The 140797-nt window shown below is 45.5% G+C and overlaps 7 protein-coding genes and 2 pseudogenes across 18 annotated transcripts in view; 4 read left to right on the forward strand and 5 right to left on the reverse strand.

The window, feature by feature from the left end:
• Positions 1 to 12240: 12240 nt before the first annotated feature.
• LOC101445851 (S-phase kinase-associated protein 1 pseudogene) lies at positions 12241 to 13638 on the reverse strand (annotated as a pseudogene).
• Positions 13639 to 13854: 216 nt separating this feature from the next.
• On the reverse strand, positions 13855 to 15444 carry LOC101445401 (ADP-ribosylation factor-like protein 5A pseudogene; annotated as a pseudogene).
• An 11406-nt stretch (positions 15445 to 26850) lies between these two features.
• On the reverse strand, positions 26851 to 50972 carry LOC101431609 (alanyl-tRNA editing protein Aarsd1). Of its 2 annotated transcripts, XM_058284306.1 has the most exons (17): positions 50950 to 50972; positions 50464 to 50577; positions 50284 to 50350; positions 50084 to 50182; positions 49681 to 49770; positions 48938 to 48991; positions 43140 to 43271; positions 40484 to 40643; positions 37579 to 37636; positions 36988 to 37144; positions 36775 to 36891; positions 36422 to 36552; positions 36036 to 36102; positions 35766 to 35857; positions 35216 to 35270; positions 33782 to 33876; positions 26851 to 31345 (listed from the first exon to the last, which is right to left on the reverse strand). In XM_058284306.1, exons 1-17 carry the CDS (start codon positions 50955 to 50957, stop codon positions 31210 to 31212), a joined length of 1632 nt encoding a protein of 543 aa, XP_058140289.1. In that variant the 5' UTR covers positions 50958 to 50972; the 3' UTR covers positions 26851 to 31209. The 2 variants fall into 2 exon arrangements, with proteins under 2 accessions (XP_058140289.1, XP_004484635.3); XM_004484578.5 differs by lacking the exons at positions 48938 to 48991; positions 49681 to 49770; positions 50084 to 50182; ... (1 more) ...; positions 50464 to 50577; positions 50950 to 50972 and adding an exon at positions 43421 to 43540.
• Positions 50973 to 51446: 474 nt separating this feature from the next.
• RUNDC1 (RUN domain containing 1) lies at positions 51447 to 60529 on the forward strand. The gene is made up of 5 exons (XM_004484580.3): positions 51447 to 51994; positions 55349 to 55507; positions 56565 to 56763; positions 57699 to 57806; positions 58167 to 60529. The coding sequence occupies exons 1-5, from the start codon at positions 51497 to 51499 to the stop codon at positions 59030 to 59032; spliced, it is 1830 nt and encodes a 609-aa protein (XP_004484637.1). The 5' UTR covers positions 51447 to 51496; the 3' UTR covers positions 59033 to 60529.
• Positions 60530 to 65512: 4983 nt separating this feature from the next.
• On the forward strand, positions 65513 to 68867 carry RPL27 (ribosomal protein L27). The gene is made up of 5 exons (XM_004484576.4): positions 65513 to 65650; positions 65912 to 65994; positions 66948 to 67117; positions 68562 to 68672; positions 68783 to 68867. Exons 2-5 carry the CDS (start codon positions 65914 to 65916, stop codon positions 68829 to 68831), a joined length of 411 nt encoding a protein of 136 aa, XP_004484633.1. The 5' UTR covers positions 65513 to 65650; positions 65912 to 65913; the 3' UTR covers positions 68832 to 68867.
• A 2303-nt stretch (positions 68868 to 71170) lies between these two features.
• Positions 71171 to 86039, forward strand: IFI35 (interferon induced protein 35). Of its 3 annotated transcripts, none has more exons than XM_058284309.2 (7): positions 71171 to 71379; positions 80161 to 80259; positions 80629 to 80776; positions 80848 to 80954; positions 81039 to 81225; positions 81312 to 81418; positions 85922 to 86039. In XM_058284309.2, exons 1-7 carry the CDS (start codon positions 71359 to 71361, stop codon positions 85952 to 85954), a joined length of 702 nt encoding a protein of 233 aa, XP_058140292.1. In that variant the 5' UTR covers positions 71171 to 71358; the 3' UTR covers positions 85955 to 86039. The 3 variants fall into 3 exon arrangements, with proteins under 3 accessions (XP_058140292.1, XP_058140290.1, XP_058140291.1); XM_058284307.2 differs by lacking the exon at positions 85922 to 86039 and adding an exon at positions 81641 to 82001; XM_058284308.2 differs by lacking the exon at positions 85922 to 86039 and adding an exon at positions 81641 to 82001 and having other exon boundaries at positions 71221 to 71379; positions 80851 to 80954.
• On the reverse strand, positions 83494 to 88740 carry VAT1 (vesicle amine transport 1). The gene is given in 7 exon segments (XM_004484575.4): positions 83494 to 83715; positions 83883 to 84124; positions 84681 to 84770; positions 84877 to 85047; positions 85447 to 85654; positions 88284 to 88382; positions 88384 to 88740. Coding segments are annotated over 7 exon segments (1203 nt in total). The 5' UTR covers positions 88693 to 88740; the 3' UTR covers positions 83494 to 83631.
• Positions 88741 to 89509: 769 nt separating this feature from the next.
• RND2 (Rho family GTPase 2) lies at positions 89510 to 107750 on the forward strand. Of its 4 annotated transcripts, XR_011646895.1 has the most exons (8): positions 90173 to 90347; positions 90822 to 90909; positions 91791 to 91900; positions 92363 to 92497; positions 92687 to 92931; positions 102267 to 102310; positions 102777 to 102936; positions 105140 to 107750. XR_011646895.1 is itself a non-coding variant. In XM_071210677.1 (6 exons), exons 1-6 carry the CDS (start codon positions 89594 to 89596, stop codon positions 95333 to 95335), a joined length of 801 nt encoding a protein of 266 aa, XP_071066778.1. In that variant the 5' UTR covers positions 89510 to 89593; the 3' UTR covers positions 95336 to 95353. The 4 variants fall into 4 exon arrangements, 3 of the variants coding, with proteins under 3 accessions (XP_071066778.1, XP_012377460.1, XP_004484630.1); XM_071210677.1 differs by lacking the exons at positions 90173 to 90347; positions 102267 to 102310; positions 102777 to 102936; positions 105140 to 107750 and adding exons at positions 89510 to 89629; positions 95149 to 95353; XM_012522006.4 differs by lacking the exons at positions 102267 to 102310; positions 102777 to 102936; positions 105140 to 107750 and adding an exon at positions 95149 to 95690 and having other exon boundaries at positions 90170 to 90347.
• Positions 105415 to 140797, reverse strand: part of BRCA1 (BRCA1 DNA repair associated) — an 89293-nt gene continuing 53910 nt past the window's right edge. For 5 of the 6 annotated variants that reach the window (XM_058284313.1, XM_058284314.1, XM_058284312.2 and 2 more), the window contains 11 exons: positions 128400 to 128529; positions 126919 to 127106; positions 124688 to 124998; positions 122364 to 122451; positions 117619 to 117696; positions 117088 to 117128; positions 114823 to 114906; positions 110412 to 110466; positions 108510 to 108583; positions 107473 to 107533; positions 105415 to 106614 (listed from right to left, as the gene is read on the reverse strand). In XM_058284313.1, coding sequence (XP_058140296.1) covers positions 106502 to 106614; positions 107473 to 107533; positions 108510 to 108583; positions 110412 to 110466; positions 114823 to 114906; positions 117088 to 117128; positions 117619 to 117696; positions 122364 to 122451; positions 124688 to 124998; positions 126919 to 127106; positions 128400 to 128529 — 1223 coding nt within the window. In that variant the 3' untranslated portion in view covers positions 105415 to 106501. Of the gene's footprint in view, positions 106615 to 107472; positions 107534 to 108509; positions 108584 to 110263; positions 110467 to 114822; positions 114907 to 117087; positions 117129 to 117618; positions 117697 to 122363; positions 122452 to 124687; positions 124999 to 126918; positions 127107 to 128399; positions 128530 to 140797 lie in introns of those variants that run through there. The other variant, XM_058284311.2, reaches the window with a different exon arrangement.

The raw sequence follows: 140797 nt of genomic DNA on the forward strand, positions 1-140797 counted from the left end.
ATGAAAAAATTGCAGCCTGCCCAGGAGTGGCACTGTACACATGGAGAGTTGACGCAGTAAGATGATGACTTCCCAGGGCTTCAGCTTAAGACTTCAGCATCAAACTCTAACATCAAAACGCCAACATCAAAAGCTCTCAACTCTATCTTTTGCCATGTCTTTAATCTGTGAATCCCCATCCCACACTGTAATGATGTGACCCAATCAAAGCCCTAATCATAACTTAATCACACCCAGGTACAGATCAGATTACAAACATAATCCAATATCTATATTTGGAATTCATAACCATATCAAACTGCTACAACATCCATTACCCAAACTGACTCAAGAAGAAACAGAAAACACCAACAAACCAATAAACAAGTACAGAGATTGAATCAATTATCAAAAAACTTCCACCAAAGAAAAGTCCAGGATCATATGACTTCACAGGTGAATTCTACCAAACATTTAAAGAAGAACCAATACAAATCCTTCTCAAATTCTTCCAAAGAATTCAAGAGGAGAGGACATTTCCTAGTTTATTCCTACATGGCCAGCATTACTTTGATACCAAAGCCTAATAAAGACATCACAAGCAAAGAAAATTACAGACCAAATTCCCTTAGGAACACAGATGTAAAAATCCTTAATAAGAAAGTAAGCATGGAAGCGGCCGTGGCTCAGTCAGATGAGCTCCCATCTACCACACAGGAGGCCCTCGGTTCATGTCCCGGGGCCTCCTTGTGAAGGCAGGCTCACCCGTATGCTGGAGAGCACCACCCAGCGTGCAGACACCGCAGAGCACCACCCAGCCCGCAAGCACCGCGGAGAGCCGACTCAGCAAGGTGACGCAACAAAAAGAAGGGAGACAAGCAAGAACACAGAGGAGCCCTCAGAGAATGGACACAGAAAGCAGACAGCAAGCAAGTCGCAAGGAGGGGAGGGGAAATAAATAAATACAGAAGGATGTACAGTGAATGGACACAGAGAGCAGATGCCGCAAAGGGGGGGAGGGGTTAAAAAAAAAAGTAGCAAACTGAATCCAATGGCATATTAAAAATTATACATGACCAAGTGGGAGTCACCTCTGGAATGCAAGGGTAGGTCAACATACAAAATCAATCAGTGAGAAGTGGACTTGGTCCAATGGATAGGGCATCTGTCTACCACATGGGAGGTCCGCGGTTCAAAGCCCGGGCCTCCTTGACCCATGTGGAGCTGGCCCGTGCGCGGTGATGATGCGCGCAAGGAGTACTGTGCCACACAGGTGTGTCCCCCGCATAGGGAAGCCCCAAGTGCAAGGAGTGCGCCCCATAAGGAGAGCCACCCAGCACAAAAGAAAGTGCAACCTGCCCCAAGAATAGCACCACATACAAGGAGAGCTGACACAGCAAGATGATGCAACAAAAAGAGACACAGATTCCCAGTGCCACTGATAAGGATAAAAGCGATCACAGAAGAACATACAGCGAATGGACACAGAGAGCAGTCAACGGGGGGGGGGGGGGGGGGGAGGGGAAGGGAGGAGAAATAAATTTAAAAAATAAATCTTAAAAAAAAAAATCAATCAGTATAAGGGAGTAGACATGGCTCAAGTAGCTGAGTGCCCATCTCCCACACACGGAAGTCCTGAGTTTGGTTCCCGGTGTCTCCTATAGAAGACAAACAACGAGCAGACATTGAGCAAAAAACAACAAGCAGACAGAAAAACCATGAGCAGACAACCATAGCAGACAATGAACACAAACAATGAGCAAAAACCAAATAAAAATGAGCAGGGAATAGGATGTCGCTCAAGCAGTTGAGCACCTGCCTCCCACATGGGAGGTCCTGGGTTTGGGTCCCAGTGCCTCCCTAAAGAAAAAATGCAGATAACAAGCAGAAAATGAGCAAAAAACCATGAGCAGACAATGAGCAAAGCAGATGAAGGGACCCATCTCAGGGGAAGGGGGGATTAAAAAAAACTTTAAGAAAATCAACCAGTGTAATACACTACATAAATAGAATGAAAGAAAAAACCTACATGATTATCACAATAGATGCAAAAAAGGCACTCAACAAAATCCATCACCCTTTCTTGATAAATATTCAGAAAAGTAGGAGTAGAGGGGGAACATTTTCAACATAATAAAGGCCATTTATGAAAATCCAACAGCTGGGAAGCGGACTTGGCCCAATGGATAGGGCGTCCACCTACCACATGGGAGGTCCGCGGTTCAAATCCCGGGCCTCCTTGACCCATGTGGAGCTGGCCCATGCGCAGTGCTGATGCACACAAAGAATGCTGAGCCATGCAGGGGTGTCCCCCGCGTAGGGGAGCCCCACGCACAAGGAGTGTACTCCATAAGGAGAGCCGCCCAGCATGAAAGAAAGTGCAGCCTGCCCAAGAATGGCACCACATACACGGAAACCTGACACAGCAAGATGACGCAACAAAAAGAGACACAGATTCCCAGTGCCACTGATAAGGATAGAAGCAGTCACAGAAGAATACACAGTGAATGGACACAGGAGAGCAGACACTGGGGGGGGCAGGGGGGAAGGGGAGAGAAATAAATAAAAAAATAAATCTTTAAAAAAAAAAAAGAAAACCCAACAGCTAACATAATACTTAATGGTGAAAGACTTAAAGCTTTCCCCCTGAAATCATGAATGAAACAAGGAGGTCCACTTTCACCACTGCTCTTCAATATTGTACTAAAAGTTCTTGTCAGAGCAATTAGATAAGAAAAAGAAATTAAAGGTATTTAAATTGGAAAGAAAGAAGTAAAACTACCCTCTATTTGCAGATAACATGATCATTATATAGAAAACCCACAAGAATCCACAGGAAAACTATTAGAGCTAATAAATGAATTCAGAAAAGTGGCAGGGTACAAGATGGCACATAAAAAGCAATTTGTGGGGAAGTGGATTTGGCTTTACTGATAGAGTGTCTGCCTACCATATAGGAGGTCCAGGGTTCAAACCCAGGGCCTCTTGACCCTGGTGGTGAGCTGGCCCACGCACAGTGCTGCCACACACAAGGAGTGCTGTGCCATGCAGGGGCACCCCCCGCATAGGGAGCCCAATGGACAAGGAGTGAGCCTGTAAGGAGAGCCACCCCACACGAAAAAAGCACAGTCTGCCCAGGAATGGCGCCCACACACATGGAGAGCTGACACAGCAAGATGAGGCAACAAAAAGAGACACAGATTCCCAGTGCCGATAACAAGAATGCAAGCAAACACAGAATAACACACAACAAATGGACACAGAGAGCAGACAACGGGGGAGGGGGGGGAAGGAGAGAAATAAAAAATAAATCTTATTTATATGTTCCTATAACTAGCAATGAACAACCCAAAAAGGGAATTTAGAAAACAATTCCATTTACAGTAGCCTCTAAGAGGATAATAGATAATATATCCAGAAATAAATTTAACTAAGGATGCAAAAGGCTTATATACTGAAAAATACCACACACTCCTTAAAAAATGAAAGGAAACCTAAAACAGGGAGCTGAGGTGGTGCAAGAGAATGATTGCCTCTCTCCCATTCTGGAAGGTCCCAGGATTGGTTCCCAGAGCTGCCTAATGAGAATACAAGCAGACACAGAAGAATACACAGTGAATGGACATAGAGAGAGCAGACAATGGAAGGAGCTGGGAGAAATAAATAAATAAGTCTTTAAAAAAGAAAAGAAAGAAAACCTAAATAAATGGCAAGATATCCCATGTTCATGAATTGGAAGAGTGAACATTATTAAAATGTCAATATTACCCAAAGCAATGTAGAAATCCAATGCAATCCCTATTAAAATTCCAGCAGCCTTATTTGCAGAAATAGAAAAACCTATAAAATCTTCAAATTTATATGGAACTTCAAGGGGCCCTGAACAGCCTAAACAATCTTGAAAAAGAAAAGAGTTGAAGAACTTAGACAGACATCAAAATTGTGTAGTACTGGCACAAAGATAGACAAATAGATCAGTGGAACAGAAATGAAAGTCTAGAAATATAGGGGAAGAGATGTGGCTCAAGCAGTTGAGTGACTGCTTCCCACATGGGAGGTCCTGGGTTCAGTCCCTAGTGCCTTCTAAAACCAAAAACAAACCACAAGCAAACAAACAACAAGCAAACAAACAAAAAAGCAACTCAGAGGAGCCGGTGTGGCTCAGTGGTTGAGTGCTGGCTTTCCACAAATGAGGTGTGGGGTTCAATGCCCAGCCCTGGTACCTCAAAAAAAAAAAAGATAAAAGAAATAGACCCACCCCTCTATGGCCAATTGATTTTGACAAGCATGCTAAGATATGCAGTGAGAAAAGTACAGTCTCAAAGAAAAAAAATTAAAAACAAACAACAACAACAAAAAGAACAGTCCTTTCACTAAATGGTGTTGGGAAAACTGGATATTCATATGCAGAAGAATGAAGTTAGACCCCTACCTCACACCATATACAAAAATCAACTCAAAATGGATCAAGGGCCTAAATATAAGCACTAAAACTAAAACTCTTAGATGATAAGGTAGAAGCAAATCTTCATGACTTGGGATTCTATAATGGATTCTTAGATATGATGCCAAAAGCATGAACAACAAAAGAAACAATAGATAAATTTTATTTCATCAAAGTTAAAAACTTTTGTGCATCTAAGGAAATTATCAAGAAAGCGAAAAGACAACCTACAGAAATGGGAGAAAATAGTTTCAAATTATATATCAGATAAGGGTTTAATATCCAGAATATATAATGAACTCCTAAAAGACGAACATTCTAATTAAAAATGGACAAGGAGTTGAATAAACATTTCTCCAAAGAAGATATGCAAATGGCCAATAAACACATGAAATGATGCTCAACATCATTTGCCATTATAGAAGTGCAAATCAAACCACAATATTTCTATTTCTTTCCATTCTCTCTTTTCTCTCTCTCTCTTTTTTTTAAAGATTTATTTTATTTATTTCTCTCTCCCTGCCCCGCCCCAGTTGTCTGTTCTCTGTGTCTATCTGCTGCGTGTTCTTCTTTGTCCGCTTCTGTTGTTGTCAGTGGCATGGGAATTTGTGTTTCTTTTTGCTGCATCATCTTGTGTGTCAGCTCTCCATGTGTGCCGCACCATCCTTGGGCAGGCTGCACTTTCTTTCGCGCTGGGCAGCTCTCCTTACGGGGCGCACTCCTTGAGCATGGGGCTCCCCTACACGGGATGTCAACACCCCTTCGTGGCACAGCACTCCTTGCGCGCATCAGCACTGTGCATGGGCCAGCTCCACATGGGTCAAGGAGGCCCGGGGTTTGAACCATGGACGTCCCATGTGGTAGACAGACGCCCTAACCACTGGGTCAAGTCCGCTTCCTTCTCTTTTTTTTTTAAGATTTATATTTTATTTATTTCTCTCCCTTCCCCACTCCACCCACCCCAGTTGTCTGTTCTCTGTGTCCATTTGTTGTGTGTTATTCTGTGTCTGCTTGCATTCTTGTCAGCAGCCCCTGAGATCTGTGTCTCATTTTGTTGCGTCATCTTGCTGCATCAGCTCTCCTGTGTGTGCGGCACCATTCCTGGCAGGCTGCACTTTTTTCGTGCTGGGTGGCTCTCCTTATGGGGTGCACTCCTTGCACATTGGGCTCCCCTACACGCGGGACACCCCTGCATGGCAGGGCGCTCCTTGCACACATCAGCACTACACGTGGGCCAGCTCCATATGGGCCAAGGAGGCCCAGAGTTTGAACCGAGGACCTCCCATGTGGTAGGCAGACGCCCTAACCACTGGGCCAAGTCCACTTCCCTCCCCCATTCTCTCTTGAACATACTCTATTCAAGTTTTCACCCTCACCACTCAATGGAAACCACTCTTGGCAAAGTCCCAGTGATTTCCAGGGTACAAATGGTAATGATCACTTCTTAATCCTCATTTTACCCAGTCTATCAGCAGCATTTGACATTGTTTTTGATCACTCCTTTCTCCTTGGTAGTTTACTTTTTCTCTTGCTCATCAGGTCTGACTCCCTGGTTTTCCTCCTGTTTCACTCACTGACTGCCTCTCTGTTTCACTCATGGGCCCTCTTCTCTGCTCTGGCTACACTTACTCCTTTGATGTTCTTATCTACTTCCATAGCTTGAAATACTACTTACATGTTCACCAAATTTATATTGCTGCTGTACTACTTTCTTCAATTTAAGCTCATATATTCAACTGCTTACTTGGCTTCTCTTCTATATATGTCTAATAGTTATCTTGAACTTAGCATGCCCAGAAACAAATTCCTGAACTTCCTTCCCACCAAACCTGCTCCTCCACACTTTACCCCATGTCAGTTAACAACTTCCCTATCATTTCAGATATTCAGGCTAAATTCCTTGGAGTCATGCTCTTTTCTTTATCTCACAGTGGACATAAACACACACACACACAAAAACCCACTACCACAATGAGATATCACTTTATATTCACAAGGATTGCTATTATTTAAAACATATAAAATAATTGTTGGGGAGGGTGTGGAGAAATTGGAACTCTAGTGTATTGTTGGTGGGAATGTGAAATGGAAGAGCCACTGTGGAAAGCAATATGGAAGTTCCTCAAAAAGTTAAATATACAATTACCATTTGACTCAGCAATCCCACTTCTAGATATACATCCAAAGAGTGTGGAAACAGAATTGCAAACAAATACTTGTACACCAATGTTTATAGCAGCATTTTTCACAAAAGCCAAAAGCTAGAAACGACCCAAATGGCCACTGACAAATGAATGGATAAACAAAATGTGGTACATATATCAATGGAACAAGAAAAAATGAAGGGAAGCAGACTTGGCTCAATGGATAGGGCATCCGCCTACCACATGGAAGGTCTGAGGTTCAAACCCAGGACCTCCTTGACCTGTGTGGAGCTGGCCCATGTGCAGTGCTGATGCGCACAAGGAGTGCCCTGCCACACAGGGGTGTCCCCCGCATAGGGGAGCCCCACGCGCAAGGACTGCACCCTGTAAGGAGAGCCACCCAGAGTGAAAGAAAGTGCAGCCTGCCCAGGAGTGGCGCCACACACATGGAGAGCTGATGCAGCAGATGACGCAACAAAAAGAGACACAGATTCCTGGGCTGCTGACAAGAATACAAGCGGTCACAGAAGAATACACAGCGAATGGACAGAGAGAGCAGACAACAGGGGGGTGGGAGCGGGGCAAGGGGAGAGAAATAAGTAAATAAATCTTAAAAAAAGAAATGAAGTTAGGAGACTTGCTGCAACATGGAAGGACCTTGAAAACTTTATGCTCAATGAAATAAGCAAGATACATGCCCAAAATTGTATGATATCACTTAGATGACTAGAAATACCAAATACACAGAAATAAAAGTAGATATTAGGTTACCTGGGGAGGAGGGATGGGGGATGGGAGACGAGGACGTATTTGAAAATAAAAAGAGAAAAGAAAAGAAAAAGAAAGTGGGAACAATGAAAACAACAAAAAAAGTATACATGCCTCATCGTAGCTCATTATGATGAACAGGGAACTCTGAAGTTTCATCTCTCTCCTTTAGAACACTTAGGTAATTCCTCATCTTGGAAAACTTAAGGGTGATTGACTATGACTGCCTTTCTTTCTGTTTATCATCAGACTTTCCTGCTCTCAGAATAATTTCTTCTTTTTTCTGATCTATTTGGCCTACACTAATTTCTTGCATTCACACTTTCCTAATTATATGGGAAAAATATGTATATATAAACCCACTTTTTAAATTTAAAATACCTATAATATTTGGCAAATCCTCTAATGATTAAAATAAACATATCATGGTATATTACTTCTAATATATATCCACTTTTTCGTTTTGAGGTCTTTCACACACTTAACGTGTTTCAGTTAATCGTAATTATTTTTTCCCCTACAATATCAAAATTGTTGCAGTTTGGTCAGTGATGTCCTCATCCTTCCACACTACATGTCTGTCATCCTTGCTTTCCGAGCCCATTCTGAGTTTTCCTTGTTCCAAGATGCAGAATCAGCTACCCTCCAAGAAGTCTCAGTTCCTGTTAGTGGGCACGTTAGAGCCAGAGTTTGGCAGACATGCTGCTGGCAATGGGCTGCATTTAGGGTCAGAGCTACAAAAACATAAAGGTCATGAATGCACAACGAGTTTTCCAATTGAACTTTACATTTTTTTCACTATAAAACTTTTTCATTTACCTTATCTACAATATTTCTGTTTAAAGCGTTAAGTCCTCACCCACACTGCAGTTGTATTCACTTCCCTTTTGATCCCACGTATACCTCACCAACCACCATCACATCATCTCTTTGTTGACAGTGATGTCTGCTGGGCTGGTCTCCTTGCTGTAGTAGATCATCTTCCACAATCAACAGATCCGTCCCCTCTCCCTGCAGAGCAGAAGGCAGCCTGTTTTTCATGGGCCTTGTTCAAGGCATCCATCTGAGAGCCAGATGTCCATCCAAGACAATGTCTCTTTCTGGAGTAAATCATACTGAGCTTCAGAGTTGTTTGTTTTTTGCCAAAAAGCTTAAGGTCTTTATTGCTCTGGCAGAGTATTTTTTTTGGGGGGGGGGATGGGAGAGCTAAGGGAATTTTTAATATACAAGAAATTTCTTCCGGTGATTAGAATCAGTTTTGAGAACATATGAAAAAATAAAGCTTAGTCACTTAGGATTTACTTATGTAAAAGCATATTGACAGGGAAGCAGATGTGGCTCAAGCACTCGCCTACCACACAGGAGAACCCAGGGTCATTTCCCAGTGCCTCCTAAAGAAGAGCAAGACAGCGGGCTGACACGATGGGCTTGCGTGGCAAGCTGACGCAAGAAGGTGACGCAACAAAGAGACACAACGAGGAAGAGACGCAAGTGGGGAGCAGAGGTGGCTCAAGTCCATGGGAGCCTCCCTCCCACATGGGAGGTCCTGGGTTCGGTTCTGGAGCCTCCTGAAAAAGAAGATGAGCACACAACAAATAGACACAGAGAGCAGACAATGAGCGCAAATAACGAGGGGGAGAGGAGAAATAAATAAACAAAATAAATCTTTTTTTAAAAAGCATATTGACAAATATTAAAATGTTATACAGACACTTTAAATTTTATAAATCTAAAACACAAATCATCCATTGTGAAACACTGATCTCCCATGACTGACTTGGATTTAGATGTTATATTTTATTGAAATGAATTTGCAAAATTTTGTCAATGCTGATATATGTTCTATTATTTCTCATTAAATCTTTAGGAAATCCAAAAGGCTGGTATTAAAAGTTATTTTTTTTCTTCTTGAGTATTCTAAAACATGCCAGTTTGAATTAGCCCTCAGATTTTCAGGTCAAAAAGATATGCAAGTAGGAGTATGCAGAAAAGAAAAAAGAAAAAAGAAAAAAAAAAGATGAGCATGCGGGATATGTTTTAACATATTTATGATGTTTGTTTACAATTGTGAGAGAAATAACTTCAATTTTCAGGTACTGAAAAAAAATACCCTAAGTAAATAAAAGGTATCATGAACCAAGTTATTTCTTAGTAAAAAAGTTATATCAGGTTAATTTTTACACCAAATTCTTAAAAGCATTCAAAATCTTTTACATCTTCTAATTGCCATACACTGTATTCAAGTGGTAGAAGAAGATACAAGACAACAAATAGAAATTTTTAAATCTCAAGCTATTCCATTTCCTAAAATAAGAAATTATTGTTGTCACTTGGAAAATACACTTCACTTTTCCCCTCAAATTTACTTTATATGCTTGCAGATAATTCGGTTACTTCTCTGAACAGATATGTTTCACACAACAGTTTTCAATAAATGTTGAAAAAATTACTTCATAATTTTAATCACAGTTGGAATGATCTGATTAAATTTTTGCCGTGTAATTCTACCCATTAGTAATACTTGAGCCAAGAATCTGATATATGTTCCATTCAGTTGCAGTATGTTTACAAGTGATTTGATCAACAAAAAAATATTAACACAATATTGAGCTTTATTCCCCTCCCTTCCTTCCTTCCCTCCCTCCCTCCCTTTTTTGTAGAGCAGCTCAATGATTTGAGGGCTACTTAGTACAATACAGAGATCTTAAGGGGAAGAGTACAAAATGGCACTTAACACCAATGCCAGTACTCTTCTTATGCTTACAACTAACGATATTACTAATTTGTGTTACTATTTTTAGAAAGTAAAGAAAATCAGAGCCATTAACTTGAACTTGAGGTATATACACAACACATACACAACCTTACACAAAATACTTTTCATAAATAATAGGTAACATTACACTTTAAAATATTGGAAATTGAGTATCTGTGCTGATTTGTATTTTGACTTAGAACAAGAAGAGAACACCATTCAACTAGGGAGGTTTATACTGATAGTGAAATTTTTCAAGTTAACAGTATCTTACTCTCCCTTTATACTTACCACAGGCTACACAATGTCCTGAGAGGTTCATTACGAGAAAAATGTCACTCACAACTTTAAGACCTTACTTTGAAAGGAACTAACAAGAATGCAAATTGGAAGGTGAAACTTCAAGTGGTATTAATTTTTTTTTTTAGACAATGACTTCCTTTTTTTTTTAAGATTTATTTATTTATTTTATTTCTCTCCCCTTCCCCCCCCACCTCAGTTGTCTGTTCTCTGTGTCTATCTGCTGCGTGTTCTTCTTTGTCCGCTTCTGTTGTTGTCAGTGGCACTGGAATCTGTGTTTCTTCTTGTTGCGTCATCTTGTTGTGTCAGCTCTCCGTGAGTGCGGCGCCATTTCTGGGTAGGCTGAACTTTCTTTAGTGCTGGGCAGCTCTCCTTACAGGGCGCACTCTTTGTGCGTGGGGCTCCCCTACACAGGTGACAACCCTGCGTGGCACAGCACTCCTTGCACGCATAAGCATTGTGCGTGGGCCAGCTCACCACACTGTCAGGAGGCCCAGGGTTTGAACCCTGGACCTCCCATGTGGTAGGCAGATGCCCTAACTGCTGGGCCAAGTCCGCTTCCCCTCTAATTTTTCTTTTTTTTTAATGTAACAACTTTTTATTTAAAATATCTTGTGTTTGTGATGGATGCTTTCTGGGTTTTGTGACACATTTTAATATTAAAGGTTAATTTTTTTTTTTACATGCATGTAGTGTGAAGAGTTTTCCTCAAACGGGAATAACGATTATTAAAAAGATGACATATCACATAGGTTAAGTGTCTTTTTCAATTGAAAAGCTACAGACCCCCTAGTTATATTTCTCTCAAAAAAACACAAACTGCTTAGCAACAATCCCTAGCCAATATATCCAAAGCTGAACAGATTAAAAATACAAACACAAGGGAAGCAGACTTGGCTCAACAGATAAAGTGTCTGCCTACCACATGGGAGGTCCAGGGTTCAAACCCAAGGCTTCCTGACCCGTGTGGTGAGCTGGCCCACGCGCAGTGCTGATGCGCGCAAGGAGTGCTGTGCCACACAGGGGTGTGCCCGTGCAGGGGAGCCCCATGTGCAAGGAGTGAGCCCCGTAAGGAGAGCCACCCTGTGCGAAAGAAAGTGCAGCCTGCCCAGGAGTGGCACTGCACACACGGAGAGCTGACGCAGCAAGATGACACGAAAGAAGAGATACAGATTCCCAGTGCCACTGACAAGAATACAAGTGGACGCAGAAGAACATACAGCGAATGGACACAGAGAGCAGACAACTGGGGGGTAGGGGGAGGGGAGAGAAATTTTAAAAAAACAAACAAACAAGTCCTCAGTTCCAAATAAGGGAGCTCTCTACATGGACTAATCAATACCAGTGGTACTCCTTGATTTTAGAGAGCTGGAAGGCATCCTAATAACCCCACTCAGAATATTTACCCCAAACAGCCTTTTTCCAGTTTCCAACTCATGAATAAAGATAATACTTTGTTAATTCTGTTTCAGAAAACTTTTTCCAAGTTGTTTTTAGTTACAATGCCAACTTTTAAAGGTCACTAAACTGAAGGCAACTGAACAGTAAACTAGGCAGAAACTGCTTTACTTAAAGAGGGAAAGCCTAAAATGCAACTTTCCATAGAGATCCCACAGTTCAGTTTTATTCAGAGCAAAGAAAAAAAACATGTGATCATCCTGGAAGCAACTCAGCCATAGGTTCAGAATCTGTTCTCAAACTGCACATGCAATGAGGACAATATTCTGCTAATACAGTTGATGTGCTGCTGCATTTGTCAACTGTTTGTCTAATATTAACAGTTATAAACAGAGCAGCGCAACTAGTATTTGGAACAACCTTTACAGTGTTACAGTGTCAGGCACAACGCTTCACTTCTCTTCACACCACTGCTTCTCTTGGCATACCTGGGCTTCTTCCTCTTCAGTAAAGTCATTTTTGATGTTGAAGCTCTTATGAAACTCCTCAGGAGTTTTCCCCTTGATCATACTGGCAACAGTCTTGCATGTAATATCAAGCAAACTCATGATACCTAAGTAGTTCGCAGCCAGAATAAATTCAAAAAGTGTTCCCTGGTCAACTTTCAGAAATTCTTGGTCCCAAACAGGGATATCGTCCATTTGCTTTCCATCGTTCTCCTCATCCTGAGGAGGAGGAGGGTCATCTTTGTGGTGGGTGCACCACCGAACGGCCTTTTTAAAATAATGCTGCATTAGCGTATGGTAGAGGAACTGGGCATCATCTCCTTCATCTTCCATTCCCAAAGCTTCCAATGTGGTCTTTATAGTCACAGATGGTTTGGCAATTTCCACATCAACTCCAAATATCTTTCTATCAGAACTCTGCAACTTAATTGAAGGCACGGTGTTTGATCTCAAAGAGATGGTGGACTGGAGGCTGACAAGAGCAGGGTTGTGTCAGGACAAAGTAAGGGAAAGAACAAGGCCTCTACCTAATTTTTCTTTGTAAAGAAAAAGTGTAGGGAAGCGGACATGGCCCAGTGGATAGGGCGTCCGTCTACCACATGGGAGGTCCACGGTTCAAACCCCGGGCCTCCTTGACCCGTGTGGAGCTGGCCCACGCGCAGTGCTGATATGTGCAAGGAGCGCCCTGCCACGCAGGGGTGTCCCCCACGTAGGGGAGCCCCACACACAAGGAGTGCGCCCCCTAAGGAGAGCCGCCCAGCGCAAAAGAAAGTGCAGCCTGCCCAGGAATGGCACCACACACACAGAGAGCTGACACAACAAAATGACGCAACAAAAAGAAACACAGATTCCCGTGCTGCTGACAACAACAGAAGCGGACAAAGAAGATGCAGCAAAAAGACACAGAGAACAGACAACTGGGGTGGGGGGAAAAGGGGAGAGAAATAAATAAATAAATAAATCTTTAAAAAAAACAAGTGTAAATCAGTTTACTGTAAATATAACTAAACCATTAGCTTTTTTAAAAGATTTATTATTTTTCCCTTTCCCCTCCTCCCACCCTGCTGTTTTTGCTGTCTGTTCTTCTCTTCTCATTTTCTCTCCTCTAGGATTCACTGGGATTTGATCCTGAAGACCTCTGATGTGGAGAGAGGTTCCCTGTCAATTGCGCCACCTCAGTTCCTGGTCTCTGTGTGCTTCACCTTGTCTCTCTTTTGATGCGTCATCATCTTTCTGCGTGACTCACTTGCGTGGGGCACTGGCTTACCACGTGGTCACTTGCACAGATACTGGTGTGGGCCCTGGCTCACCACACAGGCACTGGTACAGGCACGGGCTCACCATGCGGGCACTTGTGTGGGCACTGGCTCGCCACATGGGCACACTTTCTCTTCTATTTCACCAGGAGGTCCAGGGATCGAACCCAGGTTCTCCCATATGGTAGATGGAAGCTCTATCACTTGAGCCACATCTGCTTCCCAAAACCATTAATTTTTGCAGCTTTCAGGTAAAGTCCAGCACTTCATTTATACAAAATCTATTAGAAGAGGTCAGTGGAGATCATCTAATCTTAAATCATGACATGATCCATTCAAGTCCTTGGCATAATCCCTTGCTGGTAAGAGCCCAGCATGCCTGGATGTGCCATTGGTGATCTTTAATAGAAGTTAGTTTCAAAACCTGGGAGATTTCTGCTACAGTCATACATTCTTTAACAGCCTGTTTATTAACAATAATCAGGCAAACCAGCTTTTCTTAGGTCCTCATGCGCTAACATTTTATACAGTTCTTCTCTAGTTACAGAAATCCCTTCTCTATCTGTCCTGTCCACAACTATTACAAACTCAGTGTTAGTATAGTATGTGTTCCAGGAAGAATGAAGAGATTCTTGACCACCAATATCCCACATTAGGAAACGTGTATTTTTTTTTTAAGATTTATTTATTTATTTCTCTCCCCTCCATCCCCCAACCCAGTTGTCTGTTCTCTGTGTCTATTTGCTTTGTCTTGTTTCTTTGTCTGCTTCTGTTTTTGTCAGTGGCACAGAAATCTGTGTCTCTTTTTGTTGCATCATCTTCTTGTGTCAGCTCTCCGTGTGTGCAGTGCCATTCCTGGGCAGCCTGCACTTTCTTTCGCGCTGGGCGGCTCTCCTTACAGGGCTCACTCCTTGTGCGTGGGGTTCCCCTACTCGGGGGACACCCCTGCGTGGCACGGCACTCCTTGCGCGCATCAGCACTGCACGTGGGCCAGCTCCACACAGGTCAAGGAAGGCCAGGGTTTGAACTGCAGACCTCCCATGTGGTAGACGGACGCCCTAACCACTGGTCCAAGTCCGTTTCCCTATTTTTTTTTTTTAATAAAATTGCTATGAATAATTTTTTTAAAAGATTTATTTATTTCTCTCCCTTTCCCCACCCCCACCCCGGTTGTCTGTTCTGTGTGTCTATTTGCTGTGTCTTCTTTGTCCACCTCTGTTATTGTCAGCAGCACGGGAATCTGTGTTTCTTTTTTTGTTGCATCATCTTGTTGTGTCAGCTCTCCGTGTGTGCAGCACCATTCCTGGGCAGGCTGCACTTTCTTTCATGCTGGGTGGCTCTCCTTATGGGGCACACTCTTTGCATGTGGGGCTCCCCTGCGTGGCAGGGCACTCCTTGCTCACATCAGCACTGCACATGGGCCAGCTCCACACGGGTCAAGGAGGCCTGGGGTTTGAACCGCGGACCTCCCATGTGGTTGGCGGACGCCCTAACCACTAGGTCAAGTCTGCCACCCGGAAACATGTATTATTAACCACTATCTCTTCTACATTACTTACTGTTGTAGGGGATGTGTGCACAACCTCCTTCACAGAAAATTGGTAAAGGATAGTAGTTTTCCCTCATTATCCAGCCCAACAATGAGTACTATGTGCTCCTGATGATTGAACAGTCTCTGCGTCCTAGTGAAGAGAATTCCCCATTCTTGGGTAGCGGACCCCCTCCAGCCACCTGGGTCACCTGGCCTCCCCTGGCTCAGGTTGAGGGGAGGTGAGCAACACCCAGAGCCTTCCACCAGGCTGCTGCTGCTGCTCCAGGGCTTGTGGCCCAGGAACCAGAAGGAGGCTGAAGCCCAGGCCTCCCCACCCAGTGCAAGGCACTCGCCTGGCCCCATGGTTGCTGCATTGTCTGCTACCAGGGTGTTTTAATTCAACTATTAACCAGTGTTTCTTTTTTAAAGATTTATTTTTTATTTATTTCTCTTCCCTTCTCCCCCCTGCCAGTTGTCTGCCCTCTGTGTCCATTCACTGTGTGTTCTTCTGTGCCCACTTGTATTCTTGTCAGCAGCACGGGGAATCCACGTCTCTTTTGTTGCATCATCTTGCTGTGTCAGCTCTCCGTGTGTGCGGCACGACTCCTGGACAGACTGCTCTTTTTTCCTGCTGGGTGGCTCTCCTTATGGGGTGCACTCCCTGCTCATGGGGCTCCCCCACATGGGGGACACCCCTGCGTGGCACAGCACTCCTTGCACTCATCAGCACTGTGTGTGGGCCAGCTCACCACACGGGTCAGGAGGCCCGGGGTTTGAACCCTGGACCTCCCATGTGGTAGGCGGACGCTCTAGCCATTCAGCCAAATCTGCTTCCCTAACCAGGGTTTCTTAACGGACAAATATTTATTTCCAGGTAGTTAAAGTTAGTCAGCTATCCTATAAAAGTCAGAAGACCCTCTGATATCTATCCAACAATCAAAAATCTATTTTTTAATTTTAAAAAATGGGGGGAGTGGAGGTGGCTCAAGTGATTAGGTGCCTTCCTCCTACATGGGAGGTCCTGGGTTCCTGGTGCCTCCTAAAAAGAAGATGAGCAGACAAGTGCAAATAACAAGAGGGGGGAGAAATAAATAAAAGAATATAAATAAATCTTAAAAAAAAAAAAAAGTTTTAAGATCCAAGCCCACTGTGGTATGTTGAATTATGTACCCCGGGAAAATTAAAAAAACATGTTCTTAATCCATTCTGGTGGGTGTGAACCCACTGTAAACGGAACCTTTCTTTTTTTAGATACCAAGGACTAGGAATTGAACCCAGGACCTTGTACGTGGGGAGCCAGAGCTCAACCACTGAGCCACAGCGGCTCCTCTGAGTTGTTTTTTCTGTTTGTTTTGCTTGTTGGTGTTTTGTTTTGTATTCTGTTGTTTTGGTTTGGTTTGGTTTGGTTTGGCTTGGCTTGGCTTGGCTTGGTTTGGTTTGGTTTGGTTTGGTTTATTCTAGGAGGCACTGGTAACTGAACCCAGGACTTCTCATGTGGGAAGGAGGCGCTCAACCACTTGAGCCACATCCACTCCCAAACAGTATCTTTTTCGAATGTGATATTTTTAGTTAAGGTGTGGCCAACTGAATCATATTGGGCTTTAGTTTGGTTTACTGGAGTCTTTTATAAGCAGAATGAAATTCAGACAGAGAGAAAAAAGCCACAGAAAACAAGAAGCTGGAAATCAGCGAAACTGGAAGAGGAGAAGACACCACCATGTGCATTCCACTTGACAAAAGTCAAGGAACCACAAGGCTCAGGACACAGGACAGCCAGCCATAGAGTGCCACAGTCTTCAGGAGGAAAAGCATCACCTTGTCGACACCTTGATTTTGGTCTTCTCCTAACCTCAAAACCATGAGCCAATAAATTCTCATTGGTTAAGCCAACTCATTGTATGGTATTTGTTTCAGTAACCAGGAAACTAAGACACCTACTTTTAGGTTGACTCTCTAAGAGAAAATAGGGAAAGGCTGAGCTATAAGCACAGCATACAAGGCCATTGTGGGCCTGTTAACCCTGGAATAGACACACAGGATACGCTGAGCTCCCAAGTTCCCCTGCTACCCTGATGCCTGCCCCACACAATGACAGGCCAAGCAAGGAGCTCAGGACCCTACTCGCAAGGAGCTCAGGACCCTACTCCAGTGCCCAGCTGCAGACTCCCTGATTGGCTCAGCGATGGCAACACCATCCTTCCAACTGCCCCGGGGATCATCCTTCATATCTCTCTTCCTCATCTGTGTGGATATCTGATGACTCTACTTTCAGGTATATCTACCTGGAGCTGAGTCACCATCTTCTCTCACCTGGAATATAGCACGAGGCCCTACATGACCTGCCCTCTTCTCTCTGACCTCATCTCCTCCCACTCTCCCCAGTAACCCCCTCTTCGGCTCCTTACTTTCCCTGGAGCAGGCCAAGCCAGTTCCAGCCTCGGGGCCTTGGCACCAGCTGCCACAATGCTCTTCTCTCAGGTAGCTGCTTAGTCAAAGCTCTCATCTCCTTCAGGTCTTTGCTCAATCATCATCTTCTCATGAGGCCTTCTGTGACCATCCTATTTGAAATTTCAACCTACTACCTTCCCCTCCCCACTTTTACCCCTGTATTCTCTATTCTTCTACCTTTTTTTACCCCCTTAGCATGTATTATCTTTTAACATACTATTATCATTTACTTATTGATTATATTTGTCATGTACTATATGTGTCTGCACCACTAGAGTGTAAGCTCTACTAGGATAGGAGTTGTTTTGTTCACTAATGTATTCAAGTATGTAGAATAATGCCTGGCACATAGTAGACACTCAAAAATATTTGTTGAAATTGGTCAGCGCTCATGGCTTAGAAATCAGTAAATAATTTGAATATGTCATCTGAAAACATCCTATCAAAACACCATACTTTTATCTATATTCCTGTAAAAGTCAGTCAAAGGGAAAAAAACAACAACAAAGCACATCATGGGGAAAATATTGTGATTAGAAACTATTATAAATCCAAAATATTTATTCATGATATCAGAGTCCCTGTTAGCCCTATTGCTCCCCTTGACCCCAAATTACCTTATTAAAGGAGCTTGGGGGAAGTGGATTTGGCTCAATGAATAAAGCGTCCGCCTACCACATGGAAGGTCCAGGGTTCAAACCAGGTCCTCCTGATCCATATGGTGTGCTGGCCCACGCGCAGTGCTGATGCACACAAGGAGTGCCATGCCATGCGGGGGTGTCCCCCACATAGGGGAGCCCCAAGTGCAAGGAGTGTGCCCTGTAAGGAGAGCTGCCCCACGTGAAAAAAGTGCAGCCTGCCCAAGAGTGGCACTGCACACACAGAGAGCTGATGCAGCAAGATGATGCAACAAGAAGAGACACAGATTCCCAGTGCCGCTGACAAGAATACAAGCGGATATAGAAGAATATACAGCGAATGGACACAGAGAGCAGACAACTGAGGGGGGGGGGGAAGGGGAGAGAAATAAAAAAAGAAATAAAATAAAATAAAATGAAAAGGACTTTAAAAAATAATAAAATAAAATAAAGGGGGCTTGGCTTTGTTGCTTTAGAAAGTACTGTTCCTGCTACTTTATTGGAATTGTAGTTGGAGCTGAGTTTAAGATATATGTAGGGGATTTGAATCTCTGGACTGATAATATGACACCCAGGCCCAGAGCCTCAACAGACTTCAGCTCCTACACTTTGACTTATTGGACTTACTCCACTCAGCTAACATGGAGTTGAAGAAGGTCAACCACCACAACATGGAGCCTAGAGTGTCTACAACTAGAAGCGGGAAGAGTGCATCCAGTACCCATGTGGAATCTAAGCCCTCACTTGACATAGGTGTGCAATGGACACAACCAATCCAATGTCCACAGAGGAAATGTGAAATGGGTGTGGGAACGGTAGCCATGGGGGCTGCTGGGTGTGGGGAACGGGAGGAAGAGATGAGATGTGGAGGCGTTTTCGGGACGTGGAGTTGTCCTGGATAGTGCTTCACGGACAATTACGGGACACTGTAGATCCCCCCAGGGCCCACTGGATGGAACATGAGAGAGTCTGGGCTATGATGTGGACCATTGACTATGGGGTGCAGTGATGCTCAGAGATGAACTTACCAGGTGCAATGGATGTATCACGATGATGGGAGAGAGTGTTGCTGTGGGGGGAGTGGGGGGCGGGGGCGGTGGGGTTGAATGGGACCTCATATATTTTTTTAATGTAATTTAAAAATAATAATAATAAATAAATATTAAAAAAAAAAAAAGAAAGTACTGTTCCTTCTGTTTTGTAGGTTGTTCTCAAATTCATTTTATAATTATAGCTTGTTTTGTTTGCGGATCATAGCTTTCTTGAACAGCATATACTTTTGTTTTATTAGAAGTTTCTGATTATCTTTTTGTTTTCTTGTTGGCAGACAAGATGTATGCCTTCATCCCATTGAAGACTTTAACTGTCATTGTCATATAATACAGCTGTTACTTTGTGAGCTCTTTACCTGCAGTCCTCCATTAGTTTCAGTCTTTCTTACATCCTACAGTTTCCTCTTTCTTGAATTATTTTCTTGTTTTGCTGGAGTTCATCCAACAAAACAAATCAAGTATTTGTTTGTTTTTCCGGAAGGGGACCCCAGATGGTAATCTTTCTGAGTCCTTGTCTGGTCTCCCAATATCTCTATTTTGCCCATGTCTAGAATCTTGTCAACATGTATCCCCCATATGAGGGCTGATGCCATCAGAAGCCAGTCTTTGCAGCCACAACTCTTATGGTGCCCAAGCTCCCTCAGCATCCCCATACCTCCCTGCTCCTCAAGCTGGCTGAAACCACATAGAAACAGGTGATCCAACTCTTCAGCTAGATAGACTCTCTGCTTGTAGGAAGTGGGGAGCAAACGAAACGTTGCACCCAGCAGGTTGTATTATGAACTCTCAGCATATCTTGCCAAGAAAGCCTACTGTAAGCATTTCATAAAATAAATTACCTTTGATTTATCTCTGGGGCATGTCTGGATTCTTATAAAGCAAATTTGCTTAGAGCAAATAATGAAACTAATTGGAAATAAATCTTGTTGTTGTTTTCTGTTAACAATCAAGAGGTGAAAGGGCTGTGGGATGACAAGAAGTTGAAAATAATATGTTAAAATGCAGAATTTCTGGAAGATGGAATAAGACTTGAGAAAGAACCAAAAAGCAACATCCAGGCCATGGTTTAAAAAAAAAAAAAAAAAGGGAAGAGAAAAAAATGTCTCCTGTCTCGTAGCAGTTGATAAAATCAATACAGTGGAATTTAGAGGAAAATGGAAATGATGAATGCTGTTTTCGGAATTGAGTTAGGACTAGTACAAGTCAGAATCGCTGGTCTGACTCTAACGGTGGAGTTAAATGCATAAAATATCAAGCATCAATTTAATTGTGGAAAGGTTGAAACGCTGAATTAGCAGGGGTGCTTTGATCCTCGTTTGATCCTCGTTTTCAGCCAGAAGCCTTGGCAGCGAGGGTTGCAGCACCCTCTGCTGTTAAAATTGCAAAGGACGGTATCTGGATGTTGGGGTCCACCCTCACTTTAAATTGAGACTGCTAAAGGGTTCTGGTCTGTGGCAAGAAGTAAATTACAAGAAACTCAAAATTGTTTGCAAACCAAATTTCAGGATGGGTCAATATTACTGGTAACAGGCAGTGATGACAAAGCAAAGGAAAACTGGACAGGCTGAACTGTTTCGCCAAAGTGGTTTTTCACCTTTTCCAAGCTGAGTGGAAGTCCCCAATTCACCCACACTGAGGTTCTAAAAACAGGAAAAACACAATTTTTTCCAGAGCCATTTGTGGAACACATACAATACTGTCTCCATAGAGCTCCAGCCCAAATTAACAGAAAGGGGAGACAAACAGGTTTAGAATTATTTGCAGGGAGTTAGGGAGCTAGTTTTTGGACCCCATAAAAAATAAAACCCTGACTCCTCAATTCCAGCCTTACAACATTTGTGCCTGCCTTAATAGAGGTAAATTTAGAGGCTACATGGCAACACTACAAAGGAAGGTTTCACCTCTATTTATAGGTTGCTTATTTGATCATTTTTCCTTGCCAAAAACATTGGACAGCCTCAAGATCCTTAAATGCCCCAGGTCCTGAAATCACTTCCTTTAACTCGGAGAAAGAGAGATGCTAATTTAGAAAATAGAAAAGATGCTGGTGATATCTGATTCGTGTGATTTTTCTTTAAGGGAACTTATTAGTAGACCTACTACGGAGAGGCACTTAGCACAGTGGATAAGCAGACAGACTTAAGAGCCAGGCTGCAGGGTCAAAAACTGGGCCCACCATTTACTAGCTGAGTGAACTCGGGCAAGCTCCTTATCTCTCTGTGCCTCAGTCTCCTCATCTGTAAATGGGGATGACAATAGGACCTTCTCATGGGGTTGTTAGGAGAATTAAATGAGTTCCTAGTCATCAAGTACTTAGAAAACTGCCTAGCAGGAGAACTATACATTTGATATTATATTTCATTATCACAATAATAAAATAAAACTTTGGGACCAGATGTGGCTCAAGTAGTTGAGCACCTGCTTCCCACATGGGAGGTCCCAAGTTCAGTTCCTGGTACCTCCTAAAAACAAAAAAGCAAACAAAGAGCGAACAAAGGAGCCAAACAAAGGCTCAGGGGAGCCAGCTCAGGTGAGTCTATGTGGCTCAGTGGTTGAGTGCCAGCTTCCCACATACAAGGTCCTGGGTTCAATCCCCAGCCCTGGTACCCCAAATAAAATAAAATAAAACTTGTACAGCACCACCAATCTGCTTTGCACTGGAGTTGCAGTAACTGAGTGGGGGAGGAGGGTGTTAACCATTACTTCTTCCCTGTCCCTTTGAGACTCTGTCACCCTCTTTCTCCTAAGCCATACATAGCATTTGGGGAGGAGGGATTTGTTTGTATGTTTTTTCATTTTATTTATTTGTTTGTTTGTTATTTTTATATATACATACAAAGTGTTTTATCTCTGCTAACAGGTATACAGCTGGGCCTCTTGGGGTCAGAAGAAATGGCCAAGCAGTGGCGGGAGAGGACTGTTTGGGTAAACAGGCACACACGCCCCGTGTTGAACTTATTCTTTGCCTTCTTGCAGCTGCCACTTAGGAGGTACCTGATATATGTGTGACTTGCTGATGCATCCAGCACCCTTTCAAGATCCCGGTCACCTTCTTAGCTGGGCGACAATTCACAGTGCCAGGATTTCTATAAAGAAGGGGCTCGTGGGTGGCCATCTGGTTGGAAGGGAAATTAGCAGACTTGTCCTAAAACAAACTCTTTGCATAGGAAGCTCACTGCTTCATTTGAGATATCTCAGATGCCGGAGATTATGGGAGATCTAAATTCTCTCTAAGCCTTTGGCTCTGCCACAACCCTCCACACTGCTCTCCATCCCCCTTCCTCATTATTCCCTATTATGTCACCTGTTCTTTCTCTTCTTTGACTTAACAGAATTTATTTTTTTAACAATTTTATTACTTTACAGAATTTATAATTAAACCTTTATTTGCTTGTTTCTTTCTTGTCATTCTTCTCTGTGGCTGTAAACACCAAAGGGACAAGGACCATGACTGTGTTATTCACCAGGGTGACCTCAGTGCGTAGCACCGTGTCTGGCACATGGTACATTCTCAGTAAATCTTTGCCGAATAAATAAACAAATTAATTCTGTGATTGTTTATTAGATGCACAAGTCCTCAACAAAAACACAAAGACACAAGTTAAGCAATATGAAAGAAAGGGACTTTTCACAGAAGAAAATGTTGATTACTCCGTTCTTTCAGAAACTCTTGGCTTTGAGGTTGGTATTTTAAGACGAACAGAGATGTTTACAAACAGGCTGCAGCCTGCAGGTGGCTACAGCAGGGAGTTTATGAAACGGCTCAGCAAAAGAGAAAAGGGCTGTCCCTGTGAATACCTCCTGTGCTCTGGACACAGCCCCCGGGGAAGTTCATTAAGATCTGCTCTTGTTCCTTCAAGTAGAGAACTGAGGACTCTGTCAGCAGTAGTCTTGTGGGTTACAGAGAAAACGGGGAAAGAAGCCATCACTCTTTCCCAAACAGCCCTATTTGTCCTCCATCAAGGGTACCTTAGTCATAGCTTGGATCAAATTCAGGAAAGAAATGAGAAATACAGATGCTTCCTGCAAGGGAGTTCTCGTTAGGGCATGCTCAGCTGTCTGTTTTCCCACCAGTACCAGGTGGCATCCTGGATTTCATTTAAGTTCTTAAGGAAAAGACCTGCCATGCTATTAATAGCAAAACTTGCCTGACACACTGGTTTTCACTTGGGACTTAAGAGTAGGTTGGTCACTATATTCCATTTTACTCTTAATGGAACTTGGCAATATATTGGGCTTCCTTTTTGAAGAAGTTTTAGACCACAGAGAGGTTCAACTATGGCGGGGGGAGGAGCACTCGTGTGGGGTGTTATTGGTGGGGGGCACATGGTTGGGAGGGAGTTCTCCAGGGCATGTATACAGGGTACATAGAAAGGTTTGGATATTCTCATAGTGGTTTCAGTTGGAAACAACAGCTGAGAGAGTGCTGAGTTCCTGGCCGGGGGAGCTCTCTCACATTCCCTGGTGGAACAGCAACAATCCCCCAAGTGCAATGGCAAAGACCAAAAAAGATGGATGGTCCAACGATGAGTCCTTGATACTGATGGCTCTAATTATGAGCCTGTGTGCCTGAAATATGACCTAGGCCTAGAGGTGCAGAGTGCCTAAGAGTTACCTCCTGAGAGCCTCCATGTTGCTCAAATGTGGCACCTCTCTAAGCCAAATTCAGCATGTAGATGCATTGCCTTCTCCCCAGCATGGGACATGACTCCCGGGGATGAGCCTCCCTGGCACCAAGGGATAACTACCAAGCACCAGCTGATGATGTAACTAGAAAAAGACCTTGAATAAAGGGGTCAACTCAGACTGCCAGAGTATCTCAGCCTACATGTAATATCAGGTGTTAAAAACTGCTTTTTGACTTTGGATAAAAGGGGGAAATGGAAAGGACAAGTGAGTGTATATGGCTATGAGTATCCAAAAAAGAGTCGGGAGGTGATCAGAGGAGTGATGCTTATGCACACCTCACCAGGGTACCAGGGTACCAGAGACAGCCAAGGTGGACAGAAACCCAGGTGCTGGTTCTCCTGAGGGCTGCAAAGACCCATAGTTCTATGGTCATAGCAGATGGCTCTGGAGTTCAGGGCCATGTCAGTTGGCCCTACTTTGGAGTTTGTGTTACTGAGTGTGATGGAGTTGGACTCTGATATGGCCTTTCTACACATGCCTCTTCTGTTACTTTTACCGGGCCTGTGGTTGGCATTTGGGTTGGTGTATACTCAGGAGACCTGAATCTCTGGACTGTCCATTTGATGGCCAGGCCCTGGGCCTCAGTAGACTTGCGGCTTCTACCCTCTGGTTTGTTGGACTTACTCCGGCCAGCTGACAGGGAGGTGAAGAGGGTCAACCATCACACCAGGGAGCCAAGAGTGTCTAGAGCTGCAAGCAGGAGAATTGCATCCATCATCTATGTGGAATCTAAGGCCCCTCTTCATATAGAGGGGAACTGGACATAACCATCCCAGGGTCCATAGGATGGAGGAATAGAGTATGGATTTGAGTGGACTTACTGGTGTTCTGCTGGGGAACTATTGTGATTGTAAGGGAAGAAACTGTGATAGTGATGTGGAGAGGGTGGCCACAGTGGCTGCTGATGGTAGGGAGACAGAAGAAGAGATATGGTGTGGGGGCATTTTCAGGATTTGGAGTTGTCCTGGGTGGTGCTGCAGGGATGGATGCTGGACATTGTGTGTCCTGCCTTGGCCCCCTGGGTGGACTGCAGGAGAGTATGGACTACAATGTGGACCACTGTCCATATGGTGCAGCGGTGCTCCAGAATGTATTCGCCAGGTGCAGTGGATGTGCTGCGATGATGGAAGAGGTTGTTGATGAGGGAGGGGTGGGGTGGGTGGGATGGGGGATATATGGGGACCTCATATTTTTTTAATGTAACATTTAAAAGAAAATAAAGAAGAAAAAAGAGTGTGTTGGGACTGCAGGACATTTTGGCACCACATACAATGCCTTCCTGAATTCAGTCTGTCTCCTGACTGTCTCTTTCATCTCTCATACTAACATCTTACCCAGTACATACATGTGCATACGTGCAGTTACACAGGAGGCCCTCGCCATGATGTGAGCCTCAGCATGTCTTTAGGATTTATGGGTACTGAAATAACAAAACTTTCTTAGGAACCAAGAAAGAGCCATTTTTCATATTTCTGAACTGTAAGAGTAGGTTATACAACTCTATCACATTTTGTATTAATGCATAAAATACCTGTTATTCTGTTTGGACTAATTTAATGTTAGCCAAGTAAATTGTTGAATTCAATCTGCTTTGTTTTCTGGTGAACCTCATGAAAGACATCCACCCTCTTCCCCTGAAAACAAACTAGTCCTCTCCCTCGAGGTTGGATTAGTTTCCCCCACCCCCTCCCACAGATGTGAATGCCATCGCCAGCTCAAAAGCTGTTTTCCCCTTGCATGCTACTTTCACCTACTTTGCTCAAGTGTTTATGTATTTTCCTAATTGAGTTATTTCAGAAAATTCCTTCTTTCTTAGGACACTGTGTTCACGCCCCCATGCCCACATTCATTTCCTTTCTCAATGTATGCTTTCATATTTTTATTGTTCTTGGAAAACCACCTAACTATACATGTTTTTCCCTAAAATTAAAGAGGGGGAGGTTTTTGAGTTGAGGGCACCTGTCTGAATAGCTGTCTAAGTCAGGCCTGAAACACTCTTCTGGCAGTTGAAAGTATGTGCAGCCATTTTGAGGTGCCCTGTACATGACACAAGGTGAGAGGTCAGTAAATGTCAACACTGACTTTGCGCGCATATATTGCTGCAGGTGGCCAAGTTCCCTAGAGCTGATGTCATGGGTTTTGTGGTAAGGGGCTCTCCGGTGCTCTATGCCAATGGCCGTAAAATCATCAAGAGGCTTTTTTTTCATACCAGTTGATCTGTGAATTGCTTATCTTCAGAGGACATGGTACATGCCATCCATGCCGAGTTTCTACCAAGGCAGCTCATGTGCCCTCTCTGGGCCCTGGTGTCCCCATGGGTAAAGCAGGAAGCCAGGATGAGCTGGTTGTGTCCTTTCCAGCCCAAACGTATCATAGCTTTGGTGGAGGGGGAGGTGACAGCAACCCTGATCTTGGTGGACTTCCAAAGACACTGCTGTAAGTACAGTATATGAGCAGAGGCAGAATCCTCCACTCAAGAAGGCAGAAGAAAGGAATGAAGGACTGTTACATGCTAAATACATGATACATGTGGGGTCATGCCAAATCCTATGCCAAGACCACATATTACATGATCCTATTTATATGAAATGTCCAAGACAGGCAAATCTATAGAGACAGAAAGTAGATTAGCGGGTGCCAGGGGCTGGGTGGGAGTGAGAATGCAGAGTAGTGACTAAAGGGTAGGGTTCCTTTTTATTTATTTATTTTACACATGTGGGAGGCCAGCACTCAATCGTTTTTTTTCATTTGTTTGTTGATTTTCTGTTTTCAGTAGGCACTGGGACCCGAACCCAGGACCTCCCATGTGGGAAGCAGGCTCTCAACCACTTGAGCCACATCTGTTCCACTATGTGGTTTCTTTTGTGGATAATGAAAATATTCTTGAAATTAGATAGTGGTGATGGTTGCACAACTTTGTGAATATACTAAAAACCACCAAATTGTACACTTTTTTTTATTAGAGCAGTTGTAGGTTTACAGAAATATCATGCAGAAAGTACAGAGTTCCCATATACCTCCCTTACACAAGCAGTTTTCCCTTTTTTAAATATTTTGCAATTCACATGGTACTTTGACACAATTGATGAAACAATATTATAATTATACTATTAACTATAATCTGTAGCTGACATTAGGGTTCACTGTGTTGCACCATCTATGATTTTTTAAATATGTATATTCTGGTAACATCATACAACCTAAAATTCCCCATTTTAAACACTTCCAATATATAATTCAGTGTTATCAATTATATTCATAATGTTGTGCTACCATCACCACCATCCATTACCAAACTTTTCCATAGCCACAAACAGAAACTCTGGGCCCACTAAATATTAACTCCCCATTTTCCCCACCCCCACCCCAGCCCCAGGTAACCCGTATTTGAGTTTCCAACTTGATGGATTTGGACTGAATTGTACACTTCTAAAGGATGAACTTCATATTATATGAATCATATCTCAAACAGAATAGGAGGAGGGGGAGGAGAAGGCAGCGGAGCACGGAGGCTAAACACATTCTTACTGAAACCCGACCACCTGGGCTTGGACCCCACCTTTGCCCCATGCTAGCACATGATCTTGAGCCTGTACTGTTAAAGTCTCTGTGCCTCAGTTTTGCCATTTGCAAAATGAAATGATTGTATCTACCTTTCAGGTCTGATAGGATGATTAAATTAAATTGTTAGAATAGTACCTGGCACAAAAGTAGTGTATAAATGCTTCATACATTTTTTAAAATACACAAGTACTTCTAGGAATGGAGCATCCAGAGATCTGCTGCCCAAGATTTCTCGAGTTTCCAACCACAAGTCATGTGACTTTTATCTGCAGGGTCCTGACTCCACCCTTAAGGGTGTGAAGACTCCCTGATGCTGTCATCCCATTGCCGGTTGGGTGAACTCCCTTCTACCAGGCCTGTGAGGACCACAGTCCCGTCTGCTGCCAAAGAGTCACTCAGGTTTAGTGGGAATGTGGGGAAATGGGAAGCTTTAGATTCAGTTAAGTGGGAAGGCAAGTGTTACAGCCAGTGGGTGGGAATGTATCTTTTATTCTTCAAAATGCCCATCCTGCATAAACGGATATTCCTCCCGACTGCATCTTTCCTAAAGCCCTTGGGCGATGCATGAGACAGGAAAAGAATCCCAAGAGGTGGCCATCACTGTCCATGATGGTGAAGGTCTAGAAACCACTTGTACCAGTTGGGGTCTTTGGTTGTAAACAGAAACAACCTCTAACAAACTTAAATAGAAATGGAATTTATTGCGAGGATCTGGGATACTTCCCAGAACCAAAGGGAAGCCTGGAGAGCCAAGCTCAAGGGAGGCAGGAAGCAGACAAACTAGGAGCCCAGAACCCCAGCCAAGGCACCACCACAGGCGCCTGGTCCGTCCTGGCTTCATGGGCAAGTCCGGAACGAAAATGCCTCGTGTGAACTCAGGACTCATTTCCCTCCATTGCAGGAATCCCAGAAACGAACCCCACCTATGCCTCCTTCAATGTTAGGGCCCAACACATGTGGTGCTTCTTATGCACAAGAGCCCACTGGTTAATACCTGCTTCCTAAAAAACTCAAGGAAGTGAAGAAATGAAATTGGACTTGGCATTCAGAAGCCGGGAGTGGATGGGCCAGAACACAGGGGTCAAGAGGAGGCTGGTGCAGTCCATCAACTTCAGTTAAAGTCATGGGCCACGTGACTCAATCACGGCACGTCCAAAGGAACACAGGCCAGCCATTAAAAAGAAAGCCACCACCAAATCAACAAGAAGCACGATTTGTATGCTTTGACAGAGAGCTGTTTTCAAGATTTTTAACTGGGGAAAAAAAAAGTGGAAGCAGAAGTGCAGAGTTATGCCTAATGCAGAGCAAATAGCTACCTATGTATTTGTGTGTGATTCTCAGGAGGGAGAAGAATGAGAACAGTGAACACCTCCAAGGAGAACTGGAGCATGAAAGACGAAGAAGACTTACTTTTTCTGCATGACCTTAATACACTAAATTTTTAAAATCATAAGTCTATATTCACAGCTTTAATTTCTTTAAAAAAATTATAAAAGATTTCAAATAAATAAATGAAATGGGGTACCCCAGTTGCATTGCCATCCAGTATCATGCGTGATAATTCAGTTGCAATACGAAGACAGGAAGCATTTTTTCTGTTGCCAAACAGACTCTTTTGTCTGTGTGTCTATTTCTGCAGGTCTTTCTGTTCCTCCCAGTCTTTGCTTTAGTGCAGTATTTTGCAAGAACTATAAACAAGAATCAGAAAGCCTGGGTTCTAGTTTGCCTCACAAGCAGTGTGACCTGGAGCAAGTCCCCCACTGTGGCAAAGCCGTTCCAATTCTTCACTGTAAAATGAAGTGAATGCATTAAATAGTCTTTAAATTACTTTGTTACTATGAGATCTGGGGTCTTTAATAAGAATTTTACACAGAGATTGTAGAGCAAGTCAGTAGTAAACTCCCTATTTTCAGGTCAAGAAACAAGCTCAGGGAGATCAAACACCTGCTTTGCCTGAGACAGTCTGGTGCATACCTGCTATCTGGCATGATGTTTACAGCACCCATTTTTATTCTCAAAGGTGCATTAATTTGGATAATAAATTATACGGTCACTCTAGGTCTGTGATCAGAACCCAACCAAGCATGGCCAGCAGAGAGGCCTCCCAGTCCACAGCTCATTTTATTACACCCAAAGGAAACAAAGACACAGAGGAATAGAGGGAGATCACATACACTCACTCACTCTCTCTCTCTCACACACACACACACCACCAGAAAATGGATTCACATAAGTCTCTGTTCAAAGGAAAACTGCCCGAATCCTGCATATTCAGGCAATGCAAATAACACTTGCCCATGTCCCGCCAATGGATCAATGGGTCCACTTTGTACAGCATGACTTTTTTTTTTAAGATTTATTTTTAATTTATCTCCCCTTCCCCCCCCCGCCCCCCACCTGTTGTCTGTTCTGTGTCCATTTCCTGTGTCTTCTTCTTTTGTCCGCTTCTGTTGTTATCAGTGGCATGGGAATCTTGTGTTTCTTACTTTTGTTGCGTCAGCTCTCCATGTGTGCAGCGCCATTCCTGGGCAGGCTGCACTTTCTTTGGCGCTGGCGGCTCTCCTTACGGGGTACACTCCTTGCGCGTGGGGCTCCACTATGCGGGGGACACCCCTGCGTGGCAGGGCACTCCTTGCGCGCATCAGCACTGCGCATGGGCCAGCTCCACACGGGTCAAGGAGGCCCGGGGTTTGAACCGCGGACCTCCCATGTGGTAGACGGATGCCCTAACCACTGGGCCAAGGCCGCTTCCCCAGTGTGACTTTTCTTTTCACGCTATGGTGTTATCTAAAACATTTAAGTGAAAACAGCAACATGCAGAAAAGTGTACAGTTTTCTGCCATTTATGTTTCAAAATGTTACACATTTGTAAAAAAATACTACCAGAAAGATACAAGAAACTGATAGCAGTGGTTGTCTCTGGAAAGGAAAACTCAGGCTTTGAGGGCAGGGCTGCAGGAAGACCATAAAAAAATATATGTATTCAAAATTTTCTCTATGATGCTTTTCTTTCCTTACCTCTGGGCAGCCTGTCAATGCCCCAAATTTCACCTCACAAACTCCAAGTAAAATTCCCCTTCCTCTGGCCACCTCCTTGCAGCCCAGCTATCCCACTAATCCCCTCAACTAACAATGATTCCACACCAGATCCATACCACCCCAGAGGCACGGTCTACGCCACTTCAGCTCTCCCCCATTAAGCTTCGTCTGCTGCCTAAAACTGATTTAATGATGCGCATTTCAGGGTTGGAAGAATATGGAAACAGCTGATCACAATCACAGCCATAAATTATCTCCTCTGGATGTCAGGTTCCATCCTTTCACTTTCTCAATAACCGATTTGAGCATCATTCTACTACATATTTTTGTGGCTTCTTAACCAATTTGCAAATTCATTGATACTTTGTAGGTATGAAGCAAAGGACTGGGAAAAGAAAAAAAAAAAGGAAATTTTAATGAGTCTAAGCTCTCAGTTAAGTCACCGAACTTACATGCACAAACCTTAGAAGACTGCATTTCCACATTAAGAAAGATTTCGGCTGGGTTTAGATTCATTAGTACGAAGAGATACCAATCACATAAGCACACCGGAATACACGGTACAAATTGGCTACATAAATGCATGTGGGACCACAACCATTTTGAGTCAAGCCATTTTATTGTCCAAGAGACTCCCTCTGTGGTGACAGGTGGCCCGATCTCAGTGGTAGGAGCAGCAGGGAGGGCACCCTGGGTCCTCACTCCTCAGCACTCTGGGTGCCAATATAGTCCTGGAGAAGAGCCCGCACCTCTGTTCGCCGGCTCATCTTGGCAGCCTTGCCCTGAAAGCGGCCTTTCTTCCCTGCTCCTTTGCCTTCTAGGACCTCAGCCACCCTGAGGAGCAGAGATATGGTCAGGGAGGAGATCCCTGGGGGAAATGCCAGAGAAGAAGTTTACAGAGTACCAGGGGTGGGGGTGGGCAAAGGGGAGTTAATGCTTAATGGGCACAGAGTTTTCATGGAAAAGTTTTGGAAAGGGATGGTGGTGATGGTAGCACAACATCATGAATTAAAACTGATGCCACTGAACTGTATGCTTGAAAGTGACTAAAATGGAAAATGTCATGTCACATATTTACCACAACAAAAATAAGAATAAAAAAATATGTGCACCTGTGCAATCAGATATGTGCAATGTATATTCTAGGAGTGAATAATTAAAAACAACAAGCATCTGTAAGTGAAAGGGGCCAGATAAATTACAATAATCTGTGGTATGAAATACAACTATTATGCAGTTGTTCTAAGAATTGAGATATGCCCATACATTCCAACATGGAAAATATCCCTGAAGCATATTATTAAGGGAGATTTAAGTTGCAGGATAATACATGTGTTTCAATCCCATTTGTTTTCCTTTTTAAAGAGATTATATCAATGAACAGAAAAAAAGAATTGGGAAGACACCAAGTATCTGCAGAGGTGCTCTCTGCAGAGTGGCGAGGTGACCACAAGGGGTCAGGACTGCAAACACACAAGCGTGTGGAGAGCAGCAGTGAAGCAAGCTGGGTGTGAGCAAGCAAGAAAGGTGGGCGCCTCAGCAAACTGGAGGAGACTGTCTTGCCTAAAGGGAGTGGCCACTGCTTTGAGCGGGATTTTGGGTCCAGCATTGCCAGATTATCCCTTCCTTTTTTGTAGAAAAGCTAAAACTGTTTTTATATAAGAATCTCCTGATTTTAAATTGTAGCAGTTAATTTGGAAAATTTGAAACACTATGCAGGTCACACTAGCCTACATGCTACATCTGGCTGCCTATCTGCTTAAATACTTACATTTTGCTTCTATGTTCTATAACAAATATGCATTCATCAAAGCCAATCAGGGAACTCTACAGGCCAGAAAGATTATAGGGCACTATATCTCCACATGTAATTTTTCTTTTTTTCATTCTAGTAGTAAAGTTTTTTAAATCTTTTTTTTTTTAAAAAGATACATAGATCACACAAAATGTTACATTTAAAGTCATAAGAAGGCAGTGGACTTGGCCCAGTGGTTAGGCCGTCCGTCTACCACATGGGAGGTCCGCGGTTCAAACCCCGGGCCTCCTTGACCCGTGTGGAGCTGGCCCATGCGCAGTGCTGATGTGCACAAGGAGTGCCCTGCCACATAGGGGTGTCCCCCGCGTACGGGAGCCCCACGCGCAAGGAGTGCGCCCCGTAAGGAGAGCCCCCCAGCACGAAAGTGCAGCCTGCCCAGGAATGGTGCCGCACACACGGAGAGCTGACACAAGATGACGCAACAAAAAGAAATACAGATTCCCGTGCTGCTGACAATAACAGAAGCGGGGAAACGGACTTTGGCCCAGTGGTTAGGGCGTCCGTCTACCATATGGGAGGTCCGCGGTTCAAACCCCGGGCCTCCTTGACCCGTGTGGAGCTGGCCATGCGCAGTGCCGATGCGCGCAAGGAGTGCCCTGCCACGCAGGGGTGTCCCCGCGTGGGGGAGCCCCACGCGCAAAGAGTGCGCCCGTGAGGAAAGCCACCCAGCGTGAAAAGAAAGAGCAGCCTGCCCAGGAATGGCGCCGCCCACACTTCCCGTGCTGCTGACGACAGCAGAAGCGGACAAAGAAACAAGACGCAGCAAATGGACACCAAGAACAGACAACCAGGGGAGGGGGGGAAATTAAATAAAATAAATAAATCTTTAAAAAAAAAAAAATAACAGAAGCGGACAAAGAAGACGACGCAGCAAATAGACACAGAGAACAGCCAGCCAGGGTGGGGTGTGGGGGGAAGGGGAGAGAAATAAATAAATAAATCATTTAAAAAAAAAAAAAAAGGTATGAGATTCCACATCTAATTTAAAATGAGAAAATACCAAACAAGAATATAAGTGTAAGGAAGGCTAATAAAGTTCTAATTTTTCCAAAACAACTACATCAATGCCTTTTTCATTTTAGTCTCAAAATCTAAATTTTCTCTCCCAAATGTTTTTCTGTGCCTCTGCTTTGCTGGTACTTTAAGCACCTGCTTCATGTGCCTATTGATAATCCAGCATTGGTATTCATGTATTGCTGAAAGACCTAGCTTCCAGTCTCAGTTTACACTTTGACTATGAGACCTCAGGCACAGGAGAGGATGTCCTCCAGCTGTATGATGGGATGGGATGATGATAGTGATAATGGTCCCTGCTCAGCCTACCTCATATGCCGGTGATGCCAACCAAGTGAGAGCACAGATATAAGAGCCCTTCAATCAGTAAAGGGCTTAGTGTTCATGGGTTGCATTTTACAGGCTCTCCCACCCGTGCAAGAAAGTCCACAAAGGATTACCTGGGCCCCAAGGTCTCCACAGCTTCAGCTGGCCCTGCCAGTAAGAAGAGCCCAGCACCTTTCTCATCGCCCACAGTTAAAAACAGGAGGGTCTCCTAGGAGGTAAGACAGGGTAATGAACCCTGATACTTAAAAGTGTGGAGTCACATACACCCCCAACCCCTGGACTCACTCTCCTTAGTGCCTACAACAGGTTCCCCCGGTCCTCCCCTCTCAAGCCACATGATCCAGCCCCTCCACTCTGGCCCACCAACGCAAAGATACTTTTTGAAAACAACTATCCAAACTTAGGTTAAACATTAAGAAGGAGGCAGGGGAGTGCATGTGGCTCAAGCTGTTGAGTGCCTGCTTCCAACATGGGAGGTCCTGTGTTCAGTTCCCAGTGTCCCCTAAAAGCAAAAAAATAAAGAAAAAGCAAACAAAAAACCCAACTCGGGAGCCGATGTGGCTCAGTGGTTGAGCACTGGTTTCTGACATACAAGGTCCCAGGTTCAATCCCTGGCCCTGATACCCTGGGGAAAAAAAAAAAGGGGGGGTGGTGGCGTAGGAGACTGCTGACCATAGCCAAGCATGAAAGGGTTTTCATGATCTGACACCCACCAACCTTTCCAGCCTAGCTACCCCTGCCACCATGTCCCCTGTGCCTGCCATTCCCCAAACCACCATTTTCCCAAGTTCTGTGCCTCTTCCTCCACCTCTACTGCTTACTCTGCTTGGCCACCTTTCCCCCCTCGTCTGTCTCAGCAGACTTCAAGGCAAGCTGGCTCAACATGTCCCACCCCTAAAGCCTTTTCAGGTAACGTGCTCCTGTGCCTCTACCTCCCATACAGCTCTTTGGGCCTAGGTGCACCTAATCATTTAACCTGCTAAATTATAAATGTTCTGTCTGCCAGACCACAAAGTGAGGTCCCTGTGAATCAGTCCTCTCTACCAAGAAAACTCATAGAGAGAGGTATACACAGTACTTGACCCAGAGGAGCAATTTCAAAGAACGTTTTTGGAGTAAATGCAAAAGAGAGAGACCTGGAAAGCTCTAAGCTTTGGACTGTCAGGATGGGGGAAGGGTAGTTGAAGCCAGAGGCAGAGGAAAATGAATGGGATGGTCTTTAAAGGGCCTTGCCAACCCCCAGATTTCTAATATCAGGACCTGGACCCTCATAAACCTGCACTGCTCTGAGGAGCTCCAGCTCTGAGAGGAGGAGCTTGGAAGCTAGTAAATGTCACAGCCCCAGAAAGATCAACATCATAGACCTAAGACGACACCTGAAGCAGAGCTTGACTCTCAGCTAGTGCTAATAAAACAGTACTTGATGGGTTTCCACTTCCTACTCTTTAAGTGTTCACATGCAGGGATTTCAGCTAAACTACCACGACTTACTTGTTTCTCCCTAGGACTTTAGCCAGGGTGGGTAAAGCATCTCATGCCCCTCTTACCTCTGACCCAATTTCATTGGCAATGATATTCATGAACTCAGAATCCCCCTCCTTCCTACAATAAAGGACACAGACAAGAGATCCAGATTAAAGTTGAGTGTGAACTGGGCAACTGCAGGAAGCCCGGCTCCACCAGGCGAAGCTATCTTCACCACTGTCTATTTGTGCTTACAAAGCCCCAGCCCCAACAGCAAAGAGAAAGAGTGTTGGCTGAGGAGAGCCAGCCAGACAGACACGCTTTTCAGCCTTGGCAGTTCGTAAACAAGCTGTGTTTGTTTCTGTCTCTCTTGAACAGAATTCCCCAGGATAAGCTGAGATCTGTTGGATGGTGAAGGAGGTGAGGGAAGATGGAATGAAGGATAGGGTGTTACAGTAAAGAGGTCTGTGTCAAACCCAGGAAGGCTGGTATGTAACATACTTCTCAGGATCTACTGTGCCCTGAAAATTCCAGCAAGTGACCCCCTCCTCCTATCTCCTGCATGCAGCAGAGACGCTGAGTCCCAAGCCCAACACAGCTGCCCTGCCTGTCCTCCAGCCCCTAACCTCTCACCTGTGAAATACGACCACACCTCCCCAGTCGGGGCTGTTCCTGAGGCTGTGAGCAGTGTGCACGGCCAGGTCTCTGAGCAGATTCAGGTTGTTCTGAAATGGAGGTGATAACTCAGGAGATACCTGGGAAGGATGATGAGAGAGAGCAGCACCTTCCCTTCCCTCACTCTCCCCTTTGACAAACTACACATTTGGTCAGACAGAGGGGCCAAGTCTGGGGAGCCTATGCCAGGCAAAGCCCTTGCCCTCTCCAAGCGATGGATTAAATTACCTTCTGCAGGAGCTTGGTCGAATTTTGTAGCTTTTTCACAGCTTCCACATGCTCCTCTGCTCCACACCTACGAGAGAAAGGTCAGTGGAGCCTTGCCCAGCTTCCCGAGTACTTTTGGTGAGGAGGGTAAATCAATGATGCCCTTCTTGAAAGGGTGACTCTCTCCTGATGGGGGCCAGGGGACAAGAAGAAGAGGCCCATTAGACAATTGAGGCAGAGGATATAAAGGAATAAGTCATTTTGTAGGGATCTGATTTATTATCCAAAACATTTTCTTTTATGATTGCATCTTAAAGAGATTAGTCATCCACCTTACGGGTAGGAGAGCTAAGCCCCAGGGTGTCAAGATCCTGGGAAACAGGAAGATCGGCAAGAAGGGGGCATACTTAAGCAGAGCGGTCAGTGCTTTTTCAGTCCCATGGCTTCTCTCCATCCACTTCAGCACCCGGTTTCCAGCCAGAAATATAAGGTTGGTTTTGTTCTTCTTTCCCTTCTCAGTGCCCAGAATCTTAATGACCTGCAGGCGGCAAGGGAGTAACACACATACGCGTATGAATACACTGCAGCGGCTCCTGGAACTCAGGGCAGGAGAGGCCTACACCTCCACCCCAGCTCTGAAGCAATGAAGGAGTGATTTCTTTTAGAGTCCTGAACTGCCCCCCATTACCACCCCAGCCCTGTGTGAACCTCCATTCCCAATACCCTCTCCCTCGACCACTCAAAACTCATCTTCACCCACCTGAAGGTCACTGAGATTGCTCACATGCGTCCCACAGCACATATTGGAATCAACACCCTTGATGGTAACAACTCGAATGGGCCCAGCGTGATCATCCGGCAAACCCCGGCCCCTCACCTGGGACAGAGGAGGGGCAGAAGTGCTGTCTGAATTTTGAGGAGGAGCCCTCAGAGGATTACCCAGCAGAAGCCACTTCACTGGCTCTCCCCTCACCTGCTCCACCTCGGGATCGTCCAGGCTCAGCTCTTGCACGTTCACGGGCAGCCGATCTCTGATTTTTTCATTGACGCTCTGCTCAATGGCAGCTACTTGCTCTGAAGTCACAGAAGGGCTATCAAGCTCAATCACACTCCGGAGTCGCCCTAACTCCCTGCCAGGGGAAGGAGTGTGATCACAGGATGTTGACGACAACAACAATAACGTATGAACCACCCCACCGTTTACAAAGGGATGTTCCTGTAAATGATCTTATTAATCCTCACATAAATCCTGCAAGGCAGGGATTAGCATTCCTGTTTCATAGGTGAGGAAACTGAGGCTCATGGGGATATTAAGGCATATGGCAAACGCCCTGTGGCCAGTGGGTAGAGGAACCAGAATTTACCCCCCTAAGTATCTGGGCTCCCAATTCCATGTTCTTTCCTAAGTACAAGCAGATGTCTCTCCTCTCATCCTATCACCCCATCTTCAAGGGGAAGAGGGGACCACGAAGAAAATTAAGAACTCTCCCCTTTCTGACCCTTTACTCAGAAAGTTGCTGGTAGTCAGGGACCCACACCCTATAGTCATCTGCTTCCTGCTCACCATGATGTTGTTTTCAGCCCAAATAGATGGTCAGCAACTGCTGTGATGAGATGCTGCCCTGAGCAAAGAAAGCAAAAAGACAGGGGAAGAATGAGAAGTCCCAGTAGCTACCTACTCCCACAATAATATAATCACAGAAACTGACTTGTGGAAGACGTTCCAGGCCTGGGTAATATACTTTCAATACTTGAAAGATCCTCACGAGAATCCTTCAAGAAGCACTACAATGCCATTTCACAGATGAGAACACTGAAGCCTAGGGAGATCAAATAACTTGCCAAGGCAATGTGGCTCATCAGAGAAAGAACCAGACTTTGAATTCAAGTGGTAATGTATCATATTCATTCAGTAAATATTTACTGAATGCCAATCGCAGGCAAAGGAAAAAGACCTGGCATTACAGATACAGCAACATCTCTGACTGAGGACAAAGAGGAGGAGCAATTTACTCTGCGAAAACAGAGGGACTGAGACAGCCAAATGCCTCAAGAAAAGAGAAGCAGCAGGATGTGCTCAAGGAATGGAGACAAGGTTAGCATGGCCAGCATGCAGAAAGCAAAAGGGAGGGGGCACCAGATGAGGCTGGAGCTAGACAGGCCAGTCCACACAGGGCTTATAGACCACAAGAGTGTCATTTCGTACAAAGACCTAGAGAAAGCTTTTGAAGAAAGGAGGAGGTGCCATGGTCAGGTTTTCATTTTTTAAAGATTATTCTGGAGATGCAGATGTGGCTCAAGTGATAGAGCTTCTGCCTACCATATTGGAGGACCCAGGTTCAATCCCTGGGGCCTCCTGGTGAAAAAAAAGAAGAGAAAGCATGCCTGTGAGGCAAGCCACTGCCCATGTGAGTGCCTACGTAGTGAGCCAGTGCCCACACAAGTGAGCCATGTAGCAAGATGATGACGCATCAAAAGAGAGACAAGGAGAGAGTCAAGGTGAAGTGCAGGAGAAACCAGGACCTGAAGGGGCACAATTGACAAGGAACCTCTCTCCACATCAAGGGTCTCCAGGATTGAATACTGGTGAATCCTAGAGGAGAGAAAATGAGAAGACAACACAGACAGCAAAAACAACAGGGCAAGCAGAGGGAAAAGGGGGAAAATAAATAATTAAATCTTTTTTTAAAAAATTACTTTTCTGGCTGCTGTGTGAGAGAAGGGGCTGCAGAGGAGCAAGAATGAATGTCGAGAGGAGTGCACCCCATAAGGAGAGCGCCCCATATGAAACAAGTGCAGCCTGCCCAGGAATGGCACCACACACATGGAGAGCTGACGCAGTATGATGCGACAAAAAGATACACAAATTCTGGGTGCCACTAACAAGAATACAAGCAGATACAGAAGAACACACAGTGAATGGACACAGCAGACAACTGGGGGGGAAGGAAAGAGAAATAAATAAATCTTTAAAAAAAAAGGCCATATCATGATCCAGTTCACTTAAAGGGTATTATATTTACACCATATAATTATGATCACAATAGATTTCAGAAATCTTGGGCTATTTTCAGTTGTTTATAATTTTCTAGACTGGCTTTAGTACCCCCTGGCTCATAAGGGAAGAGTCTAGAAGTCCAGAAATTCTACTTCTGCCTTATCCTTAGTAGGCCTTAGAAAACTGGCTAAGTTATAGCTAACAGTCTAAATCTGATTCTAACCAAACTGGAGTACTGAGACAGAAAAAAAAAATTACCCTTAGTTTTCAACATGGACTGCCCTCAGGGACAAATTCTTCGGAAAGTAATCAACTTTGTGATAAGGCTCATAGATACATAAAGTAGGATTAGGCACAATTTCTGCTGCTGAGATTACCGTTAAATTCATCTTAAGATGCAAATCCTTCTAACAACACAAAGGAAAAGCCCTGAATGCCCAATATTTGCTCAGAGAAAGCTGTACAAGTTATTTGAGCTTATATTCACAGCAATATCCCACATCTCCTGCCTACTGGGAAAATTTCCTGATTAAATCAATTCAAGTTAAATTACAACTTTTAAGTCATCATTATGCATTTCAACTTGAAAAGATCATCTCATCCCAACAAAAACATGGCTCATAGCTCTTTTGACAGTATTACTTAATCATGGTCATTTTTCTCCTTTTTTTAAGACAAAGGTTTTTCTAAAAATAACAGCTCTTAAAAATGGTGAACTCCACAAATTTCTTCCAATCCTGAAACATCTGTTTACATGGTGGGTAAAAGAGGATCCCTTTCCTTTACATGTGGAATAATTCCTCTCTAAAGAAACATAAAAATAAAACAAACATTTGAGCAGCTTGTTTTCAACTGTGCAATGACCAATAAAAGCAGCCTCTACACCAAAAAAAAAAAAAAAAAAAAAAAGAATGAATGTCGAGAGCCCAACAGGGAAGCTACTAGAGGTCCAGAGAGAAGGCAATGGGAGGTGGGACTAGGATGACTATGGTGATAGCAGAGAAATTTGGAAGATAAACCAGAAGGACTAGTGACTGAATGGTTATCCTCAAAGAGAGAGACATGTCTGGAAAGACTTCCAGGATTTGGGTTCACACAGCTGGGAGGATTGTGACCCCCTCTACTGAGAAAGAGAATGCTGATAGAGTACTGGGTTTGGCACCTTGCAGGGAGAGATGGATGGGGTGTTTTTTAATTCCATTTTGGACATTTTGAGTTTGAGAAGCCTGTGAGACATCCATATAGAGATACCAAGTGGAACGTTAGTTATATTCAAATCCAGCAGTTATGCTAATATTTGTACGTGTTCACATTGCTTTTACAGCATTTCTTATATCCTGCCTGAATTCTGAATATGCCTGTCTCTTCCCAAAAGTTCACTTCTAGAGAACTCCGACTGTGTCTCAATGACCACGGAATTCCCACACATGGCAAGTGCTCCTCCTGGATGTGCCCTGCCAGCCTCACTTACCTGAGTGCTGCTGCATGTGGTCAAACCTCCGCTCCCAGTCCACCCGGACCTGGACCTGGCTCCCAGGTACCAGGGGCGTCTGAGTGAAATGATCAGCCTGGGAGCCCTGGCGGGTCACTCTCAGCACAGAGATATCATTGATAGTTCCACGGTCATCGGGCTGGGGGAAAAAAGTGCAGGTAATCAATGGTGGGAGGCAGGCTCACCCTAAATCCTAGACACAAAGACCCTCGAGTGAAAATGTCTGAGAGACAGACTCAGAATTTGAGCTCCCTAAGGAAAGTGGAGGCAATGCCAAGTGAAATGGGTCTATTTGTCTCTCAGTCCTCTTTACCTGAACTCCTATATATTTTATTCTTGAAACAGAATAACAGAATTAAAACAGAAACAGACTGTAACTCAGCAAAGAACTTTAATAAACCCCAAAGACACCTCCCCATCCTCATTATCATTACCTAGTTTCGATTCTTATCATCTCTTAAGGGCCTCTAAAATGATCTGAATTTTCCTCCCTCTCTCTACCCCATACTCTACAGATAATAGAATTAGAATAGGGGGAGGGCGGGAAAATAGCATTAGACTAAAAAATATTTGTTCCTTTAAAAAAGTATCAAGTGCCAAATGCTTACAAGACATTGTGCTATGGGAAGCGGACTTGGCCCAGTGGATAGGGCGCCTGTCTACCACATGGGAGGTCCACAGTTTAAACCCGGGGCCTCTTTGACCTGTGTGGAACTGGCCCATGTACAGTGCTGATGTGTGCAAGGAGTGTCCTGCCACGCTGGGGTGTCCCCTGCATAGGGAGCCCCACGTGCAAGGAGTGCGCCCCGTAAGGAGAGCCACCCAGCACAAAAGAAACTGCAGCCTGCCCAGGAATGGTGCCGCACACAGGGAGAGCTGACACAGCAAGATGATGCAACAAAAAAGAAACACAGATTCCCGTGCAGCTGACAAGAGAAGTGGACAAAAAAAAAGAGAGAACAAGCAGCAAATGGACACAGAGAACAGACAACTGGGGTGGAGGAGGAAGGGATAGAAAATAAAATAAATCTTTAAAAAAAAAAGAATACAATGACCAACTTTATTTAAAAAAAAAAAAAAAGACATTGCGCTAACCCAAGAATACAATGTAAACAAGACATGGTCCCTTTCTCCAAGGAGCTTAAGAGTCTGGAAGAGAGGGAAGTGGACTTGGCCCAGTGGTTAGGGCGTCCGTCTACCACATGGGAGGTCCGCGGTTCAAACCCCGGTCATCCCTGACCCGTGTGGAGCTGGCCCATGCGCAGTGCTGATGCGCGCAAGGAGTGCCCTGCCATGCAGGGGTGTCCCCCGCGTAGGGGAGCCCCACGCGCAAGGAGTGCGCCCCGTAAGGAGAGCCGCCCAGCGCGAAAGAAAGTGCAGCCTGCCCAGGAATGGCAACACCCACACTTCCTCTGCCGCTGATGAAAACAGAAGCGGACAAAGAAACAAGACGCAGCAAATAGACACAGAGAACAGACAACCGAGGGAGGGAGGGAATTAAATAAATAAATAAATCTTTAAAAAAAAAAAAGTCTGGAAGAGAATATAGACAAGCAAACAGGCAACTGCAATATGATCTAAAGCATGTCATATGAATAAATACATTGTGCTAGAGGAGTTCCAAGGAAAGAGATCTAACTATCTCAGGGAACCAGGGAAGCTATCCAAAAAACTTGATGTCTAAAAGTAAGTCCTTCTGTGGATAAGTGAGGTCATGGTTTTCTTTCAGTAGGTAAGAAAATCTTCATGTTGAAAAAAATCACTGCAAAAATGATGACATTGACATGAGAGTTCCATGCTAAAAGCTTACCTAAGATGTGGAAGATATATATACGCTAATTCAAGCCTATTGAGAACTGAAACAAAAGGACCATTTGGCCTTTCCTCTCTGTATAAAAGGGACTCAAAAACCTTGTGTTCCGGGCTCGGGATTGAAACAGAAAGCTCCCGAGTCCTGCCGGCCGTCAATAAACCATTTTTCCTTCTCAAAATCATTCCTGAGTCCTGGCCTCTCTATACACAAATAATTGAACCTCTCTCAAATTCTACAACACAACCTCACCACAAAACTGGTAAGCCTGCCTTCTCCCACTCATCACCGCCAAATTCCCTCAGGGGAATCTTTTTCAGTCCTGGTCAAAACTGCTAAGCTCACTCCTACTTTGCACTTGCTATTCTTGCTGCCTAGAATACTCCCCACCACCATTACCACCACCAGGTGAAAACAGTGGCTGACCTGCTCATTTCATTTAGGTTTCTACTACAATAATTCGCCCCATCCCATCACTCTTTTTCTCTTTACTCAGCTTTATTTTTATTTACAGCACCTAGCACTACAAGACACATTATTAATCTAGTCAGGATTCTGTCTTCTCCAATAAAGAGTCCATGGATGTAGACACTGCCTTGTACACACACTCCCCCTTATTCTTAGAGCCGAACTAGTGTGCCTATGGTATGTTATGTCTGGATTACTATTTATTGATAAAAATTTGTTAAATGAACTGGATTGAGCAAATTTCCAACCGTAATCGTTACGGTTGAGATTGAATGGGGACATGAGAGCACTTTCAGTCTAAAAGTAAAGGAATTAGGGGCTCCCCGAAAGGGGGACGGGCTGAGACTGGTCTGATACCTGTCCTCCGCCCTCGGGGAAAAGCAGAGTGTCTTCCAACACCACTTGGAAACCGCTCAACACTTCCTTCTTGCCGTTGCTTCCTTCGATCTGCAGCTCCGCAGGGCGGCAGGAGACCACGGTGGTGGTGAACTAGAGAAAAAGGGGGAGAGAAAATAAGCCCAATCGCAGCCCTCTGTAAACCCGACTGAATCCTATCTCGGCACTTCCAAGCGGCGCCCTCTTCCTCGCACTGCCCCATCCGCTCGGCAGCATCTAGCCCCTTGACCATTAGGCCTCACCTCTCGGGCGTAGCTGTCCCTCTGGCACCGAAACGCCATCGCTGGTGTCTCCGGCACCGGGAGTAGGCACAGCTTGGGGGCGGACGGAAAGTGCGGTGGGGCAAACTTCATTATGGGCGCGCCTCTGCGCAGAAGCAATAGAAGTAAAAACGGTGTGCCGCTTGGTCAAATTAACTGAAACATGCGAATTGCAAACATTCTGGGCAAACGAAGCAGGTGAAATTTTTTAAATGATGTTTTATTTAAATCAACTTATCAAAAATATTATCTCATCGTGTAATGGATATTGATATTTCTTTTTAAAGTGAGATAGTTTACATTCTTTTATTTTTCCGTACAAAATCCTCGAATCCCGGCGTGTATTTTACACTTAACATCACATCTCAATTCAGACTAGCCACATTTCAAGTTCTCAGTAACCACGCGTGGCTATTGTTGAATAGTGTAGGTTAAAAGCTGTACAGTTAAAAGCTGTAATTAATGCCTTAAAATGTTAAACGGATTAAAAGTTAAAATTAACTTTTTTCCTGCTCTTTTAACTCAATAAAGACTCCAGATATTTCAGAATTGAGAATTTTCAGATTTTAGGCAGGTAATGCAGAGCATACCCCATATTATGTAGCACCCTAAGTTGAGACTCTGGGGCACCAGGTGTAATTAAACTCATTAATATTTATGCTGAGAAAGAAATATATTAAATGGTATAAGTAAGGATTATAAATAAATTATTTTAGGTAGATTTTACTACCAAATGAGTATTGGGGTCCAAAGTTTTTTTAAAGGCTCTCATTTTCAAAACTTTTCAGTTTTCAGAATTATAAAGGGACATATGCTGTACAAGTTCGAGTCCCAACTCTGCCATTTATTATGCCCTGCTGGGAAGCAGACAAGACTGAACTCCTGACCCATGTGGTAACTGGCCCACACACAGTGCTGCCATGCACAAGAAGCACCCTGCCACGCAGGGGCACCCTCACGAAGGGGTGCCCCACGGGCAAGGAGTGCGTCCTGCCCTGCGTGAAAAAAGCTCAGCCCGCCCAGGAGTGGGGCCGCACACACGGAGAGGTGATGCAGGAAGATGACGCATCAAAAAAGAGACGCAGTTTCCCAGTTCTCCCAGATAATACAAGCAGACACAGAAGAATACAGAACAAATGGACACAGAGAGCAGACAAGGGGGGGGGGGTTTAAATAAAAATAAAAAACAAAAAACAAAAGGAGTGGGTAAAGAAATTTATATACATTTTAAATATATATATAATGACTAGCTTCATTATCTAGAAAGAAAGGAGCTACATATTTTATAAGTTTGAGATGAGGTTCAAATTTTTTTAATGGAGTAATATATAAATATTTAGTAAATTGGAAAGCATGATACAAATATAGTTATTTTCAGTATTTTTTAAAGTTTAAGGACTTACATCTTAATAGCAAATGGAGGGAAACGGACTTGGCCCAGTGGTTAGGGCGTCCGTCTACCACATGGGAGGTCCGCGGTTCAAACCCCGGGCCTCCTTGACCTGTGTGGAGCTGGGCCATGCGCAGTGCTGATGCACGTAAGGAGTGCCCTGCCACACAGGGGTGTCCCCCACGTAGGGGAGCCCCACATGCAAGGAGTGCGCCCCGTAAGGAGAGCCGCTCAGCGCGAAAGAAAGTGCAGCCTGCCCAGGAATGGCGCCGCCCACACTTCCTGTGCCGCTGGCGACACAGAAGCGGACAAAGAAACAAGACCAGCAAACAGACACAGAGAACAGACAACAGGGGGGGGATTAAATAAATAAATATTTTTTTAAAAAAAAAGCAAATGGGCAAAAGTCATGGACAGAGCACATTAAAATAATATGAAACCTTAATAAAAATAAACTATGTGCAATCTTAAAAGAAAATTAAAACCAGCTACAATTTAATCTTGCAGAGATCTAAAAGGTTTTGGAGAACAGTTGATAGGAGGGAGAATTGGTGCAACTTCATCAAAGAGCAATTTGGCAAAAGCTATCAAAATGTTTAAATATATCTACTCTTTGACCTAGCAAATCCAATTATTTAGAAGTTCACCCTTCACATATTCTTAAACAAGTATGTAAAGATCTACATTTAAGAATATTCACTGCAGCACTGTTTGAAAGTAGCAAAACACTAACAACAACCTAAGTGTCCTTCAGTCAAGAACCAGGCAAATAAATTCTGGAAAATATATTCAATGAACTATCATGCAGTCATTAAGAAGAATGAAATAGATCTGTGTACACTGATTTGGAAGGCTCCCCAACATATATATTAAGTGGGGAAAAAAAACACCATGCGAGATGTATATAATATGACTCTAATTGTATTGCATGACTCCATAGTATGACTCCAATTGTACTGCATGTAGGTATGATTCATATGTTGCATTTACCTATATATATAAAATTTTAACATACTATAAACTGTACATGATACTATATATATGCTGTATGTTGTATGTTGTTTTCTATATAATTATACCTTATACTATATAAAATATAAGCATTACAGAGTTTATAATGTATGTAGTATACATAATTAAAATTTTTTTAGAAACTATTAATATTGGCCACCAGTACAAGACTGATAATGAGGATTTTACTTTAACTTTTATAGTCTTCTATACTATTTTAACTTTTTACTATGTCCATATATTCCTTATATAACTTTTTTTAAAAAGGTTTTATTTTTTTATTTTTCTCCCCTTCTCCCCTCCCCCACTCCCCAGTTGTCTGCTCTGTCCATTCACTGTGTGTTCTTCTGTGACCACTTCTATCCTTATCAGCGGCACCAGAAATCTGTATTTCTTTTGTTGTTGTTGCCTCATCTTGTTGTGTCAGCTCTCCATGTGTGCGGCGCCATTCTTGGGCAGGCTGCACTTTCTTTCGCGCTGGGCGGCTCTCCTTACAGGGAGCACTCCTTGCACGTGGGGCTCCCCTACGCAGGGGTCACCCCTGCGTGGCAGGGCACTCCTTACGCGCATCAGCACTGCGCATGGGCCAGCCCCACACGGGTCAAGGAGGCCCGGGGTTTGAACCGCGGACCTCCCATGTGGTAGGCGGACGCCCCATCCATTGGGCCAAGTCCGCTTCCCTCCTTATATAACTTTTAAAGTTTACTTCTTCAGTAAATCTCAACACCTCACCATTAGTTTAAGGGCAAATCTGTGGCTTTTGCATTTTGTCATACTCTCTTGTACACATTAGCCAGTCAAAAATTATTTGTGGACCAAGGGGGTAGCTGACTAATGGAGGACTAATCAGACCTCCCTAACTAGAGGAACATCTAGTTTTTAAAGTGTGAAGAGATTTCTGGAGGGTGCAGGGAGCTGAGGTGGGGTTTCACACAGTTTCTAGGATGGCAGCATTAGCCATTAACAAAAGGTTGGGGGCAGCAGACTTGGCCCAGTGGTTAGGGCCTTTGTCTATCACATGGGAGGTCCGTGGTTCAAACCCCGGGTCTCCTTGACTGGTGTGGAGCTGGCCCATGCGCAGTGCTGATGTGTGCAAGGAGTGCCGTGCCACGCAAGGGTGTCCCCCGCGTAGGGGAGCCCCACGAGCAAGGAGTGCACCCCATAAGGAGAGCCGCCCAGCGCGAAATAAAGTGCAGTCTGCCCGGGAATGGTGCCACACACACGGAGAGCTGACACAACAAGATGACACAACCAAAAGAAACACAGATTCCCATGCCGCCGCCAACAGAAGCGGACAAAAAAGAGGGAGCAAATAGACACAGAGAACAACAGGGGGGTGGGGAGGGGGGAATAAATAAATAAATCTTTTTTAAAAAAAAAAGGTTGGTTTCTGCTCTGAGAAATCATAACACTTACCTGGCCAGAGAGAAGTCCCCCCAGCTGGGTCACAAGCCTGCCCCCAACATCTTTCCTCTTCCAACCTCAACAACAAGGGCCAGAATCTCTGACACCTACTCCCACTCCTTCCTTTGGGAAGAACTCTAGAGTGAGAAAAGGCTTAAAGTACAAGAAGGAAAGAGACCAAGAACATTTCCTACATATTTATTATAATCTGTATGCTGCTTCTTTTGCTTTGGCTCTGCCACATACATACACACACTCAAATACTAAAGAGAGCCCTGATGAGTGGCCCAAACACAGAGATTACAAGCCAATCATAGCAAGAGTGAAGCCCCGCCAGGCTACTCCTTCCCCATCCTGCCATCTGACAGCAGCCACAGTCAGGCACCTAGGAGGGAGAAATAAAGCATGAGGGAAGATAAAACCAAAAGAACAAAAACAAAAAGAAAAACAAAAAAGAACAAAAAATAAAAATAAACGGGAAGTGGCTGTGGCTCATGCAAGTTGAGCTCCCGTTTACCACACAGAGGACCTCAGTTGGATCCCCAGGACCTCCTGATAAAAAAAGAAAAAAGGTATCCCCGACGTGTATGGTGCCAAGAGGTGCAGGCCCCCAGGTGCGAGGTGACGCACCAAAAAAGACAATGGTGCAACCAAATAGAAAAAATAATAAAAATAAAGCATGAGGGAGGACCCCTAATCTGGAGCTTCTAGGAAAGGACCCTGGTACATAACCAAAGCGCTGACAAAGACCTATCCTTTGCTTTTCAGAGTGACTGGAAGATAGCCCCAGCCTCCTCCTCTGCTCTGTTGCCACAGAAAGTAAATTACCTGTTGCTTCTGTGCTGTCAGAATCATCCTAGAGAGCAAAAAAAAGACAAGAGCACCTGTTAAGATCTACAAAGTGGTCATTTGTGTTCACAAATGCTGCTCATTCCCTCCTGCTCTCCAAGTTTTCCTTTGTGATTTTCTGAACCCTACAGCTTCTTGGGAGGCTAATACAGAAGGATTTAAACTTTGAATAATAAAAAAAGCCACAGGTACTCAGATAGCACTATTTTATGCATTATTTAGTCTCAGAATTTTAATTATTTAGTCTCAGAATTTTAATAATTCCTTAGAGCTGTAAAGATACTCAACAAGGACAGGTCTGCTCCAGGGCAGAGAAAGAGCAGGAAGAAGAAGGGAGGAAGGTAAGTCCTGTGATTGTCTAGAGCCTGGAGAAGAACATTCAATCTCCCATGTCAAATTCAGACTTGGCTAACAGGCAACGATAACTACTGTGTGCCAGGGATAGGAGCTTTCCAGGATCTTATTCTTAAGGACTAAAAGGAAACTGAAGGTTGACCATCCTCACCTCCCTATTATCTGACCTGAGTAAGTCCAATGAACCAGAGAGTAGGTGTTGCAACTCTCCTGAGGCTCAGGGCCCCAATGGCACATTCATCAAATGCAATGAATGTGCCACAATAATGAAAGAGGTTGCTGATGTGGCAGAAGTGGGGTGGGATGGGGTGCGGGGTATAGGGGAATCTTATATTTTTTTCTTTTATTATTTGTCTTATATTTATTAATGTAACATGTTTGTGATCTATGTATCTTTTAAAAAAGACAAAAAAGAAAATCTGCTATAAAAATAAATTTTTTTTTTTTTTTAAAAAGGAAACTGAAGGGTCAGGGGGGCAGGCTTCACATACGTCCAGGTCATCCATGGCAGGCGGAGGTCCCTTGGCGCTGACCTTCTTCAAAAGCTAGTGAGAAAAGGAATCACAAGGGAAAAGCGGGTGAGGGAAGAACACTCGGCATATTGATGGTCCACAGGAGAAACCTTCCCAACCAGAGCCAGCCAAGCAACTGTCCCCATCTTTAAAAGCCTCTAAAACCTGACTGGAATTATTTGGAGAAAAGAAAATTGATCCTCTGATTAAAAAGAAATTTAAAAATACACAGCACATTCCTTACTAGTGTAGGTTTGTCTGTTGGTGTTTTTGCAACTTGAGTAAATAACAGGAGAAATTCTAAAGTCAATAATGTATGTCAGGATACTGTTTATTGGGAAGCAGTGATTTATTTTATGATAAGGATTTTATACTGCCTAATTTGAGCTCCCCAAGACATTGTCTAGTACAGGGAGAAAGAAACAACAAAAGAGAGAACAGGAGTTACAAAAAAGTGGGGAAAGATTTGACTAAACTTTTTCAGAATACAGTCTCTACTCTGTGAATAGTCAGTAAATCTGTACATACAATTTTACTAATAGTCATTTCTCTCATCGCTATTAAATAAATATTGCATAAAATATGCAAAGAATATCAGCACCTATGAGTAGCCTGCCTGGGGAACACGTTTATTTCTGCCAGGCCCCAATGACAATGTGTGATGAGAGAGACAAAGAGAATGATCAAGGTGGGCAGGCAGTGGCAGATGCTGTTTCTCTTACCTCTGCATAATGTTCCACCTGAGCCATTTCCACCTCTTCATCCCCTTCCCAGTCTCTCCAGTTATCAAAGTCCACAGACAGCCACACTGGCTGCAAGATGAAACAAGGAGATTTACAGGCCAGCAGGGCAGCAGCAGCTGAGCGTGGAAGAGTGATGGGGTCAAATGTGTGTTTTGGAGAGACCACTCCATGCTGGAGCCACGCAGGGAATAGATATATTGGAGATGGGGCTGAATGGATAAGGCCTGAACTAGGAAGAGAGGAAGTAATGGACTCAGTTGACAGGACATTTTGAGTGACTCAGTGCTGGTGGGAAAGGAGACAAGGGAGACTGCTGGATCTAACCTATTTACCCTGATACATGGATAGAGAGCACAGGAGAAGGAGCAGGCCACACACCCACCTTGATATCCTCCTTGGTGAGCCGGGGCCAGGCCACCTTCTCCTTCCACTTCCTCACAAAACAAGTGATAGAGCGGCTGGAGCGCTTGTCCTGGGAGTCCTGACAGAGAGCCTCATTCTTAGGGTCTGAATGTTGGAAGGAACCCCCAGTTTCCCTAGGCAACCTTCCCAAGCAGACCTTACTGTCCCACCCACACTTACCTTGGAGTTCACCTTAGCATAGAACTCAATCTCGTTGTACAACTCTACTCCATCAGCATTCTTGCAGCTAAGGAGACAATGCAGCTGAGGGTGGTGAGAGGCAGGGCACTGAGGGGGAGGACATTAGGAGAAAGGGAAGGTTCCTGGGAAACCTGTCCCTCCAGAAGGCAGAGCCATTACCTGAACACAATGCGGTGGTCCTCGATAAGCACATGGACATCGGTGCTGTCCTCAACACAAAACTCCATGAACACATACTTGGGCCTGTCATACCACAGGGTTCGGGCATGTTGCCTAGAGAGGAGTTAAGGTGGAGCATCATAGGAAAGACGGAGGGACGTTTGTGAGTGATGGAGAGAGAGGAAAATCTAGGAAGTTGGATGCCACAGTCCTGTCAAAGTGAAACTAAATGAGACAGGAGACAGGGGGAGCGAGGGGAGTAGGTGTTGTGTGGTGAGAGGGAAACATGGGGAGACTCAAAAGCGGGACTCTAGGGAGTTAGGGAGAACATTCACATCCATCACACCTCCCCCTCACTCTACAGTTATGGAGACCCGGGCTCTGGGGCTTTCATGCGACCTTGCAAAATCTGGAGTGCCCAGAAGACAGGGAAAGAAATCTCCAGGGAAAAGAGCCAGGGGGTGTCCCGCGGGCGGAGACACTCACCATGCCATGGCGGCTCCCTCTGCCCGGTGGCTTTTAGAGTCCGGGGCAGAGGCCGCTAACTTTAGATCCTGGGGACGCCCCTAACAGCTGCCTCTCCTTATATGGTCGGAGGAAGGGCTGACAGGGAGAGCGTGGCTCCACAACCAAGGGATCTGCACTCCGAGAGACTCTGTGAGAGCATAATCCCTGCAGCCCTTCACATGTCTTTGGTCTCCAGAAACGTACCGATTAGGAACAGAGGACCCCACCGCTGGGTGCAGCACAAGGGCTAGACTAGACGCTGTACACATGGAATGAGAGTAGACCCCAGGCAGGACTTACTCCCGGTCTCTAACCTGTTTCTCCAGAGCTTAGCACACTCAGTGCCTGATTCACAATGGAAGATCAACAAAGAAATTAGACTGAATTAAATGTCCGGGGAAGCCCGCTCTTGGTGACGTCAGACCCGTAAGTCCCGCCCACCCGCCCTCCCCGTTTCCCAGCCGGCTTGCCATTGCCATGGCAGCAGGGGGTGCGGCTGACGTGCGTTGGCGGCGTTTCCGGAAAGATGGCGGCTGTCAAAGCTGCTGCGGAGCCGGTTACGGTGGTGGCGACCGTTGGGCCAAAGGCGAAGGACGAAGAGGAGGAGGAAGAGGACTCGCTGCCGCCGTGCGAGGCCGTGCGCTGGGCCCCGGTGGGGGCGGTGGCGGAGGCCGGGCCTGGAGTGGCTGCGTTCTCGGAAGAGGCGGCAGCCGAGGAACCCGGCGCGACCCCGGCCTCCCCGCCCGACTCGCCGGGCGGGACGCTGCGGCGGCTGCGGGCCGAGCGGCGGAGGCTGGACTCGGCGCTGCTTGCACTGTCCTCGCACTTCGCGCAGGTGCAGTTCCGCCTGCGCCAGGTGGTGCGCGGGGCGCCCGCGGAGCAGCAGCGCCTCTTGCGCGAGCTCGAGGACTTCGCCTTCCGCGGCTGCCCTCACGTCCTGGGTTATGGGGGACCCGAGGACCCCGTCAGCGACGAGGGCGACGGGCTGCCAGGAGACCAGCCACGGTTGTGGGGCAAGGACCAGGTGAGCTGATGGGGCCCAGGCCCGAGGGATATTATACTGGGGGGTGGGGATGATTAGATGGATGGCGATGCCGACGGAGGTAGAAATGGTGAGATGCCGACCCTCGAGAAGAGTAAGGCATGGGAACCTGATGGTGAGAGATATACACTGAGGTGTGGAGGGAGAGATACAGGTATGTGATGACGTGAGGGACGGGGGAGCAGCGAGCGAAGGGAGTAACCAGAGAGTAACAGAGCAATCAAAGCAATGCTGCTCCCGCTCACCTTGCCCTCGCCTCAAATGTCCATAAGTCCTGGACACGTTTGCTGATAGAGTACACCGACTCTGAGGATTGGGGAAATTGGCCTGTTCTGTGGGGGTCTGGAATGTGAAGGGCAGGTGGGTTGGAATCCATAGACATTTAGATCAGCTCCCTGTCCGTGCTTTCCTGGAATCTAGAGAGAATCTTAAATCTTTAGAATTTACTGTTTGGGTGAGAGCTTTGGTGAACAGCAGGATTGCTTAGTATTTTAAAGAAACACAACTCCTGATTACATGAATTTTCTAATGTAGATAGCAAGTTATTCTTAATGAGGTCTGGCTGGTAACAGTGACAAGATGAATTCAATTAGCCAATACTGAGAAGTAACGAGATTCTATGTATAACATACAAGGGACAGTTCTTTACAGGCTTTCAATCTCTGGAAGTGCACGGGTGTGGCTAGTTTGTTAAAGGTGTTGAAGAGACAAGCTGCCTTTTCTCCACCTTTTTCTTCTTCATGTTGCAACCCAAGTGTGGCTTTCTTCCCACTTCATTTGGTTTTAGCCAAGAAAACTTATCAGTAGCAGATATTGCGTTGTGTATTTTAATCTGAAGTGGTTCCAATACATTCCTATGTTTACTGTTCCATACCGTTCTCTCCACATTTTCACAACTCCGTACACAAAGTACACCACCTCAAATTGCCAGATTTTTAAAGAATAGAAAGGATAGAAAGAATTACAGTGGCTCAGCCCTCCTTGGGAGTGAGCAGCAAGAAAGTTCTGCTTGGGTGTGGCACTCTCTCTTTGCCGTTGTTTATTTTCATTCAGAAACAGTGTATTAAAAAAAAAAGGTACAGTGCTCCATCCACCTTAGTAAGCAGCTATAATCTTGTGTGCATACATTTACACATGAACAGCTAGTGGCGTAACAGTTTGATATGGTTATGAATTCCAAAAATAGATACTGGATTATGTTTGTAATCTGTTCTGGGTGTGATTAAGTTATGATTAGGGCTTTGATTGGGCCATGTTCCTAGGGCGTTGAGTCCCCACAAGGGGTGGGGACTCACAGATAAAAGACATGGCAAAGGATGGAGTTGGGGGTTCTTAATGTTGGAGTTTTGATGTTGGAGCTTGATGCTGAAGTCTTAAGCTGGAGCCCCAGGGAAAGAGACAGAGCCGTTGGCCTGATAGTCTATAGCTGACCCTGTGGAGAGAGGCAAAGCCTAGAGAGCCTCATAGTCTACAGCTGACCTTATGGAGGAAACAGAGGAGCTGAGCCAAAGGAACCCAGGAAGCCTGAACCCTTGTAGACATCGGCAGCCATCTTACTCCAATAAGTGAAAATAGACTTTGGTGAGGGAAGTAACTTATGCCTTATGGCCTGTTATCTGAAAGCTCCTATCCTAAATAAATAACCTGTATAAGAACCAACCAGTTTCTGGTATTTTGCATCAGCACCCCTTTGGCTGACTAATACAATCAGGGACAGCTTTGAACTGAATACCTTACTTTTTACCAGTTCCAGTGTGGTTTTTAACCAGTATTTTTCTCTTATCTCACTTAATACTGCAAATTATTTTTATTATTTTCTGCCTTGCTCCCTGTTCCCTGTTAAACTTATTTGCCTACATTCCAGCACATAGTATACTGTAGCTACTATGTCAAATGACAGAAGTCAGCAGACACAGTCATGAAAAGAGAATCAGGGTTTAAGACTGGTTTCTTTTTCCCTGGACTTCATAAAATTAGGATACAATGAAAACAAAAACAAAAAAAATTTCCCTAAATTCTTCTGGGTCTGGTTAGACAATTTCCTCTGATCAGAGTTTATTATTTAGAATTTGCCATTCTGTTCCTAATTCAGTTCAGTAACATTCAACAATTGTGTATTGAGAGCTTACTCTGTGCCAGGCACTGTGGTAGGCATTGCAGATCCTAAGTCGGGCCCTTGCCCTGAAGGAGTTCATAAACTAAACCCTAAACAATAACGACAATGAGATATGAGCTAGAGTAGAAGTATGTGCAAAATACAGAGGAGAAAGTGATTAGGTTGGATTGAGGAGGCTAAGGAAGCCTTCTCTTAAAGGATAACTTGGCCTTCACTAAGTCGTGGGGAGGGGCAGAGTTCTAAAGGATGGGAGAGGGGAATATCCTGAGAAAAGGCATATTTTCATGTTGAGAGAAAAAAAAAGCAAGAGGATTGTTTTTAAAGTAACTTGAGCCAAAGTTAATTTGTTCTTTTTCACTTGTTCTCTCTCATATCTTACTTCTGGAGGGCTTGGTAAGTACTTTTTACGGCTAAATTTAATATCCCATAGACTTCTAGTTTAAAATGTAGCCCTAGATTTAAAAATGATTTGCTGGTTTTGCTTTGTTTTGTTTTTGATACTCAAGAAAAGCAAGGAAAACAGGTTTTTAATAATACAAATGGAGAAACTACCTGGTAGCCAACAATGAGAAAATGAGAAAGGAGTCCTTGATCAGAGAAATCTACCAGGCTTTTTTAAAAAAACAAACAAAACAAAAACATTGCTATTCTTCCACACCTATTGCTTGGCTTCTGGGTTTTTATCACTGCCGGAGGCATCTGTGTTGATTCTTTGGTTTGCCTAAAGTAGCTTATAATACATAGAGGGGCTTTGAACCTTAGAAGAATACTGGTTATGAGTTATAAAGCCTTTCTCTACACCCTTACTCCAGATTCTCTTGCAAAATTTGGCTGCACAAAGTATCCAGGATTTCTGCTGTGATCATTGGCTGTGAAGGATGGCATGTTTAATTCCTGGCAGTGCGTCTTGGCTATGATGAGTTGTCTCAACCCTAACTAGACCTTTGGGGGAAAAAAAAAGCAGTCTGAACAAAAGGCCCTGTTGTATTACTATCCTACTTCCAGTGAGGGACAGATGTTTTCTTAAAACACACATTTAATAAATTGCCCTGAATGAAGTCATTATTCTTGTTTTTGAACCTTATGAATTCTGTATTTCATATTTCTTACTTACTTGAAAACATTTTGTATTTTACTGGCCTTACTGGCTTCAGAGGATTCTTAATGTGCCCTGAGTTTCCTTTTCATGTGAAATAGTCCTAAGTATTTTGTTGTCTTAGAGTGAGCAGGAGAAACGGGAACGTCTGGAAACCCAAAGGGAGAAGCAGAAGGAACTGATACTGCAGCTCAAGACCCAGCTAGATGACCTGGAAACCTTTGCCTATCAAGAGGGCAGTTATGACTCCCTGCCACAGTCCGTGGTCTTGGAAAGACAAAGGGTGAGCAGACCTCAGAGGCGCCTCCACCGTTGCCCAAGGTTAACTTGTCCCTTCTGCATTCACAGGACGTCCTCTACCAGCTCATTCTCCCTTGGCCTCCCTGAGCTGGCCCAAGTGAGAGGGAAATTTTACTATTACATGACCATTCTTTATTCACACATGGAAAACACACATTTTAAAGCTATGCAAAATGATGATTGAGCCCTTCCTTTTCAGTCAATAATGTAGTAGTAGTAGTAATATGATGACAACAATAGTCATTTCTTTCATTTGGTAATTAAAACACTCGTATTTGGGCCCATCGTACAACGTAGACTAGCTTTTTTCTGCCACCCACCACCAGTTAATACTGAAGGAATCTGACTGGCTTTTTTTTTTCAGGAGGTACCACAGATTGAACCCAGGATCTCGTACATGGAAAGCAGGGCTCAACCACTGAGCTACATCTGCTCCCCAAGACTGACTTTAATACTGTATTTACTTAAGCAAGACAGCTACAGTTTCCCCAATGTGTTATGTCTATACCTGTGATATGGCTGGGTTTTTTACTGGTCTAGAGTTAGATTATTTAGAATTCAGAATGATCTTAATAATGTCACCAGGATATATATATATATATTTTTTTGGCTGTAATGTGCCTTCATGTTATATAGAGGTTTTTTCATTAGGTGCCTAGAATGAGGTAAAAAAGGATAAGGGAAAACTAGAAACTAGGAAATATCAGTATTTATTGTCTTGTAGCCTCACTTTGGATTATTCACACTGTTATTCCTCTCAGTGAAAATTTACTGGCTTGGTAGAAAATTTGCTATGGGTGAGAGGCGCTGTTTCTGCCAGAGAGAAACCAAGAGTTCTTTTGTTACTGTAAGAGAAGTAAAGGTTCTAACACCTCAGTCTGATCAGCAGTTGCATCAGTTTTTGCCACAAATTTGGGAGTTCTGTATGTCTTTGATTTCCATTTAAGGGTAGAAAGTCTAAGTAGTTAAGATTCTTTTCCTTCTTCCTAACCCTCTCCCTGAAAAATGCTAGATGTGCTCATTGCTTTTGGTCTTGATAGGTGATCATAGATGAGTTACTAAAGAAACTGGACATGAACCTGAACGAAGACATAAGTTCACTGTCTACTGAAGAGCTTCGTCAGCGTGTGGATGCCGCTGTGGCTCAGATCGTCAATCCAGCTCGACTGAAAGAACAGTTAGTTGAACAGCTGAAAACTCAGATTCGAGACCTTGAGATGTTCATCAACTTCATCCAAGGTCAGAGGAAGGGGTGAGAAGAGAAGGGTGGACAGATGTCATAATAACTATATTTATTCTGGGTGCTGAAGGTGCCAGTTCTTGATTTAATAAGTTTGATCACTTAGTAAGGGGAGTGGAAAAATGTGTTTTAGAACAAGTTAAAATCCCAGCTCTGTCTTTGGGCAGGTTATTTTCTTTATTCTCATTCTCTCCTTATCTGTATAATAATGATTCATTCTGAATTCATTCAAGAAATATTTATTGAGCCAGCTACTATATTCCAGTTACTGTTTTACACAATCAAATAAGGTAATATTTGTAAAATTCTTGTCATGTGGTAGGCCCAAGTAACTATTATTTTTCCTTTTTTTTTTTTAAGATTTATTTATTTACTTATTTCTCTCCCCTTTCTCCCCACCCCCACCCCGGGTGTCTGTTCGCCGTGTCTATTTGCTGCGTCTTCTTTGTCTGCTTCTGTTGTTGTCCGCAGCACAGGAATCTGTGTTTCTTTTTGTTGCATCATCATGCTGTGTCACCTCTCCGTGTGTGCGGCGCCATTCCTGGGCAGGCTGTACTTACTTTCGCCCTGGGCGGCTCTCCTTACAGGGCGCACTCCTTGCGCGTGGGGCTCCCCTCCGGGGGGGACACTCCTGCGTGGCAGGGCACTCCTTGTGCTCATTAGCGCTGTATGTGGGCCAGCTCCACACCGGTCAAGGAGGCCCAGGGTTTGAACCGCAGACCTCCCATGTGGTAGACGGACGCCCTAACCACTGGGCCAAGTCCGCTGCCTATTTTTCCTTTAAAAATCTTCCATCCCAGATGGCACTAATTAGCAGGCATCTGTTTTCTAATTGGCTCTCACCTGTATTTAATTAAATTAACATTTTAACTTTTTAAAAATCTTCCATAAAAGGACTAGTAAAATGTTTCCTCTTTGTAATTCCTGATTACAGATGAAGTAGGAAGCCCCTTGCAGACAGGTGGTGGACACTGTGAGTGCAAGTCTGGTGGGAAGACAGGAAATGGCTCCACTAGCAGACTGCCTCCAGGAAACAGCAAGAGTAAGTACAGCTTCCAGAAGAGGCAAAGCCATAGAGACAGAAAGTAGATTAGTGGTTGCCTACAGCAGGGGTGGAGGGGTTTGGAGAGAAAGGAGGAGTGATGAAAATGTCCTAAAATTGATTGTGGTGATGAATTCTATACCAAATGGGTGATTTGTATGGTATGTGAATTATATCTCAATAAAGCTGTTATTAACAACAGAAAAAGTAAGTCTAACAATACCCTACATGGTTCTTGGCTGCATGTGGGTTCCATACTGTGGCTCAGAAGCAAGACTTGATATCAGCTTGTGATTTGTTGGATGTGCCTCTGTGCCCTTATGACCTCTCTCTGATAAGTGATGGTCTTGTTTTAAACAGCAAAGCCAGAAGATGTGAAGAGAGTTCGGGAGACAGGGCTACACCTGATGCGGCGCGCCCTGGCAGTGCTCCAGATCTTTGCTGTTAGCCAGTTTGGTTGTGCCACCGGCCAGATCCCTCAAACCCTATGGCAGAGGGGCCAGGCTGACAGGGACTATTCTCCCTTACTGAAGAGGCTGGAGGTATCAGTAGATAAAGTGAAGCAGCTGGCCTTGAGGCACCAGCCACATGACCATGTCGTCACCTCTGCCAGCCTCCAGAACCTCTCTCTGGGAGGCCAGGACGAGCTGACCACTGCTGTGCGGAAGGAGCTGACTGTGGCCGTGAGGGACCTGCTGGCCCATGGGCTGTATGCCTCCTCACCAGGAATGAGCCTCGTCATGGCCCCCATTGCTTGTTTGCTGCCAGCCTTCTCCCCAGCCCCCGAGGCCATGCATCCCTGGGAGCTCTTTGTGAAGTACTATCACACCAAGAACGGCCGCGCTTTTGTGGAATCCCCAGCCCGAAAACTCTCCCAGTCCTTCGCCCTGCCTGTGATGGGAGGCACTGTTGTGACTCCCAAACAGAGCCTACTGACAGCCATCCACATGGTGTTGACAGAGCACGACCCTTTCAAGCGCAGCGCCGACTCAGAGTTGAAGGCCTTGGTGTGCATGGCCCTGAATGAGCAGCGTCTGGTGTCCTGGGTGAACCTCATCTGCAAGTCAGGGTCGCTCATCGAGCCCCACTACCAGCCCTGGAGCTACATGGCACACACAGGCTTTGAGAGCGCCCTCAATCTGCTCAGTCGTCTCAGCAGCCTCAAGTTCAGCCTCCCTGTAGACCTGGCTGTGCGCCAGCTCAAGAACATCAAAGATGCCTTTTGATGAGAATGCTCTGGCCCAAGACCAGCACCTTTCTCAGTAGGGTTAGATATGTTAGTCTTCTAGGATGGGCACAAGGAATTGGAAGAGGGAAGGGGTTAAAGAAATGTTCCCTTTGGTGGCCAGAGAGATATAGCATATCAGAGAGATATGCTAGAGACTCACTTGTTAAAAACCTTCTGCCCTGGGGTGGCAGATGTAGCTCAAATGATTGAGCATCTGCTTCCCATGTTCAAGGTCCTGGGTTCAGTCCCTGGTACCCCCTAAAAAAAAAAAGCTTCTGCCCTGGTAGGTGACCACAGTATACACATGGACACATATGTAGAGCCTATATAAAAGAATTTGGTCATGGCACACAGTTAATCCACTAACCCATCATACCTGTCTGGATTTTAGAAAACTTGGGTTGCTCTAACTGTTCAGTTTATGGCAGTGAGCAACAACATGAGTGAGTTGTTCCCAGAAAACATTCAGCTTGAGGCTCCTGTTAGGCCACTTTGGGGCCATTTTTTCTTCACTTGAAGCAGGTTTGAGAGTCCTGGGCCAGAGTTGAAATTCCTTCTGTAAATACCCCTCTTTTCTTCCTGATCCATTGCTGCCTCTAACACTAGGAATGGGAATATGAGAATATTTCTAGGGAGTTAACCATAAGTTGATTCTAATATGTGCCCTTTTTCTAGTAGTGATAGGAACTGAAATCTGTTTCTGGCAAGGTCTTCCTCTTCTCACAGCACAGACAGTGGTCTTTTTGTTGTCTGGAAGCTGAGTTAAGAGGAATGAGAACCAGTGTCTGGTAATACATCCTCTGGCAAGAAAGCGTTCTTCTATGCACCTTCCAACAAGACTGACACTGTCTTTCCAGAAGTAAATGTATTAGAGACCTACTTGAGAGACTCCTTGCCACCCAAGTGGAGTGTGAATTGGAATCCACATTGATAACCAACAGCAACTCCTCTGAGTTGTGACTCACCCAGGCCACTTGTTTGGGAGGCTAGCTGATGGAGGTCAGATGACGGCACAGGGTTTGTTCACAAGTCGAGTTGGCTGGCTTCCAGCACATTCCCACAGTGGGAATAGGTACTACAGCAGATCACTGTTTAGAGTCAGGGGGGCTGACAGTTTCACTGTAAACTGACTCTAGGGTGGTCCTTTTTGGTCTTCAGTATTTTTTGCTTTTGTAGTTCTTGTCCATCTGCTTGTGGTGGGTACTGCTCCAGGACTAACGACAAAAAAATGGGAAAATAATGTATTTTCTGGAAACCAAATGGGCTCCAAACACCACTGATTCAGCGTTGTTTTCATGTATTAAATTGCTACCTGCACTTTCTGTCTGCACTATTATGTAGTGCATTTTAGCTTAATTATTTTTCAACAGCATGTTATTTAAGATGCATTATTGATATTTGGTATTAGTCCACATTCTCTGTGAAACAGAATAAGTGTAAAATGTGAAAAAAGATACATCCGTGGTTACTAATAAATTCATAGTATTTTCTGTAATTCTCTGCAAAGATGCTAGAGACCCTCGGCTTTGGTTCATAAGTCTGTCCTGGCATTATGAGCCCACCTGATCCCTTGAGTGCTGCCTTGCCCTTGGCCTTCCTGCTCCTCTGCCATCCACTCTGCATTAGCTCAGTTTTGGTCTTCCTTTTTTCTGAACATTGTTTTACTAAAAAGCCCTTAGCATTATCACCCGCTCTCACCCAGGCCTGCTGTCCCATCCCTACAGCAGATCTTGCCACATATAGTACTTTGGGAACTGGCACTATTGTATCCAATTGTCTGAAAATCATTTAGAATGGAGATAGCTGAGATAGATATATGGCATAGCCCCAGTACCATTCCAGTGTTCTTTTTGGTCCAAAAAAAAAAAAAAGTTGTATTAAGACTTTGTACTGGGAAGCAGATTTGGCTCAATGGATAGAGCATCCGCCTACCACATGGTAGGTTAAAGGTTCAAACCCAGGGCCTGCTGATGCGTGCAAGGAGTGCCTTGCCACGCAGGGGTGTCCCCTGCATAGGGGAGCCCCATGCGCAAGGAGTGCACCCCATAAGGAGAACCACTCCACTCGAAAAAAGTGCAACCTGCCCAGGAGTGGGGCCGCACACACGGAGAGTGATGCAGCAAAATGATGCAAGAAAAAGAGACACGGATTCCCAGTGCCACTGACAAGAATACAAGCGAACACAGAAGAACACACAGTGAATGGACAGAGAGAGTAGACAATGGGGGGGGCGGGGAAGGGGAGAAAAAAATCTTAAAAAGACTGTACTAGCATCAGAGAAGCATTTGGGGTGAGGGGTGTCATAATTTAATCCTCACTACTTGTAAGGCATTATCATCCCTCTTTTACAGCTGAAGAAACTGAACCATAGAGATTAAATATTTTGTCCAGGTTTACATGATAGAAGAGGTGGGATTTGGGCTCAAATTGCCAGGCTCCAAAGCCTATCATACTGCCTCATCATATCATGGTTTTCTAGATCTTTCTAGATCACTCTCCTCCCCACCCCCTCACTCCACCATCTCTTTTGGGGAAAAAAGGCGTTTTTCACATCCTTGCTGGAAATTTTAGATGCCAAAGGAGTAGGCTTCAAGGAGATTGGCAGGTGGTCATTGCTTTGCCCAGTTCTTTGTGAAGCCAAAAGGTGTGTGTAGACCGAGAATGACCCAGCTGACATCACAGTCATAAATATCTGCTGGTCTTTGATATCATCTGCATCAGAACTGAAAACAGTGCCCTACCCTTGACTTGGGGTGAGGCAGAGAGGACAAGAGAGGACAGACAGTCGAGTCTGTAAGTCTCAACAAGAATGTAATGAAAAAGACCCATGCATTTGTATTCAAAGAAAGTGCAGGATCATTGGGAAAACAAAGCAAAAGTGTACTGCTCTAGTACCTGCATGATTTGCAAAGCACTTTTAAGGATTTCCAAGGTGCTCTGTATTCATTCAGTCCACACTTAACTGAGTGCCAATCAACAGATGGGACCAGGCTAGATACTGAGGACAGAAATGATTCAAACATACTTCCTGCTCTTTTTTTTTTTTTTTAAGATTTATTTCTCTCCCCGCCCCGGTTGTCTGTTCTCTCTGTCTATTTGCTGCGCCGTCATCTTTGTCCCCTTCTGTTGTAGTCAGCGGCACGGGAATCTGTGTTTCTTTTTGTTGCGTCATCTTGTGTCAGCTCTCCATGTGGGCGGCACCATTCTTAGGCAGGCTGCACTTCCTTCCACGCTGGGCGGCTCTCCTTACAGGGCACACTCCTTGTGCATGGGGCTCCCCTATGCAGGGGACACCCCTACGTGGCACGGCACTCCTTGTGCGCATCAGCACCGCGCATGGGCCAGCTCCACACGGGTCAAGGAGGGCCGGGGTTCGAAGCACAGACCTCCCATGTGGTAGACGGACGCCCTAACCACTGGGCCAAGTCCGCTTCCCACTTGCTGCTCTTGAGGAGCATGCAGTTTAGGGAAGGAGACAGTCAAACGAGTTGGAGATGCTGGCAACTTTTTAAAACTCAGATTGCTGGATCCCATCCCCCAGAGTTTCTGATTCAGCAGGTCTGGGATAGGGTCTGAGAATTTGTGTTTTTAACAAGTTTCCAGGTGATGCTGATCTTGCTTGTCTGGGAATCACAATTTGAGAACCACTTACCAAAACCAACAAATATATGTTCTATAATAAAGATAAGTTCAAAAAATTTAAAAAATATGCAAAAAAAAAAAAGTACAGATTGCTGAGGAAGCACTAAGAAGGGAGTGATTAATTATGCCTAGAAGAATTTAAGAACAGCCTTGAAGGATGGGTAGAATTTGGATAGGATTTCCCCTGGCTACCTGGAGGGGAGGAAGAACAAAGTCATTTGGACCAGCCTGACTAAAGACCCAGGGCTCAGAAGAGGTTTGACTGGTTGGAGCCAAAGGGGTGTGTTAAGGGTGAGGAGGATTCATAGGAACTTAACTGAAGGGAAGATAGGTGGGCGTTAGAGTTCAAACTTTGGAAACAAGAAAGCCAATAAAAGATTTTAAGCAGATAAGTGGTGGACTTAAGTTTAGAGGAGCAAATGTGGCTCAAACGGTTGAGTGCCTGCTTCCCACATACAAAGCACCAGGTTCAATCCCTGGCTCTTGGTACCTAAAAAAAAAAAAATTTAGAGCAGTTTCTCAGAAGATCTGTAGATCATGTGACTCCACTCCATACCTGAATCAGAATCTCTTGACATGGAGACGCATCTTTAACAAGCATTCCAGGCAACTGTGATTAACTTGAGGAGGGATTGGAGAAGAGAAAGAACAGGACAGGAGGTCATGGAGAAGGTGGGAAGGAATAAAAAAAATAAAGGGTAGATTTAAAAGTCATAAGGTGGGAAGCGAGTGTGGCTCAAGCAGTTGGGTACTCACCTACCACATAGGAGGTCCCAGGTTTGGTTCCCCATGCCTCCTAAAGAAAATGAGCAAGACAGTGAGATAACACAATGAGCAGGGAATACTGATGGCTCAAGCAATTGTGCCCCTACCTCCCACATGGGAAGTCCTGGGTTCACTTCTCAATGCCTCCTAAAAGACAAGCGGACACAGAGAGCATGCAGTGAACAAACAGCAGACAGGGAGCACAAATACTGAGGGGGGAGGAGAAATAAAATAAATCTTTTTTAAAAAGTCATAAGGCAAAATTCACAGAATTTGACTTGAAGTTTGGTATGTGAAAAGGTTCCAAGGCAATTGCAAAGTTTCAAGGTTTGGTCCCTATTTTCTAAAGTGAAAAGACAAAAAAAAAGACACAGAAGCAGAGGAGGCTGGGAGAAGACTACGGAGGTGGAAATGGATTGGGCAGTATGGTGTAGTGAGAAGAGCACCAGGTTGGGAATGAGAAGACCTTGCCCAGTGTCACGAACTGTCTTTGCTGCTCTAGAGCTGTCCTCTTGTCTCTCTGAGGTCCCTTCCAATTCTAAAATTTCATGTTCCAAATTAAAGCAGAAAATATTTTAATTGGATATAAGAATACAACTACATAACTTGGGTGGTAAACCATTGGAATGGGGTCCTCAGGGCTGCTGGGGATATTGGTCCTTGGAGAGCCTCGAGAAGTTGTGGAGAGCCTTGGGAAGTGATGAAAATCAAATTCTTTATCCTGATTCCCAAATCTTGCCCCAAGACCCATGCTATAGGTTCCTCAATGCTCTTTGAATAAAAACTGTGGGAAGGATTCTCCTTCTCTTGAACTCCAGATACCTTCAGTACCATCTAAAAACTCTCCCACTAAGAGATGGGAAATGATTTAATTTGAAAGCCAACTAGACCTGGTTTCCAGATCTAGATCTGAATCACATCTATACCACTCATCAGGTTCAATCCCAGATAAGTAATTTATCCTTTCTAATCTCCATTTCCTCATGTCCAAATGGGAGCAAAATACCCAAGATGCAGAGCTGTGAGAATTAAGCAGGCTGTTGACATATAAAAAGCCGATACAAAAACAGGAAAAATTTAAAAAATAAAGAGCCTAGCATGTTGCCCGGCAAAATAGGTGCTCAGTATAATGACATGGTAAAAAGCATGGGCTCAGGAGTCTGTCTGCTTGAGTCTGGGTCCCAGCTCCGCTACTTACTAGCTATGGTTATTTAATCTCCCCAAACTTCAGTTTCTTCAACTGTAGAATGGACATAATAACCTGTCTCCTAGTATTGTGTGAGGATCAAACGAGATAATATATGTAAATAGACTGCCTGGCACCAGGTAAGTAACTCCTGTTAACACCATATAATACTTCACCTCCCTCATTTTCTTAGCTGCAGCAATCAGCTCACAATAGGTTGGCTCAAAGGGAAGGCAATGCAGAACTTTACAAAATTAAGGGACAGAGAGAGACACACACAAGTGAGGAGATAAAGATGGGACTAGGGGACTCACAGCTTCTGGAACTGAGAGCCTTGACCCTAGTTTCCACCTCGTATTTATTGGAAACTACCAAGCAGCTATTTGCTATTAGAACTGCAACATCATTTACAATAACAGGGAACAACTGCAACATCTAACAACTGCAACATCTACAACAGAACAGGTGAAATATTTACAATAAGAAACAGGTTAAGCCAGTTTCCCACAACACTTAGCTAGTAATGTTATGACATCCCTAGATGTTTGGGGAAACTACCCTTTTTCGATTGATCTTTGTTTTTCCCTCTTTATCCCTAAGAGTGCACACGGTAGGCACCAATAAATGACCCATTTTATTTCCTGCATCTTCTAAGGTAAAAAAGGGAGGAGTGGAGACCAACTCCGCCTCCTAGCGCAAGAGAAGTGAACTACAACCAAGAGAGCGTCTGAACGGCTGAGTCAAAAGACCGCGCGCTTGTTCTTCCGCGAGTACGCTAAGCAAAACACGTCTGTCGTTGTCTATTGCGGGAGCTGCTAATAAAGTTTGATTCAAATAACTGCGCTGCCAGGCCTTGGTTCCTCCTCAAGAATTTCCGTCCCCAACGCAGATTCTGAACGCTACGCAAATAGCACGGCGAACCCTGAGGGGCGGGGCCGGACATGAGGTCACCCCTCCCCGGGGTGAAAGGTCAGCGGAAGTGCCTTTCTTTCCTTCTGCTGTAGGGTCCGGTGGTTGCTACCGGTGAGTAGAGGCCTGGGAAGGGGCTTCCAATCTGTCGCCATCCGCGGCTTGAGAGTGAAGTTGCCGGGTGCTACCGGCTGCGTTGCATTCCTGGGCTTTTGGCTGCTTCGTAGCGTATCCAGTCCTGCGAGGAGGCCCGCGGGCGGCAGTGAGCGTAGTCTGAAAGACCGCACCCACGGCCTTAGTTTGCGCGCAGTAGTCGGCTCAGAGGGTCTTTGGCCATTCGCATTTCTGAATTATCTCTTCTCTTATTCTCCGCAGAAATGGGCAAGTTTATGAAACCCGGGAAAGTGGTGCTGGTGCTGGCCGGGCGCTACTCCGGACGCAAAGCCGTCATCGTGAAGGTACCAGCCTTGCGGGCCTCTGCGTCCCAGCGTCCCGGGAACCCGTCCGAGGGCCAGCAGGCTTGGGACTTAAGACTTAGTTCGGGGGCTAGCAGCATGGTGGGTTGGGGGGTGAGTGCATGGGAGCTTTTGTGAGCTGAAGATGCAAAATAAAATACAAACTGGGTGGAATTGTGCACCTTACATATAAAACAGTCTTCGCTAAAGAAACCCTAAATAAATAATAACAATGGCCAGCATTTATTGAACTTTTGCTAGGTGCCTGGCACTGCATTACAGGCTGTGTCTTATTTAGTCTTTCCAGCAACCATTAGGGAGTTCTTTGTACTGCTGAGGTTAGATGTTCTGTAATTTACGTGGGTCCTAAGTGCTGCAGCTAGGATTCTGTAAGAAGACGAGACTGCTTCCAGTTAAAATGGGCACTTAGCTTGGCATATTCTAGCCCGTCACTGTTAGCCTGTATCAACATTTTGTAGCCTTTTGCGGGGTATCCCTAGACTCCAACAGCAGCTTTTTACTGCTGTTGGGACATCCAGGCACTCCTGGTTCCCTTGCCCTCCCCTCTATCTACCTGAGGCTGATTTTCCCAAGGGTGAGAGGTGCGGGGTAGGCTGTCGGCCTACCTCTACCCTTTACAGCAGTATAACCATGGAAGAAATTAATAGCTTTTCCCTGGCACATTGTGAGTACTATAAATGTTAACTTATTTTTTTTAAATCTCTTACCTCCCAAAAGCCTTTCCAGATACCTTCTTGATAGTAATGAATACTGCCCTTCTATTTAGCATAGCACTTAATATGGTCTGCCTTGTATTGTATGGTTATTCTCGGCTTACAGAGTAGGGTCTCAAGAGACCCAGGGGAGGGAGTAGTCTTCTTTTTACATGCCCTACATCTAGCACAGGGCCTACATAAGCCCTTGGTTAATACTAAATGTAATTATTTCTAATTTAGAACATTGATGATGGCACCTCGGACCGCCCCTATAGCCATGCTTTGGTGGCTGGAATTGACCGCTACCCCCGCAAAGTGACAGCTGCCATGGGCAAGAAGAAAATCGCCAGGAGGTCAAAGATCAAGTCTTTCGTGAAAGTTTATAACTACAATCACCTCATGCCCACAAGGTGAGCGTTTCAGGAATGGGAATGAAAGTGATTTTTAGACTTCTTTTCTCCCTTTCTGCTTTGCTGAATCTGGAAATAACCACTTGTACCCTTTCAGTGATGGAAAAGGCTTGTCACTCTTTAACTTATAAGGTAGCCGTGGTTCTTAGTCTTTTATTATTTTTTAAAATTTTAGTACCGTATAAGAAAATTTCCAATTGTAACCATTTTTAACTGTATATGTTAGTGGTGTTGATTACACTGACAGTCTTGTGCTGCTGTCACCACCATCCATTACCAAGACTTCTCATGACCCCAAACATGAGAGTCTCCATCTTGCCTCCTCATCCACCTTGGAGCTGTATTCCCCAGGAAGCCCTAGATTAGTCTTTCTGTGAAGACTTCTCTGACTTGGCCTGGCACTATTTTAAAAAATCTTTCAAGCTTGCTCTTCTCCCCCTCCCCTATAAATTCTTTAGGCATTGGGTGAAGATTGTTTTGTTTGTTTCTCTCTACAATAACTACACACAGGCATAGGTCAGGTCTATCCTTCCATGTTCCACCCTCAAGTACAGTTACTAGAGGCTTTCAAAAATGGTTGGTGAATGAATGAAAGCAGGCCCTTATTAGAGTCTGCAGTACTTAAATTATCTTGGAACAAGGGCTATACAGAAGTATGAGACTTTGGGAGAGTCCTGGGTGGTAATTAAAATTGGCTACCAGGGCTGTAGTAGCAGGTGCTAACTGCCAGGCTTCTGCATTTTCATAGTGAGATTCCAGGTGGCTTTGCATAGGCAGAATTTGAGCAACACTAAATAAAATGGCTCCAGATAGAACTGCCGTGGTGAAAGTAATAAAAAGTGATGGTTTTTGGCTTAGAAAAACAGAAGTTTTAGGAAAATTAAGAATGAAAAGTGAAACTTCATTGACTTGAATCCATGTAAAGAAATCTATTAAAATTTGGACTTTCCAAAGAATGTCTTCATGATATAAGCCCAGCCCCTGGTACCCAAACATCCCAGGACGACTAAGAGGCTATCTGGTGAAGCGGACTTGGCCCAGTGGTTAGGGCGTTCGTCTACCACATGGGAGGTCCGCGGTTCAAACCCCGGGCCTCCTTGACCCGTGTGGAGCTGGCCCACGCACAAGGAGTGCGCCCCATAAGGAGAGCCGCCCAGAGTGAAACAAAGTGCAGCCTGCCCAGGAATTGTGCCACACACACAGAGAGCTGACACAGCAAGATGATGCAACAAAAAGAAACACAGATTCCCGTGCCACTGACAACAACAGAAGCAGACAAAGAACATGCAGCAAATAGGCACACAGAACAGACAACCGGAGCAGGGGGAGAAGGGGGAAGAAATAAATAAATAAATCTTTTTTTTAAAAAAGGCTATCTGAAGGTCCTGGCAGTGTGTGGACTGATCTTCCTCTCTGTCATTTCTCTTCTGGCCATCACTCCCAGGTACTCTGTGGATATCCCCTTGGACAAGACCGTTGTTAACAAGGATGTTTTCAGAGACCCTGCTCTTAAACGCAAGGCCCGGCGTGAGGCCAAAGTCAAGTTCGAGGAGAGGTAAGTAGACTTTGGTGGACATTGGGGTATAGTTTCACTTTGAAGGGAATTCTGTTTCACTTCGCATTCTAAATTGTCCCTCTCATTGGTGTCTTTTTTTTCCCCTCTAGGTACAAGACAGGCAAAAACAAGTGGTTCTTCCAGAAGCTGCGGTTTTAGATATATTTTGTTTAAGTCATTAAAAATGCAAAAATCTCTGTGTCTGACTGCTGCACGTATTAGACTGGGAAAAGAGGTACATTCGTGGAATGAGACACTGGGCACTGGGTGATAGATGAGGGGCTCTGGGAAAAGGTAAAATAAAAGTTAAATTTGCCTTGATGAGACCTGGATTACCTCTGTCCTCAGCCTGATAGTCTTTTTTTTTTTTTTTTTTTTAAGATTGATTTATTTATCCCCCCCACCCCCATAGTCTGCTCTCTCTGTCCATTTGCTGTGTTTTTTTTCTGTGTCCGCTTGTATTTTCATCAGGCGGCACTGGAGATCTGTGTCAGTTTATGTTGTGTCATCTTGCTGCGTCAGATCTCTGTGTGTATGGTGCCGCTCCTGGGCGGGCTGCAGTTTGGCGCAGGGCGGCTCTCCTTGCGCAGGGGGACCTTTACACGGGGGCATCCCTGCATGGGCCAGCTCACCAAACAAGCCAGGAGGCCCTGGGTATGGAATCCTTGGACCTCCTATATAGTAGGCAGGCGCTCTATCTGTCGAGCCACATCCACTTCCCTGATAGAGGGCTGGCTGCCTTCTGAGTAAAGTATGATCTCCTGAGCTGTTTACCAATAGAACTACTACTGGCATTTTGGGTGGGGTAATTTTCTCTGCAGAATTGTTCTGCATCCCTGCCTTCAGCCCGTTATGTACCAGAAGAACTCAAGCCAGTCCCTTCCCCCCCCCAACCGCTATTGTGACCACCAAGAAGCCCCTCTGAATGTGGGCCAGGTATTTAGGAGGTTTTCCAACCTCCGTGCTGGTGGGAATCTCCTGGGTTGATTAAAGCACAGGTTTTTGAGTCCCGCCCTTAGACTTTGTGGTAACAGAATTTGCACCACACTGGATAACTGCTGCTTTAGATGATGGAGATGCCAGTGATGGAGCCCTAAGCCTAGAGTAGCCATTCCTAGTGGGACAAGGGGAGGTCCTCCAATCCAGGCCTTGGATCTGACTGGCGGAGACCAGCAAGAAGGTGATTCAAAGAACTTGGGCACTGCGTTGTGTTCGGTGGTGCAGGAAAGGCAAGCAGTGCCTTAATACTGGCGTTTTACCTCTTACTGAGTACTTGGCTATTAACTGATGAAAATAGGCTCTCCAGCCGAGCTGCCTCTAAATCACTAAGTGGTAAAACTTGAATTTTCTCATGCGTGAAATGGAGAAAATAGAACCAGCTTCATGGGGTGGTTTCTAGGATTGTGTAAATTTACGTAAAGCAGAAAGGTGTTGGGCATATAATAAAGCTGTCAAATACTCTCGCCAACTTTGTGAATTTGATCAAGGGCTTTTATTCTAGTTGCAGTTCTCTTTCAACAACTTTATCAATACCTTCATGTACCTGCATCATTGTAGGTTTTAGGAACATCCACTAACAAAGCAGTTAGGTTCTACTAAGTGGAAGACTGATTTGGAGCTTCCCCGCCTGTCAGTATCCTGTACCCAAGTAAGATTCTTGGCTCCTGTTGAGAGCAAGTGGAACTGATTGATTCAAACATTAATTGAACTGCTTCTTTAAATATCTATGATGTACCAGGCACTGTTAAGGCACCAAGGGTATAGCAATTAACAAAATTGCCTGACTAGATAGAAGTGCTATGAAGAGAAACCGAGATACAAAATAGTGCATTCAGGTGGGGAGGGGTACTATTTTATTACTGTGGCCAACTGAGGACCTGGCGATGAGGGTAAAAAAAAACAAGAACCTGGGGGAAACGGACTTGGCCCAGTGGTTAGGGCGTCCGTCTACCACATGGGAGGTCCGTGGTTCAAACCCGGGCCTCCTTGACCCGTGTGGAGCTGGCCCATGCGCAGTGCTGATGCGCGCAAGGAGTGCCCTGCCACGCAGGGGTGTCCCCCGCGTAGGGGAGCCCCACGCGCAAGGAGTGCGCCCCGTAAGGAGAGCCGCCCAGCGCGAGAGAAAGTGCAGCCTGCCCAGGAATGGCGCCGCCCACACTTCCTGTGCCGCTGACGACAACAGAAGCGGACAAAGAAACAAGACACAGCAAATAGACAACAGACAACCGGGGGTTGGGGGGGGATTTAAATAAATAAATAAATCTTTTAAAAAACAAGAACTTGGGGCAGGGATACTTGAATGTGAGTGCAGCAGAGAAGTGTGTGTCGAGCTGTCGAGCTGGGTGTGTAAGGGCCTGCTGCAGGCACTGATGCTGAGGTGATTGGGGCCAGCACTCAGTTTGCATTTGCTGCTGGGATAGCTTCCTCAGAGGCCTCAGCTGGGCGGGGCCTGCTTCAAAGACCAGGAAGGCTCCTCCTAGGGGTGGGGAAGTCTAAGCGCTGGAGGGCAGGGCTTTGCTGAAATGAAAGTGGAAGCTGAGAGTCTGGGAGAGTATTTCAGGCCCTACTGAGGCTGGGGGAGACTAAAGCCCGGCAGAGGATACAAGCAAAAGTTTGGTCGTGGTAGACTCAACCACTTTGTACTGAGTTCTGAAGACTCGGCTCTTAACAACCGGATCCCAGACACATGTTTGCCACCCATGATGCCGTAAGTAAGGAGGAAGGTGTTGGGGGTGGGGGGGAGAAGGAGAGGATCGCTACTCGTGGCCAGGAGCCTGCAGTGACTCGGAGCCTGGCAGCTGAGCTCCCTGTCCTTCTAGATGAGCTGAAAGACTGGGGAGGAGCAGGGCTGGAATGACCTGTCCGGCCCCTATGGAGTTGGTCCCTAACCCATTGCCTCGAAGACTGAATTTTCTTATTACCTGCACTGCAGGGGTTCATGAACCCTTGGAGTGAATATGCGTTTTTCTGGCAAGAAAGAATCCATAGTTTCCTTAAAGGGTTCTGTGACCCAAAAAGTTTAAGAATCCTTCTAATGAGTAACACATTCTTATCCTTCTCCACAAGTTCTCCCCCGCTCTTATCGCTATCTCAATCCAACCTCCCAAACTCAGGACCTCTCCAGTGTTAGAGGAAGAAGTGTTTCTCCTCTTCAAAGTTAACCTTCCTTGTCCGTGTGATCCACCCCTTCCTGAGTCGTGTCACCCCTACCCATGCTAGACCTGCCCACACAGCAGGCTCTGTCCACTCGCCCCATTTCTCCTCACCGTTGATCCCCAGTGCTAGCATACCCTCACCCCCTCTCCAGTTTCCCTATTACAAAAAATAGACAGAGGGAAATGGACTTGGCCCAGTGGTTAGGGCGTCCGTCTACCACATGGGAGGTCCGCGGTTCAAACCCCCGGCCTCCTTGACCCGTGTGGAGCTGGCCCATGCGCAGTGCTGATGCACGCAAGGCGTGCCCTGCCACGCAGGGGTGTCCCCTGCATAGGGGAGCCCCACGCGCAAGGAGTGCGCCCGTGAGGAGAGCTGCCCAGCGTGAAAGAAAGTGCAGCCTGCCCAGGAATGGCGCCGCCCACACTTCCTGTGCCACCGACTACAACAGAAGCGGACAAAGAAACAAGAGGCAGCAAATAGACACAGAGAACAGACAACCGGGGGAGGGGGGGGAATTAAATTAAAAAAAAAAAAATACACAGATCTCTCGCCTGGAAATTTTTCACTTACTCCTCAACTGTAATAAGAAAGACCTAGAGCCAGATGGCCTGGTTTCAAACTCTGGTTACTCCAATTGTGTGACCCTGGGAAAGTCATTAACCTCTCTAAAGTTTACCATCTAATACCCATTTTCCTCAGCTGTAAAATGGGAATAATATAATACTTCCTCACAGAATACCTACAGTATTAGCCAAAGGGGTGCTGATGCAAAATACCAAGAATTGGTTGGTTTTTGTAAAGGGTATTTATTTGGGGTAGGAGATTACGGATACCAGGCCATAAAGCATAAATTACTTCCCTCACCAGTCTATTTTCATGTGTTGGAGCAAGATGACTGCCAACATCTGCAAGGGTTCAGGCTTCCTGTGTTCCTCCCTTCCTGGGGCTTGCTTCTCTTCTCTCTGTGAGCTTACTTCCTGGGGCTCCAGCTTAAGGCTTCAGCATCAAACTCCAACATTAAAACTCCAACATCAAAACCCCCAACTCTGTCTTTTGCCATGCCTAATGATGTGACCCAATCAAAGCCCTAATCATAACTTAATCACACCGAGGTACAGACCAGATTACAAACATAATCCATATCTATTTTTGGAATTCATATCAAACTGCTACACCTACCCTTGCAATAATTAAACTAGATAATCCATAAATTAATACAGTGAAAACTTAACCACACTGCCTGGCATATACATGTGCATTCAATACATGTTCACTAAACTTAATATTATTATCAACCTGTTCAGAACACCAGGACAATCTTGATTCACCCCCTTCTCATCCTGCCTCTACTAAAACTGTTCTCTTAAGGGGCTTTATATACTAAAAAGGAAGGCTGGAAGAAAGGAGGGAAGGAGCAGGAAACGTAATTTTTAAAATCACACTAAACTCATAATTGAGAGACAACCTCAATTAATAACAATTTTAGTGTATATCTTCCTAGTTTTTATGCATTAGTAAATATCTTTATGAATTAAAACCTTAAAAATTAACAGAATAGGGATCATACTTTATATCCAATTTTTTTTGTTTTTTAAATAGTTTTGTAGTTTGCTATTTTTGTCTTATTAAGAGCATTTTTCCATGTCATTGAATGTTCTTTGTTAATGTCTTTTAATTGTTACATAATATTCCATGGTATTTATTTAGCTATTCCCATCACTGAACATGTAGATTATTTCTGATCTGTTGGCTGTTTAAAACAATGCTCAGCAACAATCCTTGTATATGAACTTCTGATCTTTTCCTTATGAGAAGTAGGACCATTTTGTTGTTTTTTGTTTTTAGGAGGTACGGGGGATTGAACCCAGGACCATGAACATGGGAGGTGGGCACTCAACCACTGAGCTACATCCACTTCCCAGTAGGACTGTTTTTTATTGCCAAAGCCAAATGACCTTTTTTTTTTTAAATTTATTTCTCTCCCCTTCCCCACCCTCCCTTGCCCCCAGTTGTATTCTCTCTGTGTCCATTTGCTGTGTGTTCTTCTGTGTCTGCTTGTATTCTCATTAGGCGGCTCTGGGAACTGATCCTGGGACCTTCTGGAGTGGGAGAAAGGTGATCATTCTCTTACACCACCTCAGCTCCCCATTCTGCTACATCTCTTATTGTCTCTCTGCTGTTTCTCTTTTTGTTGTGTCATTTTGCTGCATCACCTCTCTATGTTGGCTGGCACTCCTGCGTGGGGCAGCACTCCATGTGGGCCAGCACTCTGCATGGGCCAGCTCGCTTTCACCAGGAAGCCCTGGGTATCAAGCCCTGGACTTGCTGTATGGTAGACAGGAGCCCAAGTGCTTGAGCCATTCCCACTTCCCCCAGTTGTCTGCTCTCTGTGTCCATTCACTGTGTGTTCTTCTGTGACCACTTCTATCCTTATCAGTGGCACTGGGAATCTGTGTTTCTTTTTGTTGCGTCATCTTGCTGCACCAGCTCTCCGTGTGTGCGGCGCCACTCCTGGGCAGGCTGGACTTTTTTTGTGCTGGGCGGCTCTCCTTACGGGGCGCACTCCTTGCGCTTGGGGCTCCCCTATGCAGGGGACACCCCTGTGTGGCACGGCACTCCTTGGGCGCACCAACAGTGCGCGTGGGCCAGCTCATCACCTGGGTCAGGAGGCCCTGGGTTTGAACCCTGGACCTCCCATGTGATAGGCGGACACTCTATCCGTTGAGCCAAATCTGCTTCCCCCAAATGACCATTGAGTTGCTAAATCTCAGTGACCATTTCTCATTCCTCATGCAACGTTTGGCACAGCTGATGATTCCTCCTCCTTGCCAGTGTTCTTCACACTCCTGCTTTGCCTCCTGGTTCACTAGCCACTCCTTTCCATTCCCCTTGGTTGGTTCTGTCTTGTTTCCCTGACTGCATATTGTTCAAATTTCATATGCTCAAAATAAACCCCCAATCTTCTTCCCAAAATTTCTTCCACCCAAAGTCTTCCCCATATTAACAAATAGCTTTCGTTCAGCTCATCAGGCCAAAAAGCTTGAAGTCATCCTGTGTTTTTTCTGTGCCCCACTTCCTGTCCATCCACAACAATAAATCTTGACTGCTTCTCACCACCTTCACTGCTGCCACCTGGTTCAAGCCCCAAGATCACTCATCTGGGCCACTGGAATAGCTTCCTTACCCCCCTCACTTCATGTAAAAGGCCCTACATGATTTGTCCCCCATTCCCTCTGTGACTTCATCTCCAACAATTCTACCCTCATTCACTCTGCTCCAGCTGCATGGGCCCTTTGGCTGTTTTTCATATACACTTGACAGACTGCCACCTCAGGACCGACCTTTGCACTTGCTGTTCACACCCGTACAGACTGGCTCCCTTCTTTCATCTCCTTCAAGTGTGTGTTCAAATATCACCTTATCAAGTCTTCCACTAATCATCCCACTTAAAATTGTACCCCAGCACCCTCTATCCTTCCTTCTCTGCTTTATTTTTGTTCATAACATTTACCACAAACAGGTTGTATATTTTCTTATTTATTCTGCTTTGTCTGTTGTGTTCACCACTGTATCCCCAGAGTCTAAAACATAGCGTGGCACATGGTAGATGCTCAGTACCTATTTAGGGAATGAGAGAGCAAACAAGTGAGTGAACGAATGAGGGAGTGGCCTTCTTGTAGCCCCCTCCCCCTTCACCTGTTTCATCTCTCCTCTTTTGGTGTCCATGACACGAACAATCCTGGTCCTGGATCAGCTTCTCTCTCACTGTGCCTTCTTTTTCTTCCCTGCATTCCTTTATTTCTTCTAATCCCTGACTAGGTGTAGTCTTGCAACACTACAATTTCAAGGCTCTGACCATCAGAGACCTCACCCAGCTTCTTGCTTTGATCATCACCCCATGCTCCTCCAACCCAGAGTCCTGTCCACCAAGTCCTGTCCCTGATCTGATGTGCCATCAGTTACCTGCTCTGCCTTTGTAGGTCTCATCACCATCTCATCTCAGATAACTAAAATGATCTCATTGTCCCCTGCTGATTTGTCTTTAGAAAAGGAAAGTTGATCTTTGGAGATGAAAAGACTTGGCTTTGACTCACTTAAGCCAGTTATTTAACATTGATGAAACTCAGGGTCCTCATCTATCAAATGAAGATGTTTAAAAAATAGAGAATGTTTAAACACTTACTATATGCCAGGCACCACTGTTCCATCCAAGATTATTGGTGGAAATTTATAGGTGGAAACCCCTTTTATGTCCATTTTATAGTTGAGGCACAGAGTTAAATAACTTGCCTATGGTCTTGCAAGAGGAGCTGGGATGCAAGCCCAGGTTTACCTTGAGTTTCTGCTCTTAACCGTCAAGAGCAACTCCCATGGTGAACACAGATAGGAAGAGATTCATCTTATGGTTCTAAAGTTTCAACCTAAACTCAGCAAGCAAGGCAGAATATACATATATATAATAAAAATTAACTTTAAATCCATTAACTCACCCCTAAAATGTCCAGAATTTAGTCTCTCAGTGGGCTCAATATAGAATAGAACACAGGTTTTGTTTTCAGGTCAGCACCGGATGATGTTGGCTTGCATTTAGGGGTAAACAAACAGCATGTAGAGTTAAATTCAAGTAAGTGACTACAGGTTGCCTCTACTGTTCTTAAGAGGGTCCTTTAAGATGTTCATGCTGATGGGACAGGAGGCAGTTTTGTGATATTTAAATGAGATGGAGTTGTACTTTGCCTGGCACATAGCAGGCACTCAATAACTACTGATTCTTTTTCCTTGCCTGCTGGGTCAATGGCATTACACCAAACTCCTGGACACCTAGGTCTGAAACCCTAGAATCATCTCCTGTTCACTCCTCTCTGTCTTAATACAAACATCCATGACGTCTTAAGGTCTTTCCTCATGAAATGTGCTCATCTGCCTGAGTTCCTTTTGTGCTACTGCCAGAGGCAAAGGTCAGCTCCTGTCACATAAGCAGAATTAGAGGTATGGAGTCTGGGTTTGTTTTCCTCACTGCCAGTTTTCCACTCCAGTTCATTATGCTATCACTGCCAAGTTGACCCTTTTTATTTTTTATTTTATTTTTCTCTCCCCTTCCCGCTCCCCCCAGTTGTCTGTTCTCTGTGTCTATTTGCTGCATGTTCTTCTTTGTCCACTTCTGTTGTTGTCAGAGGCATGGGAATCTGTTTCTTTTTGTTGCGTCATCTTGTTGTGTTGGCTCTCCCTGTGTGCAGCACCATTCCTGGGCAGGCTGCACTTTCTTTCACGCTAGGCGGCTCTCCTTACAGGGCGCACTCCTTGCGCGTGGGGCTCCCCTACGTGGGGACACCCATGTGGCAGGGCACTCCTTGAACGCATCAACACTGCGCATGGGCCAGCTCCACACAGGTCGAGGAGGCCCGGGGTTTGAACTGCGGACCTCCCATGTGGTAGACGGACGCCCTAACCACTGGGCCAAGTCTGCTTCCCTAGTTGACCCTTTTTAAACAGCACGTCCATCATACTTCCCCTTCCAGAATCTTCACTAGTTCTCTATTTTCTACTACTATCAAACTGAAATTTCCCTGCTTGAATTTTTCTTTCAAAAATTCTTTTTTAAAGATTTCTCTCCACCCCCTTTGTTGTTTTTCACTTACTGTGTCTGTCTTCCTTGTTTCTTTAGGGGGCACCAGGAGCCAAATTCAGGACCTCTGAATTGGATAGGGAGGTGCCCAATTGCTTGAACCACCTCTGCTCCCTGCTTTGTTGTGTCTCTCATTCTCTTTTTCTTCCCCATGTGTCTTGTTATCTTTTTGTGTCAGCTTGCCACACCTGCCTGTCATATCAGCTGTCTGTCTTCTTTAGGATGCACCAGAAACCTCTGCTCCCTCCTTTGCTGTGTCTCTCATTATGATTTTTCTCGTTGTGTCAGCTTGCTCCGCCTATCGTGCCAACACTGTCTTTTTTAGGAGGCACCAGGATCCAAACCACTGACCTCCTGTGTGGTAGGTGGGAGCCCAGTTGCCTGAGCCACATGTTTCCCTTAAAAATTCTATTTATTAAGCTGTCAACTTTAAGCATTAAATATGGCCAATCACTGGGCTTTCAGTTTGATCAAGATTTAAAGCAGGCAGCGGACTTGGCCCAGTGGTTAGGGCGTCCGTTTACCACATGGAAGGCCCGCGGTTCAAACCCTGGGCCTCCTTGACCCGTGTGCAGCTGGCCCACACGCAGTGCTGATGCGCGCAAGGAGTGCCCTGCCACACAAGGGTGTCCCCACGTAGGGGAGCCCCACGCACAAGGAGTGCGCCCCGTAAGAAGAGCCGCCCAGCGCAAAAGAAAGTGCAGCCTGCCCAGGAATGGTGCTGCACACATGGAAAGCTGACAAAGCAAGATGACGCAACAAAAAGAAACACAGATTTCCATGCTGCTGACAACAACAGAAGCGGACAAAAAAAGAAGACGCAGCAGATAGACACAGAGAACAGACAACCGGGGGAGGGGAGAGAAATAAATAAATCTTTAAAAATAAAAAAAAAGAAATAGATGGTGGTAGTGGTAGCACATCATGAATGTAATTACCACTACTGAACTGCACACTTGAAAATGGCTAAAATGAAAATTGGCATATTGTATATATGTTACTGCATAAAAATCTTAAGAGGGGAATGGGTGTAGTTCATTTGGTTGAGTGCCTGCCTCCCATGTACAAGGTCCCAAGTTCAATCTCCAGTGCCTCCTAAAAGAAAATCTTAAAAATCTGGAAGAATAAACATCTATAACATCTTTAAAACAAATAAACAAAAACAACAAAAAAACTTGGTGAGAGCTGAGAAGAGACCATCCACTTCAGCAAGAGCATGCTTTCTCCCATTTGTCAGAGTACCCACCACTCTCTATCGGCCTACACAGACTCCCTTGATTCATTATTGTTATCTACTTGGCCCCTAAAGGCATTGAGTTTGCAACCCTTCATTTATAGAAATATGAAATAACTAGGGACCTTTTTCACTTCTAATAAACTAGCATTTGGTCAAACCCTATTTTTCTTTGCTTAAAATATCACTAACTCAACTTGAATTTCTTCAATGGCTCCTATAATCTGTTCCCATCCTGTTGTTCATTTGCTTCATTCATTCATTTATAAGACACATTTACTGTATTACTGTATAACTATTCTGTGCCAGGGACTCTGCTAGACCCTGGAGATAGAGATGACCAGGACATCTTCCCAAGTGAGCTCATACTTCACTGAGCCAGTCTTATTGGGCAACCCAGTCCCTCCCCGCCCCCCCCCCCCACACACACACACATGGTGAAGTCAGCCAGCTCACACAGATGGATTTATTCCTATCCCTGGTGTCATTCCCTTGCCGATGTCATTGGCTGTCTCTCTGGACACACTCCAAATTACACTCAGCCTGAGAGGCCATTTGGTGCAGTGGAAAGGGACAAACTGGGTGACTTCCCCCCACAAGAGACTTGATTTCTTTACTGTCAGTACAGAGATTAGCAGAGTGGGGTCTGGAGACCTTTGGGCAAGTCACTTAACCTCTTTGAGCCTCAATTTCTTCACCTGTAAAATTAGGATAAGAACCGATCTATTTCATAGTGTTGGTCTGAGAATTGAGTGATATAATCAATAAAGAGCTTAGCACAGTGCCTGGTATATAGTAAAGTATGTCATAAATGTGAGCTAAGAGTATTATATTTTGCAACTCTAAGCTCCTCTTCTCCCCAAAGCCTCCCTGTGTTAACCCCTTCAAGACTGTCCCTCCCCTAAACTTCCACTGCAGTCCAGGGTCAGTCATGGGATCATGCACTGCCTTGGATACTGTTTGTACAGGCCTGAGGGCTGGACCCTAATCTCCCATGGCCCTGTGTCTCCTACCATGCCCACCTCAGTCTCCAGCACCTTGTGGCAGGAACTTAATCATTGTTAAACTTTATTCTCCTCCACATACCCAGGGCTCCCTCGTCTGTCTGCTCAGTCTCTGCTCATCTTCTTTAGGAATCACTGGCAACGGAACCCTGAACCTCCCACATGGGAGGCAGACGCCCAACTGCTTGAGCCACATCTGCTCCCCTAAACTTTAGTAGAGCTGCAGGAATGAACCAGCTATGGACATTACAAAGGCTCCTGCCCTTCAGGGAGCAGCTGATGAGGCCAGCCAGGCTCCAAGTGGAATGGGCCAGGACCAGCCCAGGGAAGGGCAGAGGGGGTTGCTGATTCTTGGGCTGGGTATCACCTCTGCTTCTGGAGAGTCCAGAATAGAGGCCCCCTTCCCCTGGGCTCGTTCATTCTCTGGAAGGCAGGTAGATGTCTGGTTGTTCCCCTCTGCTCTCATAGGACCTCTACGCTCTTCAGGAGGAGCAGATCAGACTAAAAATGAGACTGCAGAAGCTGCAGCAGCTGATAAAGAGCCCCAGGGAATCTCCCCAAGACAAGGTAAGATGGGAAAGGGGGATGTGGCCTGGTAGAATGAGCTGGAAATTGGGGAGTTCTTAGTTTCACTCCTGGCTCTGCCACTTCCTTGCTGTGTGACCTCAAGTATGTTACTTGAACTCCCCGAACTCAGTTTTCTCATCTGTAAAGTGGCACTACCTGCCTTCCAGGCTTTGTGAGGATAAACTAAAATCTTATGAGTACACAGTACAGCACCTGACCTATACTCATCTAGCTCCTGTTTCAGTAAACGTATTCACTGCTGGCACTCAGCATCAGCCCAGTGGTACTGGGGGCACTTTCCTCTAGGAGGGAGCTAGAAACTCTTATCACTCTTGAAGGCCACATCAGGCTTCCCTCCCTCAACTCCAGGTCCCATTCCCAGTGCCTGAGAACCCCCTGGTATTTCGAGGCTACACTCAGCAGGGCAGGAAAGTGCCCAAATCTTTGGTTTCCAACCTGCGGATCTGCTACCCTCTGCCTGGAGGCTCTGCTCTGGTCACCTTTGATGACCCCAAGGGTGAGTTCAGGAGTTGTTTTGGGAGAGGGGCTGGGAGGTGGCCCAGTACTGACTCTATTGTTCCCATCCAGTAGCTGAGCAGGTGCTGCAACAAAAGGAGTATAAGATCAGCATGGAAGAGTGTTCACTGCCGGTGGAGATCCAGCCCTTGGAGCTGCCCATGGTGGCCACGATCCAGGTGACAGAATGACAGGGTCCCCGTGGACCTGGGCACAGGGGAGTGGGACTATGCCTGGAACCACCCCCTCCTGTCTCCCCCTAGGTGTCCAGCAAGATGAGTGGCCAGAAGGTGCTGGTCAGTGGGCTTCCTGCTGGGCTCCAGCTAAGTGAGGAGCAGCTGCTGGACAAGCTGGAGATCTTCTTTGGCAAGACTAGCAATGGCGGTGGTGATGTGGTGATTCGGGAAATGCTGCAAGGGGGTGTCATGCTGGGCTTCGCTGAGGATGGAGGTAAGGACCTCCTGGAGGGGAGAGTAAGGTACAGGGAGAGGAGGGGCCCTTGACGTGAACGGCCTCCCTGTCCCTACTCCCCACAGTGGCCGAGCGCCTGTGCCAGATTGGCCAGTTCAAAGTGCCACTGGGTAAGCAGCTGTTTCCTCTGAGAGTCTCTCCCTACGTGAGTGGAGAGCTCCAGAAGATTGAGGTAAGCGGGAGGGTGGAAAATAGAGGTTGGGTCAACCTGTCTGCCTGCCAGAAACTTGCCTAAGGATCGAATCCCCCAAGCCCCCACTGACTTACCCACTGCCAGCCTCTCCAGGCCTCCTGATCCCTCCAATACTCCCATGGGGCACTGCCTGTCCTGCCCGCCCCCCCCCCAACCCCTCACTCCCATGAGCCCTTGCCCACCTCCTGGCTCCTGTTCCAGATCAGGTCCCAGCCAGTGCCCCGCTCGGTGCTAGTGCTCAACATTCCCAATGTCCTGGATGGCCCGGAGTTGCATGATGTCCTGGAGATCCACTTCCAGAAACCCACCCGTGGAGGTGGGGAGGTGGAGGCCCTGACAGTTGTGCCCCCAGGACAGCAGCATCTGGCAGTCTTCACCCACGAGTCGGACTAGAAGACCACCATTCTCATCACCCCCAGCCCCAATGCCAAGGTTCTCAAACGAGACTCGGGGTGGGCAGGCAATGTGTACAAGGGAGAGGTCTCCGTGTTTATCAACACAGGCAGGGATTTGAAGTTGCAAAATGCTGCCCAACAACAGTAAAAGTGTGTGGTTGACATGATATTCTTCCTCTTTCATTTCATGAAAGGAAACTTGACTTGGGAAAGGGGGGGTTGGTAGGCAAGACACCCTGGCTTCCGCTATCCACACTGAACTTCCAGGAACGTACCTTCCCTTCTCTCAGAGGCAACATCCAGGATCCAGGGTTTGGCTTTTTATTGACACGAACACAAAGGCAGCTGCGGTAATGGGGTGGGGTACACAAAAGCAGAAATCGCACTTCACATGTTTAGGCCTCACTTAGACAATGGAGAGGCTAAGACCCCCCCCCCCCAATTAGCAATGGCTACAGCAATAACCCTCCCTAATCTCATCCCTAATCTCAGCTCAAAGACCAAGGGAATTAACCCCTATCCCAGAAGTCTCCCCACTTTGGCTATGGCAGCCTAGGTCCTATCCCCATTCACTCCCAAGTTCCATCTCCCCCACCCATGTAAACAAAGTTTGGGACTGAGTTTAAAAAGTTGACTCCCTGCTCTGAGAAGGCAGTGGGGCCTCCCTTGACTGCAAAGGGAATGTGCTTTGATTTTTACTTTGGTCCCAGAACAAGAAACAGACAGCATTGCCTCTCAGAGCTCTGGCTGGTAAATGCCACACGTAGCTGCAAGGCTGAGAAAGCTTCCCCACCTCTTCCTCCTCAACCACTGATAGAGAAACGACAGCTCCAGAGACAGGACACGGCACAAACCACAATAAGGGCGACTGATTTTGCTCCAGCCCCAGCCCCAGGAGGCTAGGGGCTGGCCCACCACCCAGTGGCACATACACAAATTTTTGGCAGTGTTGTGGGACTGGGGAGGAGTGAAACCCCAGCTCCACCAGAACAAGGAAGGCACTGGGGAGAACAGGGGTGAGAAGGAGCAGGGGACAGGGACCAACCCACACACATACAAGCACAGGTTTCCGTTGCTAAGGCACTGAGAACAGATCCAGAGAACTCAGTGAAGGGTGGGGGGCTCTGTCTCCCTCCTAAAGTCGTGACCAAGGGGAGGAGGTCTGACTCCCACCCTTGTTGTAAGAGGCAAGCTTGGTTAAGGACGGCAGAAACCTGGAGGTGGGAGAAGCTGATTGTGCTTAAGTTGGGAACAGAGGAAGAAGCCATGCAACCGAGTTGAGAGTGGGCGCTGGTCATCCCAGTCAGAAGGGACTCTAGGGAGTGACAGGTACATGCTGGACTCATACAGATGGGCCCCCATGTCCTGAGCTGACATTTCGATTCTTTGGGGGAGGTGATGGGCTGGGGCAGGAGGGGAGATGAGGCAGAGACGCAAGCACACAGAACAGGACGGGAGGGACTGGCTAATCTTGGCACAAAAGCAGCACAGCAGGCCCGGGGAAAGGGTGGGGGCAGGAAGCAGCCAGCCTCCCTCTGACCCTCCCTGTCCCCTTGGCAGGGCCAAACATCCAAGTGGTCACTTCCCAACCTCTTGAGAGGGCAGGAAGGGGGAAGGGGACAGCCCTGGCCAAAGTGAAGGAACAGGGCAGGGAAGAGGTCATTACCACAGAGACCTTCAGGGGGAGAGGGCAGAGCATTACAATAGAAGATGAAAGGGGAGACTCTGGTGGTCAAGAGAATGCGGCTTCCCAGCTTCTCCCTTCCCAGGGTCCAAGGGTCCCCAAAGCCCCTTGCCCTACTTTTCCTTTTCTGGCCCAGGCACCAGGATGATCTTGCCCACATTCTTTTTCTCCTGCATCTGCCTCATAGCATCTGCCACCTGGAGGGACAAGGGGAAGAGAAGACTCTGCTTCCAAAGCCGTTCAGCCCCCATCCAACAAAAGCCAGTCCCAGGGAGCCAGCCCTCCTTTTCCCCAGGAATCCCACCCCTGCAACCCAGCCTTCCGTGTCCTCCCCAAGCCCTCCCTGAAAAGCCATCATGCTCACCTTCTCAAAGGGCCAGACTGAGTCAATGTGGGGTTTAATGTGACCCTGGTTGTATAAAGCCAGGAGGCGGGTCACCACACCACTGACCAGTGCCACTTCACCATCCAGGTAGCCCAGGTGGAAGCCACACACAGCCCGGTTGGCCGGCAGCAGCTGCAGAGCTGTCACACTGAACTGATTCCACCACGTGCGGGCCAGGGCCATCAGGTTCCGCTTGGGACCTGTCAGCAGGTTGGCCATTCCTGAGGGACAAGGAGACAGTCTGTGAAGCCAGGGGCCAGAAACATCCCTACATATTTGGATCCAGGCTCATCCCCCAGCAACTATCCCCACCAGTACCAGAGAGTGACAGTCAGATAATCCTCAACCTGCTAGCTACCAGACCCACACCAATTCCAGCTGGCTAAAAAATTGCTCTGAGCTTTACCTATTCGCTTGTTTTTTGAGTGAAATAAGTTCATGTGTGTATGTGTGTTTTGTTTTGTTTATGAAAATGCAGCTAGCCCAAGAAGCCCACAGGATAAGACAGAAGCTAGGCATTAAGAATAATCCCCAAAGAGGAACAGAGAAAGAACACAGAGAATTTACTGTGACTCGTGAAAAACTGAGAGAAAGTAACAACAGCTGACCCCAGGAGGCAGCAACTTGGGTGCCAGTGGCAGGGGCCGTTCCCAATGCTGATGACTCTACACAGCACCCCTGGCCCTTCACACATCCCAAAGCCCCGCACCCCTGTGCCCCACCCCTCAGACCCACCCTCCTTCCCCTAGCACCCCCTCCCCATCCCCACTAACTCACCATAGGTGATGACTTTGCCCATGGGTTTGAGGAGGTTGTAGCCCTTGGCAGTATCTGACCCACCCAGGGGATCCATGACAATGTCCACTCCTGCCATAGAGTAGGGGACCCAGGAACACCATTAGTAGCTGCAAGTCTGGAGAACCCCTCCCTCCCCGTGCTGTCCTATTCTCCCCACCCATGCCCTGACCCGTACCTTTGGGGGAGATCTTTTTGATCTCATCCACGTAGTCAGTCGTGTGGTAATCGATGGGGTGTGTGACCCCATTCTCCTTCAACACCTCGTGCTTGCTGGCGGAGGCTGTCCCAAACACTGTCACATTCTCCACTGTGCGGCACAGCTGCACGGCTGCCAAACCCACACCCCCTGTAGCAAGACACCAATAGGCAGGGGAGTATGAGGTCGCCTGGCCACCCTCTCCATTCTAGCCTTTCAAGAGTCCAGCCCATAACCATCATCTGGCCTAGTCTCATTTGGTAGTTTTCCCTCCTCATTCCATGTCCAATTTCCAGGACTGAGAAATGAGAGAAGGGTGGATGAAGAGGAAGGGGTACTGGGCAAGAGCATTTTGCTATGGCTATCAACTAGGCTGGACCTGGTTGCCTGAATGTTGCCATGGTAACAATACTGCAGAGGCCTCTGAGCACCACAGGCCAAAGCAGCCGAGTGTTGCCATGACAGCAATCCAGAGAGGATGCAGGAAAAGGGCCTGGAAGGCAATCTGGGTGGGGTGAGGGAAGCATATAAAGGGAAGGGGCCTGTCACCTGCAGCCATGTGTACCAAGACGCTATGACCAGGCCGTAGGTTGCCAAAGTCAAAGAGGACCATGTAGGCTGTGATGTAATTGACCAGCAAGGCAGCAGCTTCCTCAAAGGTCATGGCCTCAGGCATCAGGAAGGTCTGGTCTGCAGAAACAGTCACCTCCTCCTGCCACATTCCCGACTTGGTCAACACCATCACCCGGTCCCCTTCCTTGAGAAATGGAAGAAAAGCATCATTCTATCACTCATTCAGTCACCCCAGGGGCTTTACTGACCTCCCACTATGTACAAGGCCCTCTTCTTGGCGAATGAAGTAGTAGAAGAAGCTGTAGTAGTACCTACGGTAATAAAAAAATATCAACAACGACAATAACAATTTAGGAGGGCCAGGTCCTATTCTAGGCTTTAAATGTAAATGTTCATTTAACCCTTACACCAGCTCTTGAAGGCAGATGCTATCCATATCTCTACTTTACAGATCTTACACTTCGCTACTGCGTACGATCCCTGAACACAAGCCGCTCACAGTTAAGGCAGCATGAAGAGATCAAACCACTTCAGTTCAAAAATGTGTTCCACCTTTTACTGGTGGTTTCACCTTGGGCAAATTAAAATTATTTAACTTTTCTCAGTTTCAATTTTCTCATCTGTAAATTAGAGCAGTTATGTAGATTCAATGGGAAAAAATCATTTAATGGGTTTGGCACAATGTTTGACACACTGTAAGTACTCAGTCAGCATTAGTTAGTAATGACAATAAGAGCACACAATCCAACAACTGAAGGAAGAGGGCCAAGACACAGGTGAAGGTCTCTGTGAATTTAGGGCTGGATGTGGTCACCTCAAGAGAGCTCAATTTTGAACCAGCATTGGAGGCCAGTAAACACCTTCACCCAGAGATGGAAGGATGGCCAGGAAAAAGGATTTTTTGCACCCTCAGTTACCTGCATGACAGGAAGAAGGCCAAGAGAACAAGAGAACAGAACTTTCCCTACAGCTTAGCAACAAGGGTCAAGGAGGAATGCAGGGCAAGAGGGATCTCAGGGGGAAAGGAAGGTTTCTCTCTGAAGAGCGTGGAGAGGGAGGTGTGGGTGCTGTTCCGGAACAGCCAGGGTCTGCAGGAATGACAGGAATTCTGGATACTGTCAAGACTTAGGATTCAAACGGCAGGGGAATGGAACTCCCACACACACCCTTTTTCATGTCCTCAAGTCCCTATACTCCATGGAAGCGGAAAACTGAGTGCAGGCTGGACTCTTTCCCTCCAAGTCCTAGCCTAATGATGAAATCTGGGGAATGGATCCCCTCCGCTCCAGGACTTAGAAGTAGCAGACTCGGACACAACACAGGAGAGCTGGGAAGGGGGCAGTGGTCAGTTTGGGTCATGGCCAGTCCCAGACTGACCCCAGAAAAGTCTCACCCTGACTCATGCCCATCCCTCTGCCCAGTACAACAGGGCCCTCCTTGCCTTGTCCCAACCCAAACGTCAGAGGCAGGGAGGGCAGGGAGGGCAGGGCCCTCCCCACAGAATCCAGCCTCTTACATCAGATTCTTGCCCTGGACAGGATATCCTGTATTTACCCGCTGGAAGGTGTTGGGAAGGAAGGTTAGGTGGGTGGCCTTCAGCAGTAATATAAACCACAAACCCCCGGCCCCCAAATTCCTCTCCATACCTTCCCTAGAGTAGGGTTATAGAGAAATAAGTGAAGAGGGTGGGACCAGAGCTGAATCCCACGAGAAGCCCTTTAAGGAGGAGCTGTTTGCACTGACAATAAATCCAAGAAATCCAGCTCTGGTATCTGGGGCTGGCAAGGCAGGCCAAGAGAAAGGCAGCTGAGGAGCCTCTTCTTGCAAGGGACTGACTTGGAAAGGAACCTCTAAAAAGTGACGCCCTGTGGCCTCACCCAGGTCTCTCAAAAAGTCATTTGGAACTCTCCGGTGCCCAGGGTTGTGGCCAAGGTTAATGATAAATGAAAACAAGCAACAGACCAGCAGAGCTGGGCCAACCTGCTCACGTTGCCACTTCCCCCACACCGTTCCAAAAGGCACAGCTGGGATTTCTGAGGCAGGGGTCCTTCGCGAGGAAGGCAGAGGCGGATCCGCCTGGACCCTCCCAAGGGCAGCCATGGGGTCTTGGCCGAGGGCTGAGTCACAGGAGGAGGAGTTATTGCAGTCACGGGAGACCGGCGCGCAACACAAGAAAAAGATAAGGAGACCCAATCTCATCTTCGGACCCCAGGGACAAGCAGGCAGTGAAAGGCTGGTGGCGGAGGGGGACAGAGCGCCCTCTCCCCGGTGATGGGCGTGTTCGGTGATGGGCGTGTCTTGTCTCTTTGGCCCTGCCGGGGAGCGGCCGCCTCACACCCCCGCAGACCACGGGGCTGCATGTGACTAGGGCTCTGGCACGGCCACTGCGCCCCCGCCCAGCCCCGGCTACACAGCTTCCCCAGCGCCCTCGGGGAAAGGGGGCACTAACCGTCACTCAGGGTCCCAGATCACAATTACCCAGGGAGTTTGGGGGACAGGGGGACAGGTGTGGTTTTCTGTGCGTGGTCGGGGGTTGCGGTCGAGATGCGCATGCGCGCGGGCGCCTCATTGTTTCCCTCCCCTCACCGCTTCGGGGCGGTGGCCGCAGCAAAAAATGGTGGGGAAGGGGCGGTATCTCCATGCCCCTTCAGGAAAAAACCAATTCTCCAGGAGCTTCAGAACATCAGCTCCCTTCCCACGTCGCCCGTGCCCGTCCACCGCGGTCCATGCCAGCGTCCCCCGCCCCGCCACACCCCCCGGCGCCCGCCCACTCGTGCCCACCTGCCCACGGCCGGCGCGCCCCGCCCGCTCACCTTGCGGCCGCTGACTCCCTCGCCCACGGCGGTCACCACGCCCGCGCCCTCCATGCCCGGGGTGAGGGGCAGCGGCGGCAGCCGGTCGTACAGCCCCTGCCCGCGCCATGAGGTCGGCGAAGTTGAGCCCGCAGGCTCGCACGCGCAGCGTCAGCTGCCCGGGCCCGGGGGTCGGCGGCGCGGCCGGCCGGCTCTGCAGCTTCACCTTGTCGTAGCCGCCGAAGCCGGTGAGAACCAGGCAGCGCAGCGCGGGTGGCGAGGGGGCGGCTGCGCCCTCGGGGGCCGCGGGGGGCTGGGGGTCGCCAGCCGCCTCGGCTTTCGGGGGCTGCGAGGAGGCGTCTCCCCCGGCCCCCGCCTCGGTCGCCGCCACCACAGCGGCCGCCTCGGCTGCCTCTCTCTCGGCGGACATGGCTTGGACTCCGGACGAGCGCGCACAGCTGGTCCGCGGGGGCACAGCTGGGAAGGGCGGGGCGCGCGGCGGGAAGAGGCGCGGCGGCGGGGCGCGGGGGGGCGGGGCCTCGCCAGCCGCCTTAAAGGGCCAGGGGCCCCGCGGCCCGCGCTGCCGGAGAGCGAAAAGTGGAGACGAGGCAAAGACCCGAGCGAGGGCATTCTTGGGAGTCATGCAGGCCGCTATTTAATTTACTTATTCATAATAAGCATTATGTAAATTTAAAAATATGTAAAGGGGCAGTCTAAAGAAAAAGCCCGAGATTGAGCTAAAAGACTTCGGAGTCCGCCGCCTGTGACCTGGAACCCAACGAGTTGTGCCTCAGGCTCTGAATCTACCCACGTGAGACCCAGAAGCAGGGGTCAAACCACTTTCAGTGTGGTCTTGCGGAGGCAAACTGGGAACATGGAGATCGAGCCTTTAAAACCTTCAATCTGTCTTCGGTTGTTAACGCTCTGTCTCTGTCTTCTGTTCTGTAAAATGGTGATGCTGTCGCTTATCCTATCTTCTCAGGGTTTTTTAGAACAAGTTACAATGAAATTTGAGAATAAGAAAACGCTCTAAAAAGGTAAAAGTTGCCATGCAAATGCAAACCAGTGGTTTGGTTATTCTTCGACTCTGGATCAAGCCTGAAACCACTTTAGAGTTTGATTCTGGCTCCTGCCGGGCTGTCTGTCATTCTGGGCAGTTCTATCTCTTCTTCTTCGTCGCCATCTCCAGCTCTCAGAAGTATCCACCAGAGGACGCAGCTCCTCCAAAACTTTCCATCCAGCGTTCGGCTGGAGGAACTCGTTTCGCGCTTCCCTGCTAGTCCAGAGCCGCTGTGAAGTCACCGCAGCCCCAGACCAAGCTGCCCGTTGCCATGGAGACGGAAAGCTATGATGTCACCACTGTCCTGGTGGGTGTGTTAGATACCGACAACCCGGATTTCCCCCAGGAACCCTTGCCGGGATTTGGGGGTGGAGGAGGGAGACGTCTCTCCCCTGCCATCTCGCGCCCCCTCGTGCTCAGAAAGTGGATGACCGCCCCCGCGTGTGTCCGCACTGGCACACTGGCATGCATGCGTGGGCACGCAAAAGGCCCGAGCCTCGCGCGTGTGCTGCCCCCCCCTCTTCCCCTGTGAACTTCGCCCGAACTCCGCCCCCCATCCCTAAGGCAGTCAAATAAATCAAAAAGCCCGTCCCAAGCCGGCAGGGTCCCTCGGATCACCCCAGCGCGCCTGAACCCAGTTCTCGGGCCTCGGTTCCCCGGTTCTCGCGCCTGGGGGGGGCCCCGCCCCGCCCAGCTTGCCTGGGGCCCCGCCCCCCGACGGCGCGGGGGCTGGGGGCGGGGCCGGGGGCGGCCGCGGTGCTGGGGGCGGGGCGGAGGGGGCCCGCGGCCCGGGGCGGGGGCTCCGCGCGGGCCCGCGAGATGCCGGTGTCCGCGGCCCGAGCGGCTGCAGCTGCAGCGGCGGGGGAGGCGGCGGCGGGGACCGGGAGGGGTGCGGCGCGGGGGGCCGGCGCGTAGCCGGGACTATGGAGGGGCAGAGCGGCCGCTGCAAGATCGTGGTGGTGGGGGACGCCGAGTGCGGCAAGACGGCGCTGCTGCAGGTGTTCGCCAAGGACGCCTACCCAGGGGTGAGGGACCCGCGGCTTGGGAGGGGGCGCTGAGTGCGCGGGGGCGGGGGACGGCGCCCGGGGGATGGACGGAAGCGGGTGCCAGGGTAGCCGGGGACGAGCGAGAGGGGCTTGGAAGACCGGGGGAGGTGCTGGGGGCTTTGGAAGGACTGCAGAGGTTTGGGGTGGGAAGAATTGAGGAGCAGGGTGAAACGGATGGGGGTTTGAGAGAATCCCGGAAGGGATGCTGGGAGTATGTCGGGGGGTCCTGGCATCGGGGAGGAGAGGAACTAGCGGCCAAAGGGATCAGGAGGGGGGTCTGGGAGCCTGGCAGAGATTCCGCGGAGGCAGCAGCTCCCGGGATCTCCCCTTTGCCAAATCCCAGATCAACTTGTGTCCAGGGGCTGGCTTGGGCCGGCGGTGGGAGTGGGAAGGGCGTTTGTCTGGGGTGGGGACTGGGGAGAGGAGCTCATCTTGACCCACCCGTGTCTGCAGAGTTATGTCCCCACCGTGTTTGAGAACTACACAGCGAGCTTTGAAATTGACAAGCGCCGCATTGAGCTCAACATGTGGGACACTTCAGGTAGCCACGTCCCCCGGGGTCACCCTGACTTCCAACGCCCCCACTTTGACCCGTTCAGTTCAACCCATTCATTCAATTCTAGGAGGAAGGGGAATCCATTTTCTGCTTTTAGGCCAGGGAAACTGAGGCAGAGCCTGCTGAGATTTACAGAGACCTTTGTCCTGAAGGAGAAAGCCCAGTATTTGAGCCCCTCCACTGGGTTCTACCTATCTGGGAGAGTTGGGAAGCAATGTTTTTTTTTTTTTTTTTTTTGAATATGTTTCTTAGAAGATAGAACTGGGTTTAGGAAAGACATTTAGAATTTCTTTCAGGGTAAGGGATGGAGGGTAGAAAACAGATTGAAATAGAGAACGCTGAGATCAAATCCCAAGAGGATGGGAGAACTCCTTCCCTGCCCTTCCTCCAACAAAGGGAACAGGTGTTTTTGTTGTGGTGGTGGTGGTTTTGTTTGTTTTTTAAAGCAAAAAAAAAAAGGGGGGGAGGGGAGGGGAAGAGGCTAGAGGGCGTCAGTCAAAGGCCAGAAGACACATGCAAAGTTTTGTGAGATATGGATAGATATCAGGAGCTTATCAAAGGAGTCCAAGCTTCAGAAAAGATTAAGTTATGACTTTCAGATAAATCCCTAAGGAAGCAGAGTTGTTTCCTGTCTGTGACAGTTTAGGAAGTTCTTCTAGCCATCTAACCTCCCTCTCTGCTCACTCACCTCTGTGTCTCCCCCTCCTTGAAGAAACAGACTCCATTATGGGTGTTAATCGCTCTTCTCTATTCTCTGCTCCCAGTATCCCCCGACCTGGATTCCTTCCTGAAGTCACCCACTCCCTTCCAGGCCTCCCCCCCACTAGTACTCTGGTCTGTCCCCTCCCTTTCTGTCTCCCCCTCAGGTTCCTCTTACTATGATAATGTCCGGCCTCTGGCCTATCCTGACTCAGACGCTGTGCTCATCTGCTTCGACATCAGCCGGCCTGAAACACTGGACAGTGTTCTCAAGAAGGTGGGAGCCTGGGCGTCAAGAAGGTGGGAGCCTGGGCGGGGGGGGGGGGGCAGGTCAGCTACCCTGAGGGGGGACTGGATGCCATCGTCTTGACACCTCAGGGGCCAGAGGGAGGTAGAGTAGGCTGGACCTGGCCGCCAGCTGGCCAGTGTGTGACACTCTGAGCCCCCCTTTCCCCCTGGAAAACAGTCCCCAGAGATCCTACCTGGCCCCTTGGTAAGAAGTGGGGTCCCCAGCCCTATAGCTCAGCCCCAGTTCTTTCCTTTCTCCCCTTCTTCCTCACCCCTACACGCTCCACGCTCGAAGCCCAAGCTCACCATTCCCACCTTCCTCCCACACCAGAGTGCAGAGGGGTGCCTGGTTTCTGTATGTCCTGGGGAGGGTGTCCTCCTGGCATGGAAGAAGGATTCATTCTATGCCACCTGCTACCCCTCCATAACTCTATTTTCTTGCCCCGAATAGTGGCAGGGGGAGACTCAGGAGTTTTGCCCCAATGCCAAGGTTGTGCTGGTTGGCTGCAAACTGGACATGCGCACTGACCTGGCCACACTGAGGGAGCTGTCCAAGCAGAGGCTTATCCCCGTTACACATGAACAGGTGGGACCCTTGACCTCTGACCCAATTCCAGCTTACACCTCTCGACCGCTGCCCTTCTCGAAATCTAATTTGAAAACCCCTTACCTGGTTCATCCTTTGCCCTGGCCTCTGACCTCTGACCTGAACCCTGCTCCAGCCCTGACCTTCAGCCCCAGCCCCCTATCTTTCTCCCACGCTCTTGCCTTCCAGGGCAGCGTGCTGGCCAAGCAGGTGGGGGCCGTGTCCTACGTCGAGTGCTCCTCCCGTTCATCTGAACGCAGCGTCAGGGATGTCTTCCACGTGGCCACAGTCGCCTCCCTTGGCCGTGGCCACCGGCAGCTGCGCCGTACTGACTCACGCCGGGGACTGCAGCGGTCCACTCAGCTGTCCGGTCGGCCAGATCGGGGGAACGAGGGAGAGATACACAAGGATCGAGCCAAGAGCTGCAACCTCATGTGAGGGGTTGGGGTGGGGCAGAATGTGAGGAGGGGTGGTGAGAGGCACCCCCGAGAGGAGGAAGTCTGGTTCCCCTGCCTGCACTGGGGCTTCCTGACCTCCTGACCCTGGCTGGGAGTTCAGGGCAGGCAGACTGGGCTGTTCTCCTGGGCAGGGGCTTGGAGAGCAGAGGGTGTCACCACTCCCCATAGCCTTATTCTCCCTCCTCTCTCCAGGCAGCTGAAGGGGCTAAGGGGCAGGCATCTGGGGCATGAGCAGGGATGGGGCAGGTGGGGGGTGGGGAAGCTGGCATTAAGCGGTGACCTTGGTCAAGTCTCAGTCTATGAATGGTGCCTTCCCTCCCTCCCCACCCCCGATCCCCATATCCTGCTCCTGCCTTCCTTCCCTAAGGAAAGTGTCCATTCTTTGACCTTCCCTCTGCCTCTCCTCTCACTTCTAGAGCTGTTCTCACTCTCCCTAACCTCCAGGCAACATGCACTAAATTAAAAAGCAAGGAGAAACCCATCCCCTATCTACCCAGCAGCCCCAGCTCCCTCCCTCCTTTCCCCCAGCATCCCCAAATAAAGCCCATGTCCATGGAAAACGGCTGTGGCTTTAATTTTGTTTTTGTTTTGTTTTGTTTTAAACCTGTCTCTAGCAGCAAGTGGGAAAGTTAGACCTCAGGAAGAACTTTCTTGTCCTTGCCCACAGATGGAGCAAAGGAATAAGTCATGGGTTGCATCAGAAGTATCCTTTCAGGAACCAGAGGTGGTGGGATGGGAGAAGGAGTTTTCCTGAGAATGTTCATCCCAGTTAATGAGCCAGACAAGCCTCGGGCGTTAGGGGTTTTGAGTGGACTGATGTGCAATTGCTCAGCGTTACTCAGCCCAGCTGAAGCCCCTGCTAGTGCGGGACGGGTCCTTTTCAAGCGGTCCAGGCCCCTTGATCCCCATCCACCCCTGGCTTGGAGCCTGCTGGTGCCCTAGGCTCCATGCAGGGGGAAGTTTCTTCAGGGAAAAGCAGTTTGATTCTGGGGTCCCCTTGGAGGCTGGGGAAGAGGCTCGCTCCCTCTTTCTTTGCTGAGCACCTTGAGGATTGGGGGGGGCATCAGCTGTGAGTGTCGGGTCACCCCCATCTCTTAGAGGAGGGCTGGTGGCAGGGCTGGCTGGAGCACTTGTTGTCAGGAAGGACAGTGCGGGTCTGTTTTCTCGGGAGTCTGGTTTCAGATTGTCCTGTATTCCCTCCCTGGCTCTCATCCCACTGGCCTCTTTTCAGTGACATTCTCCCCCAGGAACCATCCCTGGACCTCCCCTCCCCCAGCCCCAGCGGGGGTGCTTGCAGACACACTTTGGGAGAGAACACAGACATGACCCTCCCGCCTGCTGAGATCCCACCCTCCTTTGCAGGCCATCCCTCCTCATTCACTCAGCAAATACATACTGAGGACCAACTAACTGGGTGCCAGACGCTGGCCTGGGAGACTGAGAGGACCAGTCTCTGTGCCTCTGGAGGCCAGCCTGGCGGGGAAGAGAGGTAGCCCTGGTGTGGTGGTGTCTGACAGAAGGATGTACATGCAGGGTGCCGCGGGGAGCTCCCACCAGCTTGGGAGGGCAGTCTTCTGAGCCAGGTCCCGAGGGCTGAAGAGGAGTTTGTCAGGCAGAGAAAGGGCAGAGAGTTCAGCATGTGCAGACACGTGGAGGTGAGAAAGAACGTGGCATGTTTGGGCTCCCGTGGCGGGAGGACAGGAGACAAGGCTGGAAAGGTCCATTGAGGCCCCTGCGGGACCCACAAGGTCACATCTGAGGATGTGAGGAGCTCCCAGGGCTTTCACGCAGAGAACGGAGGGATCAGATTTGTATTTTGGATAGACAGTCAGCTGGATGTGGTACTGGGGCTGGGGGACTTCGCTGTGAGGCCTGTCATTTTCAAGCTCTTCTCCCTGTGCCAGGCCCTATTTGAGAGGCTTATTCCTTCCCACTCCCTGGCTCAACAGGTGCCCCTCCCAAACCCCCTCCTGCTTGACTCCTCTTCTGGTCTCTCAGCCATTCTTCTAGAGGATTCTGGGACAGTTTCAAGGGCACTGGGCCTTAAGCCAGCCCTCACCACAGCCCGCAACCTGAGCCCTGGTGAGGGGTGGATGCTGAGACCCTCCCCAGGAACCCCCAGTCCTGGACTGAGGGTGGTGGAGAGAGGTGGGTCCCCATCTGGTCCCAGAAGGATGACTCTTTCCTCCACAGGGACCTGCCGACACCATTGGCTCGGGATTTGTGGCCATGTGGCTTACCCACTTTGGACTTGGGTACAAAACAGGCTCGTGTCTGCAACCACCAAAGTGCAGGGTGTGTGTGTCCCTTCTCTTCTCCCAGCCTCTCTCTCCTGCCATTTGCACTCAGGGAATGCAAAAGCATTTCAATATCCGCCTAAAGCAAACATAATTAGAAAGATAAATCAGCTGGAGAAATCCTCAAAGTTTAATACATTTATACACCACCAGGATTGGATTTCGGTCCCTCTCTGCCAGACGTGTTATTTTATTTCAGGGGGAGGGGTGTACCTCTGGGATGAGGAGCCCAATGGGTGGGAGGAAGGATTGGGGCTGTTCCTCTATCCTCAAAGGTCCCTGCAGGCTGAAGGGAAGAGGACCTTGCCCATCCCCACCCCAGATGCGGGAGTCAGACCCAGTTCCCCCTCTGCAGCTGTTTCCCCCACAATTTAGACACCCGCTTGGGAAACAATGTAGCCTCGTTAATCATTTAATGAAATAAACAACTAATCATGCTGTGATGCTGCCAGTGCCTCTTAATGTTGACAATCAGCTGTCCCAGAGGGAGGAGGATGGGACTGGGATGGCTCACTAACCCCTGACCTGCTTCAGCTGACACAGGGTCCTCCAGTCATGGAACCAGCTTGAGATTTGGACGCAGGGGTCCAAGGGCCTGGGGTGCTACCTCAGCCGCGTCCTCCCCGGGGAGTCTGGCAAGGCCCTGCACCTGTCTGAACCTCAGTTTTCACATCTGGAAAGGGAAGCTGATCGTCTCGTCTACCTCACCATGAGAGGAGAAGAGATGTAGAAAAGCTGTTTGACCCTCTGAAAGGGGCTGAGCTGATGGCAACCTTTATTTTTTACCACCAGGACATCCAAGCTTGAGTCCTCCTGAGCTGGGCTGGAGGGAATCAGGGAAGACTTTTTCGAGGGGACATTTTGTGCCTGATTCAAAGGCAGGAGGAAGTCCAGAGGACAGGAATGGGGAGGCCACTTGTCCCCACACCTATCCAGGGGGCTGAACCTCCACTATTTTTTCTGAGGTCTCTGGGCAAGGACCCCACGATGGGACAGTGACCCTGGACCCATCCAGACTCAGCTGATCCCTCTGGTCCAGGTCCTGCAGGCTGAGGCAGGGAGGGGAGGGGGTCATGTCCCTGAGATTCCCCGGTGGCCAACACGACGCTGGCAGGCAATCCCAGGCCAGCTCTCTCCTGCTTCACCCCCTTTTCCTCAGGAAAGACATTCAGCTCCTCTGAGCGCCCCTTTCCTTTCCTGCCAACAAAGGAATTTCTTCTACCCTGTGCGGCCCCTCACCCCCTCCCCGCTTCCAGCCGGGTTCCCAGGTCTCCATCTCTAGTCAACCCCCTCTTCCCTCTCCTCCAGGCTGGGGATGAAGGTCAGAGAAGGGAGGCTCTGGGTCCTGAGGCGTGGGGCGATTCCCAAGCAGCTACCCCCAGAAGCCAGAGCCACAAGAGGCAGAGTGCCCTCCCCCCAAGAAAATGCCTGTGCTGTTGACTCCTAAATAACAGATGTCTGTCTGCATATTAATGAGATTGGACGAATAATTGGTGAGGTTTTCATTCAGTGTCAGAATGAACCCGGAGGCCTTATGTTCGCACACAGACACCCACTCACCCTCTGTGCTCCCCTTCCCCCAGAGCACAATGAAACAGCCACAGACACTGGCAGGCTGGACCCACAAAGGGGAGGCGCGCACGGGGAGCTGGGAGAGGGGGTCAGCAGGAGGGAGGTCCCCCACCGTCTGGGTTTATGGGAGGTTTCTTCCTCTTGATCTCTGTCACCCCACCCCCACCCCACCCCCCAGGGGTAAAAGCTTGCCTTGGTGAGAATTTACCACCATGAAGAAGCCGTCTGGGGAAGGTGAGACCCAAAGGGTAGAGAAGGATCTGGGGGAGGCCGAGCCACAAAGCAGTGGCTTCTTACAGGGAGGTTGTGCTTCACTTGAGCCCAGAACCAACAGCCCCTGACCTGTGTTAGCGGGGTGCCAGGGTGTGAGGTGGGAGAAGGGAGGTTTGGAGTCAGACAGCTGCCATTTGTCAGCTGAGTGCTCTTACGCATGTAACCCAACCTCTCTGTGCCTCAGCCTCCTTGTCTCTGAGAACACCTTGGAGGCTGAAAGGATGGAATGAGGGAAAGTGTGCCCTGTTGTCTGTCTTCATCACTGGTTTATAACAGGGCTCCCCACATATTTGGGCCCTCCCCACCTAGCCCTAAAACACTCAGCGACAGTTTCCAAACTGCTGCCTCTCCTGCCAGACCCACCCCTGTTAGGGCAGGGGTTAATTAGAAGCTTAGTAATTATCCTGGCTGCCTGGAAACCAAAGGAAAAGGTACAGAGGGGCGGGGGCAGAGAAAGCAGACACAGGCAGGCACAGGAGCGACAGCAATGGAGCAGAAGGAGGGAGACCACGGGGACAGAAGCTGCACCGTGGGCACAGGAGGAGGCATTTCAGGGCAGTGGCAGGAGCTTAGGCACAAGCAGCTAGAATCTGTACGCTAGGTTCGCCCAGCTCTGCCATGAACTTGTGGTTTGACCCTAGCAAGTCTCACCGCTTTTCAGCACCTCGGTCTCCCCATCTGTAAAATAAGGAGGTTGTTTTGCTTTCTCAGGTTTCCTCTCGCGTGAAAACAAGGGTCCCAGTGGCCTGGGGGAGGAAGGCAGGGGAGGTGGGTTGTGCCCCCAACACTGTTGTCCATCACTCACTCTGTCTGCTCTCTCCCCCAGTAAACGGACCTGCTGCTCCAGCAAACAACTGTCCATTGTGTCCTAATGAGGGAAGAGCAGGGAAAACCAATCGCTTATGATGCAAATGAGCTGCAGCCTTCTCGCATTCACTGAGGGCCTCTCTTGTGCCCAGGCCCAGCCCTGTCCCAGTTGGGCCTTTCTCCTTAGCCCCAGTTCCCATCTGGTCCTGGAGGAGAAGGGGCGGGGAGTAGGGGGGAGACCCAGACTGGCCTTCCTCCCATTGTCCCTCAGAGCCAGCCCCAGCCCTTCTCTCCACACCCTTAGGGCTGCCAGTGAGGCTCAGGCTTTCTGTCCCTCTGTCCATCGCCGCACCCCACAGTCCTCAGTGGCACAGGAAAGCTGCTGAGGCCTCAACAAAAAGTTGAGGAGGAATGAGGCTGGTGTCGAGGTAAAGGCTGAAAATTGAGAGCTGGCCTGGTGCAAAGAGGACAAGCCCCGTGCTATCAGATGAAGCTGGGAGAGAAGGCTTGCGCTTGCAACACATGTCGGTTAATTCTCAAAGAATATGTGGTGGGAGAGATCAGTGCTTTCCCCCAACACAGCCCTGTCCTCCCTGGGGCCACATTTTTAGGAATTTACTTCTTAAACTCCTATGGGGATTTTCTTTTCAATTTCTTTGCCATGTGGTTAGAAACCAAAGGGGGCTCCTGCACAGATCTTGGTTTCCATGGCTTTCTCTACCTCTGTGGAGTTGGAGGTGATTCCGTCAGCAGGCTTCTAACCTTGGGGGCTGCAAAGGGCCCTGAGACGACAACACAATCCCTTGCCCTCCAGGAAAGATGTCCGCTCCCCAGACCCCAGGGACAGGGTTTGCCAAGAGATTTTCTACTTACTTGGTACTAGCTTCTTCCAGAGCCCTATAGTCTAATAGCTGGGAAGACCCTTATAAATTATAACTTGAGCTACTCTTGCTAATATATACTACCATTTAGTTTTATGTGGTTTTCAAGAGAAGATGGCAAGCATCTGCTTACCTGGTATATCTGTTATCTTTGACTCACTCTCTCTCCCTTCCTTAATCTAGGACATGTGGTAGTGTTTAAACACACACACACAAACAAGCCTTCTGGAATTAGCCAATACCAACTGCTGCAACATAGCAGAGAAAAAATTTTGCAGGGTCACAGATTTTCTTACCTTCCCGGCTCCTACCCTCACTCAACTGGAGTCCATACTTCCTCTCTCCCAGAAAAAACACAGCCCGGACAGCATAACGAGGGCATTTCTGTCTGTGGCCAAATGAACAGAGACTCCTGGGCTGGTTAGTTCTAGGTCTGCCACTAACTCACAAGGTGACTTTGACAAGGCCTTAGATCTCAGTTTTATCATCTGTAAAGCAGGTATTGCAATTTCTACCCTAGCCACTTCCTAGGGAGTAAGTGAGCAAAAAGAGAGGATGGTTGTGTTTTAAACTTGCAAAGGGAATATCATGAACATCATGATTTTCCCAGTGAACAGTGGCAGTAGTCTTTTGGTCCATCTTAAGTGTTTGGCCTGAAGGAGGCCTCACTAGAGGACCTGTGGGTCTGAGTAATCACGAAGGGGAATACTTTTGTTAGGCAAAGGAGAATTAAGGAGGAAATCCTTAGGTGTGGATTTAGAAGAGGAGAGAATGATTCTTGGACACTTAGCTCCTTTAAATTGCTTTGGGAAGAAATCAAAGTCCTAAAAAAATGGATGTGAGAGACTGAAGGGAATTAGCCAGTGGTAGAACATGGCTGGAAACACTGGGTGTTCCAGGGGTCAAAGTTCTCAAAGGTGGGGTCAGCAGCTGGATAAGTCCTGCGGGAGTGCATTCATTCATCCTTCATTCATCCAGCAAAGACTTCTTGGGTGCCTAACAAGGCCCAGACCTGGGCTATTACAAAGATAAAAAAATGCTAATCCTAATCTTGCCCGTAGGACTAGTCAAAAAGAGCAGAGAGAATATGTACATGAATAACTTATAATCAATTGAAGAAAGTATCATAAATCAAGCAAAACTGGGGTATTCTGAAGGGAGAGAGTTTCTGGCCCAGAAGACCTGGAGAAAGCTCTGTGGAGGAGGCAGGGTGGGCAGGACTGGGGCCTGTGAAGACGGCAGGACAGGACTCGCCCAGCAGAAGATACAGTGTGACCCACCATCTGTGGGTCCCCATAATTGGAGGTCAGGGTGTTTGAAAGGGAGCAGCAGGCAACGCATTGGAGAGGTTGGGTTTGGGTTTGGGATGAAGGGTGTGAGGAGAATGGGTGGGCAGAGAGGGTCAGAGAAATGTATCCTTAGAGGACTTACATTGCTTCTCTTTCTGGGCTAGGTGCCCCTTCCCCCAATTCTGGCAGCTGGGGGTTCCCATCCGGGTCTTCTGGAATCTGGCTTCCTTTTCACCTGGTCAAAGCCTATTCTAGCCCTAAAGCTCAGTTTGAGGTCCCTTCCCCAAAGCTCCCACTACAGCAGGCAGAGTCTGACCCGCCATGCCGGGCTTCTGAACTGCAATTCTGCAAAGGTTTTCTGTGGCTTTCATGCCTCACCCATTGAATAGTAAGTTGAAGTCCAGAAATGGAGCTTTTCTCCCTCTCTTCCATGTGTTTGAGCATGTGTACACAGACACACAAATAGGCTACCCCTGGGCGGGTAGTCATCCCCCAATCACTAACCTTGTTCTTTGCTGCCTCCCAGGACGTTCCCACATAATGCACTGGAAAGAGAATGGGCTATAGCCTTGGAGAAATCTTTGTTTGAAAGCAGCTTTTGCTATTTCCTTTTTTTTTTTTTTAAGATTTCATTTATTTATTTCTTCCCACCCCCTTTTTGTTTGCACTTGCTGTGTCTGTTCATCTTCCTTGTTCTTTAGGAGGCACCAGGGGCCTCCGATGTGGGAGGGAGGCACCTAATCTTTTGAGCCACCTCCGCTCCCTGCTTTGTTGTAGCTCTCATTTTGCTTTTCCTCCTGTCTCTTGTTGCATCATCTTGTTGCGTCAGCTCGCTGTCTTCTTCAGGAAGTACCAGGAACAGAACCAGTGACTTCCTTTGTGGTAGGTGGGAGCCCAGTCATTTGAGCCGCACCTGCGTCCCTGCCATTTCTTTTTTTAAAAGATATTTATTTATTTATCTCTCCTCACCCCCTCATTGTTTGCACTTGCTGTGTCTGTTTATCTTCTTTGTTTCTTTAGGAGGCATCAGGAACAGAGGCATCAGGAACTGAACTTGGAATCTCCGATGTGGGAGGGAGGCGCCTAATTTAAGCCACCTGTCTCCTGCTTTGTTGTGCCTCTTGTTTTGTCTTTCCTCAAGCGTCTCTTTTTGTGTCATCTTGTTGTGTCAGCTTTCTGTACCTGCCCATCATGCCAGCTTGCTGTCCTGCTTGTCCTCTTTTAGGAAGCACCAGGAACCTCTGCTCCTTGCTTTGTTGTGTCTCTCGTTATGTTTTTCTTCTTGTGGATCTTGTTGCATCATCTTGTTGTGACAATTTGCCATGCCTGCCTCGTCGAGCCAGCTCACTGTCTTCTTTAGTAGGTACTGGGAACCAAATCATGGACCTCCCATGTGGTAGGTGGGAGCCTAATCACTTGAGCCACATCCACTTCCCCCTGCCATTTCTTTTTGTTACGTGAACTTGAGCAAGTAGTTTGACTTCTCAAAGCCTCATTTTTTTCTTTCGTATGTGGTGAATATTGAGGGGCACTTAGTTGGAATGTGACATGATAGCCATTAATGGTTATAATTGTTGCTTGAGAGCTGGCAAGATCAGATGGTCCACAGAACCCAGAGCTGGGATTCCATTCTCCCTCCTTTTTTATTAGAGCAGTTGTAGATTTTTAGAAACACCTCCTTCTTTTTTCTTTAAGGATACCGGGAACTGAACCCATGCATGGGACCCGCTCCTCCCTCCTTCCCTTCAATGTAGCCATCCTCTCGGCCCTTCTGCCTCCTTTGGTGGTTTTGTGCTCCTTGGACCTTTCCAACCACTACAGACCTGCCTTGTCTCTCTCCCTCCAGGCAGGCTTTTTCCTTTTCCCACTGAGAGCTCTGCTGTTGGCTGACTCTAACTAGGTATGGGCTGTCTGTGCCTTGCACATCATTAGTCAATAAAGATAAATTACAAAATCATTTGTTTTATTTGTTCTTGTTACCTCCAGGGCTGTCTGAAATTGCCTTTCTTTTGAAAGCCACATTTGCATATCTCTATGCAGGAGTCAAAGGCTGCAGCTGTGGTTTCACTACAATTTAAATATTAATAAAACCTCCTAAAACTCTAGCTGTTTTTTTTAAAGCAGTCTGGCCCTTCTGCTCCTAGGCTGCTAATATAATTTAATCTTGCCCTTTTCTTTTTATTTGCTTAAAGGGCCATTTTAGAGTTAACTGAAGCCTGCTGCTACAATCTTGTAGGTAAGAACCACTTACCAGCCAACGAATCTTATTTTTCTTTAAAAGGCCTAGAATCACCTCTCCTGGAGACAAAAGAATAGACCATAGGTAACATTTTATACCAATCAGGAGCACCTTACACTAAGCCAGTGGTTCTCAAACTTGAGTATACCCCCTCATAATCATAGACTATGGGAGTGGGAACCCATATCGAGTTTCTGTTTCAGTAGGTTTGGGGTGAGGCCTGGGAATTTGCATTTCTAACAACTTCCTAGTGATTCTGTGGTGTCCCGGGACAGGATGGTCAGAGGACCACACTTTGAGAATCACTGCAGGAAGCTGCCTGTTAAACTGCTTTATCACTCTGGGTCCTTAGCTCTTGGTCTCCAAAGTTCTTGTTTCCAAAACACCATAATGTGGGGAGAGTCTAGTTCTGGGTTTCTTCTAGCCTCTTAAACCATTCCCTACATTTTGTGTTTGTTTTTAGGAGGTGCCAGGGATTGACAGGGACCCTGTATAGGGAAAGCGGCACTCAGACCACTGAGCTATACCTGCTTCCTGCATTCTCTACATTCTTCTGATCATCCAGACTCAAATATTTGAGTGTCAGCACTTTACACCTCCGCAACAAACCCTGCTCTCCACAGGTACTGTCTCCAGTTCACCTACTTAATTTCCCATTTGCCCAGATGCATTTTACGTTTCTCCTTTTTATGGGCAGATTTACCGGCCGTTTGGGGGCTTGTGGAGCTAAGCATCACTGAAGTACAGCAAAGGAAAGCCCCCACATTCCCTGGTTAGCAGGCCCCCGTTTTCTCAGGTTTCTTTGGGTAGATCTGCAGTTCCCCCTCACTCTGCCTTTCCCTCTGTGCCCTGTGCTGTCTGCCTCTGGGGCTGCCCTTATCTGCTCCTCACAGCCTTCACAGGATACATTCTGGGCAGCTTGACTCCTTCCGCTCCAACCACCCCAACACTGATTCCTTTCTTTTTCTCCTGCATGTTTTTGAGCCGATACTTTGTTGATGACTCTGGTTGCATTTTTAGGAGGGAGCTAATCTGCCAGCGCTCTTTCCTGGGCTTGCATGATAATCTTCCCTCTTCCTTTCCAGAAGTTTCTGCAAACTTCCTTTGCAGTTCATTTTGTGAGATAGTCCATACAGGAACTAGTTCCCAAGTGCTGCTGTGTCCAGAGAAGGCTAAAGACTGTGGGGTGGAAAGTGGGAGGATATCTTAAAGTCAGAGGTCAAGGAACAAGTAGTTGATTCCATTATCAGATAAGATTCCTAAACCAGGCCAGGCAGTGTGAACACAGAGCCAGAAGTTGACTTCCGAGAAAGATTAAGCAGAGGTCAAAACAGATGGGGTGTGTATTTGTTAGACCTTGAGGAACAATTAATGTATCTGTCACCTCTGCCTTCAGTCAGGATTCCCGGAAAGGCAGGCTGCACTAGGTGAATGCTGCATTAAAATTTTTTTTTTTATCAATCCATCACTGATGGGAGCAACAGGCTGAGGCCTGACTCACTCCTAGGGCCCAGTAAGCCATGGCTGGTCAGTGGAAATGCAACACTGTGCAATGAAGAGAGGGCCACTTGCACTTCTGCCTGCTTTTACCACTGAAATTGAGACCCCTCATCTCCCTGGCAGGTAGACAGGGAGCTGCCATGGGCTCTAGAAAGGACACACTGTAGGTAAAGCTAAATTGGAAGCTTTGACAACTGGTAAGATATGCAATCATAAACTGGGAGGCTAGAAGGGAGTGGAGACAGATATAGCCACGACCCAATCCTGTAAGCTTTGCCTGACACAGGACTGCTCTCCCAAGCAGAAACCTTCTACTACCTTTCACCATGGCCCATAAAGGGTAAGCAAAAAGTGCTGGTTTCCCTCACAACCAATTCCTTTCCCAAAATTCTCCTGAGGCTTGACCTGGTACCTTTAGTCCTAGGGTCAGTGCCTGAATCAGGTGGAAAGCTGAATGATGAAATGGTTCAGATTTCTGTGCACTCATTAACTAGCTGTAGAAACTGAGAAAAATCTTTTAAGTAAGGAAACTGGGTCTCAGTTTCCATTTTTCAAATGAGGTGATGAATAGCCACTTCACAGGAGTGATGAAGACTACATGAAATTAAGATGTAATAAATGGCAGTTAATTCCATTTTCTGTACTCTTCCCTCAGCCCCATCCCCACCCTCCTTGCAAAAATGGCAGTACTGAGTCATGTGATGGTTTCATTCTCGTTGCCTCAAAGAGGATTCCAATTTCTGTAGTGTGAGAACCAGGAAATGATATCGAGTGTTATCTGTGAGTTAAGTCTGCTAAATAGGAGTGATGGGCAGAACTCTACAGATACCTACAACAGGCCCCCCTCCCGGTTCCCCTAGAATCCTGTCCCCCTGTTATTCAAACACTAATTCTAATCTAAGCACTACTGTGAAGGGACTCTACAATTGTAGTTAAGGTTATGGACCTAAAATAGGGAGATTAACCTGGATTACTCAGTGGGCCCAATCTAATCACTTGGACCCTCAAAAGCAGGAAAATTTCTCTGGCAGTAGTTAGAGAGATGCAGTAGGAGAGGTGAGACAGAAGAGGTGGTCAAGGAGATTCAAAGTGTAAAAAAGACTTGGCCTGCTGCTGTTGGCTTTGAAGATGGAGGTGAGGGGTCATGAGACAGAGAATGTAGGCAGCCTCTAAAAACTGAGAACTCTGGCCAAAAACAAGGAAATGGGGATCTCAGTACTATAACTTCAAGGAACTGGATTTGACCAGCTATCTAAATGAACCTGGAAGTGGATTCATCCCCATTCTCTAGAAAGGAATGCAGCACTGCTGACATCTTGATTTCAGCCTTGTGAAACTGGAAGCCAAGAAAACCACCAAGTCAACTTGGACTTCTGACCTACAGAAATGTGAGATAATAAATGGGTGTTGTTTTAAGCCACTAAATCTGTGAGAATTTGTTATGGTAGCAACAGAAAACACAGTAAGTAACCAATGTAAGTAACCTCAATAATTCTCGAAGGTAGGTACTACTATTATTAACATTTTACAACTGAGGAAACTGAAGCACAGTGGAAAGACTCTGAGAAAGCCTGCAGATTTAAGTCTCAAAAACAGTAACATTTGGTACAAGTGTTTGCTACCCAGTTTATTTGCAGGTAAACAGCACAACATTTACAAACATTTTTTACAATCAAGTCTGCAGTGCCCTCACACACTGGTGGGGGGGGGGTAGGGAAGAACTAGGACTCTTCCAACAGCTATAAACAGTGCTGGAAAATGAGTTTATGAAAAACACTTTCTCTTCCTTCAGCAAGCAAATTATTTATGAAGCTGTACAATTCAGCAAAAGGGAACAAAGGGAAAAAAATTACCTCTAGGAAAGCAACAGCTCCTTTCCTGGTGGGATCCATCATTTTACAGACATGAAATATTCATATCAGAGATCTTGTATTTTTGAAAGGAACGAGTTACACATCAAAGCTACAACAATAAACACTTTATTTATTACTAATGGGGAATTAGGAGATTCTCTTTGGACACAGATCTTGAAAGGATTCTGCTGTTTCAGAGCATATCAATGCTAAGGTCCTTAGACCATAGCCCAGACTTTTGGAGATCAGGGCTTTAGCATGACTCCCTTGTCCTGTAATTAACAATCATATTTCATGTTCCCATTCACTACATGCTCTTAATCCCCTCCAACAATTAAGAGCTGCCTGAGGGCTACACTTATTTAATACTCTCCTTCCATTGAAGGGTCTGATTCTGGGCCTTTATGCACATGGGGTTCCAAAGAAACAAGCCAGGAAGACCATCTATTCTCTAGACGCCAAATCACTCTGTTTTTTCAGACCTAAGCTAACTTTGTTTCCCAAGAGCCCTAGTACCAGGACTAGGGCTGATAAATAATGAATCAGCATCTTCCTCAATTGGTGTTTAAATTCTTTTCAGGTGAAAAATTACTATAATTTTGTGCTTATGGCAGATTTCAAAGGAAGATTTAAAGGAGAACATCTTTAAGGGATCCTCATATAGGGAGAAGTTTATTTCAGGCTGATGAATGTAAAATACTTAGTAACTGAGCCTGTGGAGGGGCTAAAGAGTGAAAGTTGCTCCCAGGGCCTAGAAAGGCCAATCCTTAAGCTCATTTTTAGGGTCCATGGAGGCAGGCTCTATATACACAGTTGGCTGGAATCAGCAACAACTCTAGGGCATCTGGGGTATCAGGTATGTGTCCAGTTCCTGGCGCTGGTAGAGGGCTACGCTGTCCAACACCCACTCTCGGGTCACCACAGGTGCCTCACACACCTGCCCAATTGCTGGGGATAAAAAACAAAAGGAGAGATTAGTTTCAATTCACATTCTTCCAGACCAAGACTTGTCAGTTTACTCCAGGGACCTGGTTATATGAGTTCTTAGGGTTAGTCAGGTCAGAGCAAAATTGTTGATCCTGGCAATGTTTCAGGACATAGGATCTTACACAGAAGCCTGAGGAGCGGCTGCTGGTGAAAGCCCACAGCCTCTGGCAGCTTTTTATTAAGCTGGAGCTTCAATCTGTTAAGGGCAAAACCACCAGAGAGAGAAGAACAGCACTGAAATTTAATGATGTGGAAAAAGGCTTGCAATATCTTAAGTAAGAAGGCAAAATGGTATGATGAGGATGTTCCCATCTGTAATTAATACATGTGTGTGTACATATATATACACATGCCTAGAAGGATTTTATGGTGTTCATCTAAGTAGTGGGATTATTGAGATTATTTTATTGTTTTTGTGCTGGTTTATATTTTCTGCGAACATATTAACATGATTAAATTAACATGTTATTAACATGATTAAGCATTTAATTAACATGATTAAAATAATCATCCCCCAAGTGGAAACAGTTCATGCATTACTTTTTATTTTTAAGGAGTTAATGGGGATTGAACCCAGGACCTTCACACGAAAGCAGGTGCTCAAACCACTGAGTTCCACCTGCTTCTCATGCATTATTTTCATAACACAAAAACAACAAAAAGTTTTAAAGTCATTTTGGCCATTCTTTCATATGACAAATATTTACTGAGCACCTACAACATGCTAAGAAATGTACTGATCAAGTACTCGGTCACCTGTAGAGAACCAAACTGTTCCAACAGGACCCCACATGACATGGGCACATGCAGGTACCTTACCGAGGAAGCCACTGTCCTCTGTCCAGGCATCTGGCTGCACAACCACAACTGGGTGAGTACCCTATATCCTCAGGGAAAAACAGCACTGGTGTCAGAGAAGGAATTTGGGAACAGCCACTTTACCATTTTTTTTTTTATTCTTTTAAATTTGTTTATTGTGTTAAAATGTACATGATATAAAATTTACAATGATTTTTAAGTGTACAATTCAGTGGCATTAAGTACACTCACAATGTTGTACAAGTATTATTTCCAAAACCCTTTCATTACCCAAAAAACTCTGGACCAATCAAGCAATTAACTTTCCATTTTCCCCTCCCCGCAGACCCTGGTAACTTTCAATATATTTTCTGTCTCTATGAACTTGCCTCTTATAGATATTTCAAATAAGTGGAATCATACAATATTTATCCTTTTCTGACTGGCTTATTTCACTAGCATAATGTTTTCAAGGCCCATCCATGTTGTAGCATGTATCAGAACTATAATCCTTTTAAATGGCCAAATAATATTCCATTGTATAGATATACCACATTTTCTTAATTTATTCATCTGTTTTAGATGCTTGGGTTGTTTTCACCTTTTGGCAATTATAAATAATGCTGTTATGAACACTGGTATACAAATTTCTGTTGAGTCCCTGTTTTCAATTCTTTTGGTTATATACCTAGGAGCAGAATTTCTGGGTTATATGGTAATTCTAGCCTTAGTTTTTCGAGGAACTGCCAAATTGTTCTTCACCATTTCTTGATGGTTTGCTAAGGTAGACTAGCCTGAGGACAGAAAGGACATGGCAAAAAGGTTAGAGGGATAGTCTACCCTTACTATATTAAATACTCATAGCTCCCAAGTCCTTACTCATCCCTTATAGATGGAGTCTTCTGTCCCAGGTACAAGATCAGAGAAGGCCTGGGGTGAAGGGAGGCTTCTGTGGTAATATCAGGGGAGGTCCACAGGGATTGAAAGCTGTTAGCCTTGCTCAATCATAGGAAAGACTATCGTGTCCTCCCCCCTCTGAGACGGCACCAAACACTTACCATGCTAAATGTGAACAATGAAGGATCCTTCACCACAGAAGCCCCACAAAGCTGCACCATCCACTCCAATTGATCTAAACATGACATTTACACTTAAAAATCACAGAGTAATCTGCATATTAAACCTGGGTCCTCTATCCCATACTACTGTGGATAAAGTGTTCTACTAAGACTTCTCGGCAGGGAAGTCCCCATGTCTTCTGTTCTAAAGGGACAGAAGGGCCTTAAACTAGAATCCATACTAGGGGTATGGGTTCTAAGTCAGTTTGCCCCTGATATGCCACCTACTGTGGTTATCAGTCCTGATAAGGAACCTTGGTAGATCTGGCTTGACAGCCTCTCAAATAAAACACCTTGAAAGAAAAAAAATCCAAGCTCTAATTTCCATTAATTTGCTAAATTCCTGGCTAAGACACTGTGAGAAAAAATACTCACCTGCCTTCCTTCCCTCCCTGGCCCCCTCCCTCCTACCTCTGTGTTAGTAATTGGTAATCATGGCCACTGAGAGCATCATACTTGGTAGTAATTACTGTAAATGTCAAGAGGTGGGAAGATAATTCATCCACTCAAAAAAATAAACGTTACCCTGGGCAGAGACTCAGTACATTAGTGGGGAAAGGTTACATGCTAAGCTAGAAAGGGGGAGTAGCAGGAAGAAGAGATTATAGAGACGTTCCACTTGTACCTAGAAAATCAGTGAACTGACCAGTGGGTGGCTTCTGGGCACCTCTGGGTGTGCTCTTCAAGGCAACCATGCTTTTTCCCATGAGCCCATTTCTAGGGATTGCTGAGATGCTTCTGTTTATCTGAGTGAACTGAGGCCAGATAACCCCTCCAAAATGAAAACCTCCTAAAGAACCTGGTTTTTATTATACCAAAGTACAAAAACACTGAGAAATTCTTGAGTGGCTCTTGAAAATTTCATGAAAATCCAATCAACAACCAAAAGAGAAGAGAAGACAGAAGCAAAATTACTTTGCCAGCCTCTCTTGACCATAATGCTAAGGCATCTGCTAAAAAGTAAGAGAACCTGAGTGTCTGGGGCAGAAGTGGGGGACATAGGAGGCAAATGTATCTTTTGTCGTGAAAGGAACAAACAAAATCTATACAGACACCAGGGTCTCAGTGCTGCACACTGAGTTGAGCCCCACAGCAGACCTAAACATAATATTACATTCAGTGTCAAGTTTAATTAGAAAATATTCATCAGGAGTCTTTTCCTACTCAGGACCTATGTAGGGCTCCAGGCCTACAGGGTTTATGCAGCTGCTATGCTTTTCTTCTCTGTAGCAAATGAGGATGGTTTGGAAATAACAGAACTCTTTCTTGACATTTACAAACCAAAAGTTATCTTCTCCCTAAATTCAGCCTGCCTTTGAATTTAATCTGCCTCTTTTCTCAGATTAAATGGGTAATAATAGCAGCTCTATCTGATCTGAACACAGAACATACTGTGTCATAGATCCTAACTTTCTTCTTCCTTCTTGCTTTTGAGAAAGGGCATTTTGCTATAGGATAACATTTAAGCAGTTTTCTCCCTAGATGATAGTAGAGAAATAGAATAACCTCTATAGCAGGGGTTCTTAACCCTTTTTGTTTCACAGACCCCTGTGCCAGTCAGGTGAAAACCACAGGCCCCTTACTAAGTCCACACTATACTGTGTATTATTTAATAAATATATCATACCCACAACACATCTACACAAGAATTTTTTTTTTTTTAATTTTCAATTCAAGCTCACAGAGGCCTTGAAATCTTTGGTCTGTGGACCCCTGGTTAAGAAACCTTGCTCTATAGCATCTCATCATCTTGAAGAACCCCCACTAGGTGATCTCTCCTGTTAACACTCCTCTACGTTAGAAAAGGTTGGTGCTGGGACTCTAGTTCTCCCAGTCTCTTACCTGTGGGCATGTTGGTAAAGGGTCCATAGCAACAGATTTCTAAGCCCCTGAAGATCTGGGAGAAGAAAAGGAAAGAAAAAGAGAGAGAACAAGAGGGAGAGAAAGAAATACTAGTTACAAAAGAAAAAGAGGTTAGAAAAAACAATATAAAGAGCCTCTCAGAAAGGTTTACCACCTGACAATTTCTGCTGTTACTTCCTAGAGACAATCAGTCCAATGTCCAGAACACTCACTGATGGCTTTCAGAACACTCTTCTGAAATATGTAGTTGATCTACACTCTAGTCATTGTCATTCAAGGACTGAGCAGCTCACCTTGTCATTAATCAGGCCTAGGCTCCTCCCTGAAGACCTTTGCAGGTGATTTCACTTCTTGTTAGAGACAAGAAGAAAACAAAGTGGTCCTTTAGGTTTAATAAAAGGCTTGGATAATAAGAAATTCAAAGCTATTGACTGATGTTTGATACTTATCCAGATTTAGTAAATACTAAATGACCCAGATCAGCAGAGAGGTTTGTTTATGCTCCTTTTCTCCTCCAACTTTATTCTGGCCCCCAAATATCTGTTCCTTCCTTTACACTGCTCTACGAAGGGCCATTTTTAATCTGGATCTGGCTCTCCTCAATGAATTGGTCTGGCTGTTTATTTTAGAAGACACAGATCACAAGGTATTTCTTTCATTTACAGTGCTCAGCAGCACTGTCTAAAGGAACTTTCTGGGATGACAGAAATGTTCTATGTCTGTGCTAAGATGGTAGCAATCAAGCTCTTGAAAAGTGCCTAAGGTGACTGAGGAATGCATTTCATGTTTTAATTAAAATTTTTTAAAAAAGATCTTTTATTTCTCCCCCCCCCCAATTGTCTGCTCTCTGTGTCCATTTGCTGTGTGTCTGCTTGTATACTTGTCAGTGGCCACCAGAATCTGTGTCTTTTTGTAGTGTCATCTTGCTGCGTCAGCTCTCCGTGTATGTGGTGCCATTCCTGGGCAGGCTGCACTTTTTTTGCGCTGGGTGGCTCTCCTTACAGGGCACACTCCTTGCACGTGGGGTTCCCCTACACAGTGTGGCACAGCACTCCTTGCATGCAATCAGCATTGCACGTGGGCCAGCTCATCACATAGGTTAGGAGACCCTGGGTTTGAACCTTGGACCTCCCATGTGGTAGGCCGACGCCCTATCTGTTGGGCCAAATCTGCTTCCTTTAATTAATTTTAATTATTTAAAATTTAAATTTAAACAGCTTTATGTAGCTAGTGGCTATCATGGTGGACAGTACAAATTCTTACACACATACTGGCAGATTCTAAGGAAAGGGAAAAAAGAAACCTAAATTTATGTCAGTTGGGTGAGCTTACACTACTTACCTTTTCATATACCATTTTGGTTAGCCCTCATTTTCTTGACCATCTTCCTTTCTCCCCATTCAACTAAAAAATATTGCCTAGGGAAGCTTCAGACTTGGTCCAGTGGTTAGGGTGTCTGTTTACCACATGGGAGGTCCGTGGTTCAAACCCCGGGCCTCCTTGACCTGTGTGGAGCTGGCCCACATGCAGTGCTGATGCATGCAAGGAGTGCCGGGCCAAGCAGGGGTGTCCCCGTGTAGGGGAGCCCCACGTGCAAGGAGTGCACCCCATAAGGAGAGCTGCCCAGTGCGAAAGAAAGTTCAGCCTGCCCAGAAATGGCGCCGCACACAACAGAGAGTTAACACAACAAGATGACGCAACAAAAAGAAACACAGATTCCCGTGCTGCTGACAACAACAGAAGTGAACAAAGAAGAACACACAGCAAATAGACGCAGAGAACAGACAACCCGGGGTGGGGGGAGAAATAAATAAAATAAATAAATCTTTAAAAAAAAAATTGCCTAGACTTAGAGTCCACCTGGCATCAAATAAGAGATCAGGATAAGGAAAAATCAGAAAGCAAAAACACATGGATGGCTTTTTAGAAATGACTTTCCTCCCCCATGCATAAACACATTTCAACCTATAGCCAAAGAAATGAGAAAGAATAGCAGGACAAGTGTGTGTTTAAGTGACAGAGTCCATCTGTGCCATTTTATCTATCTCCATGCCCAAACTGTTGACAGGATCTGGATACTCATGATGTTGTAGGTTCTCCCAGATGGTCAACAGGAGCATAACGTTGCTATGAAAAGTACGAAAGATTAGGAACTTCTACATCCAGGCTGACACTTATGGATGAGGAGGTTTAGTAATGAGATAAAAAATTCAAGAGGGAAGCGGACTTGGCCCAGTGGTTAGGGCGTCAGTCTACCACATGGGAGGTCTGCGGTTCAAACCCCAGGCCTCCTGGACCCGTGTGGAGCTGGCCCATGAGCAGTGCTCATGCGCGCAAGGAGCGACCTGCCATGCAGAGTTGTCCCCGCGTAGGGGAGCCCCACACACAAGGAGTGCGCCCCGTAAGGAGAGCCGCCCAGGGCGAAAGAAAGTGCAGCCTGCCCAGGAATGGCGCCGCAAACACGGAGAGCTGACACAGCAAGATGACGCAACAAAAAGAAACACAGATTCCAGTGCCACTGACAACAACAGAAGCGGACAAAAGAAAAACACGCAGCAAAAAGACACAGAGAACAGACAACTGGGGTGGGTGGGAGGGAAGAGGAGAGAAATAAAAAAAAAAAAAATTTGAAGTTTCACCTCTATAAATACATTTCTCTTCCAAAGAAAAATACTATGGTGACATTTAGTATCAGAATGTCATTACTTTGACCAGGTACTTTCCATCATTGCTGTCTGAAATGCAAGAAAAAATCCAAAGCACTGAAATTTTCTTTGAAGGAGGGAGGAATCAGTTGCTAATTCTACTTTGCACACAGTAGGGTAAAGAACAAATGACTGGTTCACATAGAGCTCCCCTGGGATGCAGGCAGAAGTAGAAGTAGGACCAACAGCTTTTCTTGGCATCTGGAACAGTTACTTGATAGGCTCAGAGGGTGAGAGGGCTGACACTGAGGGTTCAGAGCTCCATGGCTTGATTGGTGATCACCTCCCAAAGCAGTTTCTACTGGTTCCCTCTCAAGTTTCTGTAAAGGGACAGAAGGTGCTCCATATGGGGATGTTCTGAAGTGCCCACAGACTGGGGACATAAGCACTAAATTACAGGGGAGAAAGCAGCCTGCTCAGGCCTGACAGCAGGTGTGAAATCTTGCCCAGACTTCTCCCAAGGAGAAGGACAGTCTGTCTACATTATCTGGCAAGTCATTAAGTATTCCTGGGCCTCTAGCTCTTCATTTGCACTGTGTAAATAAATAATCTATCCTCTGTGAAGCTTCTATTACTTTTCAAGAAACTATGGTATTATTGTTAAGAGCTCAGGCTCTGGAACCAGATTGCCTGGGATCAAATTCTAGTTCCACCACTTACTAACTACGTGACCTTGGACAACTTACTCAACCTCTCTGAGCCTCAATTTCCTCATGTGCAAAACAGGCATAACAATAGGATCTGTATCTACTTCATAGTTGTAAAATTGTTAATTAGTTAAAATATGCTCAAGTGTTTAGAACTGTCCCTGGCATTTTAGAAAACTGTACAAATGTTAGCTATTATTATTAATCACCTTCTCTTCTGTGTTCCTACAGACAGCATTGTGTACATACTCCTCACAGCACTTACCATACTTACTTTACTTACTTTAAAGATTTATTTTTTATTTATTTCTCTCCCCTGCCCGCCCCCCAGTTGTCTACTCTCTGTGTCCATTCACTGTGTATTCTTCTGCGTCCGCTTGTATTCTTGTCAGCAGCACCAGGAATCTGTGTCTCTTTTTGTTGCATCATCTTGCTGCATCAGCTCTCCTTGTGTGCGGCACCACTCCTGGGCAAGCTGCCCTTTTTTTGCGTGGGGCGGCTCTCCTTATGGGGCATACTCCTTGCACGAGGGGCGACTCTACGTGGGGGACACCCCTGTAGGGCAAGGCACTCCTTGTGTGCATCAGCACTGCGTGTGGGCCAGCTTCACCACATGGGTCAGAGGCCCTGGGTTTGAACCCTGGACCTCCCATGTGGTAGGTGGATGCTCTATCAGTTGAGCCAAATCCGCTTCCCCATACTTGCTTTAGAGGAAGACACCATGGGAGATGAAAAGAGCAAGGCATTAAATTCAAATCTGATTCAAATCCCAGCTCTGACACTTATTAGCTGAGATTTGAACACCAGACTGGATTCTAAATTATATAGCCTCTCTAACCCCCTACGTTCCTCATTCATAAAAAGGAGACAATATTTACCTTGTTGGGGTGGGAGAAATAAAAAATAACCTATATGAAAGCACCTAGCCATGTGTAAACAAGCCTTACTAGTTCAATGAGACCATTTCCATTAAGGGGGTTGGATCACAGAGGGGTGGGATTGGGCTTTTGTCATTGTGGAGGCAGGGAGGGGGGTTACCTTTCTGTCCTGGGATTCTCTTGCTCGCTTTGGACCTTGGTGGTTTCGTCCATTGACAACATCTCCTTTGACTTCAAAATCATGCTGAAAGAAACCAAGCCCCAGTGGAAGCAGAGCAGATGCTCTATTTAAGGAGTTCAGTACCAATAGGTAGAGTTTTGACATCCTCCCTTCTGCCCCCAACCCATTTTTTTTGGTGGACTGGATGCAATGACCAGCATCTCAGCTGCTGAAATTAATTCAGTGAAGCAAATCTTTGTAGCCAGAAATTAACAATTGGCTTTTTACCTCACTGGGACTTAATGTATTTTAATTTTGGACATCTATCTCCTTTCAAAACATTCACTTAGCATTTAGATTAAACTGCTAATATTGTGCTGTTACAATAACTGAAGCACTTCCAATCTCGTAAATCAATTGGGTATTATATCTAAAGAAATAAGGGCTTCTCAGATTTCAGTTGAGAAATTTACATAATTAATGAACCCAAAATGACAAAATATACATTTAATTCACTGAAGTAAGTCAGAAGTGTTTCATAATCACTAACATTAACTGGTCAAAGGTGAGGAAGTAAAGAAGGATGAGATTGGGTTGATTAGAGTTTTGGGAAGAAATCTGGGTAAAGAATGCTTAGAAACACTTCTGATTGAATCTAAGGTTGTAGGGGAGACAACATTTGTTGCTAAGAGTATTACCAAGAAAAATAAAAGCATGAGTATAAACACATGCTGTTATTATGGGAAAGAACATTTAACATGTTCTAGTTACTAGAATAAGAAGAGTCTAATGGTAAATTTGTCATCTACTTGAAGTTGTCTCCCAAATTTCTAGTCCTGATTGAACCCGAGCTTCATTCATGTCCAACCAACTACTTAACCTCTCTACCTCCATGTCTAATGTAAATCTCAAAATTAGCTTATCTGAAATAGAGCTCTTGATTACACCCCACCCTCCCCATCTCAAAATTTGCCTCCCCCAAGTCTTCCTTATCTAATTTTTAACACCCACTCCGTTGTTCTTCCCAAATACCTGACAGTCGCCCTAGATTCCTCTCTACCTCATCTTCCAAACTGAATCCATTAGCAAGTCCTATCTCTAAAATACATTCTAAAACCAATCTCTTTTTACCATCCCCATGCTTCCAATTACCCTCAGAATAAAATTCAAATTCCTTACCATGGTTTATACCAAATTCTACCTGATCTGACCCTTATCTATGACATTCTCCTACCCGTTGTTTAATCTTCACCCCTCTCTACATACTTCGCCAATTACTACACTCCAGCTATACTGGCTTTTTTTTTTTTTTTAAAATAAGCCAAGCTCATTCTTACCCCAAGACCTTTACGCTTGCTGTTCCCTGCCTATAATACTTATTCCCTACATTTTCAAGGCTGATTGATTCTTTCTTGTTATTTAGATTTCAGCTCAACCTCTTCAGAAAGGCTTTCACTGGCCTACTTTACTGAAGTAGCCAACTGCCAACCCATTATTCTGTGTATTTCTTCACAGCTTTATTGGTACCTTAAATTCATCTTTATTTACTCTGTATCTCCCCTCACAAGACCATGAATCCCACGGGAGCAAGGACCTGGTCAGCCTTATTTATTGCTATATTCCTAGTGCCTAGCCCATAATAGGCTCCCAATAGTCACTGAATGAAAGTTAAAACCAACAAAAATGTCATTTAATTTATTATAAGCATATCAAACAGTGCATAAGTTAAAAACTGCTTTCACTAATTTTATTTTGCCTGATCTGTTGTCACTAGCAGCTCTATGATGCCTCTGTTCTAAAATTATTCTTCCTCCTCCACTGGATCTTATTTACCTCTCACTGTTCTCAGTATCATAAAGAGCAACGGTTCTTTGAAGGAATCTGATTTCTAAACAGATACATTTGCATATTAATATGAAGGATTTTTCTTCAGCAATGAACAACCAGTTTTCCACAAAGGTATATGTATGTATGATTCAGGAGGGCCTGTTTCTTATCTCAAATATTTTTTTCTGTTTTATAAATTCCTTTTCCTTCCCCTGAGTAAATGACTCTTTCTTTTGAAACCTAGGAGAAACAAGTGAGAACACAGAATTTCCTGTGTTTGCACTGCATAATTCTTGATGATCTCCATGATCAAGGAAAATTTGTAGAAAGTGATGCATTGATGGAGGAAAGGAAGCAGATAAATTTTCCTGCTGATTCAATGACTGTCTGATTCAATGGCACAGTCTCTCTGACTAGTTTATAGTATCAAGTACCTACCTCATCCAGCATCTTTCTTTCTTTAATAGACTGTGTCACCCCTAAAGAGATTACAGAAAAGACAGATCACATAGAGCAAAAGAACACACTCTTTTTGTGGAGTTAGATAGTTCAGTGATTCACAGTAGAGAATCAGAGCAATAACAAAGTAGAGGTCTCCCTATAAAGCAGTAAGGTTTGTGGCAACGATTTCCTTCTGGAGACATAGTTGGTTAATTTAAACATTATAAAAGCACCTGCTGCACATGGATTTTTGCCCACTATTAAATAAACCCCTAGTTCATATGCTAACATTGTTAGAAGCAGATTAGGCCCTATTAGTTATGAAAAGAAATCCATTTTCCCAGCATCACCAGCTTATCTGAACAAAGCAATATGTAATAAAGATAAAGCCAGTTTAGTGTTACCACTAAATTCCTTTCGGTAATTCAGATTCAGCATCAGCAAGAACCCAAGGTGTTAAAATGTTAGGTGTAAAAATGCAATTCTGAAGTGTTAAAGGGAAGAGCAGAGAAATTATTTTGTACTTACAGAAATAGCTAACTACCCATTTTCCTCCTGCAATTCCCAGAAAATACTTCAGTGTCCGTTCACACACAAGCTCAACATCTGGAGGATGAAAAACATATGAAGAATTAGAAATTGAAAATAAAATGAGGTAAGTACTGCCATAAGAAGCTAAAGAGCCCCATCTCCTTATGCTACTTGAGATGAATCTGGATGGATGATTCCTACACCCCTGGTGATAGAATCAAAGGCTGGAAGCACCCCTAATTATAACCAGCTGGTGTGGATTTTTGGAAGCCTGGAAAAGGCTGAGAGGAAGTTAAAACCAGAGGAAATGTATGCCCTATCATTTAGATGCCAAGGCTAGCTAAAGATCTGTCATCATTTTTGAGGCATTACCCACGACAGTAATGTTGATACGTGTGGATGGAGATCTATTTTACTAGATGGTAATTTGTAAAGGGAGAAGAAAACAAACAGCATTGTTGAAAACCTACATTTGAAATGTCAATTTAAGTGACAAATCTTCACCCCCAGAACTTCTACCTGTGGCATTCTAACCCCTTAAAATTTCCTTGAGGGATAGGGAAATAGATAGTATTTTCTTAGTTTTTCTCTTTTCTACACCTGTATTTCAGAAAGCAGTAACTTAAGAATCACTTGTGTTTATTTCCTACTGTTTCAAAGGCCCGTTTGAAGAACTAAGCAATCAGGGGAAAGAACACTTAGTTTTAAAGAGGAAAAATGTATTTAACTAAATCTTAAACACAGCAGGCTCTCTGCCAGTAGTAGCAGTGGACATTTTCCCTCATAGATTTCTTCACATTTTAATTTTTAAAGTTTTTTGTTTAACTGCTATAAAAGCTGATTTAATAATATGCTTTAAACTCAGAAATTTCAGCTCATTTTTACTTCAAAACTAGCAAATGTCACATCACCTTTGAGGTTAAAGACTGAACTACTTTAAATTTAATTTGCATCTTTTTTTTTTAACATTTCCCCCCTCCTCCACCCCCCTCCCCCACTGTTTTTGCTGTGTCCATTCACTGTGTGATCTTCTGTATCTATTTCTCTCTTTTTTGTCTTCTTTTCTCATCTTTCTCTTCTAGGATTCAGAGGCATCGATCCTAGGGACCTCTGATGTGGAGAGAGGTTCCCTGTCAATTGCGCCACCTTAGTTCCTGATCTCTGCTGTGCTTCACTTTGACTCTCCCCTTTGTCTCTCTTTTCTTGCGTCAACATCCTGCTGTGTGGCTCACCTGTGCAAGCACTGGCTCACTGAGTCGGCACTCCTGTGGGCACTTGGCTCACCATGCAGGCACTTGAGTGGGCACTTCGCTCGCCACATGGGCGCTGGCTTGCTGCACAGGCACGCTTTCTCTTCTTTTTCACCAGGAAGTCCCAGGAAACAATCTGGGTCCCCCCCATATGGTTGGCAGAGACCTTATCACTTGAGCCACATCCACTTCCCTAATTTGTATCTTAAAGTTTTCTTTTCACCTTTCATCAGCTTTGATCCAAACTTATAGCTCAAGATACAATAAACTTATATAACATTTGTCTCTAAAACAATACTTAAGTTTGTGATCCCTTGTTCTGGTACCTGGTTCCAGTGAGCACTAACCTCTGACTCCAAACAGAGGTACAATTTTCGTTTGGTAGAAACCTAAGCTCTTAGAGCTTAAGGCAATGTGTTCTTGCCAAGGGGTCTGGACCCTCTGCTCAAGCACTTGTAACTATGCGAATGGAAATATCCTGGAGTGGATCATTATATTTCCAGATATATTCTAACAGAAATATATCTGTTAGAAAGGTTTTAAGAGTGGAGCCACAATCTGCATTCCTTGCGTCCTCCATGCACTGGTCTTTGTTGAAGCCCTGTTAGTGAGTCTAACTCCTCTTTCAGATAAAAATTCTTCAGATATTTGAAGATAACTGCCTTGTTTCCTTAAGTCTTCTCGTTTCTTCATCTGTTCTTCAAATGAAATTATTCTGAATTTTTTTTACAATTCTCATTATCTACGTCTGGATGGATTCTCCAATTTGTCAGTAACTTCAGAGCACATAATCTCTCAGAGTCACTCCAGTATAGAATACAGCTGGGGTCAAGATCTTTACTTCACTTGCTCCAGACATTACACATGTGTTAATGAGGTTCAAAAAAAATTTTTTTACTTAAACGCCCCCCCCACCCCCCCCCGCAACACCTGCCCCCGCCGAGGTGGCTCCCTTGTCTGCCTGCTTGTCTTTTTTAGGAGGCACTGGGAAAAAAACCTGGGACCTCTCATGTGGGAGGTGGGTACCCAACTGTTTTAGCCACATCTGCTCCCAAGGTTCAGTTTTAAAGGAGCTTTTTAAAGCAGCCCTTAATTATTTCCAAAGATTTAACTTGCAGTCAATTAAAAACTTCCAGAGGCCTCCTTTATCCCATTTCCTAGCTAAGATTTAAAAAGGGGAAGGTGTAGGACAGATGAACTGTTCCCTTCTTTTCTTCCTTTTCTATACATTAGGCTATCTCAGAGCTAATACAGGACTTGTTTCTTGGAAAACTTTCAACCACAGTTAAAGTATTATAGGGGATTATGGTATCCAACAACTCAGATTTTGAATGACTTGCTTCTGCCCCATTTTTCTCCGGTACTTGGGTCCTGCCTCACCAGAAAACCCTTTACACTCATTGTAGTCCAGGCAGGGTAGACTGGAAGAAGTGGTTCTCTTTCTGGCTTACCTCCTTCCAAATCTTAACCCAAAACAAAAGAGGAAAGGGGAGCTGATATAGTTCAAGCGGTTGAGCGCCTGCTTCCCACCTACGAGGTCCTGGGTTCAATCTCTAGTACCTCCTAAAAACAAACAAATGAAAAAAACCAACTCTCATTGGGGAAAAGATGTAGCACAGTGGCTGAGTTCCTGCTTCCCATGTACAAGGTCCTGGGTTCAATCCCTGGTACCTCGAGGGGTGAGAGGAGACGTAAGAAGCAGCAAAACTATTACTCTAATAACTGCTTTTTTTTTTTTCTGTTTCAATTCCCTTTTTTTATTTTATTTTTTATTGTCTTTTTTAAAGGTACATCGATTGCTTTTTTAAAAAAGATTTATTTTATTTATTTCTCTCCCCTTCCCGCCCCCCCCCCCAGTTGTCTGCTCTCTGTGTCCATTTGCTGTGTGTTCTTGTGTCCGCTTGCATTCTCGTTATGCAGCACCAGGAAACTGAGTCTCTTTTTGTTGCATCATCTTGCTGTGTCAGCTCTCCGTGTGGGCGGCGCCATTCCTGGGCAGGCTGCACTTTCTTTCGCGCTGGGCGGCTCTCCTTACGGGGCGCACTCCTTGCGTGTGGGGCTCCCCTACACGGGGGACACCCCTGCGTGGCACAGCACTCCTTGTGCGCATCAGCACTGCGCATGGGCCAGCTCCACACGGGTCAAGGAGGCCCGGGGTTTGAACCCTGGACCTTCCGTATGGTAGGCGGATGCTCTATCCGTTGAGCCACAACTGCTCCCCTATAGATCACTCTTGATTCTTCTGTTTGGGTCTCGGCAACAAGATGAGTCTGGGTCTCCCGCGTCCTTCCAGCCATGCTCATCTTGCTAATTTTGCTCTCCAGCCCTCCCTTGCCCCGTCCATCTGGAAACCACTTCCGCAGTGTGGGACTGCAGAGAACTTTGCAACAGTGGGACTTGCTGAAAAACTTAAGAAAAAAGACAACTTTGGATATTTATTCTAAATATCCCCTTCTCCCTTTGGCCTGAGAGGTTTCTTTTTTTTATTTTTTAAAAAATTGATTTTGTAAAAATGTTACATTAAAAAAAAAAATATATATATATATGAGATCCCATTCAGCCCCACCACCCCCACCCCACCATTCCCTGCCCAGCAACACTCACTCCCCTCATCATGATACATCCATTGCACCCGGCAAGTACATCTCTGGGCATCTCTGCATCTCATGGTCAATGGTCCACATCATGGCCCATACTCTCCCACATTCCATCCAGTGGGCCCTGGGAGGATTTACAATGTCCGGTGATTGCCCCTGAAGCACCATCCAGGGCAACTCCAAGTCCCAAAGGCGCCTCCACATCTCATCTCTTCCTGCCACTCCCCATATCCATCAGCCACCATGCCCACTTTTCCCACTCCAATGCCACCTTTTCTCTGTGGGCCTTGGATTGGTTGTGTCCGTTGCACCTCTATGTCAGGAGGAGGCTCAGATTCCACATGGATACTGGATGCAATCCTCCTGCTTTCAGTTGTAGGCACTCTAGGCTCCATGGTGTGGTGGTTGTCCTTCTTCAACTCCATCTTAGCTGAGTGACGTGAGTCCAATAAATCAGATTGTAGGAGCTGGAGACTGTTGATGCTCAGGGCCTGGCTATCATATTGTCAGTCCAGAGATTCAAATCCCCTAAATATATCTTAAACCCCAACACCATCTACAGTTCCAGTAAAGTAGGATGAAAGTCTTATGAAAAGAGATCCCATCTGAGTCCAGTTCCATCACGCAGAAACACCAGCTCCAAAGAAGGGCCATCTGACATGGCAGTGAACCCCATCTGCCATGACCATAGAACCTGTGGGTCTCTTTAGCCCTCAAAGGAACCAATACCTGGGGATTGTATCTACTTTATCTGTCTCTTAGACTCTGCTCAGTCTAATAATTGCTTGACTACTGGGAGTCTATCATCCATGTAATGCTTATCAAATATTTCTATTTCTTCATGCAGTTTTATGCAGCAGATGCAACATATTTTTTGTTAAGGTTCTCAGCATACCTGTTTTCATGATAACATGAGTAGTCTCTTCGGTAATTAGATTAGTTAAAGTGCTGTGATGTTTTCTGGCAAACTTGTGCACAAGCATCTGAAATAAAATGAAATACTGTATTATAATAAATTATCTCTACTACACAGGTAGAATATTAGTTATCCTAGCTTTCACTTGCCATCTTTCTCAGAAAAGGTACATTCTTTTTATTCTAACTTGGCTGAAGTCTTAAAATAAATACTAATAAAAATTATGTAAAAATCAGAGAAAAAAATTCTAAAATTGTCCATGCTACCAGGCATGGAATTACAGCCAATGATTCAAAATAGTATTAATTTTGCCTTTGATATCAGATATCGTTTGATTCCCCAAGATAGTTTCTTTGCATTGTGACACACCACAATACTATACTTTAGATTTATCAGCTTAGATTTTCTAAGTTAAAAGGTAACAGCTCATCAGAAAATTATGCTATGGATATGTGGCTTAGAACCAAGGTTCAACTCTGATAGTCATAAAATATTCAAGGCAATTGAGGTCAGCGCAAAAACTATCAACTCCCTCTTGAGAAGGATTATAAGAAAGGTTCATATTCTTCCCAAAAGAAATCGAAAGACTTCTAGCTATTATCAACCAAATAAAAATTAATAGGCAATAAGAGAAATGAACCAGATCCATTATGGGCACAGTTTTCATAATTGGGAGCTACTGTTTGGTAAATAACTTTGTTTACCAGGGCCATCAGTTACTAGCCATCACCATCCACACCAATATTTATGTGCTGCACAACACTGCAGGGGAGGTCAGGCCATCTTTTTTTCATGCTGCCTCACTCTATTCTGTCACAGGCACTGAAAAAGGCAGGCTAAAGAAGCTAGTAACATTCTCCCTCTTTTACCACTGCCCTCTGCCAGGATAATTAGCAATTGTGAACTGATGAATTGCTGAAATCCCAGCCTTGAAACAGTGTTCAGTTAGAAGAGCAACTGCTGAAAAGATCATCTTAATATGGGCTGCAGAATTAATCATGTGTAATACAGTCAGCAGCTTTCATCATAAATTTACCACACTTCAGCAAGTCTGAATAGAGCTCTAAAGTTTTCCTCCTTGCTTATTTAAAGACAACTTGTACCCAAGCCACTGGTAGTCTAATCTGCAGCTCAGAATTACCCATGGTGAGAAAGATTAACAATTTTAGCCATTTCTGAAAAGCTGAAATATCAAAACAAAGGAATAAGGAATTTAGTTTTTAATGAATAAATGTGAATTCTAAGCAGATAGCTGCTCCTGGCACGTGGTTGTGAGATAAGAATTTTAGCAGGCATCATCTTATACTTATTTATTATAACTACCGGGGCAGACACAGCTTCCTGTGCCCTTATAGTAGTCAGCACAAAGAGAACGTTATGCTTAGTCGCTACCTATGGAGAAAGTAGAATGAGAATTAGTTCTTATCCTAAGGAGGATCTTTTAAGAAATATAGTTAAGAATGACTATCATCTCTCAGTGTGCAATAAATATTACCTACTATTGAAATCTGGTGTTATCATGGTTTTAAAGAAATATTTACTGAATTATTTCATTATGAAGTGATATCAATATCAAGGATGACTAATCACAGGGGTGGTAAATGTCCCAGGATGTCTGAAATCTACACCTAGCCCAAGTAGAGACAATGTGTCAGTGGTCTTTATATTTCAATGGGCATTTTTCCACAGTGTTAAAAATTCCTCTATCAGGTATGAAGGGTCCAAGGAGATGCCAAAATCCTAATAGCAAGAGAGGTATTGTAGGGCAGAAATTACAAGGCAGGCTATTAAATAACTGTGCTAAAAGCCAGAATAAAGACATATAAATATTGGAAAAACAGCATTGTCTGGTTGAATGCTTGGAACCAGTCTGGATTTAGTTAAACATGCTAAGTTCACTCAGATGGCAGGGAAATGCTTTCTGGGGAGCAGAGCTATATCTATTTGCTTTTCTAGATACAAAGAAAATTCTAGTTAAAATTCAGAAAAAGAAAAAAAAAAAACCACAATAAAGTTTAAAAGCTCTACATCATACCTCAAACTAACTTTTCTCTAATATTTAATAATTATTTTCTCAAATAAATATACACAACATGACCCATGCTATAGTTTTACCTAGGCCCAAATTTCCAGAAATTTCATAATGGAAAATTTTTTTTTATTTTTTGGAAATTAAATTATATATAATTGTGTTTGTTTCTTAGATTTTTTCCTACAGGTTATTCATTGCTATTATATAAAACTACTTGCAGTATGTTATGAAGTCTTAGTCATTAGGGAGATCATAAGGAAAGTTTACTCACAAATTCCTTTGGGGTCAAGCCTGATGCCACCATGGATATTCTTTTGTTAACCTCTTCTGTTGAAGATATCACTTCTGGCTTCTCCCTGCTTGCACTTTCTTCCCTCATATCATACCCAGTAATATTAGCAGTGTGAACAACAGCTGGACTCTTGGGAGATTCTGCAACTTGAAATTGGGGTAATTTCAATGTAGAGGCTGAAGTTGGCATGCTGCCAATAGGAGCCAGGTCTGGAGCTTTGCCTTCAGAGAGATCATATTCAGGGTCATCAGAGAAGAGGCTGATTCCAGATTCTAGGTAAGGGGTTCCTTCTGAAAGGAATGGGGGAAGAAGTTTAATCTACGTGACAATGAATCTTGAATTACAATGTTCCAGTCTCTGCTAAGAATTAAAAAGATATATCAACTTAGCTTAAGAGAAAAATAAGTATATTCTAATACACTGTTTACGGAAAGACAAAGTGGCTTAATTTTCTAAAGGACAATCTGGCATTATGTAGCAAAAACCTTAACATGTGTATACACTTTCAGTCAATAATCTTAGTTTTAGAAATGTATTCTAAGGAAATAAAAGGTGTATACATAGGTTAGTCATAGGGATGTTCACTGCAACTTGGTTTATATTAGCAAAATTTTAGAAATAACCTAAGTGTCCACTAGTAGGAGTACATCTATTCCAGTGGAGTACTCTTCACCCGTTACAGACTTTCAACATTGTTAATTCACACTGAGATGGAGAAATGTTCCTAATGCTTTAAATAAAGATGACAGCTATGAAATTTTATGATGATTGTGTATTTTAAAAATAAAAGTTTAAGTAAAATGACTAAAGAAATATAATAATACTTTATTACTAAGTGATAGGAATATCGGTAATTTTAAATATTCCTCTTTTATTACCTATATCCTAAATTTCTTGGCAATGAACATATGGTACTTCCGTAAAGAAGGACAAAAAGAGTTGAAAAATGAGACAAATACTCTATTTTTGTTTCTTTATCCATGATGATACCAATTTAAAAATAGCAGGGAAGTGGATTTGGCTCAATGGATAGAGTGTCTGCCCACCACATGGGAGGTCCAGGGTTCAAACCCAGGGCCTCCTGACCCATCTGGTGAGCTGGCCCACACGCAGTGCTGATGTGTGCAAGGAGTGCAGTGCCACGCAGGAGTGTCCCTCGCATAGGGGAGCTCCATGTGCAAGGAGTGGGCCCCGTAAGGAGAGCTGCCCAGCATGAAAAAAGTACAGCCTGCCCAGGAGTGGTGGCGCACACACAGAGAGCTGATGCAGCAAGATGATGCAAAAGAAAGAGACAAAGATTCCCAGTGCTGCTGACAAGAACACAAGAGGACACAGAAGAACACACAGCGAATGGACACAGAGAGAAGACAGCTGGGGTGGGGGTGGGGGGATGTGGGCAGGGAAGGGAAGAGAAATAAAAAATAAATCTTAAAAAAAAAAAAACATAGCACATAATTTAAAAAAAAAATAGCAGAGAGGGGAGCTGGTGTAGTGAAGTGGTTGAGCACTGGCTTCCTACATACAAGGTCCCAGGTTCAATCCCTCCAAAAAAACCCAGTAATAAATAAAATAAAATGAAATGAAATGAAATAAAATAAAATGCAGAGATCATCCCTGAAACATTTGAGGAAATGTTGCTCCATCAGGAATTAAGTGTAGCTAAGTAGAATGTACAGGATTCTTAAAATGACCCTAATAGCACCTTTTATGGTAATGTGTTTTTGAGGATTAGTTTAAAACTTTGTTTACCGATTAAAACTTTGATTTACAAGTCATAAAACACAGCATTCATTAAAGTGATTTATATGGCATAAAATATACAGTCATTTATATTCATTAATTCATACAAGAAGAGCCTGCTTTGGGGATTTGATGTGTTGTTTAATAAAGTACGGGCCTAAAACTTTATTCTAGGGCTCATGGACTCCTCTATAGCAGATGAAGTAAAATATTAAATAGAGTATACCAAGACACTCTTATTCCCGAAACTGTTAGGTGTGTTAAGCCAATAGAAACAGATTAATGGCTGCAACAATTTTCAAGTAAACTTGGATTAACACTCAAATTATTTCTCTAAGAATCAGCTTAAGGAGAACAGATGCATCTAGGATAGACTGGTACAACTGAAAGTTGGTTAATGAGAGTATCTTCATGTAGGATTCAGAGTAAAATAAAAATTTTTTTTCCCATGAGAGCAGATGAAACATTACCTAGATCTTGCCTTGGCAAATATGACTGCTCTATTATATTGCATGCCTCAGACTTTTCTAGTTGTTCTTCTTCCACATCGATAACCTTAACGAGCTCATCTTGAGACAGGCAGTTTCCATTCTGAAGACTCCTTGAATGGCTGGGTTCATCCCACCTACTATTTAACAACTGGGATCTAGAAGAAGACCTAGAAAGATGGGAAAGGAGAGAAAGGGAAAACTATCACAACAACTTATGAAAGGACTAATCATGCTTCCTGGGCAGCCAAAGCGTAAGTAAAACTGCTCACTGTGAGAGAAATCAGGAATGACTAGCAAAGAAGAATAGATGGTCTAGGAGTCTGGATTCATGCGGACTGCCAATGTGTCAGGGCTGAGAGATAACATTTCCCTTTGGAATTGGTCTAAGGCAGTTTATCTTCTAACTGTTTAAAAGCATGTCAGCAAATTCCACCAAATTATCCACTGCCACTCACTCAAATTCTATATACTATTCCACTTTAGTCTGAATGGCTATAGTAGAATCAGCTGTCTTGTGAAAATATAACTAGTACAGAGAGGAAGTTCAATCAATGTGCAGATTCTCTGATAAAAGTCTCTATAGTGTACCTGCAGAAGGAGAGACAGGAGTATTTAGTCTGAATAGTCAATGTGTGATTAGTTCTATTAAAGTATGATAATGAGGCCAAAGTCATGGGTTTGGTATCTACTGAGGCTAGATCTTTTCATTTACTGTCATAGCCACAATACCAGTAGCCCAGCCTCAAAAATATATCCTGAATCCAGTCCAAGGGGCTTGGAAAAGATGGTGTGATTAGATTATTGACAGCTTGTCACCATTCCCAGAGAGGTAATGGAAAACATATATTCGCCCAGTAGGGATTCATTAAATATAAATTCCTTTTCCTTCCTGGAATGGTGAGATGTATGACCCTTAGCTCTGTGTCTCTTTTTCCTGAACTATCAAATAGGAATAATAACCCAGAGCTTGTCCTTTTATCTTCACAGCATTGTAAAGATAAAATGAGGCAGAAAAAGTACTTTTGAAAATATAAAATGCTATACAGTCTTATATCAATAGTGATTTGACTAGACATCCCTGGAAGATACACTGAATTATTTCCTGGGATAAATCTTTTTCTATAAAGGCAAAAAATTCAATTAGGGCAAAGGTTGACTTGGAGAAGTCTACTATCAGCTTCTAGGCTTGTTCAGGTTTTAGTTATATTATATTTCATTCTGAACCTCAGAAGGGGCAGCTCAATTTAACTGTGCATTTCTTATATTGTAGCTTGTGGCTTGGTCCAGAAGAAAACAAAAAACCTATATACAATTAGACAAAGGAAGTGCCCTAAAGCAATGAGAGGCTTTACCTGTCTGTGTACAAAAAACTGGAGAAAGGATGGTGAAAAAAATTTAACAAAAGGAGTTCACTATAAATGAAGGCATTATTTAGATACCACAAACTTGACATTTCTTACCCTTGCACTCCTGGTTCTTTATTTTCACTGGTGGAACTATCTGCAGATACTTGGAACTTGTCAGCAGAAAGGCCTTCTGGATTCTGGCTTATAGGATGTTCACTACTTTTCTCTGAAGTTAATACCACTCCTTTAAATGGAATGAGAAAACAAAATAATCTACTACTTTTCCTGATGGGGTTAATTCAGGTGAGGATATCAATTTTTTTTTTCAAAAAAAGCAATCTGTGATATTCAGTTGGTTTTTAAACAAGTAAATCAAACAGAATTTTGTAAACACAAGTGATGCAAGTGACAGATGCTAGCACCAAATGGAACTAAATGATTAAAAAAATACTGCTTATAATAAAAGGAACACTCTCAGACTGGGTAAATAAAGACACCTAGTTGAGACAAGGCTTAACAAACCATATATTTATATTTTTTGGATATATGGTATATATCCAAATTTATATATTTTTAATGGTCTGAAAACAAGAATAGGGAATGAATTTTTATCTCTGCAGCAAACTAAATTACACTCAACCCTCCAAAGATAACCGGAGAGAAAAATTACTGGCAAACACAAAGCTCATTCCCTTTTCCAACCCCACTGCCTCCACATTAAAGACTGTATAGAATGGTTTGTACTTTTGCATGCATGCAGGAGAGGGAGAGACAGTTGAGAAAGAAAAATAAAGGTGACATTTTATTTCACATTTTTAATTACTAAAAAAACAAAACAAAACAAGCGAAACACACAAAAAGAATAAAGTGCTGGGCGGCGGACTTGGCCCAGTGGTTAGGGCGTCTGTCTACCACATGGAAGTCCGCGGTTCAAACCCCAGGCCCCCTTGACCCATGTGCAGCTGGCCCACGCGCAGTGCTGATGCGTGCAAGGAGTGCCGTGCCATGCTGGGGTGTCCCCCGTGTAGGGGAGCCCCACGCACAAGGAGTGCGCCCTGTCAGGAGAGCCGCCCAGTGCGAAAGAAAGTGCAGCCTCCCCAGGAATGGCGCAGCACACACAGAGAGCTGACACAAGATGATGCAACAAAAAGAAACACAGATTCCTGGGCTGCTGACAACAACAGAAGTGGACAAAGAAGACAGAGCAAATAGACACAGAGAACAGACAACCGGGGTGGGGGGGGGGAAGGGAGAGAAATAAATAAAATAATCTTTAAAAAAAAAAAAAAGAGTAAAGTGTTGATTGATAAGGTATCTTGAAGTAGTACATGGAACAAATGATGACACAAAAGAGACCTAAGGCAAAGTTCTGGCATGTTAGCACATCCCTTTTGTTTATTAATTCCTTCAAATGTATCATTGTGTCACTGCCTTCAAGGAAGTGGCTTAAAGGTAGAGATATTTAGAAAGCTTGAAAAAAAAAAAGTAAAAAATTACAAATGTCTTCTATCCATTAAAAAGCCACTGCCTATAATTCATTTCTAGCGTTTATTAGAAAAGCTAAAATCCATAAATTGAGACAGAAAAAGTTAAATAAAGGGCTGTATTAATTAAACTGTTTTTAAAGATATTGGATAGCTTTGAGGGAGAATAATTATTGATTTTCTAAGTCTTCAAATGCATTACTTAGTTTTCTTAATGCTTGTCTTTTCTGGACCTGTGAGTCTGTAGGAACACAAGGAACACTTTGCCTGGACATACCAGCTGCTTAGAGCAAACAGGGTCTAACCATGAATCAAAAGGTTTTTCTTTCAGTTGGGTATGTAAAGCTTTTAAATATAGTTATGATGTGCACAAGGAGTGCCCTGCCATGCAGGGGTGTCCCCTGCGTAGGGGAGCCCCATGCGAAAGAAGTGCGCCCTGTAAGGACAGCCGCCCAGTGCAAAAAAAGTGCAGCCTGCCCAGGAGTGGCGCTCAACACGGAGAGCTGACGCAGCAAGATGACACAACAAAGGGAGACAGATTCTTGGTGCTGCTGACAGAATACAAGCGGACACAGAAGAAAATACAGTGAATGGACACACAGAGCAGGTAACTGGGGGGGGGGGGAGGGGGGAGGGAGGGAAATAAATAAAAAATCTTAAAAAATATATATATATAGTTATTTCCCCCAAAACATAGCATGATAATTGGCCTTCTTTGCCCCTGCCATGATGAACACGCAAGTAGACCCAGGCATTTATAACCTATAAAATGGGGAATTGTAGTCTGTAAATCGGCCCTCTATCATTTTTCAGAACTTTCCTCTCAACCTGGGACCCACGATCTATCATTTCTCTTCCATTTCTCTTCCCTCCCTACCTTAATAAATTACTGGCCTAACTAACCAGTTTGCCTTGAAATTCATTTCTCGTAGCTCAGCCAAGGACCTAGAGAAAATCTGGCTACATACTTGGTGAGCCAGCCAGAAGAGGTAACTATGAATTATAGCCTGTTTAATGCCCTCTTTTGGTTATCCATTTTAAATGGGTTCCCCTACAGGCCCTATAGAACACAATCCCAGGAGGGAAGAGGCTGGGGCACAGGACTTCTCTCCGTCCACACCACGTGCCCAGGCTTGTCAGACCTGACACAGGCCAGGGGCCCAAAGTAGGACCCTGCTAAGACAGAAGTTTCCAGGTCGAACTCCAGGTGCTACAAAGCTGCCATTTCAAGCTTTTTTAGCAGCCACTGGCTTTGTTCTCAGGCCTGGCTGCCATTGCCTTCTCCTGCCCTCTTCCCTTGTTGGCAGAAAGCTGAGCTGTGGCTTGTGCCTCCCCGCAGGTCTACATTCCTATCGACCACACCCAGCTACCTGGTCTGGGATAGGGTGGGAAGGTGGTGGGCAGGGCCAAGGTGGATGCTGTGGGAGTTCCTGGTGAGGAAGGAAGAGAAGGCATGCCTGTGCAACAAGCCAGTGCCCGCGTAGTGAGCCAGTGCCCTGCACAAGTGAGTCATGCAGCAAGGTAATAACTCATCAAAAGAGAGACAATGGGAAAGTCAAGGTGAAGCGTGGTAGAAACCAGGAACTGAGGTGGTACAATGGACAGGGAACCTCTCTCCCCATCAGAGGTCTCCAGGACCAAATCCCAGTATCTTAGAGGAGAGAAAATGAGAAGAGAAGACAACACAGACAGCAAAATCAGCAGGGAAGGAGGAGGGCAAGGGGGAAAAAATGCTTTGGAATGTCTTAAAACTAAAACTGAAAATGCATTTGCTAGTGAGGAAGTTATTGCCTCAGGGCTCCAAGGCCTGACTGCTAGAACAATTGATCTCTAATCTCTTAATGGTTTTTTTTTTCTCCTACCCACCCCCCCAATGGCATTTAAAAAAAAATTATTGAAATATATCACTCATACATAAACATACATAAGTATATAATAGTTGTGAACTTATAAAACAAACACATATAACATGAAACATAAATAACATCTCACCCTACCACCAATCACTTGCATTGTTTTTAAACCTTTTTAACTAATAAAGAGCATTGTGAAAATATTACTACTAAACAAAGTATTTTTCCCCTAACCAATCCAATTATTTTTATTCATTTATATATGAACATACATAAACAATTAATAGTTAAACTTGTGAATTTACAAAGCAAACATGCATAACATCATATAGGGGTCCCATACATCAACCCTCCACCAACACCTTGCATTATCATGAGACGTTTGTTACAAACTATGAAAGAACACTGTCAAAATCTTACTACTAATCACAGTTCTTATCTTACATTTGGTGTGTTTTCCCCCAACCCACCCTATTATTATTTTTTAAATATTTTTTTTATGACAGAAGTTGTAAATTTATAAAACAATCATGCGCATGTGCAGAATTCCCAAACAACACCCCTCCATCAACACACCACAATGTGGTGTGTCATTTGCTACAGATAAAATAATATCATGATTGTTACCATGTCCATAGTGTACATTCGGCTCATATTTTCATAATGCCTCAGTACCAACACAGTACATCTTTCACATAGATGCAAGAATATTATATTATTACTACTAACCACAGTCCATAGGTCACTCCAGCTCTATTTTGCCCATGCTTCTCCACATTCCCAACACTCTGCAGTAGTGATATACATTTGTTCTAGCTAACGAAGGACACTCTTGCATCTGTACCATCAACCACAATTCTCATCCACCTCTTGGTTTACTGTGCTATCCAGTTCCTAGATTATTATTTTTTTATTTTTTTAATTATTATCTCATTTTTTAAATTTATTTTTTTATTTTTATTTTTTATTTTTTTAATTGATTTTGTAAAAATGTTACATTAAAAAAAATATATATATATATATATGAGGTCCCATTCAGCCCCACCACCCCCACCCCACCATTCCCCTCCCAGCAACACTCACTCCCCTCATCATGACACATCCATTGCACCCGGCAAGTACATCTCTGGGCATCTCTGCACCTCATGGTCAATGGTCCACATCATGGCCCATACTCTCCCACATTCCATCCAGTGGGCCCTGGGAGGATTTACAATGTCCGGTGATTGCCCCTGAAGCACCATCCAGGGCAACTCCAAGTCCCAAAGGCGCCTCCACATCTCATCTCTTCCTGCCACTCCCCATATCCATCAGCCACCATGCCCACTTTTCCCACTCCAATGCCACCTTTTCTCTGTGGGCCTTGGATTGGTTGTGTCCGTTGCACCTCTATGTCAGGAGGAGGCTCAGATTCCACATGGATACTGGATGCAATCCTCTTGCTTTCAGTTTAGGCACTCTAGGCTCCATGGTGTGGTGGTTGTTCTTCTTCAACTCCACCTTTGCACCAGCTCATCATAAATTCCATCCCTACAGACGTCGGCTCACATCCTTCCTCCACTCCCCGATTTCCTGTAAGCCTATCGTTCAGTCTCTAGCTCTCTGAGGCAGCTTTCTTATTTCATATCATTGAGTTCATGTAGTATTTGTCCTTCAATGCCTGGGTTGCTTCACTCAACATAAGGTTCTCAAGATTCATCCATGTTATCACGTGTGTTTGTAGTGTATTTGTTCTTACAGCCGAGTAGTATTCCATTGTGTGTATATACCACATTTTATTGATCCACTCATCTGTTGATGGGCATTTGGGTTGATTCCAACTTTTGGCGATAGTGAACAATGCTGCTATGAACATTGGTGTACATATATCGGTTTGTGTCCTTGTTTTCAGTTCTGCTGGGTATATACCCAGCAGTGGTATTGCTGGGTCATATGGCAAATCTATGGTTAGTTTTTTGAGAAACCGCCAAACTGTCATCCAGAATGGTTGGATCCTTCTGCATTCCCACCAGCAGTGGATGAGTGTTCCCCTTTCTTCACATCCTCTCCAGCATTTGTATTCTTCTGTTTTTTTTCATAGCTGCCAATCTTATGGGAGTAAGATGGTATCTCATTGTAGTTTTGATTTGCATTTCCCTGATAGCTAGAGATTTAGAGCATTTTTTCATGTGCTTTTTAGCCATTTGTATTTCTTCTTTGGAGAAGTGAACCTAGATTATTCTCAAGCATTCTGTCAACTGGCATTTATATAACTAGATTACCATTTTCAGTCATATCCCCATTTATAAACTAGCTGTTACTCTGTGTTGCCATCCACTCTATACATTTCCACAATTTTACAGTAAAGTTAATTAAAACTTCTACATACATTAAACATCAGTAGCCCACTCAGTCCTTCTCTTATCTCCTTTAGGAATCCACCACGTAACACCAGTTCTTGAAGAAATTTTTCAATAATTTCTTCTAGAAGTTTTATGGTTCTTGCTTTTATTTTTAGTTTTTTTGATCCATTTTGAGTTAATTTTTAGGTAAGCTGTGAGATAGGGGTCCTCCTTCCTTCTTTCAGCTATGGATGTCCAATTCTTTCAGCACCATTTGTTGAATGGATTGTTCTGCCGGAGCTGTGAGTTTGACAGGCTAGTCAAAACTCACTTGACTATATCTGTGAGGGTCTGTTTCTGAACCATAAATTTGGTTCCATTGGTCTATTGTGTCTGTCTTTAGGCCAGTACCATGCTGTTTTTACCACTGTAAGTACTACATATTATGATTTAAAGTCTGGAGATGAGGGTTCACTCTTCCTTTTTATGATGTTTCTGACTATTCAGGACTCTTTACCCTTCCAAATAAATTTAATCATCATGTTTTCAATTTTTTCTTTAATGCTGGTGGAATTTTTATCAGGATTGCATTAAATCTGTATATCAGTTTGAGTAGAATTGACATCTTGTTATTTAGTCTTCCAATCCATGAGCATGGAATGTTCTTCCAGTTATTTAGGGTTGTTTTTTTAAAAAAATATTTATTTATTTATTTATTTATCTCCCCTCCCCTCCCCTCCCGGTTGTAAGCCCTCTGTGTCTATTTGCTGCATCTTCTTTGTCGGCTTCTGTTGTCAGCGGCACGGGAAACTGTGTCTCTTTTTGTTGTATCATCTTGTTGTGTCAGCTCTGTGTGTGTGAGGCGCCATTCCTGGGCAGGTTACACTTTCTTTCGGCAGGGCAGCTCTCCTTACGGGGCGCACTCCTTGCGCGTGGGGCTCCCCTATGTGGGGGACACCTTGCATCGCACTGCACTCCTTGCATGCATCAGCAATGTGCATGGGCCAGCTCCACACGGGTCAAGGAGGCCCGGGGTTTGAACCACGGACTTCCCATGTGCTAGGCGGATGCCCTAACCACTGGGCCAAGTCTGCTTTCCATAGGGCTTTTTTGATTTAACATTGAGTTGCAGTTTTCTGAATACAAGTGCTTTACATCATTGGTTAACATCATTCCTATTTGTGTTTTATCTGTCATATTTTATTTTCACCATTCTTTTGACACTTTTAGATACTTTTATTGATATAATCTTCATTTCTAGACTCTCTTTCAGGCCCCTTTCTCCTGTCTTTTCTTTTCGGGCTCTAGCACGCCCTTTAGTATTTCCTGAAAATCTGGTCTCTTGCTTGGAAATTCTCTCAGTTTCTGTTTATCTGTTAATATTCTAATCTCACACTCGTTGAAAGACAGGCTTGCTGGATATAGGATTCTTGGCTGGAAGTTTTTTTCTTATAGTATCTTAAATATGTCAGATCACTGTCTTCTTGCCTCCATGGTTTCTGGTGAGAAATCAGCACTTAATCTATTGGATATCCTTTCTATGTCATGCATTGCTTTTCTCTTGCTGTTCTCAGAATTCTGTCTGTCTTTGGCCTTTGATATTCTGATGAGTATGTCTTGGAGTTGGTCTATTTGGATTTTTTGGATGGGAGTACACTGTGTTTCTTGGACAGGGACATCTATGTCCTTCAATAGGGTTGGGAAATTTTCTACCATTATTTCTTCAAATATTCCTTCTTGCCCCTTTCCCTTTTCTTCTTCTGGGACACCTGTGACATGTATGTTTGCATGCTTTTTGCTGTCATTTAGTTCCATGAGAACTTGTTCAATTTTTCCATTCTTTTCTTTATCTGTTTTTTTTTTTTTTTTTAATTTCTCTCCCCTTCCCTCCTCCCCCGCCCCCCTGCAGTTGTCTGCTTTCTGTGTCCATTCGCTGTGTGTTCTTCTGTGTCCGCTTGTATTCTTGTCAGCAGCACCGGGAATCTGTGTCTCTTTTTGTTGTGTCATATTGCTGCATTAGCTCTGTGTGTGTGTGGTGCCACTCCTGGGCAGGCTGCACTTTTTTTTGTGCTGGGCAGCTCTCCTTATGGAGTGCACTCCTTGCACGTGGGGCTCCCCTATGTGGGGGACACCCCTGCGTGGTACAGTATTCCTTGCTTGTATCAGCACTGCATGTGCGCCAGCTCATCACATGGGTCAAGAGGCCCTGGGTTTGAATCCTGGACCTCCCATGTGGTAGGTGGATGTTCTATCTGTTGAGCCAAATCCACTTCCCCATCTGTTCTTTTGTATGTTCACTTTCAGAGGTCATTTCTTCAACTCACCAATCCTTTCTTCTGCCTTCTCCAATCTGCTATTACATGATTCCAATGTTTTTAAAATTTCATTTATTGCATCTTACATTCCCATAAATTCTGCTATTTTTCTATGTATGCTTTCAAATTCTTCTTTGTGGTCATCCAGTGTATTCTTAATATCCTTAATCTCTTTAGCCATCTCATTGAATTTATTAAGGAGATTTGTTTGAACATCTATGATTATTTACAAGGCTTAACTTGTTCCTTTAACTGGGCCATAGCTTCCTGTTTCTTGGTGTGGACTGTAATTTTTTGATGGTGTCTTGGCATCTGGCTTACTATTTTTTCTGGGTGCAGTTTTTCTCTTTAGTTTATGGCTTCCTATCCTTTCTCCCTTGCTGGTTGTGCAGGAGGAGCCAAGAATATCGTTGGTGCTGTAAGCTGTGGAGGTTCAAGCTGCCCTTAGTGCGCCAGGGACCAATGAAGCTTCTTCCAATTTTCTCCTTTGCCAGGGGTAGAGACAGAGTCACAGCTATGTGGAATAATCCAAGTGCAGGCCTAGACTGTAGTTGCCCAGAGAGACTGATGAAGCATCACATCCCTTTCTCTCCTGCCTGGGGCGGGGATGGAACTGCAGGTATGGGCAGCAATCTATGCAGTGTGAGTCTAAGATGATCACAGTTGCCCTGGTAGACTTCTGATTTTCAGTCTATGCCAGCCAAAGTTACCAGCAGTTACCTGTATAGGCTGGTGCAGGGCTCCTCAGCCTCCTCCCCACCAGAGGCAGGGCTGAAGCCTAGGCAAGGGCTGCAGGCTGATCTGCGTGAAAGAAACTGATTCCTGCTGACATTGAGTGTTTCAGTTAGCCCGGCTTTCCCTCAGGTGGGGGCAGAGTTAGAATGGCAGCTACAGTCTCTTTCTGACTTGAGCTAGTTCACACCCCAGCTGTTCCCAGGGTTATCTCTTAGCCAGCTGAGTCTACCAGTCAGTAGCTGAAATCAGCAGCCAACCATCTCCTCCTCCCGTTTCTGGGTAATGGAGCTTCCAATTCCAGCCACAGAATAGCTCCTGGGGTGGTTCGTGCTGCTAGAGTAGAATAGTCACCGGCTTCTGCAGCTTGGCTGGTAATTTCCTGGAGAAGCTGGCGCAGGTCCGCGCAGCTTCCTCCCTACTGGAGGTGGCACTGGGTCTAGGCCAGAACTGCAATATGATCTGGATGGAAAGAAGCCGGTCCCCACCAGCACTGGGATTTTCAGTCCGCTCTGGTTCCCCTCATGTCAGGTATTGAGTTAAGATGGTGGCTCCCAGCCTTTTTGACTTGGACAGGCTCAAACTTTAGCTGTTCTCAGGGTTATATTGTAGCCCACTGAATTTATTCATCAGTAGCTGAAATTGGTGCCCAACTGTCTCTTTCTCCCCCGTTTTGGGGAAGTGAAGCTTTCAATTCCAGCCACGGAATAGTTCCCAAGGCAGCTTGTGCCTCCAGTGGAGGATGGGCACCAGCCTCCGTGGCGTGGAGAGCTCTACTTATGAGTCTTCTCTGCAGATGGACAGTCTCCTTCCACTCCTTCAAGGACGTGGCAGGATGCTCTTCTGGTCTCCTGGAGCCCCCAAACAGGTACTTTAGCTAGCTCCAGAGAGCTCTGGGTGTTTGCTAACTGCCCAGTAGCACGAGCTGACTCTAGGAGCTCCTTACTCCACTGCCATCTTGCTGATTCTGTCCCCAGTGGCATTTTGATAGCTGGTATAACTGGGAAACTCCCAGGCATAAACTAGGGCTGATTTTAAGACCTCTGTAAGAATAGGAAGAAGTCGTTTTTTCTGCTCCTTCTCCAAGAAGGAGCAATATTTGGCTTGGAAGCCATCTGATCTATCTGGTCTTACTTCCAAGTCCAGAACAATCCCAGAAAAGGCTAGCAGCAGGGGCTCTGTGATTCCCAGGGTGGTGGGAATGAGAGTAGCCAAATGTCCCGAGATTTCGACCAGGTGCTTCAGTTTGGGTAACAGTCCAGTCAGTCTCAGACCCTGGAATGTCAGGGGTGCTGAGAACCAGAGCAATAAAATCTGAATGGCCCCCAAGAAATTCCTTGGGCCCTCCCGTTCAGAGGGCAGCCAAATGTTCCCTGAAACTCAGATCAGGCACTTCAGTTTGGGTAACAGCTCCCAAGGTCTCCCACCAATCTATCTTTGGTGCTTTGGGATTTTTCCAAAATCCCAAATGAACTTAGGGATTTTTCAGACATCCCTCAAGACCTAGGTTGGCCACAGGAATGCCCACTGGCAGGGTTCAGGATTAAATTCTCAGGAATATGAGACCAGAGCATCAGCTCCAAATTATTTGGAGTGGAAATCATTTTAGTCAGACTTGGTCTCTGGAATGCCAGGTCAGTCAACTAAAAAGCATTTCTTCATTCTTCCTAGAATAATGGGCATGGTCTCTAGCCTACCAGTAGACTCTCCATAGGAGTGTCTTCTCAGGAATCAGGAAAATCTACCTATTGCTGGTCTACATGGTGAAAGTATAGGCAAGAGCAGCCTCTGTAGAGGACCCCGATTTCCAGTTAAACCACTGTAAAAGAGGAGGATAGATAGATCTGAGGGCCAGAAAACTCATGTCATGTCTCCTTAATGAAGAAATATACCTCAAACTTCTATTAGTTTAAACTTGGTTGTGCCTATAAAAGATGTGAATAGGAGTCAAGATTCAGACCAGTTACTAAACCTCTCTTGGAAAAATAAGAAACCTCATAAGCTGTCAATTAAGATTAAAGAGTTCCTAGAAATGCTAAGGGTATAAAATTCTCTTTTCTGTTATAATCTGTGCTTAACTCTGTGTTTAACTTTGTCAGTTTGCCTGTGCCTCAGAAATCAGATTTGGAGTTCATCTGTTACAGATTGGAGAATGGTGAAAGGTAACCTAAAAATGAGTCTTTAAAGGTCAATACTGTCTTGCAAATGGATTAAACGTATAAATCACAAGTGAAATTGGTGCAACTGGTAAAAAAGCAGAAAACTTAGCAAAGCTGTCACTAATAAAATTATTGTGGCTTAGTCAATAAAGGTACCCAATTTGCCTTAAAGTGAAAACTTACTAGAAACTGTAACTAAGAGTTAAGATCCATTTACCGATGCCTTTACGTTATAAAACAGCAGAAGGATAATAACTGAAATTATAACTGGGTAGATTTAGCCTAGATCTATTATTTTAAGTGTATACATTGCATTGAAAGTGCTTAAAAAGTGTATAAAAATCAAGAGATAAACTTCAGCATTGTCAAACTCTCTTGTGTATTCAAAGAAGGCCTTCAATACACTGCAGGTTGCCTCTCCATTTGATTATTGGGTAGGTTGGTCACTGACCCCTAAAACAATAAAGGTACCTACTAAATCTCTGGATGTGCTCCTAAAGTTGATGGAGACTATGTTACAGTTTCAAACTCCTGCAGCAGGCAGTGATGGCTCAAAATGGCTAAATGTGCAATGAATACTGCCTCCATTCTGGCAATGTTTCATAGAACCAAAGGGTGCTATGCACCAGGCCAGTGAAATACTGGAGCCTATTTTCCTAGCTTCTCTCTAGGGTAAATGGTGCTGCAGCATGCTGGATGTGTGAAGGACATACCAAGGGGAGCAATGAGTCCCAGAGTACTATGAATAGAACTTAAACACAATTAGTATTATGGCCTGCTCCCATGGAGAGACAACATGTAGGGTATTGCAAACCTGGCGCTTAAATCTATTAATTGTAGCTCAAAGATAAACTTATGCATTGGGTAGTGCATGAATTAGTATTAAGTATTATACCTGTATCTTCTTTCTAGATATATGCTTGATGATTATGGTGGTATCTTTTCTATTCTAGACCATATGCAGAGGGATATTGAAAATGTTAAAAGTACTGGTAAACTTCATTTTCTAAATAGTTAACAAATGTGTCTATAAAAAGGAATAGCCACCTTGCCTGAGAGCAGTGGGGGCAACAGCCCCTTTTAATTTAAAAAGGCACCAAACTAACTTGGGGGCAACATCTCAGTCTTCACCCCACACCAGACGAAGACATGCTTAACCCAGGTCTCCTTCCTAGCCCTTATTCCGGAACCTATCCCACTCCTATTCTGGGGAGGACTGTGAAACCCATATGCCATCCTGCCAGGGCTAAACATTTCCCACCAGAAGGGAAAAGAGGTGGCTAAGATCCACTTCAGCTTAGCCCCTTTGAGATACTCCATGGACAACTTTCCTCACCCAGGACCTAGAAACCAGGTTCTGATCAAAACTTGGCAAAAAAACAAACCTCTCAATGAGAGCCAAAATGGAAGCAACCTTACTCTGTAGTTTTAATCTCTCCCACAGCTATTAAAGTTAAAGGAACTGCCAATTGCGTGCACTTATCCCTAGTAAAGCCAGGTGCCCAAGGAAGTACTGACTCACCAGAAGCCCCTGACAGGTAGTAGGAGTGCCAGTCATTGGACAGCCTGAAATACCTCTTCAAGAGACAAAGCTAGGGACGTGGACGTGGCTCAACTGACAGAGCATCTGCCTACCATATAGGAGGAT

Source organism: Dasypus novemcinctus, chromosome 21 (assembly GCF_030445035.2).
Source record: "Dasypus novemcinctus isolate mDasNov1 chromosome 21, mDasNov1.1.hap2, whole genome shotgun sequence".
Classification (NCBI taxonomy): Eukaryota; Metazoa; Chordata; class Mammalia; order Cingulata; family Dasypodidae; genus Dasypus; species Dasypus novemcinctus.

Coding starts and splice junctions, on each gene's coding strand:
- LOC101431609 (XM_058284306.1), bottom strand. Junction 40,644..43,139: donor TCCCCGAGGGCGGAGGACAG/GTATCAGACCAG, acceptor TTTTTCCCCCAG/CCCGATGACCGTGGAACTAT. Junction 35,271..35,765: donor GGTGTGGTCGTATTTCACAG/GTGAGAGGTTAG, acceptor CCTTTATTGTAG/GAAGGAGGGGGATTCTGAGT.
- RUNDC1 (XM_004484580.3), top strand. CDS start 51,497: ATGGCGGCTGTCAAAGCTGCTGCGGAGCCGGTTACGGTGGTGGCGACC. Junction 56,764..57,698: donor GTTCATCAACTTCATCCAAG/GTCAGAGGAAGG, acceptor TCCTGATTACAG/ATGAAGTAGGAAGCCCCTTG. Junction 57,807..58,166: donor GCCTCCAGGAAACAGCAAGA/GTAAGTACAGCT, acceptor TGTTTTAAACAG/CAAAGCCAGAAGATGTGAAG.
- RPL27 (XM_004484576.4), top strand. CDS start 65,914: ATGGGCAAGTTTATGAAACCCGGGAAAGTGGTGCTGGTGCTGGCCGGG. Junction 65,995..66,947: donor GCAAAGCCGTCATCGTGAAG/GTACCAGCCTTG, acceptor TTTCTAATTTAG/AACATTGATGATGGCACCTC. Junction 68,673..68,782: donor AAAGTCAAGTTCGAGGAGAG/GTAAGTAGACTT, acceptor TTTCCCCTCTAG/GTACAAGACAGGCAAAAACA.
- IFI35 (XM_058284307.2), top strand. CDS start 71,359: ATGTTTGCCACCCATGATGCC. Junction 80,260..80,628: donor GGGAATCTCCCCAAGACAAG/GTAAGATGGGAA, acceptor CCTCAACTCCAG/GTCCCATTCCCAGTGCCTGA. Junction 80,955..81,038: donor CCATGGTGGCCACGATCCAG/GTGACAGAATGA, acceptor GTCTCCCCCTAG/GTGTCCAGCAAGATGAGTGG.
- RND2 (XM_012522006.4), top strand. CDS start 90,246: ATGGAGGGGCAGAGCGGCCGCTGCAAGATCGTGGTGGTGGGGGACGCC. Junction 90,910..91,790: donor CAACATGTGGGACACTTCAG/GTAGCCACGTCC, acceptor TCTCCCCCTCAG/GTTCCTCTTACTATGATAAT. Junction 92,932..95,148: donor GCCAAGAGCTGCAACCTCAT/GTGAGGGGTTGG, acceptor TTTCCTCCACAG/GGACCTGCCGACACCATTGG.